This window comes from Coloeus monedula (assembly GCF_965178545.1).
Source record: "Coloeus monedula genome assembly, chromosome: 8".
Lineage (NCBI taxonomy): Eukaryota > Metazoa > Chordata > Aves > Passeriformes > Corvidae > Coloeus > Coloeus monedula.
In genome coordinates, this window is record NC_138788.1 from 30,371,366 (window position 1) to 30,499,278 (window position 127,913).

Here is a 127,913-nt window from a genome sequence, read left to right on the forward strand (position 1 = left end):
CAAGGGGGTTTTTTGCTTCAGTTTTTGGGGTCCCACTCAGGCACCATGGTAAAGGGAAAAGGTGAAATAAATACACATTTAAAAAACCATGTACTGTTACAGCAGACCACAGACTTTAAAATAATGTAATCCTATTGCTTCACTGTCTTCAACATGTCACTAAAGAGCTGAGATCAGGCTGTTTAGGAATCAGTTCCACTTTGGAGCACATTTGTATTAAGTTTAACAATAAATTATTCTGTTTTGCAATGCCTGGCTTAGGAGTGATTATAACATCACTGTAATTACCCATACCAGCACCTCCACATTCAAAATTTGCAGTGAAAGCTTAGGGGCCTCTCTAAACCTACTGTATGAAAAGTGCTGCTTTGCACACAAAATATCGACTTTTTCCCAAAAAGTTCTTTTTAACAACAGCCGAAAGGATTCACTGATATCCTTCTTGTGAAACGTTTCATAGGAACATCAAGGTTTGATTGCAATGAGAACAGAAATTACAGAGTGGAAAAGGGAAAAAAAGAGATTTGGTAGGCTCTTGGTCAAAAAAAGAACTGGTTGAAGAGGACTAGAGGGAAGCAGAAAAACAGTGCTGAATGAAGGTAAGGATGAGTTAAGTGGAAACAGGACACAAAATCCCTTAGGATCTGCTCACAGTTCCAGTGACTAACTTACAAGCTATTAGCACCACAGTTATTGATGTGGTACTCACATTTACCATTGCTGTTCCAGACAAAACTTTCTCATCCCAAAAAGTCTGATAAAAACCATAATCAGTTTTACTTGTGGTTGCCACTGCTACATGCAGAAAAGTACAAACCATGCTGTGTTGCTTCTGTTACAAGTTTCAGAATCTGATATTTTAAAAATATTTGGTTTACTCCAGCTATGTTAAAAATGAGCTTGAATAATGGAACAGTATCTACAAAAAATTTGCTTTTCAGAAAGAAAATCCAGGTCAAAGTATAGATCTGAGATGATGGAACATAAAGAGGAATTTTGACCTGGGGAAGCTGAGATTGAAATTAGTCAACATCTTAATGTTCAAGGTAAATATGACATAAGGCTACTCATGTCACCACTTCCACACAGGAGAACAAGAGGCTAAGGCAGGGTCTACCACCATGAACATCCTTTCAGCTGGCCATTCAGATGAACAATTCCGTCAATATGCCGTAATGACCATTAGACAATAAATGAAAATTTAAAATCTGTTTTATATAATTATTTAGTGTGTTGCTCAAGGAAATGTAAACATTTTAGGAGAATGGAATATTTGTATAGTTCTTACTGAAGTAAGATTCTTTGGCTCTGTCAGAACTGCATAGCTGTGCTCATAACACTTGTGCATCATTGCACCTGAATGTACTTGTCTCTGTTATTTCAGTCATTCAGACAAATAATTGAACAACATACTAAATCATTCTGCCAAAGAACTGCCAGATATTTGGTATGTGTATTACTGTATGATCACCTGTTGGATTCCTCTCCTGAAAACAAATGATGACTCAATGAAAAATGTGTGACTCCTCTTTAAAGTAATAACATAACAGCAAATGGGAAGAAAAAATAATTTTTAAAATTGCAGTAATTATTATTTAATTATGCATTTTGGAGGCATGTCTTGGGGTTTCTTTAAATCAGGTGTTTCCTAATTTGTGATTGCCTCTAAATGCATGCAAAATATCATGGGGGTCTTATTTTATTACATCTTTGTTTGTGCGAGTTCCCTCGGATTAATGCTCCTGCTCTCCACTTTGTCTGGAAAACGACCAACGGGGCCTGTGGAGGAGGTGTTTGGCAACTGGAGCAGAGAGACTATATTAACTCTACCTCTGCAGTCTAAAAATATCTCTGTTTTAGGATGGTAGGACAGAATTTGGCCCTTGGGATTTATAGCCTAGGCAGGTTAAGTGAGAGCTGTGCACATTAAATGCAGACTTTGAGGTAGGCCATCACAACTTTCCTCAAATGATGTTACCCTACGGTCAGATTTTGTTTGCTTTTAATACTCTGTAAATTTACTACAGGGGCTTTGATGCATGTTTTTCAGCTTGAAAGCAAAACTGTCTTCCTTCATCCACCACTTTACAATTTTAATGCTTTTAGCAGGCAGCTCCAAGACACAGAAATGGGCTCAGAAAGCAGCACAGCTAACAAGAATATCTGGAACTGTTGTAGGAAAGATATAAAAGAACACCCAAAAGGCCAGAAGAGGACCGAAAATCTTTTAGCCAGGTGTCTGTCAGTCTTTGACTGAGCACTTGGACAAAGCTCCACCGTGGCAGGTTGGTCTTCAAGGTGGTGTTTATGCACCTTTAGAGGAAGAGTTTGGTACCAAATCAGTGTCAGAGAGGGGCTGCTGGTCCTGGTGTGCATCCCTGAGGTGGCATTGCCTCTCTCTCCAATCAGCTCAGCTTCTTGCACCAGCTTTGAGCTTGCATAAAGCCTTTGATGAGTTACTTCTGGGTTGCAGAAGGGTGGATGAGGGAAGAGCACTCTTGCATGTCCAACAGAACTTTCTGCTGCCTGCACTTATTCTGTTTTTTGTTTGTTTGATTGTCTTGAAATTTTTTACTGTGCTTTTGATCTGAGCCCAAGAATTGAAACCATCACTGGGAATGTGCTGCTAGAGAGAATTATGAAACAAAATGCAACCACAACACTTTAAATGTTGATTTAAGGCATGTCTAGACCTCATGCTGGCTTTCTGCACCAAGATGAATTTCTCATAGAGACTACCCCTCCTCCACTTCCCAGATTTTATATTAAAGTCAATTCCCTATACTCTCTCACAACTCCAGCCCTTCTGTATAAAGAGGAATAATAGGGTTTCTGCTTTCTCATTTTCATTTGCCGTTTGAAGAGGGCTTGTATTAAATGGAAGTAGAGGGAACATTAAGAGGAAGCACGAACATGTGTAGGGTTTTTCAGTTGTTAGGTTGATTAAAGAAAGCCACAAAATGGTAGCCATGGAAAAGACCAAAGTCAAAGCATCCATGCATATTCCATGGCATTGCTATTGACTCTGAAGATGTTCTTACCCTTGAAGGGCCTGGCTTGTGCTCTTGTGGGCTGATGCCAGCAAGTATTTCTAGAACTTCTGCCTTTGTTAGAGTCACACAGTAGATGTTTTTATCTTGCTTTTACCTTTGGAATTGTCTCTCTTCCCCCACAGCTGTGGTGATTTGTTTATTCTGGTGTTAATAACTAGATCTGCAGTTAGTGTGTCCAACAGCATAATAATCCACACACACTAGACAGATAGGGGTAGATCCAGCACAGAATATTCATTTGTGTTGGAGGATGGAGAAGAGTTATCATCCAGGAAGGGCTCAAAATGCTTCCCAGAATCAGAATTCAAGTCATCTGTACAGTGGCAGAAAAATATCCAAGTGTAATATTTTTTCAGTGGAAATTGCCATTTCAGGGGAAAAAAAAGGACAAAGTAGTGTTTCTGCTGTTTATTTTGGCAACCAAAGCTGGTCAAGCATTATAGAGTATAATACTTAGTAGTAATTCCAAATAAATCATTTGAGAATACAGTCTTTTAGGTTATTCTTTTCCTTCCTTTATAATAGACATCACAGCTAGGACAGGGCATGTCTTTTGCCTGGAGCTGCTCATTAATATAGGAAAAAATAGTGAACCAGAAGAGTTTATTATCTAAACAGACAGGACACAGTGAAAGCAGAGCAGTTACTAGCCACACTGTTGTGATGGGAATGGAGGAATATTGAGAGTAAATGATTTGTTCAAGGCAGTATTGACAGTGATGCAGAAAACCCCCAGCCCACCACAGTTCTGATCCAGTACTTGAAATTTTTGTTTTCATCTATTTATTCTCAATTTAAAAGGATTTGATGGCATTTATCTACTCTTTTTTCCTCTGTGTTTATTGTTTGAAGACACTTGAATTGTCACAGAGAGATGTTTCATGTCTGATGTGCAAGCCATGATCACTAGGATGGGCTTGGATGTGTAGGGTATGGTCAATTCCCAAAAAAGAGAACACCTGTACCCAAGTCCTGCACCACCTTTGAAGCCTTTTCCCATGCACAGCAATATACTTTGTGCATTCCCATGCCCAGAGGGGGTTGGCCATATTCTCACGGACAAGGAAAGCAAGATGGTGCATGAGGGCTCACAACTTCAAAATTATCAAAATGGTTCCAAAACCTCTTTTCAGTTTCTTGAAGCTTCCTGCTGACAAAATATTTTCATATATAGGAAAGTGAAAGAAGGACTTCCACTTGTTTAAAATTCTGGTATAAACGTCAGTCCATCTCCTAAAACCAGAAGAAGTTGCAGAGAGGTTTGCCTTCCCATTGGGTCTGACATGAGGACCACTTTGCCATGGTCAGGGGGTGGAATGAAATGGATCCACTGGACATTCTCACTGGTCAAAATCCTCCTGGGAACAAAGAGAGACCAGCAACCTTGTCTCTTGCATCTTATTGTGTAGATTTATGTGGTATAAAAAGACCATGAGCATTGTGCTAGCTCTCTGCACATAGCAGGATTTCACTCAGCAGCTTGAGAAGGTCAATCAAGTATTAAATAGCACCCAGGATAACACGGTAAGATCAGTAGGTGCCATGTAACATTTTTTACATATCATGAGCTGTGCACAAGGGCATATCTAAGTAAAATGCATAGGAAATAGCATCACACAAATATGATCCACATTTTTTTCTTGATCAAAGAGGCTGAGGGAAAAAATAATTAAAAAGTAAAAGCCTTATGCAATGAGATTTAAAAGAAAACTTTGGAGGCTGACAAGACGCATCTGGCACAACTTCAAAGTCCATCAAAGTACATATAATCAATGTTTGTCAATAGCAGTTTTGCATCCTTTAATTTATCTTTCATGGATATAAAGCATGATGTTATTAGGATCCAGTCCATACCTTAATTCTGTTTGAGATTTGATGAATCAGGGCTCTATTAAAATTCAGTGCAAATCAGCTTACTCAAGGACACATTACATAAAGTCGCGTGTTATCTAACTCCTTTTATCTTGCTGTCTTTCTACTAGTTAAAGAATCTGGAATTTCATAAACTTGTATTTGTGGCTGGCCACCAACACACTAAGTCTCAAACATCTATCTATTGCTAATAGGCACCTGCTTAAGGTATGCACATGTGGCATAGTCAGGATGCCGAAATTCTTTGTGTATTTTCTGGTGTATGAAATCTCCTTTAGGATTGTTCATGCTCCACAGTAAGGAATCATCAGAAACAAGGTTCTCTGGCATCCAAATTTCAGCACCTGTCACTGTAATCAAGTGCTCACAACTGTTTCTTTCCCCACAAAATTCACATTCAGGATGGGAAATTATGAAGCCCTTGGGATTTCACTGTTTTCCTCCTCATATTTCAACATGTGGACACCATTTCTATCACGTCCTTCCTTTTCAGGTTCGAAACTGTCTCAGAGAAAGAATGGTCACTTCATTTGTTTCTGTAACATGTAGTACAAACAATTTCTGATCAGCAAGAGTTTGTCAGCATTTCTGCAATAGAGGGTTGTTTATCTTGCAATAATACTCTTTTCCTGCATTGTTACTGTTGTTACAAATGCTTCAGCCTCAGGAGAATAGAGGTTATCAAGAATTTAAATTTCTGTTAAAAAAAAATGAATCCCGATTCTCACATTAGTGGACAAAAGCTTGAGAACATGAACTTTGTTTCATGTCTGAAATTTAGAAAATAATAGAAACCCCACACTTTGATATTCTTAAAATCCTATATTATGTAACTAGATCTCAGTAATTTTACCTCAGGGAGAGAGGTAAGTATGCTTCATACTTTTTTTCCAATTGATAATAATAGTCGAAAGATATTTCTAATACAAGGTCAATGCTTGTTTTTATTGTTAATTTATACTGTTCCCATCTTTGATACTTACTGATTTGGAACACTTGCCAGTGGTCAATGCAGTGATTATCTGGACAGGATGCTTTTATTTGATCAGGGCAATCTGTTGAACATTAAACAATATTTGAAGCATGGTTAATTATTTGCACTGAATTAGCTCGACCTCGAAAGATTGTGGTTTGTCTGAAAAAACATAGGCAAGAGGAAAAAGCTAATTTCAAGAAAAAGATGAGGATGGTTAGCAGTGCTTTGACCCTTCAGGTTCTTCCACTGGTTATTCTCCTAGGGACCACATGTTTGTGTGTGAGTATGTTTTTATCCTCCTTTTCTTTCCATGTGCCAGCTCTGCTGTATCTGCATTTCAGGCCACTGAGGTGACCAAGTTAATGCAGCATAAGAGAGAAGCCCAGTGGTTTTTTTTTGGAGCAGACATCTACAGTGTCAAGGAATGGCTCTTCTGGGTACACTCAGTGGCCACCCCACTCCCAGTGGTCTGTGGTGGGGAGCATAGTCCCTCTTCTAGCACTTCTTAGTGCCCTCTGGGCACTAAGAAATGTCCCAGAACACCAGGTTGCAGCATGGGCAGCTCATCTTAAAACCATAGAATGTTTTGGGTTGGAAGGCACCTTAAAGATCATCAAGTTCCAACCCTCTTGCCGTGGGCAGGGACATCTTCCACTAGACCAGGTTGCTCAAAGCTCCATCCAGTCTGGCCTTGAATGTTTCTATGGACGGGGTGTCCACCATCTCCCTGAGTGCCAGTGACTCACCAACCTCACTGTAAATAGTTTCTTCCTTATTTCCAGTCTTCATTCTGAAGGGACTAAATACTGGATTAAACAGGTCAGGTAGGCACTGCCTTGGGACTTTTGCAAACTCTTCTGTAAAAGATAAAATTCCCCCAGCCACATGTTTTGAATGACTGAATTATCATTGTTGCTAACATGGGAAGAAGGTTAATGGCAAAATATTCAACACAGCTAAGGGTGACCAGAACTCTGCCATGGTAGAGCTTGATATTCTTTCCTACATCTATTCATCTCCTCTTTAAAGAAGACTGGAAGAATGACTTGTAATCAAAGGAAAGTTAAAAGTCAGTTTAAAAAAAAATTCTTTTGTTCTTCCAAGCAATCAAGTAGATTTTCTCATGAAGGAATCTGAGGTTCTTTAAAACATCTGCTTTCTTAGTGACATTTCCTATGTGTGCAGGTTCATATTTACTGAAATGCATTTCAAAAATTCAGATGCTGATATGTTTAAATTTAATTCTTCGAGAAAGATATATAGTGAGGGGGTTTAATGGGGCATAGATATTTTTAAGAAGTCTGGAATTTGAGATCAGTGATTTTTACAACTCAATAGAGTAATGATTAATTAGCGTATCACCAGGACCAATGTCACACTTGTTCCAGTAGTACATGTAGCCTCTTACTGAGGGGATCAGCTCTAGGATACTTCAATGCCAGTTTTACAGACTTTGTGGGAACGCCACCTCATACAAATAAGCTCATAACGCATTTGGCAGTGTTAATTCATGCTCAGTGAGGAAGATGTGGGACCAGTCTTAGACAACATGAAGTCTTGCCCAGATTTTTTCTAACTAGTCCTAAGTGTTAGATTGATTCAATACCTTTGGCAGTCCTAATCTGATGTTGCTTTAAAAATTGCAATGGAAAATGTAGGCTATATCTCTCCCCGCCCCTGAAAATTCATTAACATTGCTAAAATGCAAAAGCAATTCTGCTGTCATTGAAAAGCAGCACGACAGAATATTCAGCAGGCTAGTTTTTAATAAAACATGCTTTTTCTTCATAATTACTATAACAAGGTTTTCTGGCTTAGCACTTGGCATGGATCCCAGAAAAAAAAAAGAGGGGAATGAGTTGCCATGATGTGACCATTGCATGACAAACAAGTTATGAGAGGATATTTTTGTCTTAATGATTTGTCCTGAAGAAAAAGTTGCACTAAAATAGTTTGAATGAAAAAATAATAGATGATGCACTTTGCTGAAACCACAGAAAACACCCTTAAATTCCTATTTTCAACCTTTTCTAGAACTATCTTCATCATTTTTATTTGAATCTGGTTTTAGAAGTTTTTATAAGTAATAAGTTGATTAACAAATATTATTGGTGAAATATAGCAGAAGTCAAACATGGGTTTAAGCAGTAGTTCGTGCTCAGTCAGTCACAATGGAACAATAAAATACTTGGACATTCATGGATCTGGCAGGTTTGGAGCAGAACCCTAAGGCAAAAATTTTCATTCAGTTCTTTCATACTACCTGAAGAGAAACTGATGCCATCTGCATGAATCCAAACTATTTCCATAAAAAGCATAAAGCTGCATGGTGAGGTCAGAATTTGATCCTTTACTTTAGCATGTATGGTGCAACTGCACCAAAGATTGTCTTCAGACGTGGCGGGAGTTCTCAGGTTTGGGGTTTTTTTCCCCCTGCTTTTCATTTCACTTCTGCCAGCAAGATACTGTAGTAGCAATGTGCCTGCCATCAAGATATTTTATGATTAAGTATTCCTTAATTAGCCAAAGAGAAAGCCAAAGAACTCTGCTGCAACCGAGCTGTGTATCCTCACTTATCCAGACTTGTTCTGAAGCAAACTTCCTGGAATACACTCAGATTTAAATGGTATGCTTGAGTTGGGCTAGAGAAATCTGGAACAGGACAATACAAAGTTGGATCCCACAACACTCCAGTGCTGCCCCTGCCTGTACACCAGGCTGCAGCTCCCAATTAACAGTGCTCTAAAGTGATTCAGCACATGTTCGCAGGGAAAAAAAGTTATTTTTAAATCTACAGGTGTTCAGATCAGTCCTTTTCCTTGTATCAAATTTGCCTGCAAACTCAACTTCCCTGGCAGCAGGGAGGAAGATTTGCAAGGGTCAGACTAGAAGAGGTGGCTCTTCACTGAATATTTCGGCACTTCAAAAAATTGATATCCTCTTAGTTGTGGTGGAAAGTGTTTCAAAATCACTAGCCTTGCCCAATCCAATAATCAAGTGCACTTAGTAGTGGAAAGCGAAGGATAAAAGTATCACATTAAGATCAAACAATTGCAAAAATGAGCCCCTTATCATAAGGGCCTATCTCCCTCTTGGCGCACAGCAAGTAGGATGCTGTTGGCAGCGGTACGTGTCTTTCCTTGCCTCAGGTGCTTGGAGACCAACATTTTAGGATGTTCTAAAGTCAACTCTGTCTGACATCTTTTTCTAATGCCCAACAGATCCATTCCTGTAGCAAACTCCCATTTCTACTCCCCTCGCCCTCACTCCAGGGCTTCATCATGCACACAAGGGTTTCACGCTCCACTGTGTTGCAAACCAATCACCGCAGAGAGAAGTGAATGCTGCCAAGCCCGCCTGGATTTGTGGTCCATCGGGTGTAATACCCTTTTGCAATGCTCGCCTAAATTTGCCTGATGCAGCAGGAAAGCAACAAAGCCCTGGGAGCGCTCCCAGCTAATTTTGCACCGTGCTCTCAGAGAGGGAAGCGTTGCCTGCTGACCCCTGAAGGCAATCAGCTTATGCCCTGCAGCGTGCAGGTTGATATCCTGTGTAACTAAAGGGACTTAATGACTTTGCATAAGCTTTAAGTCTAGCAGTATAACCTGCATTCCCAGCACTGGCTGTAGGAGTGTTTCATAGCACAGGCACTTGTGGTAGTGTGACTAGCTGGCTCCTGCAGCCCCCTGAAACACATTTTGTAGCTTCCCCTTGCTGTGGCATCCAAGGCTGACCCTATTTTCCACCTGGGAGCACAAGCACACCTCATCCACCAGTGAGCAGCTTTAAAAACACCCAGCTGCTACCAGGCTGCATCTTACAGTGCAGAGATTAATTTGGAAATTTTGATTTCTTGGAAAACAGGAGCAGGTAACTCCTGAGCAGAGAACCAAGCCGATTTCAGCAGCACATCTGAAGGACCTTGCTTTTTCCCTGGATCCCTTTAGGTTTTGTATCAGGTGCTACCATGGGAAAGGTTCACTAAGAAATACTCAGCAAAATAATGATTTTAAGTGTGAACTTCTCTGGGTTCTCTGGGACTGGTCGACCAGGAGCACAACATTTACTCTGATGCTCAAATTGCAATTCAGTGTGGAGGCAGGAGATGTCTTGTTAGTAGAGAAGTGAAGAACTCAGAGGTTTTGGTGGAATCCTTTCAGAGAATGGTTTCCCAGGCTAAAAACACAACATGTGTTGCATGTGTGCTACAGATGATAATATGCCCTGCTTTCATTATACTGCAACCATGGCCTTGGCTGAGAAATACAATGTCATTGCTGGAAAAGCCACTTTCCCTTGAAGTTCAAAGACTGTCACGATCCAAGATGGTTGCAGGCAAAAATCTGGCCAATTGTAAGAGCATCAGAACTGTCAATTCCCTCCTCCTTTGGCAAGCAGCCCAGACAAAGGTTCCTACTGAGAGCTGTCAGCAGGATCAAGGGGTTCACTACGAGAAGGCAGTAGCTGTGTCTGCCCTCATGGCTCCTTCATGGCTCGTGTCACTTGTGGATGGAAGTTGATCAAATATCCATCTTCATTCTCCAGTTCAACCCCATCCCAGCTTCTTGGCTGCAAAGCTGTGACTGCACAGATGAACAAATGAAAGCATAATCTTTGTTTTTCTGCCATGGAGGCCACTTTGTGACAAGTTGCAGGAGAATTTGCAGGACTTAATGCAATTAAGTGACTAAGCCAATTCCTAGCAGTGCAGTTTAATACTGGAATTCCTGTAGTGCTTTGTTGCAGTGTGTGTGTATGTATAGAGCTAGTTTTCATCTCTCTTGCTACTCTGCCATGCAAGCTTGAGTAATTACAATGTTTTCTCTGGAAGTCTGTTTTGCACTCGTGAATTCACAGCATAACCCTGGGCTGTCACCTTTATGCTCTCTTTCTCCACCTGCTTTTGTGTTTTAGTGATTCATTTTTTGTTGTAATAAGGGGTAGCAATGTACCCAAGTCACAATAAACAGTTCAATTGCAGAATGCCCTTGGCAGCTGTAAATAATTTCCCTTGGATTTGGGGTCAAATCTTCCTGGGTTTATGCAGAAAGAATTGCTAGAGATTAACTGGACATTTTTGTCTGAGAAAGAGCCGCAGGATTCCATCCTGAGATGAGGAAAGTTCATGGTTCTGTCATTTCTGTTTGAAATCTATTACATTTCATTAGTCTCTCTTTCTTAAGGAGTTGAAACGGAAAAATTGAGTGTATCATGTATCTGCAATGTTTAATATTAGTACAAAATCTATTTAGCAAAATTTTGAAGGTTCTTTGGAGGAATGAAGCTAAAGTTTTAGTGAAGTGCTAATCATTACAGTAACAAAAGACAACAAAGGTCAGGTGAAATTAGGATATTTTGAATTTCACAATTTTTTTCTAGGAGCCCTATAAATGTAGTTGGCTCCATAGCCAGCAGTGCACCGGTACCCGTATAAAATGTCCCTCCTAGCTTTTTTTTTTTTTTTTTTTTTTTTTTTTTTAGGGTTCCTTTTTTATGAGCCTAAAGTAATAAAATTTAAAATTGCTTTCTGCAAATTCTTCCAGCTTTGTCCCTCATCACTGCAGATCTGCTATGAACAGAATCCAGCGATTTTATTCCCTCTTGACAGAGCACACAAAGTATCGGTGTGGAGCTGCAGCAAGGAGACTGTTTGGTGAAACCAGCCCCATAGTCTAATTTCTTCTCCCCCCGCCCCCGTTCCTTTTGTTCGAATCCTGCTCCTCGTTGGGCTCAGTGTTGCACCTCGTCGGAAGGACAAGATCCTCCTCTGCTGGCCACGAGCAATACGGCACCGCAGGCAGGAGGCCCTGCCTTCACTGCCCCTGCCTGCACTCCCTCCTGCAGCCGCCTCCCGGACCCCCACCCTATGCACCCCTCCTGACAGCCTCCTTCTGCATCCCATATCCAACATCCTGCATCCCATATCCAACATCCTGCATCCCACATCCTGCATCCCACATCCTCTCCTGGAGTGGAGGAAGGGGAGAGCTCCAGCAGACAGGAGGGAAGGAGTGAACTCTTCCTCCTCCTCTGCTGCACACCACCATGGCAAGCTTCACACCATGAATCCAGATGGTAAAATTTGGCCCTGTGCTGGCTAGCAGGGGAGAAAATGCTTCAAAACCAGTGTGGTCTGGTGAGTGGTCCAGTGGACCTCAGGAGGGAGGAGAAAACTCTCCGTGCTGAGAAGTCAGCTCTGCCAGAGGTTTTGTCTCCTGTGGCTCTGCTGCTGCAGCTTGTGACAGGCTCACAGGGAGGGAAAGCCTCAGTACAAAATGAGATACAGGAGCCTTACAGTAAAGACTGTGTTTAACTCCTGGACTCTCTGTGCTGGGTGCTCCAGAAGCTTTTGTTCCCAGTAACATTTATACTGTGGCAGCAGACAGAGGCTTTCATCCAAAAGCAGCAATCAAAATCTGGGACTCAGTCACCAGCCACCAAGCCTGTGCCGGCTCTGAAGGATGATAGTGTAAACCTGCACTGTCGAGGGCACCAGTTCATTGCCAGAGGGAGTTTAGGGTACCTGCCCCTTTGTGGTCAGTTCTGCCTGTGTTTGGACAGAGGGACAGGTGGATAAGCTGGAAAAGAATGTAGTGTAGTGCAATGTTACGTCTCTCATCTTTCCTATTTTCGTGGAGTGTGAACATTGTGAGAATGTCATCTCCACCCTACAGCTGGGGAAACTGAGGCACAGAACAGCTTGGTGCACCTCGCTCAGCCTGGGCTGAAGCCCTCCAGCATTCCCTGGGGTGCCAAGGGCTGCCCCAAGTGCAGGGGAAAACTCACTAAGACAAACATTTCCGACCCAAACCCTTTCCACCCCATAAGGCAAAGAGCACAACAGGGCAGCACAGAGAGCTGGAGAGGGACGTGAAATGTTTCTTGCATCATACTGCTCCCAATGCTGCTTCCTTGTTCTTTGTTTCATCTGTTCCTCCAAAAGAAATAAGTACACTTGCAGGGTTTGTTTTGGTCTGTGTTTATGGATGAACGCTATCACTAATTGTAAATGGAGCAATTAGACCTTTGCTTTATACAGTCTCCATTGGGGTCTGGCAAAGGATCTGAAGAACGTTGTACCTGCACTCAGGAAACGTGTACACCAAGGACAGAGCTTTTACAGCCTTCTCATTTACCATCATCTCCACACTGATTCAGGAGGGGCAATTGTGTGAGGATGTGTGTCCTTCCAGCTGCAAAGGATTTAGTTCTCTGTGTGTGTGGCTCACTCAAATGCACCTGGGAAGGAGCTCTGCTGAGTGGTTCAGGGGATATTGCTCTCATTAATGTCAGTGGGGAAGGGGAGAGCTGGAGTGTCTGTTCTCCCTGGCTCAAACACAAGAGGGACGCAAACGTGCCTGAAGCAAAAACTCATTTATATATTCCAGATAATATTCACAAACGTGAATCCTGAGCTTTTTTATTTTGTCCTGTTTTTTATTCATTGCTTCTGATTCACTTGTTCTTAGTCGCAACCAGTGTTATCTGAGAATGTCTTTCTTCTATAATGTGTGACTAAACAGGGCATATATTTACAGTTAATTGTATCTGTAGCAATGCATAGGTGCACATAATAATTGTGTGTGTATGTGTGCTGTCCTTACCATGTGTGTTAAATTGTTTGGAAATACATTTTATTCCCTAAAAACATGTGAGGGATGAAGAACAGCTGCTTCAAATCTCCTTTACACCCACCGTTATCATGTGTATCCTCACTGCAGGCAGGTAATCCTGTCTGCAGCTGGGATTTAGAGCAAGAGGGAAAGCCAAACGGAAATTGTCACACTGGGGATGTGTCCTGGTGTAGAGTCAGTGCCTTTCCTTTCAGACAAACCTCACTCACACTCTTCAAAGGCTGAGAGCTGTTTTCCATCTTCTTCTGTTCCCTTTTTTTGTTTGCCCTTGATCATGAGCCAAACAGGAAAGGTTGGAGCCCCACATTGCAGGTGGGACACACGGCATTTCCTCCCAGAAAGTGCCAGAAATATTCTCCTGTATCCAGACATTGTTGACAGCCTTCCAGGTCAGGGGTCCAGATCCCACTGGGTGCACTGGAGGTAAGGACCTGGGCCATGCTGCACTGCCCAACATACACTCTGCCGTGCCCAGGCAACTCCCAGCCTCCGGCTTTGGTAGCCAGCTGGAGTGTGGCCTCTGTCAGCATCTCAGAGAAGCTTGACAAGTAGCCAATGTGCCATCACCTCATAAGCAAAGAGACAATTTAACTCGTTCAGGTCAGGTTTGCTCCAAATCAGACCAGCCCAGCAGCTTAGGCTGTATGCTTGGAAAAGGCAGACCTCTCCCACAGACTGTTGACTTTTTGTTACTCTTTTCAAAGAGCTCTTGAAATCTAGGCCAGTTAGCTCCAAAGTGGGTAACAGCCTTATCTGGATGTCTGGCACTAGAGGCAAACAGAATCTTTGTACTGTAAGCAAAGCTCTGCGCTGGCTTTTGTTTTTTCAGAAACTGACTCTCTGACCTTTATTATCTCATGCAGGCTTCCCATTTTTCCTTCTGGGCCAACATGATGGAAGGTAAGTGGTTTCACTTTCTTCATCTTAACTTCTGCCTGCCACAAAACTGAAAGTCTGGCAACCTGGTTCATCAAGACCCTTCACTAGTCCCCAGTGCTGAATTATATTAACTTCATGCAGAGCCTTGCTTAAAATAAGGTCTATCATCAAGTAAAAAGTCTGTTTGACTTCAGACAAATAATATGGTGAGTGCATTCAGACCTCCACAGGTGCTGTACATCAGTGCAGGAGACAATGCTGCATCATATCCCAGCCAGGAGTGTGTCTGGCACACTGGAGCCAAAACCAGAAGTACAGCAGCAGTACCAATGTGCAGCTGATCACAGGGTTCTCCTCGACCACGCCTGGAACTCTCAGTTCCATCCTAAGCCAGGACTTTTCTGTCACTCTCTGCCTTCATGTACTTTGGGGACCCATGGGTGATGCAGTGGGCCATGGTCTGGAGGAGAGGTCATGGTCCTGGGCTGCAAACCTCACAGAAGGATAAGCAAAGAGCCTAGAAGGGGATGAAAACTTTAGGTCAAATAAATGAAAGCTGACTTTCCCTTGCAGCATGCAACTAACTGTGGAACTTATTTCTGCAAGGTTTTGTCCCAAGCGCAAGAAGGTTCAAAAACAAGCCCATGCAAGTAAAAAATCATTAAAGGCTGCATCGCATTAAGATGTTGATAAGGGAAAAGCTGTGATGAATATTGTGTGAGGATGTGTAGGATGTGTGAGGATTTGTATATCCTTTCACAGCCTACATGGTCCAAGTAGAAGATTATGGTTTTATTGAATAATTTAGTATTTTTGCAGGTAAACCCTGTTTTTTCTTTTCTTGATTTCAATGGCTCCTAGATTTGAGTTTCTAATGCATAGCTAATGAAATAATACAATAATTTTGCTCATTTTCCTGCAAAAAAATAGGGTGGGTTTTAGTATGCACTCATTATTCATCTGCATTTCTGTTCATTTCAGTGGAATTTCAGCTTTCAGGTCAAACCAGAAATCTTGGCACTCATACAGCACCAGCCAAATCAATGTTGCTGTTCTAACAACATGTGTGTAGAAAACAAATTTCCAAATAATTTTTGTGTCTGAGCTCAGTATTCGGGTTCTGCAAATATTTGGCCACAGCCATGCACTTGATTCAGGGTTTGCACACCTGTTTACACAGCCTTGTGCAGACTGGTTGATCTGCCTTTTGATGGTAGAGTATCCCTTTCACAATTTTTTAATTCATTCCCTGCCTTGTGGTGTATGGTCCTTCCGTCTGTCCTTCCACTCTCCTACTCCCCATCCCCCTGCAAGTCTCCACTCCTTCACCATCATGGTCCCCCTTCTCCCCACATCCATCCCTCTGAGGGAAAAAATGCTGCAAAACTGCTTTTAAGTAACAGCCACAAAACTATTTGAAAGGCTTTCTGGCTTTGTTGTTAGCTGGTCTCCCTTCTTTCTGAAGCTGCAGATACTCCCAGCCACAGCCCGCTTGGAAGGGAGGAAATACTGTGAGGTCTCATCTCTGCAGAAGTAAATGGGGAATATCTCATTATTTAAAATACAGTCAGGATTTCAGCCTCATAAAAATAACACTACAATAATCTCAGAGCTGGGGACAAAAAGTATTTAGGGGGGTGGTAGGAAAACTCATCCTGCTTAAATTGGGCCAGATTTCAGTCAGTCTCCAGAGGTTCAGAGAGCTTGAATAAATGCTGGGTACTTTCTGGCGCTCTTGATGTGTGTTGGCAATAGGCTTTAACTCTGCACATCACTCATCTTGACAACTGCAGTCCAACAAAGTTACCTCGCAATTCAGGTCACCCGATGGCATCCTAATGCATCACTTTCCCACTTGGAACATTAGTCATCACTTGATCCAGGGAAGGTTTTGAAAACAGTGTGACTGTCGGCATTGGGATATCTGTTCTCTCTGTAACAGAGAGCCCGTGTAAGCTAATGAACAAGGGGATATTGATCAGAAATCCATTGCTTGATTGACAGCTCTTGGCAATGTGAAAAACTGCAGATGAAAGCTTGCACAGTTTAAAAGATCACCCAGACCTCAAAGCTGATTTGAAGCTTTAAAAGTCAATCTCTGTCTATCAATTATGGGGGGATTTTTTGTACTACACAGAGGAAAGTTATTCTTTGAAAATTTGCATGCAGGATGTCTAATTTAATTTCATGTAATAGTCACATTTCAGTGACAAATGTCAGATCACTGCTTTTTTTTAAGCATGTTAAGGTTTTCCAGCACTTACAAAGAATGAACACTCTGATTTAGTAATATGTTTAAATCAACCAGTGTATCAGACTTTGTGCTTTAATTATGTGCTCAGATTTTAAAAAGTGTTGTTTTTGCTTTACTACACCTATGGCTTGTTATGAATAATTTAAAAAATTGGAATGGGAGCACTTCTTAAATAAGAGATGTGGAAGGCAAATAGTTATTTAGTGTCAAAGCAGTGATAAATAAGAAGACACCTTTTATTTTGGTATCATATGCCCCAGCCAGGGTTTTCTGGTCTTTGTTTTCCACTGTTTCATGCAGCTGGAGATGACATGGACTAGCTGGGAGATGGGAAACATCACTCATGTGACCTGTAGGAGCTATGTCTGTTTCTCAGTTTTACAAAGAGGGATGGCAATGGGGAAAGCAGGGACACTGGTCATTTCTCAGATCTGCTGCACTCTTACATCACCTTGCCTGGTCTCCTGGACAGTAACCTCAGCTTCCTGACTCCCATATCCACAATGGGGCCAGGGTAACCAAAAGGGCTTGCTGATGTTTTCTGAGCCTTTTCCATATGTGCCCTTAACTCCATGCTTTGGCCATTAAATTCCTTGAAATGGTAATTGCCAGCCTTTAAGGGGGTTGGTCAGTGTTGCCTGCTTTACCTCAGCCCTGGCTACCTGAAGTTGCTATCTTTGAGGGCTGCTGGGTGCCAAACTGGCTTCAGGTGTGCAACAGCCTGTCCCAAAATTGCCCCATCAGTGCACGTGGTGCTCCCCAGCCACTCAGAGCAGCCAGAAGCACATCTTGCAAAACGTGAATTACATCTTGGCCAACTTGTTTACAGAAGAGATGCACTTAGAAATAGTTCATAACATATCAAGTAATTACATAGGTGTTACTAATAAATGATTAATCTGTGGCTGAGAAATCATGCCAAACAAAAATCAAGTGACAGTAGCTTCATTTCTTAACAACTCACACTAAGCAGTTGGTTTAAAAACCAGGGTAGATGATTCTACAACAGCTTAGCTATTTGTGCTCATTCGGGGCACTTATTTTTCCTCTGTTGATTCAGCAGAGTCCTCACCAGCCTCTGTAAAGCACGCTGGCATGTTTGCAGTCTGCCTTTGCAGCCATCAGTCCCCTATTCATCCTTCATAACTTTTAGCAGGTATATTTTTTCCATAAAAAGGGATACCCCATCCTTCAGAAAGCATCTGCAGAATAAAAGCCAACGTGCCCCTCTAAGATTCTGAAAACAAACAGGGGATACAAAATCAGACTACTTCAGACAGTTCCTTCAACCTCAAGTCATTTGCAAAATCTCCTCTCCAACAAAGTGAACTTGGAGGCTGCATTTCAGGCAAAACTTCCTTTTTGTTTTTCTACCTTAACTACATCACATTAAATTTAATTTTGTACAGTGTAGACAATGTCCTTATCTTTCAGCAAGATCCTTCTGTTCCCCAGCAAGGCATACACTTCTGCAACACTTGCACATAGTCGAGATTCGGCTCCTGTGGAAATAATGAGCTGAGGAAAAGGAGTCTTGACTTGACATAGCAATAAATTAGGTGAAACTTTCCTCTATTTTTTTTTTTTTTTTGTGAGAAACGAGAGTTGGCATGTAGGAAAAAAAAAAAAGAAGAAAAAAGACGGTTCTATTTTAATATGAAATATAAAACACCCATTGTACAAACGTGGAATTTCTTTCTTTTTTTCAGAAGCAAAGAAAGAATAAAGATAAAGGCTGCAAGCGAATGAATGAGGAGAGAAAACTAAGATAATGCAGTCGATAATCAGTTCAAGGCAGAGCATTATCCATGGGGCCATTGGTCCAGCCCTAGGGGAGAGCTTTTTAAAATGTCTCTGTACGTAGCTTAGCTTTGCTCATTACCATAGCTTGTCTTTGAAACACTGCAGTGGCTTCCACTGGCAAGAGCTGTACCTGTGCAAGGAGCCGCCAGCCCACTTTAATCAAACAACCCCCCCAGCGTGGCTGGCGAAGCCGCGGGTCCCCGCGGGCCCCGTGAGGACACTGGCTCCTGGCAGGGGAGGACACTGGCTCCTGTAAGCCACGGGCTGGCAGAGGCAGGGGTGGGCTTCTCAGCACGTGTCTGCAGTGCCAGGCTCTCATTCCTCGAAGGCTCTTTGTGGGTGAGAAGTCATGCAGACCTGCAGGTGTGTCAGGGCCTCTGTCCCCTGATTGCCCCCGAGATGGGACTCTGTGCTCCCACACACAGCAGGGCCCCTGAGCTGGGGAGGGCCCTGCCTCATTCTGCAACAGCAGTGGTGATGGTCAGCAAAGCAGTTGGACAAAGAAAACCCCTTCTTCTTATAGGAAACTGAATCTCCTTTTGTCACTGTGCTGGTACCTGCCTCAGCGTCTGCCCCGGCTGTGGTGCCACATGGGGATTTGCCTGGATAGCCCTGGCCTGCATCCCCTCTGGGGCATCCTGACTGTTACCACAGGAGATGGCTGGGCAGCCAGAGCCCCAGTGCCCTTCAGGAGCATCCTCGAGGGCAGCACTGGGGCCAGCTGTGCTCAGGGTGGCCATGCTGGGCACTAGGTGAGCTCTGCCTATGCCAAGGAAGAGCTGAACAGCACCTTTGGTCCTCAAGATGGTCTCTAAACCCACTGACATCCCAAATGAGCGGAAAGGAAAAAGGACTGTCCATCTCAGGGATTAACTTCTTTTGTAAGTTTTCTCATTCCAGTTTTAATTCCTCTGTTCTTTCACTCTCTTCTCACCCCTCCCTGCAGATGAGGCTGATGACAATGAGAACTACTACGACTACACAGAACCGGATCAGGACACCAACCTCCAGCAGGAGCCCTGGGAAGAAATTAGCTGGTTTGAGACATCTTTAGGTGACAGCTTTGACATGAAAGGTACCTCTCAGGGGTGGGCAGGGAAGGAAGGGGTAAAATCCCAACCCTGTGCTTGAAGCGTGAGCATGGCAGGCCTGGCTGCCAGCCTGCTCTCGAAATGCCTGCATCAAAGGGATGAGTTAGGAGGATCGTTTGCAGTGTTCTTCTTTGTATTTCTCTTGTAAGGATCCTGTGTTTTATCTCCAGGTTTCACAGGATGGATTCTGATCATGCAGAACATTTCTGATTGCTACTACAAAAAAGCATAGGCTTATTTGTCTATAGACACTGTAAGATGTAATTGCTGTTTTCATGGAATATATGTTCTGTATTTATGATAGGAATCAAATGTAGAGCAGGTTTCTTTTTTTCTTCTTCTTCTTCTTTTATCAGTTGCAGGGGTTTTATTTCCTTTTCTTTTTTTGTTTTGCTGAACTTCAGGAAAACAGGAATGGATCCTTGAGATTGCTCAGGGGACTCAAAAAGAGAGGCAGGGAAGTTGCCTGTAACATTCCCCAAGTTATCCCCTGGTACAAAACAAGCAGAGCTGACTTTTGTCTGTCTCCAATACCAATTGCTCCTGGCAGCCTGGTCTGCAGTGGAGATGTTGAGCACAGTGTAAAGAGCAGCACACAAGTGACTTTCATCAAGTGCCAGCTCCCTTGAGGTAACAGCCACCCAGGGGTACGGTAATAGTCTAATGGATGGCTGATCCATGGGAGATTTAATGCTGTGTTCCAAACAGGACAATGCCAAATCCACATCACTCCAGACTAAGTGCATGAAGGCAGACAGCCAGAAGCAATGCCACAGAGGCAAATCTACCTCCAATCAAAGGAAGGGACTTGCCCCATTACAGCTCTGTAATAGACAGGGCAAAGGGAGTAGCGCAGCCCCAGACCCAAAGCCAAGACCCACTGCAGCTTGGAATAAACTCTGCAGCAACTTGAACCACTCCTGTGGCTGCTGAGCTGATGCATAAGCACAGCAATTGTTACACAGGTGCTGTGCCTGCTGACTCCTGCAGCCACAAAATGCAAGAAGAAAAAGCAGGTGATGAAGGTTGAGAGGCTGAAAGATCTCCATCCTTACCTCTGCAGATGGATGCTTCTCCAACCCCTGCAAGAATGGTGGTACATGTGAAGCCAAAGGAAGAGACTTCAGCTGTCACTGCCCTGAGCCATACGGTGGGACTACATGTGAAAAAGGTAATTGCTCTTTTGCTAATTTACACTCCTTATTTTGACAGTTAATGCTACTGTTGCAACTTATAAACCCACAGGTTGCTGAGCTGAGTGTTCTGACAGCCCACAGCAGTCATGTCCATAGTTCTTAGGATCTCATCCAGGCCAAAGCCTGTCTAAATAGCATCGAGTAAAATAGATCTCAGGAGTGCAGGGAGTGCTCCTCTATGCTCTGCAAGGGGCGCAGTGGGGAGATGTTCACTGGTACCACAGATTTTTGGCCACAGATACTGTAAATGAGGAGTGATATCCCAAGTCCACACCTGCCAAATGAAAGCTTCCTTGAAGTCAAGAGAAGACATCTTCCCATGATCCCTGCAAGAGCACAGCTCTTGTGCACACACAAATGCTGATGATGTGCTTTGTGTCCCTGTTTTCCACAGTGGAGGACATGTGTCTGGAGAAGAACTGCAACCATGGTGACTGCCTGATTATATTAACTCCACCTTATTTTAAGTGCAGCTGCAAGCCTCCCTACAAGAGACCCTCCTGCCAATATGGTGAGCACAAATTGTGGTGGGGACAGCACCATGGCTGATCTGCAGTGGGAACTCACCCACTGCAGAGGGTGATCCTGCCCTAGTCATGCTGCATCTCCCATCCATGGCCCCAGCCAGTGATGAATTATGCTTGATTTGAGGGGTAGTGGTTCAGTCACTGGTAAAACCCCCAGAGATACGCATTTCTCAAGATTTTGTGAGAACTCAAAGCCAACAGTCTGAGTGGGAGCTCTCTCCAGTTTCCACTGGGCATGCGAGTGGCTGTATAGTGTTCAGCACATTGACGAGATGGTTCTGTGTTTTCCACATTGGCAGCATCCAAACAGTGCAGTCCAAACCCTTGCAAAAATGGAGGTATCTGCATACGGAACAGATACAGGTCAAAATTCACCTGCAAGTGCCCTGAACCTTTCAGAGGGAGATTCTGCGAGATCGGTACGTCACAGTCCCAGGACAGAGGTAGGGGTGAACCTCCAGACAGCCAGGGGCTGGCTTCCCCCTGCAGCCACACTAACTGATGCTACTGCTGTAGCATCCTGTGGTGACTTCCTGTCACTGCTCCAAGAGCCTGACTACACTGGGGCACCAGCCCCTTTGGAGAGAGGGTCAGAGGAAGAGGCTGACTTCTGCAGGCACTGCTGGCAAAGGGGCTTGAAACAGTTGCCATCAGGGTGTTTTCTAAGTGTGCTTTGGCAAGGTCCCACTGGTGTATATAATGAGTGAGCACACATTTCCCAGAGGTCACATGTCACAAAGGGAAGAAGTGTTGAGTTTTCCTTAAACACTCAAAATCTGATGTAGTGAAGACGCCTGTTCAGTTGCCTGTGACTCCCCAGGCTGAGGGGAGTGGCCTTTGAGGTCAATCAAGCTAGAAGGTGGATATATGTTGGGACATTATTCTAATTTCTGGCCTGTGTACAATAAGGAACATAATTACTTGGCCCAGCAGGTTCTTCTGATCCTCCATAAAATGAATGTAGGACAAGGAACGGAAGGAAGAGGAACCACTTTGAGCAAGGAGCAACACCAAAATAATTTTTATATGAGCATTGTCTTTCTACAGGACCGGAGGATTGTTATGAAGAGGACTCCTCTACATACAGAGGAACAGTGAACCAAGCAGAAAATGGCAGGACCTGTCTGCACTGGAATTCCCACCATCTCTTGGACCACCCTTTTAATGCTTTTATGGAGGATGCTGACTCATATGGCATTGGTGAACACAACTTCTGCAGGTAATATTTTGAAGAAACATTTGTAGAGGTCTGGATAAAAGAGATCCCTGAGGACAAACTGCTCACAAATTTGAGAAACTGGTGGTGTTAAGCTCTCACATCTTTCTAGATACCGCCTGCCCATAAAACACCAGAATGTTAGAGATGCCTTCTCTAACCATGCTGATGTGAGGCTTCCAGAAGCTGCCCTCTATATTCGAATCAGTCCCACATTTCTCTTGTGGCTAAGATAGGTATGGGAATAGTAATAAGGCAGTATTGTATGCCTCACTCAGGCCTCTTCTTTGTCAAATCTTATGAAGTATTATCTCTGGAAGTTCATCTCCCATATGGGAGCATGAGGCTGCTACTTAAGAATCCTCAGCTCCTTCACTGGTTTCATGGAGATGTCCCCCTTCCCAATGACTGATTCTCTCAACTGTTCTCCTCAGGAATCCTGATGAGGATGAAAAACCTTGGTGCTACACCAGAAAAAATAAGAAAGTAGATTGGGAATACTGCAATGTTTCACCCTGCTCAGGTAAAGAATCAGAAGAGAGTGATTTGGCAGCAGGTGGTCTCGAGCAGCAGGTTGCTTAACTCTTCCAGTCTGATGATATCTCTGCATTATACATCTGCTGTCTTCCAATGCAGCTGAAGAGACCCCAACAGAACCCCCAACAGACCCCCCTGAAATATTCCAAACCTGTGGACAACCAGAAGTTCGTAGAACACGCAAGAGGATCTATGGTGGATCCAAGGCTACACCTGGACAACATCCCTGGATGGCATCTCTGCAGAGACAGACTCCAGATGGGAATGAACATTTCTGTGGTGGAGTGCTAATTAAATCATGCTGGGTTCTTACTGCTGCACACTGCCTTGAGTAGGTGCAAGTCTTATGATTAGGGTAGATAAATGTATAATAATCAGGATGGTTAGTAAAGGCAGCTTGGTATCCAAATTATCTGCAATCAAAATGATTGCTGGGAGTCAAACTGAAAGGAAAACATATATGTAAAAAAAAAATGGACACATACATAAAAATGTTTATATACTTGAAAATGTGCTTGCTGGAATAAAAAACTTAGGCCCCACTCAAATAAAATGAGCTAAAGAAGTTGTGTAGAGGGAAAAAGGAGGAAAGTAACAAGATTTTGTGAAATATGAAAGAAGAACTATGAAAAACTCAGGGGATATTGGGATGTCATAAGCAACATCACGTATTACATCAGAATTAAGTTCTTTGAAACAGTCAAAATATGCACTTAGCTTTAATTTTTTTCTGTGTCAACTAGCATAGAATATTACACTTCCTCCAACATTTGTATTGAATTAGTTGGAAGCCACCACCCTAGGAAACAGGTAAATTACACACTGGAAATCATTCCAACACAGATGATTTTAAATATGCTCTGACAACGGCAAGCAACTGTACTCCCATGGCTACATGAGCTGCCACTTGTCATCACTGCCACAGGAACAGATCATGTGCACACTGCTACTCTGCCCTAAAATGCAGAGAAAATCACATACATGCAGCTTTAAATCACTTTATATCATGATTGCAACAATTTAAGAGCACATGTATTTTCCACCACTGCTTTCCTATCTAAGCCTTCCTATAATGATTTTAGGAAATCTTCTGGACGGGCTTTACAACAGGAAGGAATATCTTGACTTCTTGATACTAAAAGTGCAGGTTTTCACTGCCACCGATAGAAAATGTCTGCATATAAATCTTTTTTTTTTTCCCAGAAACCCAGAAACAAAGATCCAAGTAGCCCTTGGAAAGCAAAACCTCAAGACGAAAGAGAATCATGAGCAAGTATTTGATGCAGTGCAAATAATTTTACATGGTGAATACAGAGAGAAGGGTGGTGTCCTGTACAATGATATTGGTAAATCCTTTATTTGATACTCACGTGGCTCACCTCCAACCTTTGCCTCTCTCCTAACTGACTAAAGTCAATGTAAAATTCTCATTGAGACTATGCTCTGGAAATAATCAGGCCAAATTGTGATCTGGACCCATTTGAATCTTTGGGATGTAACTTGTGATGGGCAGGCAGAAGTCACTGCACAGGAGGAGCCAAACAATGGGAACAGGTCCAGCACAGGGGGACAAATGGAATGTTGGGTTTATACAGCTTTGCATGGGTTTGTATCACACACTGGTAACAATGGTTAGGGATCAAAATTAGCTCCAAATACTTTTTGTTATTGTTTATCTCCTCTCCAGCACTACTTAAACTGCAGCCTGTTGACGGTTACTGTGCAGTGGAAACAAAGTATGTGAAAACAGCATGTGTCCCTGACTTCTTCCTTCCTGTTGGGGCCTCCTGCTTCATTTCTGGATGGGGCGAGACGGAGACAGGTACTCGTGGGCTAACTGGATTTTGGTGGGTACTTCAGTGGCCAGGTGGGCTGGTACTTTCAGTAACAGTTGCCAGACCCAAATGAGGACCTAGGCACTAGTGAAACCAAGACATGGAATTCAAAAGTAAGATCAGCTAAAACATGCCTTGCAAATTACTCTTTAGCAGAAATCTCCAACTGCTTAATCAACCAAACCTTTCAGAGTTCTGATAAAATGCCTGATGCATTCTTTTGCCTGCCATCTGACTCTCTATGTCATGGTTTCATCTGAAGCCAGCGGCAGAACCAAGGAAGTATCAAGAGAGGCTATTGTATATCTTGTGTGTTTCAAGACAGCTCCAAGAAAGACAGGAATTTTCACATGGTTTTCCAGCCCATTGGGTCAGATAAAGCTTTTCAGAAGCAGCATCTGGACCTTCAGATGTACTGAAAAATAAAAAAAATCCCAAGCTTTTCAAGTTCAACCAGCTCTATCCAAAAACCTTTCTTGCCCATGGTAAATCCTAAGGGGAGAAATTATTATGCTTAAAAAATGATAATGGCAATTTTCTGAAAAATGCATTTTCTTATGTTCTGATTGATGTGTTGCTGTAAAGCAGCAGAAGGAAAACGTGTCACTGAGGCTGCAGTAGGTGTCCTAGTGCTTTGTGGCTGATACAGCCTGATATGATACACAGGATGGAATTCTCCCTTCTGATTTAACTCCCATTGAAGTTCACAAGAGAGGAGTCTGCTCATTTGATCAGAATGCACCAACAGAATCTAATGGACATTTTTAAAAGTTCCAAATAAAAGTCTCCCTTAAAAAGGGTAAAAGGGATTTTATGGGTTTTTTTCCCCAACAAAGAATATCAAGTACCCTGTACGTGTTCAACCTAGATGGCTCCTTCTTTGAGCAGAGCCATTATTAGCATTTCAGGAAATCACTGAAGAAATGGAATATTTCCTGCAACTCAAGCAGAACCAAACTTATAAACCACCTTTAATTATCTACAGATGTAGTACTTTGAAACTCTGGCTATTGCCTTTAGATGTCAAGTTATGTCTTTAGATTTGCTGTAATTAATCATTGCCCTTAAATATTGTATGATTTTCAGTTTTCATCTGTTTCATTAGCTTGCATGTGAAAGCATCTAATAGTACCAGCCTGAGAAGTGCTGAGCAGCTCAAAGTCCCATGGGGACCTCTGGGAGCTGCACCTTGGAAAAGCAGGATTACATGGAGAGAGCTGATTGGAACCAAATTCTAAATAGCTGACTCCGCTTTTATTCAGGCAACAACTCAGTGTCCTGAGTGAAACTTCAGTCTCCAACTCACTGGAAACTTACCATTTCAGCCAGATAGTTCTTTTCTCCCCAGGCTAGCACATGCATCCCCCCTGCTCTTCCCCCATCCCGTTTATATGGTAAGCAAGATCATGTTTTGAATAAAAGACAACATGTAACAGGAATGGAGGAAGGTGACTCCACTTTTTTGGTGCACATCCCATAGATGAACAATCCCATCAGCTGTTAGATGCCAATGTCAAGCTGATTTCACAGAGGAAATGCAATGAACCCAAACTACATGATAACAGACTGGATGATAGCATGCTTTGTGCAGGAAAGCTTCGGAAACCTGGAATCGATTCTTGTGAGGTCTGTTGCTTTTTTTTTTATTTGAACACTAATTTTTTGTGTAAAGAGTCAGGCTGTGCAGAGCTCTGGCAGCATGCTGCATATGTATCTGTTCTCACATCAGTGTATTTCAACAGCCTTTCTGCAGTACACTTTGAGTTGTACATCCTTAGAGCTAATATTGCCACTGTCACCTACAGGCAGATCTATGGAATCAAGAGACCAGCCTGGAAAGCTTGGCTTCTGAGGCAGTTTGTCAAAATAACCTGAAAACTTGCTCTTTTTTTACCTCAGCTTTTTAATGGCCTCTACCTTGAGTGTCAATTCTAATCCGATTTTCACTATCAGAGCTAAGAGTCGCAGGGAGTCAGTATTGATGTTTCTTTTCATTCCAGATACCACAAATGTGAAATAGGTTCGTACTTATACCATTGAAAGGTAGGGAAGAGATTGAACAATACTTCCTAAGGTGAAAATTACCACTGTAGACTTTATTTTGCAATAGAAATCAGAAATAAAACAAAAAATGAGACCAACCAACTCAGAATAAGGCTATTTTGAGGAGTGTGAGACATCTTAAGTTTTCATTTGTGCCAGGGATCACATCTCTATCTTTCTGAGTTCAGACTCTGAGTTCCTGGTACTTTCACGCCTGGGAAATTTCATGTGATCTTGTCAGATATATGTCACAGACTGGAAAAAAATGAAAACATGCATCCAAAATGTCTGATATCATTTGATCTGGTCACAGAACTGCAAGCCTACTCAGGGGCTAAGCAGCATCTGATGGTAGATGCCATAGGAAAAAACCACCATTGCAGCTTCAAAGTCTTGTGATGAGAGAGAACCATTCTGATTTTGGTTAATATTTTGCTTCATGCTTTGAACATGTGTGCTTTCCTTCATCAGGGAGACTCTGGAGGCCCACTGACTTGTGTAGAAAACGGCTCCTACTACGTATACGGCCTTGTGAGCTGGGGTGATGGGTGTGGGTTAAAAAACAAGCCAGGAGTTTATACCCAGGTGACAAAATTCGCCAGTTGGATTACATCTGTAATTCAGTCTTCATCGAGATCACATTATTAGGAGAGAGATTTGGAATGACAAACGGTAAGATTGAGAGATTTACTATTTTCAGCAATTCTCCAAATGCCTCCTCTTTGATCAAAAATATTACTGATATTTTCTCACGGCCTACATGGGGCATCCTTCATCACCATCTTGAAAATAGCCTTTAGAATGTTAGTTAGAATGTCAGTGATAGTTTTTCTGTTGTGGGCTTTGAAATAAGCCCACATTTTGTAGCCTAACAGATCAGAAAGTAAAGCTACTCTATTTCTTCCCCAAAAAAATCAAAGGCACTGATATCAATGTTTCTAGACCTGCTTTTCAAGTCATGAACCTTCACCAAGCTCAGGTGCTGCCAGACATTTCGTCTTCCCCTCATGCTCCTGTCAAAGGTGTGTTTTTTCTGCACTCATTGCACCCTGATACCTCAAAGTTATTGTGTGTGCTCTTACAGCCAGTACCATTTTTCACATACTCAAGAATCACCATGTGGCTGAGTTTGCAAGATTGCAACCATTGGAATTTCTTGAGGAGAGAGGATCAGGCAGGACAATTATTTTTTAAAACCACTTCTGTGGGTAAATAGCTACAAATTCCATTGGCTGTGCATTCCAGATTGAAAAACAAAAAACACTTTAAGTATTAGAATTATCCACTTTATTCCTGATTAGAGGATAATTACTTGTTTACTCCAGATCTACAATGGTTTGTACATGCTTAACAATACCAGTGAGACCTAGTTAGTATTAAATGCCATTAAAAAATCTGTGTCTAAAGCCATTGCATAGTCTTGGGCTTCTCATAAGATGTACATGTCAAATTGTGTAACTTTTGCCAAGTGATTCTGCACAGAAATTTGAAAAACAAGGTATTAAATCAGGATATAAAGAATAGACTTGTTTGTGAAGAGTCAATTCCTTAAACTAGTAATGTCACTCTCAGTTGAATTCCAGGATTTACAACCTTCTCTAAGCAGCTACCTAATCTGTCAATAGCTACCCCCACTGCAAAGAGTAATCCTGATTTTTTACTTTGGAAGGTTTTAAAAAGACTGAAGAACTAATTGTGTCCTGAATACATTCTGATAGTCTAGAGCAGACTGCCTGACATCTGCTAGAAAACCTGTCTTTGGCTCATCAGTGATAATTTTGCTCCCACTGGCCTTTGACTCGTTCATCTCTTAAACCACTGAATCATACTTATGTATTCTCTTAGGTCAATGGTGCCAATAATCCAGGAACTCCAAAAATTACAAACATGGAATAAGAGTCACCTGATTTATTAATTACAAATTCTTTCATATTCTACCATCCGTGGTACAAAGCTGAGCCTGCCAGTCATCTAGTACTAATTTCATTTACAGCTTTAAATAAATAGCAGAATCTGTAATACATTCAGTGGTAAATCACAAAGTATCCACACAAAATTAAAATCATCAGTTATAAATTGCAATGTTTAGTGTTACTTTTTGAAACAAAAATTCTTAAATGCCATCTATTATGCTTCCCAGAAAACTGGAAAAGCTACAGGATTTGCAGGACAAGATGAAAATCTATTTGTGTTATGTCATGTTTCTGTTTACTTCTGATAGAGCTGCATTTGCCTTCTCTTGACTTGCAGAATTTCTGAAGCATCGGGGTTGACTCCGACTTGCTGAGATCCTTCTGTCACCAACTGGTCCTGTAAAATCACACCCAAATAAATTGTGAAACCAGCCAGTGGACAGGAGAGGGTTCTAACTATTATTCTGTAACAATATTTTCGTACTCAAAATTACACAACTGGCAAAAAAAATGAGGAAAATCTAAATCACTGCTCTGCACTGAGCGTATTTCTTCAGTGGAGAAGTACAAAAAACAGACCTGTTCATGTAAGTTAGATACCTCACATACCAAAGGACTAAATGTGCTCAAGTCCTAGTTTCTATTTTGAACCCTAAACAAAAAGCAAACCAACAAACACCTGAGTTCCACATGGATTGCACACCTGTGGGTTTCCCTGGGACCATCAGATCACTCTCATACCTTTTACTTAAGAAGATATTGCCTGTAGTTCCCACTACGTGCTTCACCCAACCATAGTTCTCACTTATTTCCTGAGTAACTTTTCATATGGGAATGTAAATCATGGATATGTACTGTTTCTTTTGGTCTGGATTATTGTTTGACTTCTTACCAAAGTTAACAATTAAATGATCAAAGTGTTTGAAGTGCAGTGCTTCTCTTTTATTGTAGCTGAATGCTTCCTAACTGTAAGGGCTGTGAGATTCCTGTTTGGACTTCTGCTCTCCTGTGCTAGGACACTGTAGGCTGGGAGTCATCCCTGTGGAGGCAGGCAGAAGGAAAGCCTGGAAGATCCCTGCTTGTAGTATATTTAACCTTGAGCTGGACAGAGGCAGAGGAGGCTGGAGCACTGCCCCTTTGCACAAAGCCTCTCCCAGCACACATTACACTGTTGGGAGCCTACACCAGCCTGTCGATACAGTTGCCAGTGGAGATTATATGGCAACACAGAATTACATGGCAACACGTGGTTCCTGCTGAAATTAGGAAAAGAGAACAGGAGTTGCACAGGGAGTCCCTTCCATCTCTGCTTCTGCTTTCCACAGGACATTTGGAGATCTGAAGTCATCCCCAAGCTGAGGAAAACACATCCTGACACTGACACTGCTGAATTCCCTTCAATGCTTCCTTCAAATTAAGATGTACACTAAGCATGCTGTTCAGATAACAGGGAGAACTGTAGACTCCAGGGAGCATTCAAAAGTATTAGACAGGATGTGTGCAGGTAAGGAGCAGAGCAGTTGGGATTTGTGAGAAGAATTGTTTACTTACAGCCCCAGGTCTGTGCAGAGCAGAAGCACCCAGCAATCCCATTTCCCGAAGGTATGCCAGCTCAGCAGCTCTTCTTGCCATTTCAACCTTGTGAGAACCTGGGGGGGTCCAGCCAATGCCTCGGAGCCAGTTCAAGTCAGACTTGTATTTTACCTGAGAGAAAGAAACATTCACCAGGATGTATTATTTTGTTGGGGCCTGGGTATTCAAGAGAGAGCATATAAAGAACAGCAAAGTCAAAAATAAAATTATTCATTTTTAGCAAGCAAACTGTGGTTCTTTCAAGAAGGTGATTTTGTTGGCAGGTAAGGTTTGCCAAAGAGATTGCACAGACAGCCCCGAAACCAGGGAAGGACCATATTGCCCAGCCGCACTTACATCACTCTGCAGCTTATAGGCCTGCTTTGCATGTTTCACATTTAGCTGCTCAGGGTCACAAGTGTATTGGTGCAAGGGCTGCCTGTAGTTAACATTGCTTGCAAGCTGCTGGCTTCTCTTGGCATGGAGGAATCCTGGCTGGTTGAGGTGACTCTGGAACTGTGCCCTGTTTAGGGCATAATCACTCCTGTATTGGATGTCGCTCTGGAGTTTCCCCACTCGGAGGACATGTCTGATTTTGGGATCATCATTTGCACTGAGGAATCCAATCTGCTGGCCTCTGTCTCTCAGGAAGGCTTCTCTGTATTTGTACTGCAGGAAGTGCAGAGGAAAAGCTCATTTTCACATTCAAATTACCTTCAAATTCTGTTATGAAATAACTTATTCTCCCCTAGCCATCAATCATGTTTCTTGTAGTGCACAAAGACCAAGGGTTTGTTTGATACCAATCTACATCTGCTAATCTAACAAGACACTTTAGAAGAATGACCTTTGTGCTCATTTTTAAAGGAGTGGAAAGACTTAGGCAGCCCAAAATGCTCATCTCTCAAAAGTAATCAGAGATCCTCCTACTGTTACACTCTTGGATACACAATACACAGCTCAAGCAATGAAGCTCCTCTACCTTTAGCTTTCTTGCCAACTGTGGTCTTCTGTGCTCAAAGATGACCCACTTTATCCTAGACCATGCTTTAACTATTCATAGCCTAATACCTATTTTATTTGATTAAATCATAATATGTCTTCTTCCCAAGAAAAACTCTTGGGACATAAAATGGAACAGCCTGGTATTGGACATTATTAATGGTAGCCTTCAGCTGGAAATCTTTGCATTTAACCAGTACTTGGTTTCATTGGATCACCAGTATTCCACACCAGAACAAAGTCCACTCATGTCAGAATTCACCCATTTTTACAGGATGGGGTGGCATGGGAAGAGGGTTGGGAAGTGTTTGAAACAGAACAATTCTTACATCACTAGCAATCTCTCTTGAAGCCTTTGCTGTCTGGAATGGGATGGCGTCAATCCTAAAATCATAGCCAGATGCCCTTGTCTGTTCCCAAGATGTTTTATACAATTTCTGTGTTGAGAAGAAAAGAACAAAACAGTCATTTCCCCCTGCAGTTTCTTAAACGCAGTCCCATAACTGCAATAATAAATGTTTTATCCTACTGGGCTTATTTGTATCAGGAGTCATCAGCACCATCTCCAAGGTTTTGATCCAGATCTATAGCGCTTCAACTTCTTTTCTATTCACCATAATGATAAAATGCCTCATCTGAAAAGTGCCACCAGGGTTTCCTTTTGTACTTGAATGTGGTTGTTTTTGATGTGATTTAATTTCTATTAGAAACTGTGATGCATCAGTCACATCAATATTGCATTGATATTGCCCTTATTCTCTCTTTTGATGCATCCACTCGCAGTGTCTTGGGTTTCCTGGCATCATAATTTCAATATCAGTTATTTCAAGCTTTTCAAATGATCCTCGTCTCTATCCCCAGCCACATGTGGCTTCATTAACTCATGTGGAATAACAGCCGGTTCTAACATATTTAATGTGACTTTGAGGATGTGAATCACATTTACATCCTGAAGAGAAATTGCTCTAGATTTGGGTCTTCTTCCATCAGTAGCTTTCTTAAAATAGCTTCCAGTCTGCAGGTTCTGCTACATGGCCATGACACTTTTGGCTGTCCCTTATTTATTTTATTTATTTGCTTTCTGTAAGTCTGTGATTCATCCCTTCTGGGGTTTGTGACCATATGAAAAGAAGCACAAAATTCACTCCACATTTTAAGATAATCTTCTGTTTCACTGGTGAATGTAGTGGTAGGTGCTGCTAAATTTGACAGTAAACCGAGATGCCAGAAATCCTGCAAGACAGCCAGGGCAGAAGCAATGCAAGCATCACTATACAGCCTGCTAACAGGTATAGGGCTGACCTTTCATTTGTCTGCAATCCTTGCACACAATATTTGCCTTTTTACAGTTTCCTCTATTGCTTCAAAAAATGTAATTTCTACTTGTTTCTTTCACCTATCTCAAAGCTCCTTACAAACTAAGGTCATTCTGATGCTACAGGTAAAGACAAGAGCTATTTAATCAGGGAACAGGACATTAGGAAAAGACCGAGTTCCTCTGTATGAGATAATGTGGAAACAAATTCTCTTTACACTAATTCCACACACTGATTCAGTTACATCCAGATTGATGACTACTATGCCTAAGGGATCATTTCAACACAGTGTTGCAGCTTCAGAAAGGTAGATTATATAGTCAAGGAAAGAGGATTCTCCCTCCTCCCTCAAACAAAATCGAAAGATTTTAATTTGTAACTAACCATGTCTATGTTGAAGGTTTGAAATCCTTAGTAATAGCTTACTATGAAAGTTGAATGAATGCTCAGAAGGAAAATTAGCAGACTTTTCCTGATTCATCGAGCCCAAACCTAGCAACATGTTGGCTGTTCACTGCCTCTGGCTTTTTTTTAGTTTTGATCAGGCTTGGAGAACCTGCCTTCTACATACATGGAAGTTTTTTTTCCCGAACAAGTTTACCAAGTCAGCTCCCCAAAGGAGAAGGTTTACTTACATCACTGATGTAAAGTGCATTCTGGCGGGCTCGGATAAAATCCGGATGATCAGGAGGTAGGGTGTACCTGTGCCTGCCTTCGAAACCTCCAGCCTTGTACAGTCTCTGTGGGGCCAAAAGTCATTGAATGCAACTGACACCGGAAGCAATGTCAAGATCAATTCTTTTATGCAGTATAGTACAGCAAAAGTTAAGATCACTCATACATTAGAATGAAACCTACCTCATTGCACTGGAGGTAGCTGTTTTTGGCATGAATCAAATTCGGAGAGTCGACCACGGCAGTGAACTTCAGACTTTCTGGCTTCTGACGGTACTTTACCTGAGAGGGGGAGCAGGCAACAAAAACAAACAAAGGGAAAAAAACCACGAGATGTTTCTGTTAATGATATACGAAAACTCCCAGAGTGTGATGACTGGGGTAAAACATAAAAGACATTTTCCTGAAGCCACTGTTCTGCTTTAGCCTCAGTAGCTCTTTCAGCTAGGGACTGGGGATGCCTTTGTATCAGGCACCAAACTTTTTGTTGTGTGTGTCTTTGTGTGTGTGTGCAAGAAGGATTTCACACTGAAAATTCACATGCAAAAAGCTTTTGAACATTACACTTTTGACAGCTCATAATTTTTCTCTATTAATGCATGATACTGAACAGGCAAATGCCCCTTCGGTGTGGTTGTCAGTGCTGTATCTTTCTATATAACTTCCATAACCACCTGCTGAGAATTTCATAATGGAGTTTCCTGCATTAATTTATTGCTACATGTTTTGCTTATGCTCTTGTGTTTCATTTGGAATGGAAAATATTCAGCAGGTGTCACACAGTGGACTTGTGTCTCCTGTACTGCTTCTTGGTAACTTACACCTTGTATAAACAGGCTCCCACATCAAAAGGAAATGATAAGCTACATTCGTAAGTGTCATGTAACGAGGAGCCTTGATGGTAAACAATTCCTACAGACTTGCTATCCCATGAAAGATTTATCAGTTACCTCACTGATGAGCTCTCCAGCCTTCTTTACACTCTCTATCTGCGGAGATCTCAGAGCCATCCAACCAACTCCTTTCATGAAGTTCAGGTCTGATTTATAGCGATGCTGTTAAAAATGAAAATCGTTAGCTATCAGTTTTGTATCCACAGCTATTAAGGTTTTTTAAAAAACTCCCTGGTTCATATTCACATTTTGAGGTTTTTCATTTGCCATGCACATATCAGATCGTAAAGCCAAACTGTTTGCATTTGTTCGTTCCACCAGGAATTAAATAATGTATCATATGCAAGTTACAAGAGAAGGCCCCACGAGTGAATTAGTATGGCTCAAAGCAGTAAGTAATAACCTGTTTGTACTGGGCGTAAAAGAACCTCTTTTGAAATAATTTTATGAGGTGAGTTCAAGTCAGGAATACTAATTATTTTATCTGGTTCATGGTTCCTCGTTAACCGCATTTCGAGGAGGACACATTACTCTTCCTTTACTCACATTAAAGGCTTGCTTTTACCTCCTAATCTATTAAAGAAAATCAGGCAGACCCAATAAAAAGTGAAAGTCAGCAAAGTACCCGCAATCCCCACAATCCTGACTTCACTTCAGAGTCATGGTGTCTCACTGTGGGACTTTAATCCAATCATCCATTTTTTTCATTTTTTTGTTCTGCCCTATATGTGACAGGACATGACAATCAATTAACTCAAGTGTACTGTACATTACTCTACTAGGCAGTGAGGGTATCAGGCAAAACCATCATCATCACCACTTGTCCTGGCTCCTGACTTGGGGTTCTAAAGGCAAGAGCCAAGCGCTGAGGTTCTCCCTCACATCCTATCCTGTTCCTCTGTAGGCAAGCTCAGGAGTACCTAGGGTAGGGTCTGAAATAAAGATTTTACCTCACTCTGTAGCATGTGGGCTCTTTTGGCCCACTTCATCTTCATGTCTTCTGGGAGTGCTGTAAATTCATGGAGTCTCTCTCTGTAATCTTGATCACTCGCTAAGGCCTGGGCTTTCCTGGCATGGACAAGGTTCACCATGTCCATGGGCAGATGAAACTGAGACCACACTTCTTGGGATCCTTTCTTGTACTCTTTTTCACTCTGTAATTTGGCAGCATGCAAGCAGTGTAGCAACCTGGTGTCATCCAGAACACTTCTGGCACCAATGTGTTTTCCTCTCTCCATCACAAAATTGTGTTTATATTGGTACTAAAAATTAAAACAAAAGGGTAAAAGTGAAAATGTGCCAAACTTAGACTGGCTATTCCAGGTAACTAACTTAAGATAAATTACTGAAGTATCTGTTTTCTGTAGAACCAGTCAAGGTACGTAGCATGAGAAAGCAATTGTTTGAATATCTCGTTGCTCTCAAATTTAAATACCACGGGAACTGCAACATTAAAGTTAAGCACATCTCAATGCATTTTCTGAATATGCCCAAAGCATTGATCATGTTTAACCTCAAATCATGTATTTTTATTATGTCTCTGAGAATTTTATTCCTATCACCAGGAATAAGAATGTAAGAGAAACAAACAAAAGACAGAAGAAAAAAAATCTATACAAAAGCGAAACACCGTGCACTCTGTAGCCTTCAGATTTGCAAATGCCACCCAGCTATTTTAAAGAGTAAATTCAGTTTTCCTGGAAAGAATAAGAACCAGCAACCCCTCATTCTCATCTTAGCTGTGACTATGACCCTCCCTGTGATCTTGCATTTATCCTCTCTGTGAAATAGTGATGATGATGATAATGCTTATTTATACAGCATCAACAGGGTGCTTAGAACTTTAAAGGGAAGGCCTGGGCCCTGAAGAGTTCATAATGTAGTGTAAATGGGATAATAACACTTATCTACCACACAAGAGAGTTGTGGGGATTAAATTACAGCATCTAATGTTTATAAAGTGCTTCCAAGATGAAGGGCCAAATTCAGATCTGTTGTAAGTGGATGTAATTCTATTATGGACTTGTACCCTCTAGAGCAGATCTGAAGCTGCAACAAAAAGCACTCTGCAAAATATGGTTAAGTATATATTATAAATTACAGCTAGGAATGGTTGCTTCATTAAACAAACACAGGTGAAATATATTCATATTTTATCACATTAGAGATAAAGTATGTAACTAAATACTACCACAAAATGAATACTTTTTCCATCTTCCTAGAATTTATTAAATATCTTGTGAAGGAGGGATGAACCTAGGCTTTCTGAGAAATGGATTCCACCATGTCTGAGGGTTTTGCATACAACAATCCAAACAATAGGATATTTATAAGGATAAGATTATTTATTTCCTCTATTTCAGAATTTAAGGGGACATGTATTTCCAGGAATTTGCACTGATTTTTACTTCCTAACCAGACACTTCCAAATGTCAGCTCAAAGCAGAGTGGACAGAGGTAGTGGGCACTTCATAATATGAGGAGCTGAAAGCCTGAAAAAGAGCAGAATCCCTGTTTTTGCTGTTTGCAAATTCTTTAATTCATTTGCTATTTCCCACTGGAAGATGTTTAACCTGGCTTGGTTCCTGATTAGCAGCGATTCTTCCTCTTCTTTTTTTTCCTAATTCACACAAAGAATCTCATTCATAAGTAATATATTCTGTCTCACACTTGTCTCACATGGTTATGGAGTTGCTTTAATTCAGCAAAATCTGCCTTATACATTGTTCTACATGAAGTTAACAGAAATTAGGCAAGAAGGGAGGTTGAATCATTCAACTCACATCACTGGCAATTTCTCTGGAGGCCCTGGCAGTCTGGAATGGGAGTGCTTCCATTGTCAGCTTGTAGCCTTGAGCACGTAGATTATGCCAAGATTCTCTGTATTTTGCCTAAAGTAGGAAAGGCACATGTAGACTTCTGTTTCACTTTTAAATGCACAAAGGAACAAACAAAGGAACCATCTTTCATTTGTTATTCTGTGTTACAGTCTCATTCTTTATAATCAAAGGATTTTTTTTAAATTATCTTTGGGAAATCCTACTAACTCAGACAAAACATGTCTCGTTCTTTATGTAGATTTAATTTACTCACAACCTTATATATGCTAATGGAGATAAATATCATTATTATCAAATCAGGGAAAGCATACATAGAATAGACCTCAAATTTCCTCTACTTATCCATCTTCCTTGCCACTGCACAATTCATCCTGCATCTGAAATAAGTGCAAGAAATACAGAACAAATTCTTACATCGCTGAGGTTGGCTGCATTTATTCTTGCCCGTGTAAACTCCGGCAGACCCAGTGTTGGTGTGTAGTGATGCCGACTGTCCTCTCCTGCTGCTTTATAGAGGCGCTAGGAAAGAGATCAAAGAGACAACTGAAATTAATTTTCTCTCCTGTTTCAGTGATACAATAGCAGTACTTAAGTTGTTAATGATTGTGACAGCTATAGTCAGCCATCACTGAAAATAGATAAGAGTGTATCACTTTTTCTGGGCATAAAGATGGGGGGCTTTTGCTGGGCATAAAGAACATTTACATTAAGCTTTATAAATATATGTTGATGCCAAACACCTACATTCTTAGCCTTGCATTGTTATATTCCTAGCAGGGCAAAAGTAGAACTAAGAATGTTAAGGGCATCATGAATATGTGTTAAATAAAAGGACAAGCATTTCTGGTAGACTGGGCATATTTTCTAGCTCGAATTTTTTCTTCAAATTATTATATATGATTTTGGTAATTTTTCTATAGGTTTTGTCTTGTTTTTTTCATAATTTAAAAAAGTGATTCTTTTTTTAGGAGCCCTCAAAGGTGGATCATACTATGCAAATGAGCTCACTCTAGAACGCCTTGCAGCCCTGATTTTTTAGTCTCTGCTTCATGCAAAAAAAACCTAACAATGGAACTCTGTTGTATGGATACAATGTGATCTTTTTGAAAGAGATTGAATTGAAAATTGTATTAAATGTTTGGAAACAAAAAAAAAAAGTGATCTAACTGTGAAAAAGCACAAATCTGTGATGCTTGCGCTTTTTTTGATGCATTTTGCTTTCAGAACAGGGTTGTCTCTTTCCCACTTCTCCATCCCCAGCTTGCTGCATTTTGAAAAGCATATTTTTTGATTCACATTAGGAGAGCCTACCTCATTAGCAATCATATTGCTGAATTTTGCATGAAGGAGGCCAGGAGAGTCTGTCACCGATGTGTACTTGAAGGAATGTGGCTGCTGACGATATTTACTCTGAGTTCACACACAAAGAAAAATGAACAGAATAGGTAAATTGTCTTGTCAGATAAGAGACTTTTTCCAATTCCAGCGGCCTAGTACTGCTTCTTATGCTTAAAACTCCAGTTTGTCTATTAATCCTTAGTCTAATTTACTTTTTGCTATTCTGAGTTAGGTGCATTCAAGTCTCACAGGGGAAATGAAAAGTAAATAAGGAATAAGGCGTGAAAGGGGAAAAAAAATGTGCTGCTGTGCTGAATATGCTGAAAACAGTAATGAGGTTATTTCACCCCTTGGTGTCATTAACGCTGGGTAGTGGAATTACAGCAAAGGCAATCCAGCCCAGAGAGAGAAGGAGCTGCACAAGCCCACTGAACTTTTTTGTGAGGAAAAACAAGGTTCCACCTGGCCTGTGACCCTACATCAGAATTGTGAAGAAAACAACTGCAAGATCACTGCAAGCGCTGATCTGTTCCCTAGAACACAACTCTATATTTTTCCTCATTTCACATCTACTTGAATATGGGCAAAAGACGCAAGATTTGAAACCAGGAGAGACTGTACTGAGAGAACACAACAGAGGAAATAAAAGTCTGGTTACAGGGGGAGAAAAACAATAGAACACAAAAGCAGCAGGTGAAAAACACACTGACTGTAAAGCAGGAGAAGAGCTGAGGACCATGTGATGTACTGGGTACTGCACAGCTCATTCTAATTTTGGAGAAACACTACAAGGTACTTATTACAGATAGGCACAGCCTTCTTTTTAGTTGAAAAAGCCCATTTAAATTCTAAAATAAATAACATAAAATAACCACCTCCTGGGTCTGAAACACAGGAGAAAACATTTGCAAAAGAAGTTAGCAAAGTTTGCAAAGGCTAGAATTCCATCAGGTTCACCCATCTGCACTCAGGACACGAGTGGAATGATCAAACGTGAGGGGAGGGAGTCTGGCATTATCCACTGAGTCACTTTGCCAACCCAGTCTAATAGAAAGACATCTGGCAAACTCTTGTTCGTAGTGGAGAAATCAAAACCCTCTTTTGTTACCTCACTGATGAGTTCAGAAGCTTTCTTCTTTCCTTCAATCTCCAGGGCCCCTGGAGTAATACATCCAACGCCTCGCATAAAGTTCATGTCAGACCGATATAAATTCTAAGGAAAACCAAGCAGAAGTAATTAGGAGTTTGCATTTGAGATGCCCTATATTTATTCACCCAAAAATACACAATAGATCCATTAAAATTAGTATCTACCGCAGATAGTTCATACACATTGCCCTAAGATCTTGTGTTTATGAATGTATCTGTGTGAATACAGCCCTGACAGATCTACAGCACAATGCAGGATTCTGAGGGCTACTGAGCCTCGTGAACATCAAATGATGCCTCAACTCCTAGCTTCTATTTGTGACCTTGAAAAAACCTTTTCTAGGTACATGAATTTTCTCCATATATAATATATACATCACAGGTAGACATTAATGATTTATAAATATACATAAAATAAGACCAGTTTATAAAACCCTAAGACAATATCCTTAAATAAAGGATAGTAGCTTTTAAGTAAGAGAAACTGTAGACAAAATAGCCTTGATTTTTAACAGTTCTGAATGGTCATAATATAAGCAAGGAACACAAAGAAAAATAGCACTGAGCCACTGCATACACTTCATTAACGTGTTTTCCAGACCACCAAACCTAGCAGTGACTCGCTGTAAATACTAATTTTAAAAAAGTTACCAATAGGCTACTGAAAAATACAATATTATTTCATTTGATAATGAGGAGGATGAGGAGTAGGATGGATGGAAACTTGCCTCAGAATCTCTGATTATGTGTGTTTCACCCAAATTAGGGCAGCACAACTGGAATCTGACGTTACACTTGTTTGGACATGGTCTGCCATCTCCAACTCTGTTGGCTGGAAGTGTCGAACTGATCTACAGCAGCATTTTGTGGCCAGACATGTTTGAAAGATACAGCCCCTCCTGAGGTCTGCAGGGGCAATGTAATCTATGAAAAGCCCTTTGATCAAGGCTGTGCCTACAGATTTGTAAGTCATTACCCAGTTAATTTTACTCAAAAATACGTAGGGAGTTAAGCTCGTCCTTCTTAAAATTTCAGTGGCTATGTCTTGGGCCAGAGCTTATAAGTGTCTTACAAATCAGATCTTTGTTGTGAAAGTACACGTGAATTCCACCCAGATGCAAACCAAGTTGTAAATACTAGTTGGTACAGGGTTTGCGTAGTTAGCAAGACCTTAAAAAGAGTATTTTTGCCAACAGTCCAATCATCCTCATTTGCAAACACTTTTCTACCCAATCATCAAAGACTACTCAAACTTTATCTCTCAGTGTAGTATGATCACACACATTGTTCCATAAGATAAAAGTCACACACATTGTTCCATAAGATAAAAGCCTCATTCCTACATGCAATCAAGGGGGAACAGCCATTTTTTATCCCTCAGCTGCTGCTCAAACACACGCTCTCAGCTGTCGGGAGTTGGAGCAGAATTATGTCACACCAGAACCAACAGGGAAATATCCCTGGGACACTTTGAAATCACCTCACTCTGCAGTTTGTAGGCGTTCTTGGCACACCGCAGCCTCACATCGTCAGTCAGAGCTGTGTACTGGTGGAGCAGCTGCCTGTATTCCTGATCACTGACCAAAGCCTGGGCTTTCCTGGCATGGACCAAGTGTATCATATCCAGTGGCAGGTGGAAGTGAGACTTTGTATCCTGAAAACCTTGCTTATATTTCACCTATCAAATGAGAAACAGATCACAAAGATATCACAGCAACGTAATTAAAATTCAGGTTTTGATCAGAGGAGACATTCCTCGTATTTCTTCCATTTTGCAGTATAAATTATTCTTTTTAAAACAAGTTCCATAACTTGTTTCACCATACTGTGAAAGACCAATAGTTATAATTAGAATATGTGACAGCCTATTCTTCATCAAAAAAGTAGCCATCTATATTATATTCAATTAAACTGAGATTATTTTGTTTGTTAGTTTTTTGTTATAACTTGATACATTGAATCTATAAAATTAACCAAACTGGCAAGACAAGTCCTAATTCACTGCATTTTTAGAAAGTGCCACAAAAAGGGGCAGCTACTGCCTGAATAAAACATGCAAACAGCCTTATTTATATTAGAAGAACAAATCCTCGGTCAAAATATTTGTTGATTTGGCCAGTTTTGTTTCATAGTTTTAAAGCGATATTTAGTGCTGGGTTGGTTTTTTTAACTTTTTATCTCTGTCCAGGAGAAGAAAGGTGTAGAAATCTTCAAAAAACTTTTTTCACATGACATTTCCCTATCAGATTATACAAATTCGAGATGTTCAGGCTGTTCATTGGGATAATGAACATCCAGAACTATTGATGGCCATCAAATGACTTAGAGTAACCTGACAGATGGATGAATTCTTCAGGCACTTGCTATTACCTGTATGTCTAAGCTTGCCATCAGTACAAGACCAGCACTTCTGAGAACCATGAACACCCTCCCATATATTTCACTGTTTTCTGGATCAAGCCACAAACTTCAAAATGCACTGAAATGTTACAATCCTTACAAGCAAACAAAAATGATGTGATTCTTGGCACATCTCAAGATGAGGTGGGAACCATTCCCCAACCAAAAAAGCCCAGCTTGAAATTCCATAAACTCGTTCATCCTTTTGTCTTTCAGAAAAACAATAAATTGAAAATAAACACTGAATAACTAATTTAATTTACTTCTGTACAAAGACCAGTGCTGATTCTCAATTAGACCTGCCTCTGAGTGATGCTTTCACAGAGTGAAATGTTCTGTGATAGGCAGCAGTGGTTTGAAGCAGGAGAGTGTGCTAGAACACAGGCTCCTTTTACTGTCAAATTAATGTTACTGTAAATAACATAGCAGAATGGCAAGAATATCACGATTATATTTACATATCTGGAAAGTGGGACAGAAAGCCCTAAGTTATAAATAAGTAGGCTATTCCACAGCTAGTCCACAGCTAAGTGCATCTTCCTTGAGGAACGACTCGCTGTTAGGAAACCAAGAATGCCCATCTTCTTTCTTGTACTTACATCACTCTGCAGCGATGTTGCATGGACTGAATGAGCAATACGAATGTCACCATCCAGGCCACATGAACCAGCCATCTGCCCCTTCATTTTCTGAAATGCTTCCTTATATTTGTGCTAAAAAGGAAGTAAGAATAGAAATGTGGATAGCAGTGAAGAGAAGTGTTAGTCCAGCTGTTAAAACCTGAATAAAAGGGGTTTCATAATACAGTAAATTCTGACCATACTCAGTACAATAATAAATCTGAATGAAGCCTTAGTGGGTTCTAGGAAGACCTCACCCAACTGCAGTCCCTGTGATTGTCCAGTCACTTCTCAGCTCTGCTTTCACAAACCTGCCTTTGCTTATTTACCAGTAACACCTCATTGTGGCTGCACCTCCAAAAGCACAACTAACTAGTCCGAGGCCAAATGTCTCCCAGGTGTAGAGCTGGCTGAACATGCTGCTTCCATCAAGAGTCCCTCAGCAGGGCAGATACAGCCTGTATGTCCTACTAGACAATATCAGCCATAAGTTCACATACATCACTTATGATTTCACCCGAAGCCTTTGCTGCCTGGAAGGGGATGGCATCCAGTTTCAGTTGATAGCCACCATCCTTCATCCTTCTCCAGGACTCTTTGTAATGAGTCTAGGAAATATGGAACAGAAATAAAGAAGAGTTGCTGTTCAGAGGGTTGACATTGCAGCATTTTTGAGATCCTACGTTACCACATGAGTTTCATTCTATTCTAATGCAGAGGTCAATCACAAATGAAACTATCAATGCACAACAGGAATTATCGCAAGACAAATGTACATCATAAAAGACTGTTTGTTTGTTCATTCTTAATGTTTCTAATGTAGGTGAATTTGGACAAGAAGTTTGATTTCCTATATCACTTCAGAAATATTTAGACCATAGAATGATCATATACTGGAGAAAGGAAAGAAATTTAGTATGATTTCCTGTTTAGGACAAACATCAAAGCACTATCAACATTTCCACTTTCCTTTAAAATATTAAAGGCCAGGTTTATACCTCACTGATATTCATAGCATTTAATTTGGCCTGAAGGATTTCAGGAAGATCTGTCGTTGGTGTATACTGATGCTTTATACTCTCTCCATGCTCCTTGTACAGCCTCTGCAAACAGAGATGAATTTCAGTAGCAAGTACTCACTACATGTTCAATCATTAGTTCAAACAGAAACATTAACAATTAGGTTTATGGAAAGCAAACACTACAGAAAAGCAACAGAGGCATTAATAAATACAGGTAATTGTATCAGTCAAAAAGGATTCGAAAGGCTTTGGGAGTCTGATACACTTATCAGCTAGAGTATGCTAGAGAGGAGCTCCTTGAAGTTTTGAGTGTGTAAATCAATGTATATGAAAATTCAGATATTTGAATATTAATTTGATAAAACTTCTAACATATGTGAGTGGAGGGAAGAAGAATAAACAGTAGTCATTAAGGATGTGCAGCAATGAGTGGCCCACCAACACTGAAATTACACAGAAATCCAGGGAGTTGAAGTTCCCCAAACACCTCTCTCCAAAGGTGTTCAATTTTAGCAGATAAATGGGATGGCAATTATCTGTGCACATCACTCCAAATTTATTTCCCGACTTAGTTGCAAGAGGGTTCTCAATAGTCAATGGGATAAGATTTAAAAACCTCAGAGGGTGACTTATTCCGTCATAAAAGGGGTGTCTGTGTGTGCCTCTAGAATCAGCCCTTGGAGGAAGAGCACAGGGCTGGCCCAGGACCAGATAACATTTAGATGTCTGCAGACAGGTAAGAGGAGTTCTGTGCAGTTAACTGCAACTGGAACTTCCCCTGCAATGGCTCTGCAGAGTTCTCCTTCTAAAATATTTTCTTTCCTAGCCTAGTTTTCTTCTTACATTGACACCATAATTTTCAGATGGGTGCAGACAGACACCTTTTTGCCTTAGATAAGACCCATGTCTGGAGCACCTGACTTGCCTTTCCCAGGCTATTATTTCTGCAGGAGCATTCAAGACCCTCTAGATTAGAATAGACCCCTCCATTCCACCTATTTGACACTTTTTTCAGCAGCTGGGCCCACTTGCATTGCAGCTCCATAAGAGGAAAATTAATGAGCACTCCATGTGTGAAGAAGTAGAGCACCAGACTGATTTTGACTGTGGCTCAGTGGAACAAAATGACTTATATTTATCCTGCCTGAGATGTAAGCCTTTTGGATCTTATTAATTAAACCAAAGGCACAGACACCAAAAGTATTACAATAGCATGTGTTTTACACAAAGTCTTTCATCTTCTCCTTCACTTTAAAAATTTCTATTTTCACCATAAAACATCCTCTCATGTTTGAAACTTGTCTTTTTTGAGTGACTTTTGCTTATTATTCACTTCTGTATTATCCCAGTTAAGTCTACAATATTTTTAAATCGCTCTTCTATTAAAAATAAACATGTTTAAACACCAAACAGCCTCAATTCTTCCCTTTAAGGTTCCCCCTCCTGGATTTCTCTCTCAGCAGGATGACAGCTTGAAATAATTTATTTTTTCTTCCTTGTCATTCTGCCTTACATTTTATTTCCAAAGAACATGCAGAAACTGAAATTTGAAAGATGTTTGAAAAGGGGAAAGAACTCCAAATGTGTTCTTCCTCAGTGAATATCAAAAGGCCAAAATTTTTTAAAGGTCAAAGTCAGTCTTAGTCCTAAATTTTACTTCTGAAAATAAATGGGACAGAAAGCACTTTCTGTATGAAAATCCCATTCACTTCAGTGGGATCTCTATGGCTTCCCAATCCAAGTTAGAAACATGCTCTTTGTGGGATGCACCACACAAGAATACAGAAGTTTCATGGTTCCCAAGGATAATCTCAGAGAAAGAAAGAGAGAGAAAGCCAGTGCTTCAATCAGGTCGTTCAAAGAGGATACCACTCTTATAATCATAATGTATATACATTATAACTTACATCCACAGCCTGGTTATAACTAATTCTAGCCTGGATCATCTCAGGAGTGTCTTTAATACTGGTAAACTTCAAAGCATATGGATGCTGACGGTACTTCTTCTGTTGAGCAGAAAAAGATCAAAGCTGTGAATTTTGTGCTGCTCTTTCATGCTATTTGAAAGAGAAAAATCATAGGTTGCTGGAGATTAGAGTGAATTTGTGAACATAATTATTATTCCTCTTTCCTCATCTTTATGTCCTAGGTACTTTCAGATTAATATTTGTTTCAATTTAACAATAACATTTTGCCAATTAATATTAATCTTTAAATTTAAGAAAAATATTTCAAAATCAAGTTCTGCTTACCTAAATACTCCAGAACTTCGGATTTTAAAATCTTTTTTATATTACTTCAAATAGAGCATGATTGACTGTATTTTTAACTTATAGTTCCTTCAAGCAAGAAATTATATACAATTGTGGTGTGTTAATACTGGCAATTAATTAACTTATTGTTAAGCGGTTTAGGTTACCTCCTGAGACCTGCAGCAAATCTATGCAACCATTGACACTGTACCTAATCGTTATGGCATATCTTCTAGATAATGACATTAATTTTACTTGTTGTTAAGGACCCATAGTAATTTCTGAGAGGTCTTATATATACATATATAAGGTGTGGGCAGTTCAATGGAAAAATGACACTTTTTCCATCTGGCCCTGTCACTAAAAGCTTCCCTTCCTGCAGAAGTTGTCTTAAATCCATCAGTACCCTTATCACTTCTCCAAATAGCACATACTAAATTTTCCAAATGCACAAGATGAACTTGTGGCTTGTCATCTTCTTTTAAACTGAGCTCTGACCAAAAGAAGTTTATTTGAAGCAACATTTTGACCCTTTGAAGACTAAAAATACCAAAGTAAAACACATAAGCACTTAAAAGTATTATAAGCTTATAAGTAATGTTTTGAGTTCTGAAAGTAATATCTTAAAAATGAGTAATTGTACTAATTTTAACTGGGGACAAAAGTGGTTTATACCTTGTCTTGATCAGATTTGGAGTAAAAGTGGAGTTGACCAGAGCATCTCTGCATTAAATTGCTAGAAATTATATTCTGGCAATTGTTTTTTAGCAGTGTTAGAAGGGCTAGTCACGTGTATGTGTAAGAAAGGACAAGGCTCATATCAACCTAACATTGCTTAGTACTCACAAAAAGGTTGAGATGGACAACCTAGGAGGTCAAATTTCTACTCATCAGTTTTCACAACTGTAACAACCCAATGGAATACCTATACACATCCACAGTTACTATTCCAGATGGCATTACTGTACCAGCTTTTATGAAACTACCTTGCTTGACGCTAGCTGAAGATCTCATTTATTGTGTCTAAAATATCATCCTTCTTCACAATAGATAATTACATGGGAAAAAAATAGTGTTAGCAATCAGTTGTGAAAGGATAACTGTATTTTTCTGAGACCCTGCAGCATGAATGGACACATGATTCCTGCACCATAGTTATTGAAAAATCACAGGATTCAAACTCTTACAGCAACAGATTTGGCCAGTAGGACTCTCTCTGAAACAAGAGAAGCAGAATACCATGAACCTTTTAACTATTTTCGCCAGAACTTCATTTGAAGGCCTCATGGGACAGGCACAAAGTATTCTAGAGTATGCTTTCCCCTGTAAGTGATATTGGTTATACGGAGAAATAAGGATGAAAACTACTTGGGCTGACAGATAGCTACAGACAGAGATATCTATATGAATTTCAATAGCTAGCATGAATGTATATGAAAAATGAGCAAGAAGGAAACGTGTATCTATTATAAAAGAAGGTTCTGGGTCAAATGACTCCACGTTTTCATCATCTCTCCTGTTTTTCTTCATTAAAAAGGTAGGCGAGTGGTTAGCAATTGAGCACTGTTTGATTGCCATTATTATTCATAATATCGTTTGTCACCTACTTTGTTTTTGCAAAGGCTATATGGACTCCTACTGGTATGTGTTTGGTATCTGGTTTCCCTCTAATTACCAGTCCTATCCCTGGTTTTGAGGGCTTTCATGTGGTATGCCTTTTTCTTTCCCCTTTGAGTGGAAATTATTTTAATTTTATACAGACATTTTGCACGCATTATGCAGCAAATTCTGTTACATGCTGTCATGAAATCTCACCTCACTAATGAGTTCTCCTGCCTTCTTAGCCTGTTCCACATTTAATGACCCAGTGGCTATCCATCCAGCTCCTTTCATCCAGTTCAAATCCGCTCTGTATCGGTTCTGACAAAGGAAAAAAAAAGTCCTATTGTTCGTGTTCATACACTTAAAATGCCATTAAAGGATTCAGACATCTCAGGAACAACAATGAAGTCAAATTAGTGCCTGCATTTGTTTTATTCACTATTGCATATTTGCAAGGAAAGCAAAAAAAAATACAGAATGAAATAGAAGAATGAGGACTCACCAGTACTTGTGCAATATACTTTGCAAGGTAATTTTTAAAAGTGGTCTACACCTCACTGATGTTTGCAGTTTTTCTCTAACTTCATTTTTATTTGTATAGAGCACTCTTTAAAAGATCATCCATGACTTGCAATTATAAGAAAATGATACTTAGCGTTTCCCAAACCATACCCTTTTGTTTTACTGGAGAGAAAGCATTGTGTTTTGTTTGTTTTCCCACGTGTCTTTTAAGGAGGAAAGTACAGGAGTATTTCTCACTTTCCTCACAAAATCTCTCCTACCTGAATTTCAAATGTTGACTGTAAGTCAGGTTTCTCAAAGATGCCAGAAATGTTTCAGCAGCCATATCTCAACAAGGCCTGTACACATTTCTACCTCAGTCTCCTTGAAAAGTTCTCAGTTAAAACCTCAGAATGGAAAGTCTAACTTAAAGTAACTGTTTACAGTATCAAACAGTTCATCTGATGGTTACAGCTGAACATGTGGTCTCCATATGGAATTTTATCACCAATTTTATCACCATACATTATTTAACCTCCCTGCACATTAGGAAACAAAAATAAATGTACATCATATAGGAATCCTAGAGTTTTATTAACATTTAAGTAGGCTTTGAAGAAGCCATGCTCATAAACGGAGTTATAACTCTCCTCAAAAACACTGCACAACTTAAATATATCTCTTGAGGAAGTAAGTGGTTAATATTTACTGTGTTAATATTCACTGTTTAATAGCTGAAAAATAGCTATTCACTGAAATAGCTGAAAAAACAGAAATAGCTGAAAACTTAGGTGCATAAAGGTGTCATGGCATTAAAAGCATAAATGTCTGAAGAAAGTCAGCCCTAAGTGGGGCTGAGAATGGGCTGGATGGAAGGGTATGGATGTACATGAAGGTCTGGACTTACATCACTTTGCAATCCGTAGGCCCACTTGGCCCATGCCACTTTCCTGTCGGTAGGCAGGGCTGTGTACTGATGGAGAGATGTCTTGTATCCTATATCTGTGGCCAAATTCTGAGCCTTTTTGGCATGGACAAGGTTAACCATATCCATGGGGATCTGGAACTGACTCTTTGTGCCCTCAAAGGCCTTCTTGTACTCCAGATCACTCTGCAGCTTTGACATTTGCAGGGAATGAGCCATCTGCGAATCTTCCTCCACAGCTTTTACTCCAATGAGCTTACCCTTCATCTTCTCATAACCTTCCTTATATTTAACCTGTGAAGAAAACAAATAGACCAAGAGTAAATAATCTAAGCTGCCAAACTGACAGCTCTACTAGTAGTAAAGCAATGGTCTGTCAGTGTTGTGGCATGCTGGGTCCTCGATACAAGCAAGAAAGAAGATCATTTGCAAAAGAGAAATGGAATGTCTTAGAAATTAGTGTTTATAAAGAAAAGCCCTTTCTTGACAATAATATGTTCACAAAAACCTACAAGAAATACTTTGTTTTTGTTTTTCTCTAGGAGAAACAACATTTTTCAAGCACTGAGGTCAGAAGGTTCTTTCAGGAATTTTCTGGCCAGACATAGATGTATTGAGTTATGATGTTTTGCAGGAGATTTCCACTTCATTTTGAGTTCTAGAATTCACCCTCGGGTCAAAATGAGAATAGGAAAACACAGCTAGCATGTGGAGAAAAGCTCTGAATTGCTCAGAGCAAACCTTCTGACTAATTACAGAATGCCAATCACCCAGACAACTCCTCCATCGCTCCCTAGCATGAATTGAGTGAGGGTGGCTCAGGGCACTGAGACGTATGTGACACATCCCCAACACTAGCAGCAGCCTGGACTGTCAGCTGTCCTAAGAATAAAGAAGGCTGATGGAGTCCATACTCACATCACTTGCCAGATCCCTCTTTGCCTTAGCTGTCAAGAATGACAAAGCATCCAGACGAAGCACAAATCCTTTTTCCTTCTGCTTCTCCCAGCTACTCCTGTAGAGTTTCTAAAGAGATGACAACAACACAATTTCTTTATTACTATCAATCCACTCTATTTGTTCTATAGTCACAGTGAAAACTCAAGTAATGAGTCCCTCCTACACTCTCTGCCCAGAAACCACATGGCTGTGGATCAGATCCTGGTGTCTTCCCTCACATCCTGTAACTGTGGATACTGCAGTTACTGCAACCCCAATATCTCACTGGTTCCAGTGAAACTGCCAGTGTGTCACTCACCTGGAAGCATGTGAAAAACACACAGCTTCAAACTCTAAAAGTGGCAAGTCTTCAGAACAGCAGATGTGACTACTGTTTATTAGGAGCATGTAATTAAATTTCAAGTTTTTACACCTAAAACATGAGGACCTTCTCAGAGAAAGAACATAAGTGTTACCTACAGAACAAGTATTTCACAGCAGCTGTAACTATCCACAGGAGTGAGGGAATCACACAGTACCTCACTGATATTGGCAGCATTTGCTTTGGCCAGCATGAAGACAGGGTCATCTTTGCTGATGGTGTACTGATGAAGAAATTGCTCTTTCCCTGACCTGTAGGCAACCTGTCCACAGGAAGCAAAGCATGGTCAATAAAAGCAGTAGTCCACATTTAATGTTGAAGGAGTACTGGTTAAAACACCCAAATATTCAAGGGTTTGTTAGGGTTAACTTTTTTGGAGAGGTTTTCTTTAGCATCTTGAATTTTTTTTGTTAAATATGGATTTAAAAACTGACCTACAGAGTCAGGTTGACCAAACTAGTTACAGTTAAATTTCAAGGAAGCTGTGAAGCAACACACATATTAGGATACTTTAATTCTCTTTCCCAAAGTTAGCTACTTAGCTAGCTATAAAGCTGACAGCAATTCATACTCTATACAGAATGCATGCAAGAACATATTTCACCCAATGTTAAACTGTTGCTACTTCTTGGATAGAATGGAAGTTTTTAATAGGACATAGAAACAGAGAATTCTAGGCATGAAATGAAGAACACCAAGCAATTGAATCTGCAGGCAATATTTGTGACCTAGATGTAACAGCTGACACAATACTCCAGTGAGGACTAACATTCCAACTTTGACTGAAAACATCAAGGACCTTTTATGATCCAAGTAGCAATCACCCCCATTTTATATCCCAGGGCTACAACAGCAGAGAAATTAACTGCTCTGCTTTAGCCCACGAAGTTCTTGGAGGAGCTGTTGAAAAACTATGAAAATATGCCCCATTTCACAGATTGTTACATTTCTTACATCCCATAGAAAAGCAAGTCCCTCCTATAAAGCTCTAAACCTATGGTTACTCTTCTGATTTCAGCACACACAGAAAGGCAGCTTGTCCAGCACACAACAGAGAAGTAACAGGAGTCAGGAGCTCATTCTCAGTGGTGCTTTTTTGTTGCTGTTGTTCTAGTTCAAAGAATTCAAGGACAGAACTAATCAAATAAACAAATAAACCCCCTTAGAATGAATCTGAAGAAACTTTATATATTGAAAGGTTTCATGACTGGGGGCTCTCTCACCGTCACACTGGTGTACATATGTCAGGAATGACCACACTATGCCTAAGCTACTTGCAAAGAGACAAATTCAGTCAAGGACTCACATCACTTTGAAGTTCCTGGCTTTTCTTGGCATGCTTGATCTGAGAACTGTCAGCCACACTGGTGAACTTCAGAGCATCAGCCTTCTGCCTGTACTTTGTCTACAGCAAATTAAACCAAGTTATACAAAATTTTCTACAGTACTTGCCCTCCCCCAAAAATGTATCAGTTTGTAAAAAAACAACTGATAGAGCCAAAAGTGCCCCGTAAATTCCCAAGACAGTTTTAGCACAGGTGTCAATAAAATAACCTTCCAAGTACTACCCACTGCTGGTATTTTGAGGAGAGGAGGGCAGTGCAAGTGTGTGCCAAGGGCACTGTTGCTGACACTGCAGGCATGGATATCTTTGGTGCCAGATGTACTGTCTACATGTCTTACAGGACCAAGGTTGCACACCAGCCAGTGAGTGGTGCTCACAACCTGGGTATGACTTAAGTCAGGACCCAAGAGAGCTGATAAGCCACACAGTGTTACTATCTCATTTCCTTATAAGAGACTATTCAAGCATATGCATGGGTGGTTCAAATAACTGAATGCATGTTACTGAGATATTTTTAAATTATTAAGATTATAATTAAATTAGAGTGAGCAATTTCAGAGTCCTGGAAGTAACTTGAATCCAAAATCTTCCCCTTCCTCTCAAAATCTTCCTCTTTTCAAAGCAGAGCTCAGCACAGACACTGCAGTCAAGCCTTTCTAGGATGAACAGCTGTGACAGGCCTCCAAAAGGCTAAAGTCTCAGATATAGAAAAAAATGAACAATATTTTTCATCCTCTGGTGCCAGTACTTATATAAAATCCATTTGAACAGACAAATGTGCATAGAGACTAATATTTTTAGTTTGATAAATAAGACTGTCCATAGTTTCATTCCATTTTACTTTTTGTTTTACATCTGGAACACACTGAAGTGAATGGAAAACTTTAACTGACTTCATCAGGCTTCAGAACAGGCCTGTTTCAAATTAATGTCTTTGCCTCAGCCTTTTGCACCACTCATTTGAGAGCGAGCTAAGCATACTTTCTTTCTTTGAGATAGTGCAAGGAAATGTGGGACTCTGTTTCAAGACCACAGTGTAACAGGGTAGACCAAGCAAACACTTCTAGTATACGTTAATTGAATTTTTATTCTACCAGTTCAGTCATGAAGTGGGGCATTCCACCTAGAAAGGGTGTAAATGCTTTTTTTTTCATAATCTGGCATTTCAGGAGAGAAATTCTTCTGTTTGAACTGATGGGTGAACAGATCAGTTTACACTGTGTCTCTGCTAGGGGAACACAAAACAGAAGTTAAAAAAGCATGCAGCACTTCAAAGAGGTGCTCATCGCTTTATTTTAGAAACCTGGAAGGGAGGGAGGCAGATTAAAAACAGCATGTTTTGTCACATTGCATGGAACACAATGTAGTGACATCCTGCAAAGAAATGACAAAACGCCAGGCTTTGTATGGCAACAGAGATCTCTAAAATAATATCCACCAGTCTCCAGTTTAAGTGACTGTCAGCCATCTCGTGGCCTTGCACAGCACTGGAATGCAAAGGCAGATCATTATGGATTAAATATTTGTGGAAGTGATTATTACTACAGCACACCCCAGAAGCAGATGTCAGTCTATCCCTAGCAAGACGCCAGATCTGAGGTAGCTGCTCTTCTTTTGTTTCTAAGATGTATTTTTTCCCCCTTGTAGGAGTAGTGAGAGGATGTCAGATACCCAAGGTGCCAGAGTGTGATCACCAGTAACTAGCTGGCTTCTGTTCCTCCTTCCAGAACTAAGTGGGATTTTATCCTTCCCGTCAAACTTCCCCTAATTTATTTTTCTCACTGTTCTCTAGTTTTCCTAGCACTAGTGAGCCTGCTCAGCCATAGCTGAGAAGCTGAGGAAGTTTACTTCCATCAGCTTATTGGCAGTGCAAAGCCACAAATTAATAAAGCAAAAGCAAAGCAAAGCAGGAAAAGCTGAAGCTGACAGTAAAGTCACAGCCCCTACTTGCCAAGGAGCAAGGAAATTTTCAAACATGGCTAACAAATATCTAATTTTTCAATACTGCTCCTTAAAGCCTCTCTGTGCTTCACGTAGCACAAGAAACTCAATGGAAATTCAATGCTGCTCTGCAAAATGGGCAGGTGAATGAAAAGAGGTGGAAGCACAACTATGAGGATTTCTACCGCACAGATTATTTTGATAATTATATAAAAGAATTTTAATCTCTAACACAGGACCTTCTAAACTATTGAATAACTAAATTATATCCATCAGTTTTTCCATTTCTCAGATATTCCTTGTTAGGAATTCCTTACCTATTCCACATAATGTAATGGAATAAGTGTGCATAAACCTTTGAACAAACAACATGCAGATACCTGAGCACTTTGCTTACCTCACTGACTAAATCTCCTGCCTTTTTGGCTTGTTGTATATTAAGACTTCCTTCTGTGATACATCCAGCTCCTTTCATCCATGTCAGATCTGCCCTATATTGGAGCTGCAGAGGAAAATTACATTTATTGGCACAGGGAACACAAGTATAATGTTTGCAAGTAACATGTGCACCCTCTCCAGTTTCAAAGCCACTGCAAAGACATTTTAAAAAGCCATAGTACAATCAGACAGTGCTGATATGAAATGAGAATTAAGATCAAATGGAAAAAGTCTATAATCACTTATACTGTTTTTAACAGTTAAGCTGGGTGTACATCATCTTACATCACTCTGGAGATCATAGGCCTTCTTTGCCCACTTGGTCCTCATATCTTCTGGAAGCACAGTGTACTCATGGAGTCTTGTTCTATAATCCAAGTCACTAGCAAGAGCCTGAGCCTTCTTAGCATGCCTCAGGTTTATCATATCCATGGGCAGATGGAAATGGGCCTTGCTCTCCTCAAACCCTTTTTTGTAGGCAATCTAGAAAGAGAAGCAATGAAAACAGACTGTCTGTATCAGATATTGCAAAGCTATTTTAAATCACTCCTCTTGTTTGGGTCCTTATGTAGATTAGGCAAAAAAACTCCAAACACATGTAGAAATCAGGCCCTATAAAGGACAAAACAGATGCCAGGCTAAATTTTCCAGATACTAGAGACATTTTCTCTATTACAGTGCACCTTACTTTTAAACATACCTTTACAGACTTGAAAGTTCTGTGTAGAAGTTTTTATATTGAGGTTTTAATCTGATGATATTTTATTCATATTGAGGTTTTAATAGGATGTTATTTCCCTGCCCCAAAATAAGGACACCATTGCCCAAAATCCCCTGCTGTGCAACCATTGCAGATTAACAGATGGAGGAAGGAAAACCAATTTTGTTAAATGCTTCCAAGAATCTCTTACAGTGAGAGCAGTAACAGTGGTAGATTGCATAGTGTTGCTGAAAGTTTTCTAATTATGAAAAACGTCTTTTGAGTAAGAGAAATAATCTACCTCACTACTCATCTTGGCCACCTTCAGAGAGTGCAAAAGTCTTGAATCCTTGGTTGCAGTTGCTTTTCCTTTTGTTTTTTCATATTCTTCTTTATATTTAATCTGTCAAAAAAAACCCAAAAGAGACGTAAATCTAAGAATATTTCCAATTACCCATGAGATAAGCAATATGTTTTACACTGGTGGTTTGGATAGTCAAAATTTAGAAGAGCTTAGTCTGATTCTATCATTGTCACTTCAAATTTCCCAGATTTTCTCAGAAATTCCAAAGATGCAAGGTCAGTCTCATTTATGAGGTCTCTAACCTCATTCTTTAAGGCTCAGCCCTCTGAGGTGAATATGCTTATAAAGTTTAATTCTTCTGATTAGCTAAATTATCTCGTTCTTAGAGGCAAAGATAAGAAATCAATCCAAGCAAGGAATTCAAGATTTGATTTTCTTAATGAGGTGGGATTTCAGAATCCCCACCACTGCTGAACACTTTCCAGCTGCAGAAAATGTGTCTCCCTTTTCTGCCTCTCCACAGGTTAAAAATCTTGATATAAGTTGTTTAGAAAGATTTTGTTTGCAATTTTTTTATATACATGTGTTTATGTTAAGGAAGCAGACTAAAGAAATATGAATTCCCTTTGTAGTAGATGATAACACTATTTTTGAGGCTATAAACAATTCAAAACACTGAATTTCACTATGGGTTTATTGTGAAAATTTTGCTTCACTCTGTACAAATGATTTAAAAAAAATTTTTTTTGAAGAGTGAAATTTCACAGCAGAATCTGAGAAATTTTCCAACTGTTCATTAGCCATCGAGAAAGGTGGACAGCCAAATGCATCTGGATTAAAAATCCAGATGAAGAGAACTAAGCTTTATTTCCCTGTGCTACAGCTACTTCTATAAAGAATAATTCCCAGGTAACTAAATGTCACATACATCACTGGCAAGATCTCTTGATGCTTTGGCAGCAAGTAAAGGCAGAGAATCAAGTTTCATTTCAAAGCCCTGGCCCTTACTCTTCTCCCAGCCTTCTTTGTACTTAATCTGAGAAAGGAAAAACAACAACATGTCACAGACACATAAACACAGGATTTTCAAACAAACATGGAAATGGCTCAGAGAAAAGCAGAAGTATAAATATGCTCAGTCCACAAACTGGGACCTTCTTAAGTCACAGTTCATTGTAATTTTGAGCTAATTAATTGTCTAGGATTGAGTCAAAATTTTATTCTTGGAGTTCACAGGCACTTAATGTCCCAGAACAACCACTAATAACTCTCATTTTCAGACAGATATGGAGGAGGGAGGGTTTTTCAAAAGTGCCTCTGGTTATGTCTACTTATGCAAATAGTAGAGATCTATAGGAGCTGATCTATAGGCAGAACAGCTAGCTAAGAACCAGACATCACACCACTCATCTCAGAATTTTTCTTTCCCACCCCCAAACTACAACCAGTCAAGTCCCATGCACTGAATTTGAAGCTGCAGTTCTTTACATGAGCTGTTGGAGGGCATTCAAAAGGAATCCAGCTCATGTGCTCTGAGACCACCCCACAACGTGAAGCACAGGTCAGTGAAGCAGCCCTTATGGTCAGATTGTCTTCAAAAGCACACTCGTGAGCCACACTATCTCACAAACACAGATGAAATGCAGGAGAATCACATCCTTAACTTTCGAAAGTTAGTGGAACTTAAAGTAATAGTTTTTTAAGTTCTTTTTCAAGATTCCACTTGAAATTCCATTAAAGCAAGGTCAAGTATGGCTTCATTCATGTTATGCGTGCACCTAATGAAGGCAGAAGGTTTTCAGGAAGCCCCAGTTTCTGGATTTGGCTTTTGCATGTCTGTATTTTACCAGTATCTAACAATGAGCATGCATCCCAACCCAGTACAGTCGCAAAGAATGTTCCTCCACAGCACTGCACCAAAACAACTCCAAAAAAACTTAGGGGAAGAACACAAGATGCAAAAAACTTGCAGTAATGCCAACTCACAACCATGAAAAATCATGAAACTGTTTAAAAAATAAAAGTCACACCAGTAATATCTGAAGGTTTTTTTCTCATTTTGCACTTATTTGCCTTGGGCTTTTTTCTCTCCAAAACTGTCTATGACAATGGAGGCCTGAAAAATACTTTAAAAATTAAATAGAAATTCAACTTTTCCTGCAACCATTTGGTTTTAACACACGAGACTCTAAGTGAATCACTATATATTGTCAGGAAGTATGAATGGAGCAACAGTGTGCTTGATCCAAGTTTGCTGAATTCACTGTTTCTTTCCATTGACTTCAGCGGACTTTGATTACTAGAACTGTGCAAATGTTGGTTCTTCATAAAAATACCACCTCAGAAGCAGCTAGTTTTGTGAAGTGAATACTGATTTACTTATTTAAAGAAATTCAGATAATCTGAAAATGTCTTGGAAAAAAGAAGTCTAGAGGTTTCGCTGTCCTTGAAATTGGATCTCTGTCTATTCTGGGCACCATATTTCATGTTGTTTAGTACAAAGCCAAATGATAAATGGTAAGTGCTTCCAGAAAGAGTGTTATCATCTTTATATTAATTTCTATCTATTAACAGCACCATGAATGCCAGCATTTCCACAAGGCTTGACTTACCTCGCTGTACAACTCAGCATTGGCTTTTGCTTTCACTAACTGAGGTACATCCTGAGGTAGAGTGTAATTTGTTTTTGTCTTCTCATACTGGGCTCGGTAGTTCAACTGCATATATTGAAAAAGTCAGCAAGACACTCAGTTATTTTTAACTTAATTAAAGTATAACCACTAGACTGATTGCTTGCTGTTAAATTTCAGGTTATTGGTGTCATACATTATAGATCCACTCATAGATATGGCTGATGTAAATATGAAGGCAATAAGGCAATTATAACTTTTACTTAGGTACTAGGAAAGAGAAATTTATTCTACTCATAGAAAAGCTACTGATTGAGTACAAAAGATATAATTAAAAAACTTTCCTTAAATACACAGAAGATAAATTCCTAACAAAGCACACTGATACAAATCTTAAAAGTGGAGTTAAATATTAGCTCTACTGGCATGCTTGCCACATTTTTGAAAGTGATTTCATTTAATATATATTCTTGTTTTGACCATAAATCTGCTAAAGAACCACCAAGAATAAAAACACTTAAGGCTACCAACGCTATGAAATGAAATAATCTCATAATTCCAATAAACAACAGTGCCTAATGTTGGCAGAACTTACATCGCTGAGCTGCTGCGCATTTATTTTGGCTTGAGCAATTTGTGGAGTGCTGGCAACAGAGCTGTACTTCAGCTTGTCTATGCTTTGCCTGTAGTTTACCTAATTTGAGATAAAATTAAAAAACAACAACCAAAAAAAATTTAGTAAAGGAAGAAATGGTCAGACCAGAAAAGGAGAGATTGAATAGACAAAGTTTGTTAGCTAATACTCTGGATAAAGCATTGCTTAAAACATAATAAATTGAGCTGAGGAAAAAATGCCAGGATCTCTTGGATGAAATCTGAGTTAATGCTCTCAAAACTTCCTTGTCTAAGGTCACAGTTTTCATCCCGCTCTGAAAATGGCTTAATTTATAACCCCTTCCTGTCAAACACACAAATTCTTAAAAAGATGCAGTATCAGCTGCAAAACATTGCTATAAAATCCCCCAAATAGTTGGTATAAAATTGATATTCTTAACCATCACCTCATCCTTTCTTATCTTTATCAGACAAGGAACTTGGTAACTGTCTATGAAGAGGTCTGTCCAGTGTAACACTGCATAAAGCAAATGAACTCTCTTATGCTTTGTCTTTACTGAGTTTTAATGTAATAATTAACCACAGAATTTCCCTGTGTGGTCACAGTTTTGTGTGGATGATGAAAAAAGAAAAATATGTGCTTACAGCACAAAAAAAAGTAATTTCAATGTCAGCCATCAAGAGGACTGGAGCCCACTAAATTACTAACACATTAATATGGTAGTAACAACAACAAGTTATAAAATAAATATGTTAAAGCACAGACTATGCATGATAAAAAAAATCATAGTGAAGCTTCCTTTCAAACCTGTTGCTGCAAAAGAACTCATTGCTATGCTACAGAAAAAAATTATGATTTTGTAGGCCCTCATTAATATTCACCATTAATAATCATCATTTTGCGAACATTGCAAATCACATTGCTTAAAACTATTTTCTTAAGAACCTCCTTGCCTGTAAAGTGGAGCATATTTCTAGAGACTTTGAGTTACTGAAACAATTTCAGTGCAAACCTTCTTATCTCAGGTATCCTCGCATAAACTTGCTCATTCTGCCAGAATGACAAAAGCTAGGAAAAAAGGCCCGAATTATCTCAAAGGTCCAAAGTGATCAAGGTATTTAAAACAGTGTATTTGCTTCCTCAGAGACAGAGAGAATTATAATTCCATGGAAAGAGATCCTTTCTTTTTAACTGAAATTGTGTATTTATTGCTACTTGTGATTGTTTAGTGTATGAGAGAGTTGTACTCCTAAAAGAGTTCAGAGTAAGCGTGTTGTTTGGGAGCAGACAAGTCCTGGGACTAATTCAAAATCCCAGATCAGGACTGGTGCATCTGAGTCTCTGTGGCCAGTGGAATTGTGTGTTTCAAACCCTATGAATTGTAGAGTCACTGGAATTGCTGAAATGTTTTTTTACATTACTCTTTAAAAACACAGCTCTCTCACACTGTAAGCAATCAAACACTGAATTTTACTGGTTTCAGCTTTTACAAAGGCAAAGCTGACATTACTGCTGTAGAGGCAATAGTTCATCTTAGAGTTGAAGTATATCCAATACTTCCTCAAAAACATCAGGGTTCTCAATTCTAGCTCTTCGTGCTACCATCTTTTTTTTGGAAAAGGTGTTTAGCCCCAGATAAATGTCACATAATGTTAATGACCTCTCTAAGGCATGTTGCTCCTGGTTTACTGCAACTCCAATGTAAAGGCAGGGTATATACACCTTAGGTAGCCAGAAATGCCCTGCAGAGCTGCTGCTCTCTCCCTGTCAATTTTATAAGCCACGCCTGGTGACTGTGCTCCTAACTAAGGCACAGGTTAAGCTGCCAGTGGTAGATGAGATCAGTTTTTAATGCTTGTGGGAGGTGAAAGTATAGTCAGCTGTACAGTCTGTCATCCTTCATTTATCTGAAGGACAGATAGCCACAGCAGTACACAAACCTCCTGACATTGCTCCACCAGTAACTCAAGCCCAGGCACAGAGGGCAGCTCTTTGGCATGGACCACAGGCTGGAGGAAGGTTATGTGACCAATCAGTTCCCCTTCAAAGGGCAGCACCAATCCTCAGGGATTTCACCAAGGATGAGAGGGCTGTTTCAGTCTCCCTGTCCTTTCAGTGCCTTCAGTGCTTGATGCTGCTGTTGAAGCTGCCCCAGGATGGTGAGACTTTCACAGCACAGAGCTGGGATAGGGCAGAAGTCACTGATTTCACATCACTCTACAATCTATGCTGAACTGAAGCCAACAACAGGACATGGCACCTCTTTCTACTGCTCTGACCTCTTGACGCTGCACTTTTTTGCTTTAACTCTTTTGGCACTGGCTGTTTGCTCCTATAATTAAATCATCATTTGACACATGCAATCTATCACAATCTCTCCTACAGTGAGATGATGGGCTATGCAAATCATAGGGGGAAAAAAAAACAACATAAAATTATTTACATCTTTCAAAGGGACCAGCTTTCTTGTTGTCTGGTATGAAGGAGTGAGAGTAGCTGGGTAATTGTAGTCAACACCATCGTGCTTGTAATCAGACTTATAGGCTATCTGAAACACAAGGAGAACAAAAAAAAAAAATCATTCCTTTTTTTTTCACCTGTCATTTGTTTGAATAATTATCAGTCAAGAGGAAAGGAGAAACAATAATATTAATATTAAATGCAAGAAACAAAGTAAGTTCAATGTCATGAGTGACAAAGAAAATGAAATTATTTGCATAGTTTAGCCACTAATTGATTCTTTTTCAGCTTCTCAATTAATCCAATGCCAACAGTGGGAGCATTAACTTAACTTCCACCTATGACACATCTCTTTTATCTTTCTGCTTAGTTCTCAAGCTTCTTACAGATTTGTAAATAATGTACTTGAAGGAATGGTATGTAATGAAATAGCTTCTTGACTAACCCAGTAAATTAAATTGGAATGCAGAAATCTTCATTAAAGACTGTTTTTTCCAGCAAAGGTCTGACCCTGGGGGTGGTGGCAAACAACCTTCAGCATCCTACTGATGTCAAAGAAAACTGAAGGATCTCAGTATGTTGCCAGATCACTGAAATTTCTTATTTTAACTTCTTCCACACAGTAAGCTATAAAAGAGTACAAAAGGGTTTCCAGAATTTCCCTTCTTCTCAACATACCTATCTGTCAGATCCCCAGTACAGTATGATCTAAAGTTTTCTATCAACTTAATTTTAGAAAAACTGAAAGACAAGTAGGCAACAACCATAGAAGAGTGATTAAAAGGGACTCACATTGCTTGCCAAACTGCCAACTTTCATGGCATGGAGCATCCTTTTGTCCATGCCCATACCCACATAGTGACCCTTCATTTCATTCTGGTAGGTTTCTTTGTATTTAAGCTGTACAAAAAAAAAAAGATATAAATACTCTGAGAAAATATAGTCAACTTTTCTACTGAAGAGTTTCAGCTTTTCAGAGTTTCCATATTTTACAGCAGGGAGATAAATTGTTACAGCTGTGGTCTACTAGTGTTACTCCAATACAGGAATTCATTAGTCCAAAACAACCTTGGTACTTTAAAAAATAACAGCTAAAACCCTCCATGAGTTTCTTGTTCTACAAGATATCATTTACTTGCTCTTTATATCATCTGAATGCCCTACAATGAAGATACATCTGTGTTTTATCAGAAACAAACCCTAGAACAAAGCTCCAGGGAGACAATATTTGTACACTAAGAAATGAACAAAATTGGATGGTTTTGGTGCATCTTTCACCAATCCCAGAGTGAGGGATTTGACAAGAAAAGTTGATCATTCTACCATCTCAACTGTATGGCAAAATATTTACTCCTCTGGGATTTCAGAGAATGGTAAGAGGCAGTATGAAACAAAATTATATTTCATGAGATGCAAGTGGTATAATTATTAACACTGATGATTTTCACACAAGAATTATGTTCCTCTCTGGCATGAATTCTGGTGAGGTATCTTCTGCCTAACTGTCCAGTCAGGAAATGAACATGCACAATGAAATAAGTAATAATTATGGCAGACAACAGTAACAACTAACTGCTACTTCTCTTGATAAGCAGTCCATGGTAAGTAACCTCTCTTCCAAATACCATAATAGTTCTTTTCATAATCCTATATAAAATGAGCCCCAGCTATACATCAGGACACACTAGGATAGGTGTTGTACAGACACAGGCTAAAATCAGTTATAATCACATTTCCAGCACACATTTATCTGACACACACATACACAGTTGACCTGTGATCCCAGCAGCTACCAGGGCAAGCAAGCCACACTCGAGGTACTGAAAACTTACATCACTGGTGAATTTTGAGATCTTGCTCACATTCTTGAATTGTGGAGTATCACAGTAGTTCATGCTGTAGCCTTTGTTGTTTCCAAGATCCTTCTTGTACTCCACCTGACAAAAAATGCACAATGGGAAGCTATGGTAAAACTTTAATCTGCTGTATCAAGTTCCTTCACACAGTTTTTATTAGGCAGACCCACTGTTCAGAGATTTTGATATGTGGTTTTCATCAGATGGCATATGATGAAAATTAATATGAAGAGAATTTTCAGATGCTCATTTCTCATTTTACAGGCAAAAGAAACACAATTTCATCCTCTGCAAAGTATATGAGACAGTGACAGGAGGAAAATTATTAACAAAAACAATGATATAAAAAGGAATTCTAAGGTCAGTGTGGAACAAATGAACATGCACAAATGTGCCATGTACCAGGTTCCAGCAAGGCCTCAGCAAGAGCTTTTGTACTCTTACAGTCATTCCTGTTTAAGGAACATGTACTCAGCCTGTAACAACTGCAGTAAAAGACTGAGAGAGGAGAAGAACTCAGCTTGCTTAGTCGAGGAAATCAAAGGCAGAGACAAGAAAATGATAGATTTGTAAACCTCTCAAAAAAGTAACCATGCAGGGAGAAGAACTTTTTAAACTAAAGGGCAACACTAGCACAAAACACTGTGGTAATAAAGTGGACAGGAATAAATATAGGCTAGGAACTGGAATAGGAGGATTATATGATGCTGTGTCGAACCAGCAGGAGCCAGGAATCGTTGGCCCAGGAGGCCCCTTCCAGCCCTACTTCCAGGGGTTTTTCATTATTGAAGGTTTTATACTTTGACATCTCAAGAGTATAAGTTTTTAAACTGCCATGGGGAAGTTCTAGAAACTCACATTTATTAATAGTTTTATAGCTGATATGACACTATAAATAAATTAATAATTCAGAATCTACTGAGAATTCTCTAAAAATCTTCCTTTGCCAAGCAGAAAAAGAATCAATTATTAGTGACTCATAGTCTTTCACATGATGGAAGAAAACAGAAATCTGCATAATCAGAATGGCATAAATTTTGGCTCTGTTGATGTTATTTTTTCATTATTAGAATAACCTTTGAGACATTCTAAGGTACAGACCCAATTCATTTTTTTGTGATTTGTGATTATTCCTTAATATCAAATTAAAAGCACAGTTCAGGTTTGGGGTGGATTTTTTCCAGATTTCTGTTCTTCATGTGGCCAGAACTAGAATAATTCTCCTGGGGTTAATTTCCCACACTTTCATACAGATGATTGGAAGGGCCAGAACACAGCACCTGAAGATGTGTTCTTGATCTTTTCTCTCCAGTTGCTGTGCTACACACAGATGATTTTTGTTATGTACAATGCAGTAAGAACAACATCTCTTTTTCACTTGCAGTCCTTACTCATCAAACAAAAATGTTTGTATGAGCTGCTCCCAAACTTGTTAAGAGATCGATTCAAGCCCTTACCTCGCTGACAAGCTTGTTAACACTTTGGGCTTGTTTAAGGACCAAGTTGTCTTCAGCTGTTAGGGAGTGAAAGTGAGCTGCACCTTTCATCTTGGAAAGATCTTTCTTGTATTTTATCTGAAAAAAAGTAGGGAGAATTATAAAATAGATGTGCACCTTTTCATCACTACTGTTTAGACTGGCTTCATGAGTCAGGATAATATCTTCCCTGGGCTTGTTTTGATAGGTAAATGGAACTTGACAGGTTGAAACACTGTATTTACTTCCTTGAATAACCCAAATATAGCCCCATAGCCCTTCACAGTCCCTCTCAAGACATTTCACCAGACAGCATTTTTTAATCCATTTTTGACATACATGGAACAGCACTGGTTGTTGTTCATAGCTTGAGCAGATTACTAGCAGATTCTTGGCTGGTGACTGCTTGGAGCTTGTGTGCTCTTCTGTTACTGAAGTTAATCCTCAGTACTTTAATTTTAGTCAGAGAATTACAGATAGTCATCTATATATCTAGTCATCACTGTAAACTTTTCCTTACAAAAGCTTTTTTTAAAAGTTGTATCTTTTTGTACTTTCAGGGTGTTTGAAGGAATTATATTTCTCTACCAAAGCAAGATTGAAATAAGGGGTTTCTAAATTTAATTTAGACATTAGGTTATTGACATAAATTGGGCTTGGATGGGCAAAGAGAGATAATACTCATACTGGCCTTTTGCCAAACTTTGTCCAGCAAAACCCCTGTTGGGAATATGTTTCAATATATCTTGCATCCAAGAACTGCTCGTTTTATACGTGTTCAAAAACCAGTAACATAATGTGCAAAATAAATTATTTTACATGAAGTGAAATGCAAAATGTTTGGGTTTTTTTATTTTCCAAATCTACACACAGTTCCTCAGAATTTAAAACTATAAGGCAGGTTGCACACTGAAGTGTGCAAATGATACTGCATGAACTAATCCTCTTCTTTATGTATTATAAATTAATAAGGAAACTACTGACCATTAGCTTTCAAAACCCATGAAACTGTGATCTTTGTCTGGAAAGGTTAAATATTTCATGTTTAAACAGGGGATCACTGAGTTTGTCATCAAAGTGGGATTGGTCAGAGAGGATTTGAGGTTTTTTATATTCTCTGTGATAAGCTCAGGTAACAGAACATGACTGATCCTTTCACTCCAGTTTACTGCTCATGTCTAGTTCAGGCTAATACAAGCTGAAAGACTCAACCATCTGTTAGCTCCCCAGAAGACAGACTGAGCTCATCAGCTCAGATAGCTCTGTCGGGGACAAGTGTCCACACTACAAAGGTTGTCACTCACAGGAACCCTTCAGAGCAGCCACAGGGTACTGACCCACAGACTGACCTATTTCTTGTCACTGCCAGAAGTGGCCTCCTCAGACAGGAGTGGGGCTCTTTAATGGATGGGCTGGATGAAGGAATCACACACCACCACCTCTTTGCCAATTCTTTAGTTTACCAAACCCAAAAATCCCAATCCAGAAATAAGCCCACTTTTGTAAAGTGACAGTGTCATACTCTATGTTTCTTTTCCTCCATATGACTGGCTTTGTGCTAGAGGCATGATACATCAAAATATCAAAACCAGTACAGTTCATTCATCCTCCATTTATGCACTACTGGGAATACCACAGTAGTCCACAGGATGATTAAGGCAGTTGAAGGTTTCATTAATAATACAGGTGCAGATTTGCCAGGAGGGTTAACCTAACAGTAGGGATCCCCATTAGTTGCTACATCCATCTCCTCCCTCATGTAAGTTGGAGCTGTGCCCCCTTCTATTAATGGATATTATTAATCCCCTGAGCCATCCAGTTCCCAGCAACGCAGAAAAATGTCACTTTTGTTTACTTCTCAAGTGCAATTTTAGCATTCTCCTCCCAGGCACTGCTCTGACAAACTGCTGTTTTCAATTGTTTATGAATTGTATTGATTCAGGTTTCATACTTACATCACTTGCCAATTCATTTGCTTTCTTGGCATTTTGATAAGCTGGAGTGATCATAGCAGGAAAGCTTCCTTTCCCTCTGCGTTCCTCAAACTCGTCCATATATCCCTGAAGAAAATTCAGAGTGTTTACTCATCACACATGAGCAGATGGGGCCATGGGATATTTTACAAAGTCCCACAGTCCTTGTTAGTAGGAAGGTTCATGACTTCTATGAATTTTTTTTTAAATTAAAAAAAAGACCAAAATATAAGAATAAATTGACCTGTTAAATTACCTATGCCTGTGAAACTGCCTGTGCTCCAAGAGAAATTTAGATAGCTATTAGCTGTGGTCAAGATAGCACTCAAGTGTACAATGATATACAGCCTTCAGATCACACCCCATTTCTTACAGAGATGATATCTGCTTGCCTCTCTCGTTATCAATACATGTTTCCCTGGAATATTATAAAAATAGCTTATGGTTTGGGTAGCCAGGAGACTTGCTTAAGGCTAACAAGTTTAACATAGGATCAGCCTTACACTGTGGTGTTACAGAAGCTGCTTGATCTTTCCATGGTCATTTTTCACACCACAATTGACCAGAAATAATACTTCTCTTGTGCAGTGATGTATTTTGAAGACGGATTAATAAATGAAGCAGAAATATCTAGATATCAAAATGGCAAACTCCCTAGTGAACAAAATCACAAAATTCCATTTTCCTGATTAAAAAAAGCCCAATTGTTGTGGAAGTAACACCCTTAAGTCTATCTGTAGATAAGTTTATGTGTAAATATTTGACAATTTGAAAGCCATTTTGATAGTTTAACAGCAAAACACTGGAGCTTTTTCTTTAAATGGTAATGCACAATAATCATCCAAAGACATCTATGGCGAGATCTGGAGAGAATATGGTGTACAAACAAGGATAAAAACAAGTGAGACATAGTGTAATGTGTCTTCTCTGCAGTACTTTGTAAATCCTCCGTAGTAAAGAGGCAGTTTGAGTGAAAATAGAAGGTGCCATGAATAGAATGCATGTCAAGAATGCCATGGATAGCACAGATAGGAAGGACTACAAATATCTGGGATATCTCTTTTGTGTGTTCTCAAGGCAAAACCATCCATTGCAGGTCTTCTTGTGTACCACCAGTGTCACATGGTAAATAGGTCACACTGTAAGTTTGTGAACAATATGATGCCATAGTTACAATGGCATTAAACAGGCATAGGAAAGAAAAAATATGTTTGATTAATCAGCTGAGTTAGTTTCTTAAAATACCATTAATGAGTCTGAATTCTCCAGACCAACCTGTTCTTTTGCTTCTAACTTTCTTAAATGCATTTTAATATAATTTCTAATGTTGTGCGTATATTCAAAGTTTCAGAAAACTATTTTAGCCACTCTTGAGGTTTTTAACCATGAACAAAACAGGTGTTCAGCACAGGAATCTTACAGTAAGATTTCTTAAATTGTCTCATGTTTTATATATAAATATGCACATATATATGTATATCTATATATGTATACCTATATATATATGATGCACGCTCAACTCACTGTTGATGATCTCAACAGTCAGAAATTTAATCCCTTTACCCATGTTAAGTCACAATTTACTCAGAAAGATCCATTAATTTCAGCAACTCTGTGTTATTTGACTAATAATATCAGTATCCAATCTATAAAGATTAAAACTCAAATTGAATTTGAAGTCTGTGATTGAAGTTTCAAACATATTTTCAAAGAAAAAAGACTTAAATTAATTCTAAAACAGAAGCATTCTAATGCTTGGAAATGTAATTAGTGCTTTTTCAAATTCATTTTATTTGTTTATTCCTATTAAAATTTGTAGCAGTTAAAAAGACAGAAACTAATTGAAGGCTTCATTGCTACAATTCTAAACTTATATTCTTCAAGGATGGTTTGCTTTTCCACAGAATACTAGATGTAGATTTGGACAGACAAAGTGAAGAAACGTAAAATACCAAAGGTTTTAGGAAACTGCAGTCCCTGTTCCTCCATTTCTCCAAAGTATATGGACCTACTGAGGAGCAGGACAAAAGCCCCCAAGATTAACCATATCGTTTTCTTTATACAAGAACACTATTCAATTCCTTTCAAATTCCCTTCAGCTGCATTCAGTTCTATTTATCTGTGCTATTTCCCTAACTTAATTGGAATAGAGCTTTGGGTGCATTTTGGGAGACCACAAAACCAATTGTATTCCCTTGAAAATGAAACATAAGCAAAACGAATGCCACCGACCAAAACAGAACTAAAGCCTATTTGGTTCCACAAATACAGAACTACAGCTTGTCAGGCTTATAATACCCCTTTTGTAGGAGAGCTGAAATCCAAGAGATTGTGTACCTAAGAGATTCAGTGCTGTTCTCACATATTTAGAACTGCAAAGCTCCTAAGATTTGTAAAAATACCAGCAGAGAAAGGACGCCTAACTATCTGCCAACTTTCTACCATTTCACAACCCTTTTGCTTTTTTCCTTATTCATGGAATGGGAGCATTTTCTCAAGAGAACACATTCCAGTGTGATACCTTACAACACCATAACAGAAATGTAGAATGCATACATGCACCCAGACAGAATTTGCCAAGGTCAGTGTTTACCTTTAGGAATGGCCCTACCATAAGGGTCATGCAGTGACAGCGCAGACACCTTGTTGTCACACCTTTAAGTGCCAATGCCAGACACATTACACATTAGGAGCACTGTGCTGTTTGCATGCCATCCTTTCCATTGACACCTTGTTTTCTCACACAGGAAAACAAAGTGAAAATAGGTGTCACCAGTTTCTAAAGCCTTGAGCAATCAGCTGTAGTAATGATCAACATCAGCAGGGCTATCACTTGGATGTTGCATACCTGTCCATATTGATCTACATTCTCTCTTGCAAAAGCAACATCTGTTCCAGCTGTATGGCTGGCTTTTCCCTTGATCTCTTTTTCGTATCTTTGATGATACTTTACCTAACAGGAAAAAAGGAAACAAATAATCCGGGTGAGTTTAGTCTGGTACACAGATGCTGCACAATAAATAACAACCAATGACATGCACATGTTGTCAATAAAGGATTGTCAAAATTCCCATTGCCACCAACCTGCACAAGTCAAATATGCCACTTGAAGATGTAAAAACAGAACCAGTGGTGTACTTTTTAATAATGCACCAGGAACACGGCACTTGCCATTTTAACCCAAACCATTACGTCAGTGTGTTCAGCACCACCTGCTTGACAGTGGCTAATCCCTGATGCTCCAGCAGTTTAAAAAATTAAAACTGACTGTAATTCAAATTCGTGGTTACCACAGAGCACTTTTTTACCACAGGGTCACCTGAACCCCATCAATAAATGGGTCTGTTTCTGAAAGATGCTGATCTCCCCAGTGATAAAGGGAATTTTAGGCAATCAGCCTTCAAGTTTAGACCAAGATTTGCACTACATTTGCTAAAGTCAAAACAATGCCTGTAACCTGATGCTGCCCTTTAATCACCATGTGTGTTTGCTGACAAAAGTGAAGGGTTTTCCACAGATCAAAGGCAAACAAAAACATGTAATTGTTTTAGAGTCAACTGCTTTTGCCTTCAAAATTACAGATCTCTTATTTTCCTCAGTGACTCTTAATAGTGTCTTAAATTGACTTCCATTGAGTTTATGTTCTTCCATATGTCCTCTTCTCCAACAAAAAGAGCTTTTCTTTCAGTTTCCAATAACAAAGGACAATTAATTGTATATTTTGAAGCAATACTAATGTCCTTTTATGGTGCTTATTAAAGAGTACAGGGGAGTTGTTATTTTGTTATGTTTGGAAAGGAAAAGAAAGGCAATAAAGGTCAGTATGTCATGCTCATGGAATTTCTGCCAGTAAATGTTTTCATTCAAAATTTGTGTGACAATTTAATATTTTCATTACCAAAATAGACCTTGCTTTGAACACTTACATCACTGGCTAATTCATTGGCTCTCTTGGCTATTTGATAAGCTGGAGTGACCATAGCAGGAAAGCTTCCTTTTCCCTTCCGTTCTTCAAAGTCTTCCGTGTATTTCAACTGTAAAATTTCAAGACAGTTTGGGAGCAATGAGATCAAATGTATCTTGATTGCACACATAATCAATCCCTAAAGTAGCAAAGTCAGGTGTTCAATGGCTGTCATGTGCCAAAAGGAAGATGAACCATGAAGTCTGAATCTTTGCAATTTGGTCTTTAACTACACGATCACACATCTTCTGCATGGCCCCTTTGTCTCCTTCAGGGTGTAGGATGAAAACAGCTGTTTAAAGAAAATACTGAAGGTGTCTGCAAGATGCCTGCTCTATTTATGAGGGTCAGGCAGCTTCTTTCCTGATTTTGCATGGCACCCACTTGCTGGGTATGGAACAGAATGGTTCTCTACCTTCAGTTCTGACAGCCTAAAATGGCCTCGAACTGAACATGGGCTTAGTAACTGAAGTATTAAATACTTAATGACTAAATGAATCTGCCTTTAAAACTTTAATTTTTCACTTTTCTTTGTGTTCATATTCTAAAGTGATTTATAAATACCCTAAGAACCACTTGCAGAGCCAAAAACAGGTCAATCTATTTTGTTTCACTTACATCACTGGCAAGCTGTGCTCCAGCCTTTGCATGAAGTATATCTGGAGTGTCTACAACAGAGGTGAACTTTGAAACTCTCTCTTCATGTCCACGCTTATATTCTACCTGAAGAGGAAAAATATACATATCCATATTACAAACAATAAGCAGCAGAAATATATTTCCTGTCAGAAGGCTTCAAGAGAAAATGAGCAACAGCATTTGTGACATTTTCCACTGTACAGTCAAGCTATCCATACATTTAAGGCCCAACTTCCTTAAACTGAATACCAGAAGCAGACAGAAATGGACCCAGATAATCAAATTTTCAAAGAATACTTGATTTATGTGAGCCATACATTTGATTAAAATACCATGAGAATAGTCATTACTGTCCCAATATCATACTGCAATGACAACGCATATAGTATTTGCAGAAAACAATGCAATACTTTAAAATAATTTTTATGGGATTTATTTTTACCTATCTTTTTCATGTGAGTTGTTCTTTTTATAAATAAGCAATTTTCTGTGCATAAATTTAAAGCAGCTTGTATATTAATTTATTTCAATTAATTTGATTTCAAATAAGAAAGTGAAAAATATCAAATGTAAATAATTAGATGAATAAAGCCATAATGTTAAAGCAAAGGTAATGAATTAAATTAACATTTCAGTGTGAGTCACAATCTTTTTCAGGTTGTGACAAATTACTGCAAAAGTTGCTACATTTCACAGGAAATATCCCATATGATTGTCTTCCCAGGCCAAAAGTTTACCAATCCTGTTTTCTGAATCCTGTTAAAATTTTCTCACTTTATAACAGTACAACAAATAGTCACCATAGCAAATATCAAGTGAGTGGCCTGAACCCAGGACTATCCAAATTCCAAAGTCTAAAATATAATTAAAAACCCCTGTGACTTACATTGCTGCTTAGTTGGGTGGCTCTCTTGGCAACCTGATAACCTGGAGTGATCATAGCAGGGAAGCTGCCTTTGCCTCTTCGTGGCTCATATTCTTCTGTATATTGAAACTAGAAAATGAATATGTGTGTTACAGAAGAACCCACTGTAGTTTAATGTGATTCCTCTTTTCATGCCTGCTTCCTAAAGGTATGTATTGCTTTATTTAAAAGATAACAGAATAAAGAACTTATAAGTTGATTAGGTAAAACAATTTCCTCCATATAACAGAAAACATTTCTCATTCGTATCAATTACCCACTGTTAATTGCCTGTGTTGATCGGGTCACTAACCCATTGTATGGACACAGACAGTTGATCATATTTCAGAAGTGATTTTGACCAGTCATGGAAATACAGTCAATGAAAAGTCTGGTCTGTGGAAAATATGACACATTTACCATCATGGGTTCTGCTCTCCTGAGAGAGACAGCACTGCCTGCTAGATCAGATCACCTCAGTTTGGTCAGCAGTTGAAGGGCTTCTCAGTTACATAAATATATAAATATATGATGGCAATAGAACCATTACATGACTTTAATCACTTACATGACTAAGTGTTGTTTTGACAGAAATAAACGCGTCAGTCTCACCTTTGGCAACATCTTAACAAAGATCAGAGTGCAGACAAACCCTTCAGATATTCTTCCTGCAAAGCCTGGAGGTGACATCTTACCAAAGGTCGACTTTGATGCATTTGTCCATCTTCAGAATATGATAGACCATGAGAATAAAGTCAAACATCAGTCCACTTACATCACTCAGAGCCTTCTGTGCCTGTGTTATCTTCACCATTTCAGGATCTGGGATTGTTCCTGGGTACCAAGATTTTCCTTCCTCATAGGCAGCATAGTAAGCATTCTACAAAACAAAAACTAAATAACTAGCTACCTTCACCCTTGTTTTAACACTCGAACAGCTGATCTGACAGAAAAAAAAGGAAACAGCACAGTGTTGTGGAAGTGAAATTCACTCTCTGCAGCACAAGGCCTACATTCCACATCCCTTCAGAATGCCAAGGCAGAACTTGTATAACAAGAACTGACATCAAGATGACAGGATCTAGGATCCTGGAGTGCGACTCAAATAACACCCCCTGGGAATCAGATCGCCTGCTGTGAAGCTCCAGTGCCAGTAGAGAGAAGACACAGAGTATGGCTGTACATGCAGCAGCCCCAACAGCTGACTGTAGACACACTCTTCCTCCCTCACATTCTGATTCTTCTAGCCTAAGCTATAATTGAGCTATTTTGCCTTGAAAAGTTTAGTCAAAGGAGGAGCAAAGGCTTTTTTTAGCATTGAAGTGCTGTGATTAAACCCCTAACATTCAGGACTGCCAGGGCCAATCCTTGGTCTCCTGCAGGCTGCTGGCTTGGAAACTCAAGGGATATTTCTTACCTGAGTAGCCAGCTGTTGGGCTTTATAGACACTTTCAATTTCTCTGGACCTTTCATCCCACTGAAAGACCGATTTGAATTGTTCACTTGCTTCTCGATATTTTATCTAAAAAGAAAAAAAGACAATAACTCATTCTAATAGTTTGTTAATACATACTAACACACCCCACATTTGGAGAAGAATAAGAAGAGAGACAAACAAGGTGATGATTGCATTTAGCCCTAAGCCCAAAACTCTGCTTTCTAGTCCACATCCAGCTTCTACCTAAGATTTCTGCCAGTATAGAGCTGCACATCTGTAAAGGAGCAGCATACAACACCTGAAACCTGGCATGACATTCTGAATGAATAATTTGATCTTTAGATAATACTTTTGGGGGAAATAATTGATGAAAATTGAAATCCCTGAGAAATTTCAAGCAGGACATGTCAATGCAGCATTTGACAAAAAAAACTATTACCAAGTGAACAATATTCTACTCTCCTATTTCCCTGCACACTGTCCACAATGTATCATATCCTCACTGTGAATATGTAAATGACTACTATATTTAGCCCTGGGTCATTATTTTCCTACTGCTACTTTTATCATGATAGCATGTAGAAATCCAACTGAAATCATAGCTCTGTTATACAACTCACTCTTCAGATGTAAAAACCCAGAGCAGAAAGTTTAAACTGACTGGACAGAAATGTTACTGAGCACTTGTACCATTATTCCCATTTATAAATTAAGCACAGAGGTGCTGAGAGCTGAATGATTTGCCTGATAACACAGAAATTCTGTAGAGAGAGACCTAAATTTTTTCTCTGCATTCCAGTTGACGTCTCAGCACAAGACTTATGTGAGAACATCATGTTGGAATTGAAGAAACATTCTATTTTCTGCATCAGAAATAACCTATGTGAAAATGCCAACAAACTTCCACAGTAGCAAGTGAAATCTTTTCCCAAGTTATCATCATTTCATACATTTACTAGCAAAAACCTTTCCTGCTCCCAAAATTTTTACAGAAGTTATCTCCCTTTAAGCAGGCACTGCAGAATCAGCTTCCTTACTACCCCTAGCAATTTTCTCTCTGTAACAGAACCTTATTATGTGATTGAAAAGGACAGAAGGTGTTTTAGGTGTATAAAACAAGGGAAAGTGATCTTTGAGCTATAATTTGTCTGGCTTGTGTACTCACATGTACTGGAAGTATCAGTCTCATATCACTGCCTAAAACCAGAAATAGAACCTGCAGTAATCCCAAACTCATTCCTGAGCAGATCCGTCACACACAGTTTTAAGTGTGATAGTCACTGCTTAAACAGTTACAGCCCATGATACTGCAAAAACTGAGGCATAAGTATGCTGTACAAAATTATAATTGATACAGTGTCTGATGAAGGCTATTCATGTGCATCAAGTTTGTACAGCTAATATAGGACATCAGAATGAATTTAGCAAGCTATATTCTAAGAAATACAACTTTCTTTGTTTATTTTAGTGATGGCTAATCACATCAAAACATTGCTTTTCCTATGAAATACATTCACATGGGTAAAGCTATCTTAGAATATAGAAAGACGTGACATTCAAGAAAACAGCATTAGGCAGGGAGATGCGATAGCCGTCGATCACTGGGTGTTCCTGTCTTTTTTATTCCGCCAGACTCTTAGAACTGCAGGTTTGAAAAGGAGGTGCCTGGAGGGAAACAATGCGGGATACCCAGGGATGGCGCTGGGAACGACGGCGGGCCCTGAGCGCCCCTGGCGGCCGGCCGGGGCACGGCAGCGCCTGCAGGGTGGATGTGCCTCCATCCCCAAAAAACACCCCCCGCAAAACCCTGCTAAGCTCCCCAGACCTGGTGTTTTCCCATCTCGGGGTTGGCGGAAATGCTCGACAAAGTATTTACGGGAACTTTTGCCTGTGTCCCACCTAATAAAATTTATCTGTTGTTTCATATCAGTTTCCGATGAGATCACAAAGCAAGTCAGTTCTTGCTTCCAAAGGTTGTGCAAACCCCCTTAGTCACTAAGTTTACACAGCTCTGGGCAGTTTAGGTGACCTGTGCTTCCGTTTAGCTTATCAGATATACAGGTGAGGAGCTCCAATCAACTTTTCCTTCTGAGAGCAGAGGCAAATTCAGATTTAAGCTTTCTTTCACGTGAGTAATTGCATTGAAAAAAATTATGATTCAAACCCAGCTGAGATCTTACTGATACAAAAGAACACAGGAGGGTAAGTAAAAAGCCCATATTTATACTTACAAAGCAAGAGACATAAATATGTTATCAAAATCCAGAACAAACACATTTGACCCTCAAGCTTCTTACCTCACTTACCACTTCAGACAGTTTTTTTGCATTCATATTTATTGGTGTGTCAAATACACTTGTGAATGCATTGTTTTTTGGATTGTGCCTAAAAAAGGGAAAGCATAAAGGATATTAGGAATATACCAGACCCCCCACCAGAAAGGTTCTCTTTGAGCACTCAAATACACAATACCATCCTCCACCCCTCTATGCACAACTTTCCCCCCACTCACACAAAGATCTTAGATTTCATTCAAGTTATTATTGTATGGAGTAGGTGCCTAGAGCAAAATTAATTTTAATGATCGTCATATCAATGCTGTGTTTCTAATAACAAAAGAGAATAATAGAATAAAAAACAACTGTCATCTCTCCTTTTTCTGCTGACAAATTTGACAGGAATTGATCATTAGAAAATAAAAACTTCCTAGAACAAACCAACTCCAAAATCTGCATTTTATACATTTTCCTTATGATTAGCTCAACCTTTTTAACTCTTAACCACTGATTTGGAAAGCACTGAATTTTGTGGTTGGTTTTAATTTCTTCCTACAATACTGAAATGGACCTTAATTTGTTATCTTTTAACACACTGGCCAAATGAGGAAGCTTTATGCATGCTAAAAAGAGATTCCCATCATTTGTGGTTCATGTAAATCCAAAGATATGCATGAAGGCACTGACAATACCTAATTTCACATCACACGTGGGACAGGCTGAGTCCAAATGGTGATCTTCTATTATATTAAAATGACTAGGTCAATTAAACCTTTGCTTTAGAAAATAAAGGAAGGAAGAAAAGGAAATACACTTACGCTTGACAGTAAGGCTTTTTCTCATGGCTAACAAAGTTGTTTACTGTTAACATCATCTTGCATACTTCACAGTGAAAACAGGCTTTATGCCATGTCTGGAAATGCCACAAAAGAGAAACCAAACAGATATGATTTGTATTTCATTATTAATCTGCTAAATTTAAAATCTCAGTATTGATCCTTACCATTCATTTAATGAATTTGGCGATTTTTTTCTTCTGATAGATACGTGTTATTAATTCTTTTCAGTTCTGAACCCAGTTATGAGTAAAAAACTTTTGGAACCGAGAGATTTGCACAGTGTTAGAAGTGCCAATCTGTACATTTATTATAGTCCAAAATGATAAAGAAAGAGAACTGACCTGATCTATACAGTTAATCTTCTCAGCAGGGTAAACCCCATAGCCACATCTAGCACACGGCTGCACATTCATCTTGAAATCCACAGAGTGAAAAATATATAGGTTTATACAAAAGGTTCAAAGAGTATGAAAGTGACTTTTTGGCCTGTGCAAAGCACACTCTAGACACTCCAGTCAAGGCCTTTTGCTGTGGTCAATGGCTCCCATTAAAGCTCTGAATTGAAGTCTGTTGCTCCCTTTGCTGACCTTCTGTTTCAAAGTCAGCTGCAGGCTGGCTTTTAAAGCTGCCAGTTAGTAAGAGCGGTTATTTTGGCAACTGTGTCAGTGCAGAAGGGAGGGTAGCAATATCTTTCTCTAAATAGAAGAATGAACTCACAGAAACTGATCACGTCCATGTGAATGTTAGAGCCCGATCATTTCGTATTTCAGTTTTGCTGTCATAAGCCCAGGATGAAGAGAAAAGTACATACAGCAGCAGCAATTTACCATAGTTTCTTCTCACCCTGATAAACAAGTGACCCCATGGAGGACTATTGCTCCTATTGTATTTAGGAGCAGCCTCATAGCAGAAGGAGGTACCACCAGAGATACAGGCCAGAGATGGGTTTGAAGCTTCCTGGCCCTTGGGTGGATGTAGAAGAAGTTCACTGCCATTGTCCCAGACAAGTCATTAATTTTTTCCCTCGGTGCCAGCTCAGTTTCGCCTTGTATATTATGGTCAGCAGAGCAGAGCACACTCATCTCTCATATCTTCCTGTTTCATCCACCTGTCACTCCATCTCCAGGTGTAGGAGGATGGACTGTGAAACAGGCAGAGCCTCTTATCTCAAAGAGTCCTAAACATGACGGGTACAAAACCAAACTTCTATCTGCTACAGGAAAAACTTCAGAAAGGAACCATTTACTTTTGAATACAATGAACAAAGCAGCTATTTAACAGTGTTAACCAAGAGTAGACTGGAATAGATCAGAATATAAAAATTCCCTCACCAAAAAATGATAAGGAATTATTATGTCTGATATTAGGATTCAAGCAAGATATTAGGGTTGTGAAGTCTGCTCTGAACAAAAGAAGTTATTAAATTCTACCAGCTACAAATGGTCAGGATTTAAAATTTACATCTCACCTAATCATAATACCTCCAGCTGCAGGGCTCCATAACCCTGGGACACAGCTAAGAGTTATCCCAATTTGAGTAAAAGTTTTTGTAGTCATCCATGCATCTGCCCCACTTCCTGTGCCTGCAGCAGTCCTGGGATATTGCTAAGCACTTTCCCTTTCTATAAATTGCAAACAATTCCATCAAAATAATTTCTGTCTAAGCCTTCTGGGTATGCTAGGAGACTCTCTTATTCGTCTCTTTATTGAGATATACAGTTCTGCTTAACTTATTATTGCTACTTTTACTGAATGCTGACAATGTACTGGCACAATGTACTGTCAGCAACTGGTGTGCTGAAAATAGAGTCTCTAATCTGAAGAGCAGTGGCACAAAGTCCTGAAAACACTCGAAGCCTTTCAAAGTAACTAATATCAGTATATAAACAGATGCATTTTCATTTTTTAAAAAATGTCCCCAGAACATAATTTCTTGTATTAAAATAACTGCTGAGGTACCTCATGTTATTATTTTTTGGGATCAAGAGCGATTTATGTTGACCAAGTTACATCACAATAATATTTATCCCGCTCACACCTGTGAACCAAATTAATTTGGAAAGCTTCCAGTTCCCCTCTCATACAGCCTTGCATCTTGTTCCAGACTGCCATTCTGTTTATGCAAGTGACCTCTGTTAGGGTCACAGTGGCCAGGCTGTCCCCTCCTTATTTAGCACTTGGCACACTACCAGTTGCCACCTCTTTGTGTTCGTCTCCTCCAAGGGTCACCATGTTGTATATTTTCTAGACAGTCCTGGTTGTCTTCATGCTGTCTGAATCCATGCTGAAGCCCTTGTCTCACACTTCAGCAAGAATAAAGGTGCGTGACCTGCTCCTCTCCCTGCTCCTGTCCTTGCTCCTGTCCCTGCATAGCTGAAGACCCTTCTGAAATGAGTTTGGAGAGGTGCTGAAACAGGACACCCCAAACCACACAAAAACATAAAGACTTGGCAGTTATAGAACGAGTAATTCATCCAGGAGTCACCTGAACACTGACCATCTGGACAGGACTCCAGCATGGATCTTCATGCAGCCCACATGCACTGTGCACCCAGAGAGCTTACAGAGGGCCCTGAAGGGAATGAGGCCATGAGCTCCTTCCAAAAGGCCTCTCTGACTGATAAAGCTCTTTATTTTACAGATAAATCCTACTTCATTTCAAGATATACAAAGCCTGTTTTTTCACAGTGGCAGATACTACCAGCTTGGCTGGAAGTCAGCAAATGCATTTTCCAAGTTCTCCTGCTTCTCCCAAGTTACGGCACGTACAAGAGGAGAAGTGTGGTAAGACAGAATGTCCTCTACAGCTACTGCCATTCCCATCCACACTACTTCCCTCACATCCACTGTGCACCAGTTCTGCTGGAGTCTCTTAAAAATTTCCCTGTTTCTGAGGACCCCAAAACTGTTCTGTTCTTCACCACCCTGGATTAAAGATGAGTTGCTAACAGAAAAGGGAGTTTATTGAAAAATAAAGATTGAATGGTCTCGTTACAAAGCATGCACTTCATTTTGATCATGCAAGGAATTAAATCACAAAACCAGTGCAAGTTTGTTATCTTGACAAATCTTAGCAAGACATTTTCTCTTCAGTTAAAAGCTCATTGTGGCTTTTTTCCTCCTTTAGTAAGGCCTCATAAAGCCCTTTTGATATCAATGAAAATCCTAAAAGGCTTTACTTAACAGTAGAACCTTAATCAATGTGGTTTAGAAGTACTGTGGTTACATGTAAAGTACAAGGAGACAGTGCCTTGAAAGTGCAAATTAGTAGGAAGAAACATTGTTACCTCTCCAGCCTCCTTAAATTCACCGCATTAACTGCTTAGAAAACGTGGAGCACCTCTGCACCCTCAATCTGATTGTAAAAAAAGCACATATTAGTTACACAAGGTAACCTCTAAAGAGACATTCAAGTCAGGGTCACCTCCTCTGTTACTCCTGAATTGCAGCTGTGCCCTTCCAAACACATGAAGAGCAGGAAGCCAGACACCACAAATTATGGCAACCCTATCTTCCCTCTGTTTGCAAAAAAACCCCAAAGGCGCTGGCTCACTACACAAAGTGGGAGTGTTATCCAGTGTTAAAAGCTGCCTGTAAAATTTCAAGCACTATACCACCCTTGTCTATGTTCACCTTCTGTGAACCCTGTGGCTAATTAGTTACCTGGGCTCAGGGCCTTTTTCCTCATGCAGTCTCTCCATGCTAATCAAACTTAGCATAGTAGCAAATTCAGCTTAGAAAAATACTGAAAGAAAGCTGGAAAAGATTTATCAAAATCTCCCAAGACGTGAATAAAAACCTGTAAAGAACAACCTTCTAAACTTGTATAGTTGCTTTTTACATTTTTGCTGCTTTGGAAACCAACCAACAACTGTTTATAGTTCCTGATTAAAGGGTTTATGCTTACACTTTCCCCTTGTTGGCAGTGTTAGCAAAACCTAAGAGTGTAGGGATTTTGCAAATGTTTCTAACAGAGCAAGATAAAGTAAGAGAGAAATCGAAAAGAGAACCAAGAGGCCAAGAAGATTATAGAGCAGAGAAAGGACTGGTGAGGATGTGCTACAACTTAAGCTAAAAGCTTGAAGAAAAACGTGAACAGCATGCACAGCATAGCCCACATGACCACCAGTGTCCAAATATGCCCATTTGTCATGTATCAAAACATAAAGAAGACCCAAATTTAAAATTCATAAAATAAGGCATCTGCAACAGATCATCTTTGCCTGACTATGGAGAAATCCCACCAAAACACATGCACCATGATGACTCAGATGCATTATTCTAGAGAATTCCCTAAAGCTGTGGTGTGCCAAATCACACTGCACTGCCCCCATATTCCCCCAGCGTATCAAAACTATCCATCCTTTCTTGCAAAATATATAAAAATCTCACAATGCAATTTAGGAGGGAACACCTTGTGAGTCACTCAAATCCTCCATCCTAAAAGTATTCCCACACTTGCCTCCCAGGTCTCAGCAAAACCCCATCCTTGTTTTCATAGATGTTGTGCAGAACACAGGACACAGTTATTATTCCAGGCAGGTACTATTCGCTTGCCTCTGAATAGTTTGTACCTGTCATCCACCTTTCAATTTCCCAAAGGCACGCTCCACCGTCATCCTGCAGCTGCTTACAGTGGTTAAACACTTATTTTCCCCAATGCAAATATCCAGTCAAAGGCTTCATTTTTAATGTTTTTAAGGAGGAGAGGAGTCTCTAGGGCAAAGGAGAGGAATGGTGATGCTATAGGTATCACATTGCTGGCTCTTCCCCCTGCCCAGTAACGCATACAACCGGTTGTGCCATATCCTACATGAGAAAGTTTTTCCTTCCCGACCCTTCCTAGGTGGCAATCACTCCATGCGCTGAAGCAAGATACTTCCTTCTACTTCAACTATCCTTCTAATTTTTCCCTTACTCCATACTGAAAAAAAAAGCAAGATTTTCTGGAAAAAAAGTCTAGCACCATATACTGCATTAAAATAAACATTTATTCTAAAAAGGCATTGCGGCACACTGAGGAATCAAATTTTCTCTTTGTGAATGCCAGCAACTAACGTGAAAAGAACATAGAAACAGAAGTTTCATCAACTGTTGGAGTCAGAAATTCCCCATAACCAATTCTAATAGTAAACTTTTGGAAATCGGCAAGCACTTCTTTGATAGCAATACAATGACCCTTAGAACAAAGGTGTTGCTAGGTCTGCAAATTTGGCTGTGCTGGCGAGATGGCAATGGATAAACACTTCCATCAAAATATAGAAGCAAGCAGAGTCTGGATTTCCTGGGTAACACCCATACACATCATCAGAAAAGCATATTTTGATGTTCTGAATTTCAGGTGCCACTGCCAGTCACTGCTGGTGATTACAGTCTCCTCTCCTCTCTCCTCCTCTCCTCTCTCCTCCTCTCCTCTCTCCTCCTCTCCTCTCCTCTCCTCTCCTCTCCTCTCCTCTCCTCTCCTCTCCTCTCCTCTCCTCTCCTCTCCTCTCCTCTCCTCTCCTCTCCTCTCCTCTCCTCTCCTCTCCTCTCCTCTCTCCTCCCCTCTCCTCTCCTCTCTCCCCTCCCCTCCTCTCCTCTCCTCTCTCCTCCCCTCTCCTCTCCTCTCTCCTCTCCTCCCCTCCCCTCCTCTCCTCTCTCCTCTCCTCCCCTCCCCTCTCCTCTCCTCCCCTCCCCTCCCCTCCCCTCCCCTCTCCTCTCCTCTCCTCTCCTCTCCTCTCCTCTCCTCTCCTCTCCTCTCCTCTCCTCTCCTCTCCTCTCCTCTCCTCTCCACCACAATCTATACATTTCCAGTGTCTCTGTTGTCCATGGTGATCCATTATGGATTTGGAAGTGATGCTGTCTTCTTGAAAAGAAACAGCTAACAGATGGCATGAGAGGAACTATAAGATTCTATTAGTTTGATTTTCAAGAGAAAACTTTGGCTATGCATCCAACCAGGAGCCACAGGCATAATCCCAGGAAGCGGGGAGTGGTCCCAGCAGCAGCGTGCAGATACACGGCAAGTGCTCCTCCATCACATCGAGGCACTGACCTGTCGGGGAGCAAAGCCTGTTTGTTACCATGCCTGTGTTTTGTGCCAATTAGGAGGCAGTTACACTGAAAAATGTCTCTTTGATGTAAATCTCTTCAGGTAGTGAATGTTAAACACCACGCACTGCTGGGTAGGTGTATGATTTTGCAGGATCGGAGCCTGCATCCAGGAGTAATTAGCAAGACTGTGCCAATCTTCAGTCCATGTACTGGACTGCTGGGCCTGATGCTACGGCTACGCAGCGGGATATCATAATTAGCAGAGATGCAACACGCAGAATAATTGGGAGGATAAGGAAATGCCACTGAAGTTTATATAAGGGGAAAATTTTCCTTAGATCTAGACAATCTCGTGTCACCATGAAACTTTAGGCTCTTCTTTCACGGGGGTGTGACAGAGCACAGCTATTAAAAAGTGGTAATTTCGGTTTCGCTGTGATGTGGCCGTCATTACCTGGGGAGCGAGGAGGGCCCGGGGGCTGCGCCCGAGACCCTGACGGGGGGACGGACGGGGCCAGGGACAGGGATGGGCTCAGGGATGGGGACGGGGACAAGGGTCAGGGATGGGGACGGGGACACGCCAGGGGAGCCCGCCCCGCCCCGGCGCCGCCCCGGGGGCACCGCCCGCTGCTTTCGCTTTAAGTTTCGATTTGAGTTTTAGTTTTCGCTCCCGCCCGGCCGGACCCAGGAGGAAGGCAAGCTCCGTCCCTTCCCAGCCCTTCCCTGCCCCCTGCCTCCCCCCTGCCCCCTGCCTCCCCCCTGCCCCTGTCCCCGGCGCCCTGCCCTGCCCTCCTCCCCTCGGGGTGCGCGCTCCTCGCTGCGGATCCGCTTCCCCGGGCGGCCCCCGCGCTGCTCCTCGGCACTGCCGCCCGCGGCCTGCGCGCTTCTCTTCCTGCTTTGTGCGTGTTTGTCAAAGCCCAGGCTAGACCCAGCTTTGGGAGCTGCTGCTACTCTCGGGGAGCTCCCAAACCTCAGCCAGAGCCCCGCTCCCCGGCCAGCTTGGGCAGCCGTGGAGCCGCTGGTGGCCTCTGAGCTGCTGCTGCTGTTGCCAGGGGTCCGGGGTTTCAAGCTCTATGCAAACGTGTGAATGGACGATAAAAGCAAATTTAGTCTGCCTAACTATGGGGAAGGGGCAGGAATCACTGCTAATTTCCTCATGAAAATCTGGAACCAGAGACGAGATGTTTCAGTGCATCCCACCCTGAGTGGAGCGTCTGCCCTGCGCTTCTCTCGCCGCGCTGAGCTGGTGCAGATCATTGTGCTGCCCTTTCTTCTTGTAGTTTCCCAACTGCTTAATGATCTGGATTAAGTTAAAACCACCCGTAGAAAATACACAGGGTTTTTTCTCTTACATGCATTTGACTGTGTATATGCAAATAAAGAAACAGGAGCTCTCTGGGTGTTTTAGGACTGGACAGAATTGCAGATACAAATATTTTGATGTTAGTTGCCCTTGGTTTCATCCCAATATACTTCTCTCCAGACCATGATAAACTTTCTGGGAATTATTTCTGTGATGTGGACAGCGCACTCAGGCACACTGTGTGATTCTTGGCACTACACTGTGTAGGCCGGGAGTTGGACTTTGATGATCCTGGTGGGTCCCTTACAACTCAGAATATTCTGATTCTGTTTTATGATTGTATTCTGTGATTCTGTGATCTCTCACCATAAAATTATTTTTAATTTTATTCTAATCTGCATTTTTGAGAGTGGTATTAGACAAGTTCCTTTTGGTAACTGTCACAAAATGATAGAGGTGGCTGAACATGTGCAACGCCACAGCAGTTCAGGACCAGAAATCTCTAGCCACTCTTTCTTGAGGAAATATTATACAATAAAACTGACTAAAACCCTCACATGTATCTTCTATAAATCAGACCATAAACAGTCTGGTTTACAGAAGTATTTCTAAAATGTCAGTGCTCACTGAAGGACACTTACATTCTTGTACTTTTACTTGTAGATGTCAGAGGATCAGCGTGATGACCTCCCTACTGGAGAGGGAGGTGATGACGATGGCCATGATGTAGTTGATGCAAGGCCAGACAGAAGCAGCAGGTTCTCACTTTTTGGAAAGTAAGTTACTACTTGTACCCCTGTTCTTATTGTATCAGCTGCTGTGGTACCCTTCTAATAATAGAAATGTAAAAAGGCTTGATTTGGTGTTCAGTTTGCCATGTCCACAATGTTATAGATGGTCTTAATAGAAAGGTGGTTTATATTGTATGAATTTAATGTATCTGGTCTGTACCTTAAAGCATTTCTTTATAGGATCTCCCTATAGGAAAACCTGTAATATCTCCCGTAGGTTTTACTGGGCAACTAAGAGACCACCAACTTCATTTAGCATCAATTATAGCCCCACATCTTAAACATCGACCTTTGGTGGAGCTGGGAATTGAATATGCCATTAATTACCTATTTTACTGCACTCAACTCAGCTAATCTCCAGCATCACTGGAATCCCCTGCTGAGTGTCTAAGTTACTTTAAAGCTTGGATGTGCCATCTCGGGTGCAGCACAAAGGAGCCTCACAAGTCTAGAGATGTAGCCCTTTACAGAACACATTAAAAGCCTTTCATTTTAAAGCATAGTAGTCTCACTGAAGCTTACTTTTGTTAAATCAGTAGGAAGCAAGCACTATTTGCTGTTTGTACTCCTGAAAACACTGGATAAATCTGATTGGAAGTGCAAAAGATGGAAAATGAACATGCAAAGTTTATAAATGGCTGTTGAATGTCAGCGGATGGCTACTTCACATTGGATTTAGTGAGATTTTTTTAAGACATGCTTAATACAAAAGCTAATGCATTTACAGAGAGGTTTTGATTTTTTTTGCTGTTGGACATTTACATTAAAGTGAGCAGTATAATTCAGAGAAAGTACATGGCTAATATACTTTTATTTTTGCTGTTTATTCTATGAGTTTAACAGGGGTAAAAAAATTGTGAGAGAAGTGAAGATGCTTTAGTTTTAGAAGACTTTTGATGTGCTGTTAAGAAAACCACTATACTTTCTCTGTCTCATTTTATCACTCCTCAAATATATTTAATGATGTGCATGTGTATTATTAATTTTAACGAATATACAAATGTATCATTTGTTTCTAAATCTTGTCAAATATTTTTCAAAGGTTTCTTTTCAACTTTATAAAATGTGTGTTTTGATATTTGATTTGGTCTTCTTTATAAGAGGTGATGTGCTAATACTATAATTAAATTATGCAACTCAAAGTTAATAATTTCCAAAGAAAAGGCAATAATCAGCATTTCTGTGACTTTTTTCTGTAAGAAATTTTTCAAATAATTTGGCTATTCATCAGTTTGAGGCATTTGTCTTTTGGGAACTCCTTGAAGATGCAATTTGCAACATTTTTCTTCAGAAGTAAAAAATTGCTCAGATTAAATATGAGGTAATTAAGAGAATTCAACTTAGATTTTGTAGAAAAAAATATGTTTGAGAAATCTAACAGAGCTTCCTGAAGAAAGTAGTGATTGCTTAAAGAGGAATAAGGTACTCAAAAATTAAGGTCTTAAAAATCGAAGCATGGAGACAAGATCTTTGTCCTACAGAAACTAAAACTCTTTGGCCTGAAGGAAGATAGGACAGGAGTGTGAGAGGATAAAGGAAGATGGGATATGAGCTAAAACTATGATTGTAATAAAGGAGAAAGTGAAGAGAGAAGGATCATTCTTTGTGCCTCACAGGGAATCTAGGGGACATCCAATGAAAGGTTCATGCAGTAGGTTTAAAACAAGTGTTAAGACGTAATTTTAACGTAGTGCAGATAATCACTGTAGAACTTAAAGCCAGGAGATATGCAGATATGAAGATTTTAGGTAAGTTCAGAAGAGATCAGACGTATGTGTGGAAGAAAGGTCCAGTGGGACATTGATATTAAGATCTTTGGTAAAGTTGATCCTAAGTCAGGTCTCCGTGAGAGTATGTTTGGCATCCAGTTTATTTTCTTCAGACTCATTATTAGTCAGTACCCAATACCAGGCTAGATCTACTTTTACCTGAACCAGTGTGGCTTTCTGTCTTGATTGCCAAAGCTTCATTTTGGCAACATGAGTACATCTTAGATAAGGTGTCTAGAAAGCTTTAGAGTGACTACAGTTTTATTGTCCCTTTTTTTGTTTCTTTCATCAACCCAGTCTTCACCAGCTGTGTATACTTTCAATGAAATTCTTCACTGCATTTCATGTCCCATTGCTTAACATATGTAAGTTCAATAGGAAAACAAGCAACTTGTGATGTTAAATAAGCACATTAATTTTAATTTGAGAGAACAGAGCACTGAGAAGCTAAATTCAAAGCTGTGTAGACAGACCAGCTGTTTCCTGTAGCTTCACAGCTGCAATTTGCCACTCTCTGGCTGTGACTGGAGATTACCTTGTAAGAGAAGTAACTAGAAGTAAGTTAAATCTTACTCACTTCTTTCTGAGAAGTCTGTGAGGCTGCTTTACCAAGGAGGCCACAAGGCTCAGAACAAGCCAGGCTGGGCAGATTCTTCTGACAGCTCAACAGTTTTGGGGTATTATCTTCTATGTATTTCCTTCTCTTTGGAAAAGTGCTAATGCTTAGTTCGTGTCGGTGAGGAAAAACTGTTGGGTGGGGGAAAAGAGTTGGAGGAAGTTTTGGATTAAATCCGCCAGCGGTGTTTGGCTCCGGGTTTTTTTAACCACTAGATGGCAGGAGGGCATTAATTTTGTGTGCTGCCGGAAGGACAAAAATTGGGCTGTGTTGCAGTTGAGCAAAAAGTTGTTTCAGAAAGCAAAAGTATCAGGACACATTCTGGCAAGGCTGCACACCGAAAAAATGTGTTTAAACAAAGATTGAGCTAAGGATTTCAAATGTGTATTTTATTTTTTTATCTAGCTAATAGAATTTTTTCCCATATAAGTCTTTTCTTTGTATGCTGTGTGTGCTCCTTTTACGCTTTTAAGGCTTTAAATATAGTCTTGCTTCTCCACAAGATGATTTAATATCTTCATTTAGTATCTTTTGTGTTTTATTGGGGACCTACATTTGGAGATTTATAGCAGCAAGCACATTTTTGCATCCAGCAAAGTTAATGTAATATGAAATGGAATAAAACTGCAGTTCCACTGTGTTAAGTAGAGCTAAGATTTCTCTTAATCCTAATAAAAGTTGGGTTTTTTGAAAAGCTGCATCCAAAAATTCCCAAGGATTGGTAGACTTGCACTTGCACTGTCAAAAATCCTGACTGCTTGTGGGCTTCAGTGAAGAAACAGTGCAGAAGGTGGTTGTTAGTAGTATCTAGGTACAGTTTTATCCTAATTTAATGGTACAGAACCGTATTTCTTCTGGTTACTTTTATCTGCTTCAGCCCTACTGTCTTGTTTTACAGTCAATATTCCCGTTCTCATCTGGAAACAAAACCACAGTTTAAATATCTATTTAAAAATTCTTACAAATACTTAGTTACAATTGAAAGTGTGTGATTCTGTAATGCCCTCAATGCAGACACATGAAGTGGATTGTAAGAAAATCCCACTGAGGAATTTGAGAGGTTTTGTGGGGCATATAGTCACCAAGACTATTTTAGTTGTTTAACACTGCAAACCCAAAATATCTGTAAGAAATTTATTTCCGTCAAGTCACACCACTATAAAATTTGAGACTTTTGATTAATTTGAAACTTTCCTGGAAATGTCAGTGCGCATCAAGCCTTCTGCAGTTCGATGGTTGTGATAGTTATATTGTTAAGATATCTACCCGGTTTGTAAATCAGTATTTAGATGAAAAAGATTCATGGATATATGAGCTTCTTTTCTTTTCATGTGTACAGTGTTTTTTTGGGGTTACAGGACATGAAAGTGGGGAAGCACAGATGTTACCAAAGGCTGTCTATTTTAACTTCATGACCCTTGTCTCAGTATAGCCATATTTCTCAAAATAAATAGCCTTGTCCTTCAAAGAATAAATATTCGTTTTTGAGATTCATCCTCAGCTGAACCTCAGGTTTGGAGTTGTAACAGGTGTGGAAAGTTGTCTTTGTTTCAGCTCTGCTTTTCTGTTGTTCCTCTGTCTTCTGGGGAGCTATTTTCCATCCACTTCTCACAGTATCACGTTCTGAGTTGGAAGGCATCCACAAGGATCAAGTCCAGCTTATAAGTGTCCTGTGTGGGGATTACCAACAGCTTTTTTTTTATATTGATTTGTAAAAGAAGCTGCTTTTCAGGTAGAACTTTTATGAAGAACAGCTTCACAGTGATACAGATGCATATGCTTTCCAGAGCTGTCCATTCTGTTACACATTTTTCAGTATCAGAATATTACAGACCTTTTAAAGTAAATACTGCTAAAAAAAGTATCTCTTTTATCCTTAGACTAAAAATAGCCAGCTACTTTAAAGCAAATAACAGCTGATGAATCATTATCTGAAGTTATGTTCTGGGCTGCAACTCAGATGTCTGAGTTGACCTCCTGTCTCAGCCTCATGTTTCCTTAATGTCTCTAAGGAAGTCCCTGTGTGCCTTAGTCTGTCCTGTAAAGGGGTGATGATCTTTCCTTTTACTGTCACAGCTCCAAAGCCTACCACAATATAATTTAAATTTTGTTTGGAGTTTGTTTGTTCTGCTTAGCACAAGGTAAATATCTATTGTTTATGTTCACCCCAAAGCGCCAAACATAAAATTTCAGAAATAATCTATAGTTTGGTAAAGTTCCTACAAAGACAATAAAGAGACTGTAACATGGAACAGCAGGGATATTTCATTTTTATTACTGTTTTTTAAGTCAGATGGGGTTTGGGTTTTTTGTTTGGTTTTTTGTTGTTTGTGGGGTTTTTTGGTGGGTTTTTCTTGTATGTGGTTTTTGGGGGAGTTTTGTTGTTGTTTTGTTAAAGCAGTTTTTGTTAGATCTGGAACTCAACTTCTGGAGAACACTGCAGGAGTATTTAACAATGAGTGGAAACTGTGGTCAGTGCTTGTGCTTTCCTCTTGGATGCTTGCTGAATGTACCACACAGGAAAAGCCCAAGTATCTTGAATTAGTACTATATTATAAGAACTCATTAATTCATGGTCAATATTTGTTTCCAGTCTCCTTAGAGACTTCATATTGTGAAGCACAGCAAACACTGGATTATCCAGGAACTGTATCTGCAGTAATCACAGTCAAGTATCCTAATTACTTTTTAGTGCAGTAATTTATTTCGTTCATTACAACAAACTCTGGGCTGTATCATACAGAATTTGGAGGACAGTTAATATGTAGTGTGGCGTTTAAGCTTTCAAAGCAATCCAAACAAATTTAAGACAAATTTATAATAAACAAAGACTGTTTGAGGGTAAATATGTAGGAAATAGGTGTACTGGTTAAAGTACAGAGAGGCTTTGTAAACTATGCATGTTGACTTGTATTATTTTGCTGGAAACATTCATTTTGTAAATATTGTAGTACTGGTGGATCAGGTTTTGACAGAAGGAAGAGGAACATATCACAAAGTGAAGTCTGCTGTCCCACCTCCATCTCAGAATCTGTTTTCCTGTACTCTTACATAGGAGCAGAGATGGAATGAGTGATGGGAGCGTGTTTTCCGCTTGTCAGCAGAGGTAGATCAGGCCTGCATGACCTCAGCTCGCAGGGTGATGGCTACGGGGGTTTGAATAGCCCCACAGAACAGTCCAGCGTGACCCACTGCTGACACAGGCAAATGTTGGGGCCTGAGCACACAGAGCATCCTGTTTCTCTCTGCAATGTAACCCTGAGCATGGTGGGCTCCTAGCATTAGCAGAGAAGATCAGACTTGCTCTGGAGGACAAGCTGAAGCTGTTTTCAGATGCAGTGTGGAGTACCATTTGATGATGAGCCAAGGTACTGTAGAATGTTATTTGCCTCCTTCCTTCTCTGCCACCTGCTTGGAAAAATCATGAGTTTATACCCTAAAACAGTTTAGTTTCAATGGTTATTGCAAGCTAATTGTGGCTCCACTGGCATTTTGCAATTGCTAATTCTTGCCAGAGTGTTCTCTGAGAATCAGTGTTTGGAGGGCTTGCTTTATTTTGAGTCATTTTCCAAGCAATCCATATGTACCTGTTAGTTGCTCTTAGTACCTATGAAAGGTAAAAGCAGCTTCATGGGGTATTTTTGCATATAATTGTCAGTTGTCTATGTACATTATACTACCTAGGGTATGATCATGCAAGATTCCAGTTTCCAGAACACCCATGGAAGGTATGGATGTGCTGGATTTCTAGAAATGAGCAGAAAGCCTTTCAGCAAGCAAAATTCTTTATTTGTAAAAATTTACCTTTTGGATGTTATTTGGCTATTATGTTGCATTCAATATTGTGAGGCCTGCATGGCAGATACCACGCAGCTAATTGGGAATCTGAATCTCAATTACAAAGTGATCATTGAGACTTTAGAACTCTGTTTTGCAGGCATCACGCCACAAAACTGTCGTGTCATGTGGGTGGTAAGTGATCCTTAAAATATTAAGTGCACGAAACTAGGACACTGCTACCTGTTTCTTTTCTTTTTACTTTTGTCTTTTTTTAACTGTTGTGAAACGTGGATAATATTAGGTATTAGTCTGTTGAAACTTTTTGTACAAAGTGCAGCTGGCTCAAGTCCCAATGCACTTGGTCTGCTTCATTTGCATATAATAAATGAAATTGCAGTCATAGTTTTGATTTGAATTAGTTAAGGCCATCACTAACACATAGTTTAAAAGACAGGAGGACATATTTAGATGCAACTATCAGAACTTCAAAAGACATTTACAAAGTATGCCAGAAGTTGCAGTCTGAGGCTTGTTCTTTCAAACAGCTCAACTCTTTCATTACACAGTGAGTTTTCAGTTGTCTTGGACTGAGTTTCTCAGTTTTCCAGGTTTTTAGAGAAGATTCTCTCTCCTAATTGGAGATGCATCTGAAACTAAAATGGAATAAAAAAGCTACAAGAGTAGCTTAGGGTCTGAAAAATGTCTTATAATGAGGTACTTAAAATGTATTTAGTTTCAGTTGATGTTAAATAGTCATACACAGGCATTAGCAGCTTCCTCTCTTCAGGGAAACTAATGTGCAGTAATCAAAGATAGGAATTTGTTTCTGGACTGAGATCCACTGCAAACCTCCAAAGCGGGCAGCAAGAATGCCTTTGTTTCATGCATTTTCTTTCCAGGAGGCACCTGTCAGTAAGCTAACCCACACACTCCGAGCATAAACATTGCACAGATGCACAAAATAGTGGATTTTAAAATTATTCTCTACTTTACTGTACAGAATCACAGGATCCCAGAGTGGCTCAGATTGGAAGGGACCACAATGGGTCATCTGGTCCAACGTCCCTGCTCGAGCAGGGTTATCCCAGAGCACATGGCACAGGATTGGCACTGAGATTGGATCCATTGGTTAGAGCATGGGGCATTCAGTTTCTGCACGACCATCCCCCTGGAAACAAGCCACATGATCTGCAATTGCTTTATGAAATAAGTTTATTTAGGCTTCATTTTGTAATGGAAAAACTAAGACCCAGAGATACGGAGTTGCTTTCCCGAAGTTATACGACAGCAGAAGCACAATTCCTTTAGGTTTGTTTAATACCTTTCATCAAATTAATTGGGCAAAGCATAGCTAGCATATGGTCTTAATGAATATATTTTATTCTGTGTTGTACTCTCAGATATGATATTAGGAAACTTAGGAAAATGCCAGGATTTCTTTAAATAAATTTGCAGATTTTCTGTGAAATCTGTATCAGTACTGCTACGTACATCACATCAAGAATATTTTTAGTATGACACTGGTTTTTTGGATGAATGAACTCAATCCAGTTTTGGAAAGAATTTTTTAATGATACCTTAGGTCCTTCCCAGCTCTAGTATTATCTTGATAAGTTCAAGGAAATAATCTCGTTGTTTACCTAACTTCTTTCTTTCGAGACTGCTACAGCAATATTTTCTGTTCAAAATTACTGTGTTTACAGTTATTTGAAGGGCCTGTGGCATGCATTTCCAAATGAACAAGAGGTACTGTCCTAGTAGGTTCCTAACTTCAGGTTCCTTCAAGCAAAAGGCTTTGTCTCTGTTGACTTTTGAACTGTCTCTGTTTAGTCAGCTGACAATCTGATTCCAAAGATGCCCTTAAGAAGTCCTGAAGTAATTGGCAGTTCAAAAAGAAACTGAAGGCTAATTGATTCCTATGGCCCTGTTCTTGAGAACATTTAGTCATTATTTTATTGCCTGAGCAGTCCTGTTGCTCTGGGGAGGAAAGTGGAGTGTGTTCATCGTGGGCTGTGGTGTTCCAGGAAGCACACTGGCCATTTCCCTTTATTCTGCCCTTTCCCAAAAATGACTTTCAAAGTTTAGGCATTTCAGCAAAGCAATGTATAAATATGCAAGGACAGCACGGACTTTATATATCATCAATAAATACGAGCTTCAGACTTCAGTATTACCAGTCTAGCATGTTTCACTGCAGTTTTGAATTTCTTTAGCAGATGAAACAAGATCCTGACAGGGAACAGAAATCCAGGAGCACTGGTTTTTGTGTATGTGTATGTGTGTGTGCTATTGTGTTGTTTATGTTTGCTATTCTGAATTGCAGCTGTCAGTTTTCATGCCTTTTGTGTAAGACATCTGCTTGCCATGGTAAGCAATATAGATGAGATAATGTTTAGATGCTTTTTGGGGAACTTTTATGTGCAGTTTTGTAAGGCCACTTTTCTTCTTTCTGCTGAATGAAGACTTTCTATTGTGGGACAATATCTTGATTTTAATATTAGAAATTTTTTCAGTTTTCTTTTGACATCTATCTGGATTATATTTTAAAATAGCCTTCTAAGGACTGGTTATTTTGTTAGTGCTCATCTATCAAAGTCAGCAGTCATTTGCTAACAACTGCTAATAGGGAAATTGAAAATATGCAATGCTTACTTGAACTTCCTCTTATACAATTAGTATTGCCCCTTTTTCCTCAGGAGAATTTTGTTTCAACTGCTAAGGCTTTTTTTCCGGTTTCTTTGCTGGCACATAATTTGCAAACCTTTGAATGCACTATAATACAGTTTTAATATTTGGTCTAAACGTTGTGGTTCAGTCTTTATCCCATAATAACTTATGCTTTATGATTTTTAACAGTAAAGGAATATTCATTTTTACAAAAAACAATTCAAGTAGTGACACATTCTTCTTGTCCATAAATGTTGCTGCTCTGCCAACCTGATGCAATATTAATGGAAAAAGGCAACAGGATAATCTATTATTTGCATGCAGCTCTAAATCTGTGTGACACTACCCAAACGGATCTGACAAAGAACAAAGAGTCTGACTTAAAGAACTTAAGATCTAAAAAGCTTTAGTCAGGTTTAACAAGTGTCTTTTGCTTGTTATTGACAACAGGTTTCAAGATTAAAAAAAATTCAGAGTGGGGGGAGTGTACAGTAATTAGAGGTATACTAAGTACAGTGAAATTAGACTGGATAAAAGTATTAAACCTGGATAAAAGTATTAAAGCTGGTGGCTTGAAGAGAAGGTTATGTAGAAGTAAGAGATATTAATGCTTGATTATCAGAAAGCATGAGACATACAAATTATGGAGACTGTATCAGATCATTAGTTGTTGAGGCCAAGGTAGAAAAATATAGCAAAATATTGAATGTTGTTTTGTCTAATTTATAAATTCTGTTTTCTGTTCAATTTTTTTGGAAGAGTAACTCTAAATTGGTCTCCAGCACACTCAGTTTTACTACACAAAGCTTAGTGATGCCTTGTGAATTCAAACACAATCTTCTTTGCATTTTCATGGTTTTCTGCCTATCCTTTTGCTATCTTTTTAAATAAATTAAGTCCAGTCCAGGATTTTTCCCTAGGTGAGCAAACAGCATTTGCAATGAGCAGTAGTCACAAACATAATTTATACTGTGCATGCAACAGTGGAAGGAGTGAAGTTCCTTAGACAGAAAAAGCAGCATAGGGCCGCACAAACTGTATAAAAATAAATCAGCAATATAGGCTACGTTAAGTTTTTTCACAGGCCTTAGAACTAATGTGCTGTCCCATGCACTCCACAGTATTGTAAATTAATGGGGAACTTATTCAAATGAAACCTGTAAAGAGGTCCCCAAATGTCAAAGTCCTAAGGGAAACGTCTCAGTTGTTTGTAAAAGACAAAAGAGCATTGCAGTTTAAGACACCTTGCATCCCACAACAATTAAGTGTATGAAGGTTCTGGTGGGTGTGGATGGATTACCTGAGAATATTTGTACTGTGGGCTTTGTCACTGTACCACTGCTGTAATCTTGCCTGGACTCAACAGAAAGGCTGAGAATGTGACGGAAACTAGACTAAAACTATTCTCCAATGCCAAAAAGCATTTGGACTCCAGAAGGACTCAAGTGATGTGTTTTGCAAAGACACCATGTTTTAAAAGGCAAATTTCCTTTTTAACAGAAACATGTTGTCAGTCATTCAAAAATGATACATAATTGCACATTGTATGAAAGAAGTATGCCAGAGTAAAACTGTCATCATATTCTGAGATATTCCTTATCCAGGAAAGCCCAAGTTTACTGAACTGCATAGAGCAGAGTACGAGTTCTCTCCTTTTGTGTGTGTACTTCAAATAAAAATGAATGGAATAAGTGTAGAATTCCACCCAAGCTGGAATGTCAGCTCCCTTGAATAATATCAGAATTGTAGAATTTTTGTCTCTCTGCTTACATTTTGCAGCACAGCAACAAAAGGCCCTAATTTTCCTGGGAGAGAAGGGGACTATAGTTTTTTTAAAACCTAGCTATCCCTCTGTAATACCATTTTTAGAGTTTATTTTCAACAACTCTGCCTGGGAAAGAACAGTCACTTAAATAGCCAGGTGGAGGATTAGATGAATATTAGACGAATAAAGACAATGCTTAAGGAAGACTTTGTCCTGCACATGGATTCTTAATACCTTGGTATGTCATACTAATGTGTGGTAGCAAAAGGAATTGAGGGAGGTGCCAGTAGAAAGGAAGCCAAAGGAGAGGAAATCTCAGCTGCTAAGAGACACTGCTTTATTTTTTTTAAATAATCTTTAGGTATAGTTAAATCTTGACAGTGATGTTTTTATCCTTAAATCTTGAACCATATTGAAATAGTAATTTCCTCCAAGTATAAGAGAAAAGAAGGTTTGTTCTGGTAAGTAGGAGTCCTTTAGATGAACAAGTCCACTACTCATGCAAGTGAGGTATCTCCATTGACTTTGACAGAATTTTAGCCACTCATGATGATAAAACACTTGACTACTACTATTTAAAAGTTCAGTAATAAAATGATAAATGGTACAGATAACTTTAGTTTTATATTTGAAAAGTGAGAAATTGATAATAATGATTTTCACAGGGTTGATACCAACTGACTCTAGACCTGATGAAATCACATTCCCAAAGATGCTGTTGTCAAGCCTAAGGCCTGGATTTAGGGACACAGTGAGGGTGAAAATGTGCAAGTGCCAGAGTAGAGCTTTAGTTTTGCTGAACTCTTGACCAAAGGGAAAGAACATGAAATATGTGACGGCACCAATGGGAAGAATATTTCTGTGTAAGGGAAGGATCAGTGACCACTAGTGGAGTGAGGAGTAATGGCACAGTTGTAATTAAGACCTGAAGAATGAGTAAACAGTCAGGAAATTCAACTTTCTATTTAGTCCAGGCAAGTTTGAATCCTCAAAGAGGGAAACTAGATGCCAGAGAAGCAGAAAGAAATAAAATAGAGGGCACATAGTTTAAAACATTTTATAACAGCATATAACTAACCTGTGGAAACCCTTTACAGAGTGATTAGGAAGCTTAGTAAGAACAGCAGTAAACATTTATATTAACAGGTGTCCAGTTCAAAGATCAGAAAATAAGGATTTAGGCTTTCAATCATAAGCCAGCCTGTCACTGAAAGGACATTTCCCTTAAGGACTGATTATTACAAATTTATAACTATTAGTTATCATTACAAGGTCTGATTTAGCTTGTTGAATCTGGAAAGTTGGACATTATGCTGTCAGTTTAGTCCAGGCAGGCAGTTCCCATATTGTGCTGTGTTGGCACAGGAACCAGAATCTTCAAAAAAAGAATTTCTGTCTGGAGTGCAGGCCCAGGCTAAGTATAATCCACAACCTTTGCTTCCTTATTCATTCAGTTTGGACTGGTACCAAAAGATTTCTGGAACTTTTTGTTGTCTGCCAGTAAAGAAGTGGTAGGCGTAACCATGCTGTGGTTTTTTTAGTATCTCATTAACCTGTTTGGCTTGAGAGGAATCATTAGAGCAAAACCATGTGAAATAAAACCAAAAACCTCTGTAAAGGAATGGGTAAATGTGCTGCCAAGGCTTGTGTGTGGCGTTTGCCATTGACTGGCATAGAGCTTCTGGCTGCTTTTGAGAATTCCGGCATCAGGAATTACATCCCTTAAACTCATGAGTATTTCTGCATGAATGAGTGCAAACTATTGAACTTGGGAATGAAGTGGTTTCAGAGAAGTTGCGTGGCCACATCGCTATGCCACTTAACCCCTGCTGCTATTTTCAGTGAGGCTTTTTGTGGGGTAACGTGGCTGCCTGATTTCTGGGCTAGAGATAGATCACTTCCAGCATTTTTGGAGAGCAGACAGTGCAAACTTGATACTGTTCAAATGGGTCTGTCCCAAGTGTTCACAGCTGTTCATGGGTTGGACATAAATGTGTGCACAGTCCCCTTGAAAATATCCTCTAGTCTGTAACAGCCGCTGTTGGTTGTACAACTTTTTCAGGAAATCACTGAAGCCAGATAAACCTGTAGAAACTTGAATCTGTGGGCTGAGGAAATGCCCCTTCATGGACCTGAATTTGTTGTTCTGAAATTTGTTTTTCTCTCTTTGACAAACAACTGTCCGGTGATGGAAGACCAGGGGGAATATTAGGTTAAAATAAGAATCCAAGATATTTTTGAAAGTCAAATGTAATATTAGCATCATACATCTCCGAATAATTCTTTAAAATGGTTAAGAACCATTTCTCAACTTTCTTGACTCAAACTATATTTAATTATTGCTTCCAGAGACCTTGAGAAGGATATGCAAGGAGAATACCCATACTTACAATTTGTCAGAAAAAAACCCTGTATTTCCAGAACATCAGACATAATCCTCAATATCTTGTTTTTTAGCCTCTAAGGGAAATCTAAAAGGGGACATGATATTAAGATGGTCACATGAAAAAAGGGCATAATGAAAGCCTGCCAGGTGCAGCTATTTAATTTGGCCCTTTGTAATAGAACATGACGACACTCCAAGATAAGAAGAAGCTGTTTTGAAATTGAATTGCAGTAGCATTTATACGTGATGAATCATTTAAAGGTTTATTATAGATTCCAATTAATCTTGTCCTTTAGTAATAAAAAAGAGGACACTTAAAGCTAAAAGACAACCATTGTTAAATCAGGCAGGTAAGAAAGTAGATTACCTAAACAATATTTAATCTATTCATAGCAATCTCATGTCTACAGGTTATTATTGAAGCAAATAGCTTAATAATTCTTTAGGAAGATGTCAGAATGAGAATAGTGAAAGTACTTAAATTAATTGACATTATAGGAAAAATCTAATTTTGCTATAACCAAAGTGTATTATACAGTTTTTTGTGCTGTGAAAGTAGGTTATGTTTTCCTCTCAGTCATCAGCAATAAACACTATTGGAAGCTGGATGCTGGAACAAATAAATAAGAGAGGTGCCAGTAGCTTATTCTGCCCTTTCCTGAGCATTGTTTCTAACTGGGCTGGCTCCAAAGCTTGCTTATAATTCTGAGGTTGAATCAGACTCTTTATAGGCTCTTACTGGCTTCATTTCTGCATGAGGAAATCTTAACTACACCTGAAGCCACCTGCTTGGACCAAAAAGCCCACCTCTAAAAGCAAGCACTGCTGAGTTCCTCATGTTTGTGTGTCAGGTGCATGCTGGCTGTAATGGATGTGGTGTTGATACTTCATTTAGATTAAATCTGTGAGCAATGTCTGTGCCATCCCTTGGCATCTCTTTCTAATCCAATCTAAGACTCCTGTACATAGCAAAAAATGAGTACACAGCCATATAACCAGAGAACATTTATTAATATAACCTATTAATTAATATAATAGTTTGATTTGTTTTTTCTTGGGTTTTATTTGATGTATAGTTCAGGTATCAATGATTACATTAAAATGTGCTTCAGGTTTTGCGTGGGTTCAGGCTGCTCTTTGGCAGACCAAATTAACACACGACCTGTTCACATCTATAACCTTCATCAGCAGAAACTGCCTACTACTTAGTCTTAATCTTCACAGAATTTAGGGATGATGGTGATTCAGTAAACAAATCTCATCACACAGTTGGGTAAACTGCATGTCTTCATGTTCCTGGAATAGCTATTAAGAGAAATCTGTCTGTTGTTTCAATAATTACTTACAGTAAAACTAAAATATGTCCAGAAGCAGTTTGCAGAAGGTTACTGCCAGCCTCACTTCATGTAGGCCATTAGTTTTATCTCTGGGTCAGGATCTGTGTGTCCTGCTGTTGGCTGCAGTTCACTCCAGAGTTATTTTGCCTCGTCAGAATCCAACCACACACAATAATCCTTTCATGGAAATCACAAGATCTTTATGCCTCGATCCGAAGTGTGGAGGAAGAAAACATTAGAGAAGGAAAAACATTGGGCAGGGCTGCACGAATGGTTTGAGTTACAATAAATAGGCCATGCATGTGACTGGTCACTAACAATAATTTCATGTGGTTCACCTAGAAAAAAGAAGAATGGAGAAGAAGAACAGCCAAAGCCCTCTCTCAGTAATCAATACCGAATTGTTACACCCACATTCCAGTATAATATGGATTACAAGAAAGTTGGCAAATGTATTATTATAAACAACAAAAATTTTGAAGACAAAACAGGTAACGTTCTTCCTTTGTTGATACTCATTACAGACCATAGAATTTTTATACTTTCTTTAATCAATAAGCATTTTATTTTTAGGACATGGAATTTTAATGAATGTGTTTATCCTTTTTTGATAAATAGTTGTTCCTTAAACTTTTGCTGTTCTCTAACACTTACATTAGAGTGGCTCTTTTCAACATCTTTTGAGTATATGTCTCAAAGACCATGTCTCCTTGTTGTACCAACATCAAACCAAACCTTTGTTCCAGAGTTTTAAACTATGTTGTTAAAATTTGAACTTTGGCATCTGCAACGCATGTTATAAATTCTCTGTCCCTGAGCTACAGCTATGAGCTACAAAAGCTAATAGCTGTAGCTGTGCTCTTTTCACACTCCTGCATTTAACTTTCCAGACCACATGGGGTTTCAAGGTAGGCAGATACTTGTGTTCTAATGAGGTTTGTAGGACTTTTCCTATACATTTGGCAAACACAGCAACTTGTTTTCCCCAAAGATTGTGTATCAGTTCCTTTTACTGGGTATAACAGGGGAATTTTCCAACAGGTTTTCCATGGGGTGCTTTGTGCCTGTGTTTCCCTGCATAACCAAAAGGAGATGAATCAGCCCTAGAGGTCCTGTGTTGCAAGGTGCTGGAGGCATGCCAGCATTTTTCAGGACAAGATGTGTGTTAAAACTGAACATTGCATTATTTTTAAAATCTCACAATTTGTTCTCAATGCTGTTGGAGGATTGTTTTAAAAACATGTCACCAAGACATTGTTTATCAATTAGAAACTTAAAAGTTTGCCTTTGAACACGTGAATCATTTTGAGTGGTGTAATGTGCAGTCAACCATGTTCTTTGTTTTCTGGCAGGAATGGGCACACGCAATGGCACCGATAAAGATGCTGGAGATCTTGCTAAGAGTTTTAAAAACTTAGGGTTTGAGGTTTATACATACAATGACCGAAGCCGTGATGATATGGAAAAATTATTGAAGCAAGGTAAAAATTCAGAATCGTAGAATAATTTAGAGTGGAACAGACCTCTGGGAGTCATTGAATCTACTCTTTGCAGGTTAAAGTAGAACAGATTGTTTAGGCCCCACACATGCAATTTTCTATATGGAAGGATTTGTTTTCTGAATGGACTGGGCTTAATTCCCCACCTCATCCCCCAGCATCAATTCAGAAATGTACAGTGTTCTTGTGAAGCACTTGTCCTGTGTATTGGGTGAAGAGCCTTGACATGTTAGATAAGGAGCTCAGCCTGTTGATTCCAGTGTGCTAAACTCAGTCAAGTGAAGGATGCATCCCTGTACTCAAGGTACTCATCACATTGTAAAAAGTGATCCACTCCTTCTTATTCCTGACAGTAGAACCCCAGTATATATTTAGCCTCAGAAAAATGTGTTTGCTAAATATAATTTCAATTCAAAAGGTTGCCTCCTTTTGACTAAGAACTATTTGCCTTGTAGCTGCTGAGGAGAACCACAGTGATGCTGCTTGTTTTGCCTGTATCCTCCTAAGCCATGGGGAAGAAGGGCTCATCTATGGCACAGATGGACCCATGGCTATCAAGAGTTTGACTGCACTGTTCAGAGGAGACAAGTGTAAAAGCCTTATAGGCAAACCCAAACTGTTTTTCATTCAGGTAATAGCCCTAAGGTAAATACAGTATCCTACTGCTGCAGTGGGGAAAACTTGCTCTGTTGGTTGCTCTAGAAAAACCCTGTAGCTTGACTTACAGAATGTTGCTGGAGGTTTTATGAAAAATGTGTTGAGAGAAGTTGTCTGGGGGAAAAATGTATTGTTTGTTTTTAAAAGAAAATTTATATATGAGAATATTATCATTGTAATTTTCTACATGGTTTCTCTTGGTAATATATGAACTTCAAAGCAGAAAGATAAACTCATTTTTCTGCAGACATGACATGATTTTCAATAGGAATAATACTGTCCAGGTCTCTTTTTATTAAGGCTGCCTCTACAAATTACTGTATTCTGCTAAAAGAAACATTTTTCTCTTCCTCAGTAGCCTAAAAATTTATATTGCATTTTTAAATTAGCATGTAATTAATTCTATGTTAGTTAAACTTTTAAAGAGAGCTGTTTCAAGCAGTATTACCTGACATACCATGGGTCTGAATTCTCCTTTTTACATAATACATAGTATTATTTACGTATAAGAGTTGCAGCAGATCTGGTTTTCCCTAGGCTGTTCCATCAATTAATTCTCATCCTCAAAGTGAAAACTGAGTCTGTTTTAGACTCTTCATACTACTAAAGTGATGTTTCTTCTAATTACACTTTTGAAATGGTTACTTTATAGACTTTAAAATTATCTTAATAAAGGCAACAAGCCCTGTTATATAAGCCAGTCGGACTTGTTCTTTTGCAAGAACTCAGTCAAAGCTACTGATCAAGAGCTGAAAATTACCCACCCAGACCATTGTCCCAGTGTGCCCTTTAGCTAAACCCATGATTAAGAGAAAATTAAGAATCAAAGAGATAAACAGAAAAATATTAAAATTGCAATAAACTTGTAATAGGTGGTCAAACACTAGAACAGGTTGCCCACACTGTAGAGTCTCCACCTGTGAAGTCAAGTGCAAAGAAATTGTCCAGAAGTCACACTGCACTTATGAAGGCATTATGTAATAATTGAGTGCTGAGGATGACTCTAAACTGGTAAAATTTATCATGGTTAAAATAAACTAACACTGACATGGCACTTGTTGACAAACAACTGAGATGCACAACCTCAACACCTTTACCTCCCTTTACTTACAGGATGTATATTTAAAATGGGTAAGCTAGTAACTTTATCACTGAACGATTAGATATCCCTCAGAATTGCATCTCTGCTTCTAATACATGTGAAGTACTGCTTAGAACTGAATCCATTAAAAATGTTGATGAATACCAATTGTTGTAGTACCTTGTTCCTCCTTATTGGACAAATTCTATTTATCTTCTCTGCTTTCAGGCCTGCAGAGGCTCTGAATTTGATGAAGGTATACAAACTGACTCTGGACCTGCCAATGACACCCTGGAAACAGATGCCAACCCGAGATACAAAATCCCAGTGGAAGCAGATTTTCTGTTTGCGTATTCCACGGTGCCAGGTAAGGAAAAGAGGGTCAGGGTGGGGGTAGAAGCCTGAAAACTCAACCATCCATATTGACTGGAATATAGATGGACCCTCACTGGTGATACATTGTACTTTGATGGACAAAACACAAAGGCCCAGTGTACACTGGGTACCCACCCTGTCTACACTGGCTGTAGAGGAAAAGGGGGGTTACAGATGGCAAAGGCAGTACTGTTTTCTGGGAATTCTGCCCTTCCACGTCCCAGTGTGTTGAATGTGTGATGAAGGCAGGAAGAGGAACAGTTACAGCACAAAACTTATTCTCAGAGGGGAAACCTGTGACATCTTACTTCTTGCAGTTTCCCAAATGCCAAAATGTGGAACGGTACCTTACTAATGTGAGGTTTGGAGAGCTAATACACATTATCCTCAACTTTAATGAAGTAGGATATGTGACACAATGTTAGGAGTTCAGCTTTCTGTGTGTGCACTGTTAATCTTTTCCCAGAATCTTTCACACAAAAGAGCAAAAATAATCCCACATATTTTCTTTGTTGTCTTTCCTGTCAGGTTATTACTCCTGGAGAAATCCTGGAAGAGGTTCCTGGTTTGTGCAGTCTTTGTGCTCTGTGCTAAATGAGCATGGAAAGCAGCTTGAGATCATGCAGATCCTCACACGGGTCAACTACGTGGTGGCTACGAATTTCGAATCCCAGTCAGACGATCCCCGCTTCAGTGAGAAGAAGCAGATTCCCTGCGTGGTCTCCATGCTCACTAAGGAACTTTACTTCTGAAAGTGCATTGTAACACAGCCAGTGGTGAAAGATCAGGGTATGGTTTTGGGTGGAGATGTGATTATAAACAGGAGTAACACATTTTTAATAAAAGAAGTGTAATAACACTAGATCTTTATGTTGTATAAGCTGGGGTATCTGATGGATGGACAATATGCAATATTTTAAAGAAGCTGTGGGCCAGCCTGGCAGCTATCACTAATTATTGTATCTCAGTTTCCCTTAGTGTGGCTGTGATGATTTATGGCTGCTGAAGATGAGTCAGCTACCTGGCCCATAAAGGTTTCTCCCAGAAATTAAGAATAAAACCAAAAAATCTTGAGACCCCTTCTCATTTACTGCTAGCTCATGGAACTGTAACTTCCTTGGAAATTTCCAAAGACCATCATATTATGGGTATGTCCAGTGATAAAAAGAGTTTGTAGCTATTTAAAAGGGTGTTTCTTAGTCTAATATATTCATTTCCTTCTAATGAACATTATTAATGAAGGCTAATGGTTGCTCTGTGCTTAATATGGAAGTCAGTTTACTTAATCATCATTCTAGCGTAAGATGAATGTATAAAAAAATCCATATTTTTTAATTATTTACCTGAACAGTATGGAAATGTAACAAATAGAACAATCAAAATTAAAATTGTAAAAGATTGGCAGGTTTTACTTGGATGATACCGTATTAGAGTACCATTGTAGAGATTTTGTGCCTTGCAACTGACAGTTGGCTGACAGAAAAACCTGAAATAGTGGTATTGCAGTTCTGCTTGCAGAAATAAAAATGTCTGCTTGTTGATTCAGAACTTTTGAACCATCAGAAAGTTAATGACAAGGCTTTATCATAAAACACGAAAACTTAAAGTTGAAAAGATAGAATTCTATGTTCCAGTAACAAATGTATGTTTAGATTTAACTTCTATTTGTGAGGAGTTTTGCCAAAATTGGAAATGCTTACTTGAATCAGAAACCAGAAGTGCCTTCTTAGATACTGTATGGTCTTGATTTTGTGTTTTAGAGTTATGTTGGTGATGTTTATGTTTCTACTTTTTATATTCACTTTAGTTGGTAGCTAGCTCAAGAAAGTAAGTTTAATGATTTGATTAAACTGATGATAAAGGATTAGTTGTTCACCCTTTTCCCAGTTAATGTACTCTATACTCTTTTGCAATCTTCTGAGGAAATAAGTGCATAGCATTAAAGCCAAGTTACCAAATTGTTGAGTTTATTTTCTTACAAATACTGTGACATAGTGAGACATATATTTTTTCATAAGTCAGATTTACAGTTGTTTGAATTAAATAAATGGTTGTTTTACAGATGTATTGAGCATGATATCAATAAATACCTTTTTTTAAAAAAATTCCCTTTGTGTATCTGCATGTTTGTCACTCCATCTCTTGAAGTAAAAACCAACCAAGATTTATCCCAGTCCCCTTTTCTTTAAAGCATGCAGGTGGTCTCTGGTATTTTTTCAGGAGGAGGTTTACATTGTCAGTGGAAAGGTAGATTAGAAAAGTAATTTGGCATTGGGTGACTTGGGTTGAACAGGCCATGTCCTCTCTTGGAGAAAACCAAAGTTAATGGAAATATTTTATTGGAAATATCCTGATCTACCAGTGCTTGATCTTGCCCTTTATTCAGTAAATTGTACAGTGCTCTAGCAGTGCATAGGAAAGTGTTCTCCTTGTTGTTTCTGCCAAATAGCTCCATTTTAAGCTGTATTCTGGCATTAAGGATATTCCTGGTTTACCATGTCCAGCCAACATTTCAGTATTTGTAACTTCTCTGGAAGCTCTTTCATGTTTTTATAGATGATTAGTCTTTATTTTCTTGAGGTTTGCCCTGTTTTTAAATTTCTGTGAACAATATTCCCCTGTCTCCAGAGCTATCCTTCATGCCAGTTCTAGTTATATGAGATATAGAAAGATCAGCATAAAATACCTGAATACTCTGCTAGAGAGGAAAGTAACATGGGAAGATAATAGAGTAGTAGTGAAAGACAGAAAGACATCCCCTTGTGTCAGGACCAGTGTCTCTGCTAGATGAGCATTACTTTAGATCATGTCCAAAGAACATTAATATTATTTCAGAAGAAAATTTTGTACCAACACACATCACCCCTGAGTGGTGATACTGACATGGCTGAGAGCTGTGCCAGCCCATGAGCCTGGAGGGACCCACTCGGAATGAGGAAGCTTGACCCTTTCACTCAAGCAGAGCCAGGTTGTTGAATAGTGATTTAAAACCTGCAGGGTGTTTTAGCTTTTTCCCTGATCAAATTTATGACTATTTTCTATTGGAAAGCAATTCCCTTGCCATCAGCAAGATTAGCCAGATGGTTTAGTGTGTAAAGCCACTTATCATTAATAATACACTGACTGTGTCTGGAGAGGATCCCAAAAATTCACTTACAGCCAAGACAGACACTGAAATTACCTTGTCATGGCATAGACAGCATAAGAAATCCTGCTTCACCATTGTATGTTTAACTAAATGCTGTTTAAATCTGAAACTGCCTTTACTTTATGATCTTTTAGGGTTCTTTATGTTGCTTTATCTTCCAGTCATGGGTGGATATTATGCTTTAGAAAAAGCTCAGGAAATGAAGGGACAGTACAGAGACCTGGACCAACAAAAACACGCTGTCTCCAGGCTTTTTTCCCTGTATAGGAGACATTTATCACTGCCTCAAATGTGCATATTTTTCATTGCTTCTGAGTGAATATTAATCTTCTGGATTTCCCCTTTCCAGAGCAGTCTTTAGTTTGCTTCCCATGCAGAAACAGGAATTTCCTTGTGGGTCATATTTCAGGGTGTTTGTATTTATCGATGGACTATAAGAAGGCAGTCACAATGCAGCTCAAGGCCACATCATGTTTGCTGAAGGAGGCAATACAGGGAATCTGGATTTACTTGAAGGTATATTTCTCTAAAACCTTCTTCACCATGAAGACATTCTGTTTGTAAGTATTAACATACTTTGTTTTCTTTATCTTGGAAATTTTTGAGGTTTCATTGTAGCTTACATCTTAAATATTTGAAACATTTTATTTGCGTTTTGACTGAAGTGTCTCATTGCATTTCAAAAGGTTTGAAGCAATCAAATCCCTTAATGCCTGGCATACAAAAATCTGAGGGAGTATAATCACGGAATTGGCATTTTCAATTTTGAATTAGACATAACCTATTTACAGTGTTGCTTTCTGTTGAAAAGACAATTAAATGTAACCAATAAAAACTTTTTCCCAAAAGGCAGAGTGAGAAAGCACAACTAATCTCACGGGTATTTGTCTTCCCACGTGCAAATCTTGACTTTTACTGACATCCAGAAGAGACTTTTCTCCTGTCATAGGCTCTTGGAACATTGTTTTGTAGTAATTGCATTGTTTGCAGGTTGAGGTGACTCTGTCAGTCACATTGAACAGAATAATACGTTGCCTTTCCTTGCAACCCCAGGTGTGTGCCCCTACTATTGGCTTTGTGTGCAGTCATTTTTAGTTTTGGAAATTGCTTTTTTGTCCTTTTATTTTTTTGGTAGGCAACAGATGAAAACTCTAGAAGCAAATTTTGTAACAGTTTATCACAGCATTTGTACAACAAATCTTTCTTCCCCAAAAGGCAAAAATTGCGATGGTTTCCATAAAAAACTCAAAAAATATACAGACAGAAATGTTGTTCAGAAATCTCTGATGAACCTAAGTTTGCAGTGGGTCATTCCCACTTACAGCCTGGAGCAGGAGGAATGAAAGCCTATAGCTTTAATTGTGTTTCGGGGTAAAATTCCGTGTGTAACCCGCCCCATTTCTGACCACCCCACTCCTCACTGTGCCATGTTTACTTTCATCACCGTGGAGTAAATCACTGAAGAAACACAAACAAAGGAAAGCCCTTGAAGCTCTCACTCCAGCCAGGGTTCTCAGCAAAGAACCAGAGAACAGCACTTGTAATCCTTCAGATTTTCCCGGGAGAGGCTGTGTGGCTTCAGGTGGTACAAGAGGGTCTGTGTAACCTCCTCGTAGGTAACAAACAACTTCCAGCCAAGATCTGATTTTGCAGGGAATGAGAGTTTTGAGGTAAGGCAAACTTCTGAAAAGGCATTGTATTAAGAATACTACAGACTTGCAAATTATTAAAATTGTCGTAGCATTTTAACTGTATTTTCCACACGTATTTTAAACTCTTTAGGCCAAGTTATGCTGATTTTATACAGGACTGATCATACTGGCAAAGCAGTGTCAGAAACATACATGGTTGCAGTATTCCTAGGTTACAGGTGTTGTGACTAGCGCAGAAGAAAGGGCAAAATGAAGTTCTTTTGGCAGCTCTCACTTCTAGGCAAATCATCTTTTTGGCCGATAAAAATGGGTAATATTTGTTATTTGTAATTTTATGATCGTATTATAAAATAACAAATATAGTGTGTATTTTAATATGCTATAAAATTATTTTAGAATATATTTAAATTAATAGTTATTATGGCTATTTTATGTATTTTGATCATCAGTATGAAAATTAACAGTTGTAAGATTTTTGTTATTTTCTCAACAGCAATTGTGTGTGCAGTGAAATGCTGCTCAGCAGCAAGCAAACTGAAAGGAATTAGCTTCAACATTTTTGTTATCTGGGTGGAAGAAACAATCAGGATGGCTTCTACAAGCAAAAGAAATTCTGCAGGTACAAAATTTCTTGTACTAAAATTTTTTACTAGTAAAGTTGTTATCCTTAGCTGAGTGAATGCCACCTATGAATTTCATTGGGGTGCATTTCAGATCACTAATTATGAAGATAAATAAGACCAGACCCTAAAAGTTAAGTAAGATCAGTCAAATAAGACAGCAGCTCATGATGCCTTCTGAGCCCCTACATTTTCACTACCATTAGTTTACAATTTGGGCCAGTTGTCAGCATTAACATCAGGGAAGCAGCGCCTGTCTCTATATTTTATAGCCTTGATTTGTGTTTGTCTTATGGCTATTTAAGCACAAAAAAACAGTGTTAAGCAACAATTTCCTGAACTGGAAATTGATCTTTTTTAAGAGATTAATTGGCAGCAAGTTAAGTAATGGTGCTGTTCATTTCTCTTTGATTAGTCACAATTCAAAATACATTTTGCCCTGAAGGTGATGTCTGCAAGCATGGATTCTTCATCAAATCACCACCTCTTCAGTTTTTCAGCTCACAGGTATACTAGCACAGATTAGTCATATTTCAGCAATCCCTCATTTCAGTTCTCCTGAATTCTAATGAGAGACAAATTGCTTTCTCTTTGGCAGAATTCCTGGAAAAGGCGTCTTTTTGTCCTGTCCAAATCCAGGAAGGGGAATTACATCCTGAAGTATCTAAAAGGCCAACATGTAAAAGGCTCCATAGCTGTTGATCAGTATGTAACTGCAATGCATCATCTTTTTTATTTTAAATCATGTATCAGCACTCTCCAATGGCCACTGATTGTACAGGCACTTGTTCCTGACTGAGGTTTGATTCAAACCCAGCGAAGTCCAGAGAAGTGTCCCTTGGGATTTGTAGGCTTTGGGTGCAACTATGATGTATGTTAAAGTGAAAATCCTGACTTGCTTTATTGTAATTTACTTTAGTGTGAGTGATTGTTGTGATGTATCTGCAAACGAGGTACCTTGCTTGGCTCCATGATCCCGCAGGCTGTGTTCCTGTAGTGGAACACATTTTACCCCCCTGTGAGGACAGTGCTGTGCATTCATTCACATGTGAATAAGGACGGTTAAACCACTCTCAGCTGTGGCACACACCCTTTCCCAGTTTACAGCTTCACAAAGTGCTTTGCAAGTTTGTGCAAAGGTCTCCTGACTTTCATATAACCCCTTGGGCTGATTCTGGTTGCTCTCTCCCTCTTACTCTGCCGTGAAATTGCTCTGCTTGGCTCATTGGGGTTGGTCATTTCATTCCTGTCAGCACAGTGCTACTGCAGCAAGACTGGGTATCTTTGGCTTTGTATTGGCACCCTTTACCATGTCACAGGTGGTATGAGATACTTGCAAGGGAAACAGAAAATGTAATGGGAAATGTAAAGATTTTACCTGTCAGATCTAGATGTTAATACTCCAGTCTCCTGGAATTGTTAGGCTTGGAGATCACTCACCACATTGCTGTTGTGCTTCTTCCATTAAAAGGATTTACATTGTGGAGCTTTCAAAAATACTGCAGCTTGCTCAGTGGTCTGTGGTTACATTATTACCATAATTATTGTTGTTATTATTTTTATTAATTTGGCTTCTTGGAAGTTAATGGAAGTAGTACTTCAAGTGCTTCAAGTACCCATTAAGAGCACTTCTGTTCTTCTTCCCCTCTATTAAAACACTATTAATATACAATTAGTTTCAAATCAAATCTATTGTTTTATAGTGGTTAAAAAACTTCCACAAGAAATTTTTCATACTGTCGCCTCTTTTCAAGATTCTGAATTAAACCAACGGACCCTTTTTCCATAAATGAGGATCCATTGTCTGGACACTTTGCAAAAGTTAATTTTATATTTTTGCCTGGAGGTTTTCTTCACTGAAAGACCACCTCTTTGAATGTGTGCAATTATTTTCTTGAGCACTTTTTTTTTCTGTGGAAAAATGTTTAACTTTTCCCTTGCAGATGTCATCATATTAGGCTGTGCTTAGAGTAAAATATGGACATACACACATATATATATGTGTGTCTATTTGTATGTAACTATGTGGAGTGATATAGGATGTCTCATATGGTTTTCTTCACAGAATCATGAGTGTTGAAGTTGGCATAAGTAATGCTGAAATTATGGAAACAGTGAGGAAGATGTTTAAATGCCTTCCCGAGCAGGTGATGTCCATCAGCACTGGAAACAGATGTTACTACCTCATCGGGAACAGCAGGTGGGCATAGCAAGATGTGCAAAAGCAGTGTGACAGTGCTGTTAAACTGATGTAGCACTAAGCTGCTGCTGCCCCAAGGCAGGGTCCTGCTCCTTCACAGCCGCTCCCTTCCCTTCCTGTGTCTCAGCTACTGATGGCACAGCTCTGGGCTGAGGTGATTCAGCTGGCTGGTCCAATGGAAAACAGCTCTTTTCTATGTCATTTCCTGCCCCCCGCCGCCCTCCTGCTCATGGCTGGGTTAATTTTTTGCTGGTTCAGGCAGGTGAGCTCATCTTCCCTGCAGCCACCCTGTTACAGCATCCAACATGTGAAAGCAGTGGGAGCACGGGCCTGGGAGTGGGGATGGCAGTGGCAGTACCTCAGCATGGCAGTGCCATTTCAAACTGTGCTGGTTAGGGGTCAAGGAAGAGCGAAGACCTTTGCCTTCTCACCCAGCAGCTCCTGGGGGTTAGAAAAGCTTCGGCTTCTTATGGGTAAACCCCAGGGAGTAATATTGCCTGCAAAGTAGGTTATTAATCAAGGGAAGCAGATTGAACACAAAAATTCTCCTGAGGGAAAACAGATCCCAAACGTACAGACTGGGGGCTTTGGTGCAGCAGGGTGGTGCTTTTTCAGGCTGGAATTGAGTCCAGAAACTGTTTCTGTGGACGTGATCAGCCAGAGCTCATTTAGGTGAGGGAGGATGTTTGTGCTGCTCTGCTGCTGGTTCCCAGTGTCTCCTCTTCAGTTTCCCAGTTACAAGCGTGTCAGGGGATTTTTTGCCTTTTTGCAGAAGAGCAGCTGATGTGTGAAATTCTGATAAGCACAGAAGAAAAACACATACCTGAGTGCTACTTGAGCGTGCCACCCAACGCCTTCCCCCGGGGCACGGCTCTCACAGCCCACACTCAGTGGAAAACATTCCAGAATTAATCCAACTAAACCCACTGCAAGCATGAAAAACAGCTTCAACCATTCTTTCATGGCTTGTTTCTCATCCTGATGGCCCAAGTGCACTCCCAAGTCTTGTTAGCTCTCTGAGTCAGACTTTGCCATCTGGCCATGACCTGCTGAGCACTCTTTCCTGAAAGGAAGGAGCAGAGTTTTCCCACTGATCTTGGGAATTTTGTTTTGGGCCCCATAGGAAGAAGTGGGTAGGCAAACGGATTGCCCTTGTGTTACTTGTCAGTAAGTTTTCATTCCCATTGTTCCAACCTACAGGCAGGAAACAGACGACTGGGTCACTCTGATATCTTCCATCTGCAGGGAGGACAAAAGAGGTGGATGCTGCCCTCAGGTGACATGTTACTATACTTGATTTTAGAAAAAAGATGTTTCTATTTTCATTAGAAAACTGTCCAAAGGAATTTTCCTGATTTTTGCCTTGCAAGTTGCCTCTGACCTTGGTTATTCAGAAATTAATTTTCTTATAAGTCCTGTACCCTGGCTTTATGCATCAAGCAGGCATTGCACAGTCTGTCTGCACTGGGATTGATTTTACAGTGAAGGAATATCTTTGAAGAGGAAGCCAAATGGAAACGAGGGGATGATTGATATTATGCTGCAATGAACTGCACCTTTGATGCATCAGAATGAAAACTTGTGTGTTATACTTAGCGGGTGCATTTTGGTTACATTTACACATTGTTTTACATCAGTCTGTCAAAGTTACGAAGCAGCTGGAAGCCCTGGAAGTAGTTCAAGCTCAGGCCCAAGTTTCTGCACCTTGTCAGCCAGCCAGGCCCACCAGTTTAGACTCAGCACTAAGTACTCACATCCCTGCAGCTTCCAGACAGCTCAAAGTGCAAGCAGGGCAAATTTATGTCTGCCTGAAAAATGCCATGTAGAGAATGCCTCTGAGCCATTAGAAGTAAAATTTGCTCTAGTGGGGTGCATTGGTACATTTTAGCCCACACCCAACAGGTGTCCTGTTTTCTTAGACTGCTGTTCCCTTACTTCTAGAACCAAGATATTCCAAATCCAGAAGTCAGAAGCCGGCCCTCCTCTTTGCCACTGTTCTCGAATTCTATAGAAACGACCAGCTTTCCGGACAGGCAAAGCTACCAGAAGGTAAACTGATTAACCATCCTTAATAACAAGTCTGTGCCTAGGCATGACTGTGAAATTTCATTTGTATAGTTGCTCTTTTCCATCAAATGTTGTTCAGAGTTTCTGCAGTGGATACCTGGGTGGTCTGTTCTGGTGGGGCTCCTGAGTAGCACCTGGATGGTAACACCACAGACCCCACAAGGGAAATACTTTTGAGGCAAGTCTGCATATAAGTAAAGGCACATGAGAGAAAATACTCACTGGTTGTCTCAACTGGCTGGCAAATATTAGTGGGCATTAGGTAAACTCCTGAAGATTTGCTTTGACATGCCCTGGCAGAGGCATGTGATGATTGTTTTGGCAGCTGCTAGCCACATTCCTCCTGATGTGTGGTTGTGCTTTATCTCTCTCTTTTTAGGCTGTAAAGCTTAGAGGAGAGCTCAGATCCAATTCCTCTGTGCCTTACAAACTTGCCCCTCAATATTTAAATAGAAAGGAGGGAAAGCATTGCTGCCATCCCACAGCAATTGCAGTGCAGGTAGCAGGGTGAAATAGCAGCCAAGGAATTGCTGGGTTTCTGTAGTCACAAAGCTCTGTGCAAATGGCCCAGCGAGAGGAAAATGAATGTGGGTGAAGCACCTCCAGTGTATCTTTATGAGGAGTCAATCTTTTTTCTTTGTATAACAGGAGAATGGTTCCTCAGAAGACAAGAACAGGCCTTATTCGGATCCTGGCCCTCATGAGGCTCAGTGTGACTCACCAAGAGGAGTTTTGCCAAGCCTGGTGAGCAGAACAAATCAAACAGCTCCTTCCTTGTTCCATCTGCAGAAGTGAATATTGGCTTTTATCTCACCTGGGTGTCTGTGACTATAGATTATCCACCTACTTTCCCAGCACACTGAGTTGATTTGTGGAAAGTTTCCTAAATATTTAGTCTGTTTTCTTGTTTACCATTGAAAATAATCTTCTAAAAACTTGCTTGAAATACCTGTGTTTGTTTGGGGCTTTTGGAGTCAGGTCCTCAGCTTCTACGCAGCAACTGCTACTTGTAGCAGCTCTCAGAAACTTGATGAGAAAGCCCCGCAGTTGCACTGATTGAGGATTTGTCCCTCCCTGCACATTTCTCAGCTGTGCCACAGTTGTTCCTAAATGGTTTATTTCTTCAGCCTTTGCCAGTAGCAATCGAGTCAATGTAACTAAATTACAGAACAAGAGCTTGTTAAATTGAGGCACATCTCAGAACTGACCTTCTGTCAGCATTAATATGTCTTCAAGTAATTTCACTTCCACATCTAGCAGGAGTGATTTGGAAAGATAAAAAGATGAATGTTATCATGTATTACTGGCTAAGTGTTCTGACCTGTGTTCCCTGAACTAGTGCCTGCAGCAGTTTTCCTCTGCCGTGGATTGCTGCCTTTGCAGCAGAGTCAAAAGGACAAGAAGGCACAGCCAAGGCTCTACCACACCACTCTGAAGCTTAAACCTATCTTTATTGACAGTTTATGCACTGACCTATGACCTGGAGTGGCTGAGATACAGGGCAAAGAATCTGCTAGCAGGGTGGTAAATCACATGCTGCAATCACCATCCTTGTATATAGGCTGAGAGCAGCTATGAGATAATACAGCTAAATTTAGTGGAAAGAAGTGAATAGTTGAAACTACATTGCAATGCGACAGGCAGTCAGCATAGCTCAGCTGATGCACAGTACTTTATAAAGCTGCAGTAATTCAATTGTGAGTCTGAGCTCTGAAATGCACTGAGTTAACTCTTGGCCTGAATTTAACCAGTCCTGCTCTGGATGTATGTCAAGAATTTCTTTGTGTCTCTTCCTTGTGCATACCTTTTCTGTCTTATTCATTAATTCTTCTCATACTTACAATGCCTCAGAGAGCAGGTATTACATGCAGCTGTTCAGGCTGGGACAGACTGACCACGAGGGTTAAAAGATAAGGAATTTGGATTTTAGCTTTTTAGCCTGAAGCAGAGGGAATAGCACAAAGCTCATGTTTCTGCTTCGGCATGTGTGAAAATAAATAACCTTGCTGTACAGAGAACAAGAAACAACAACGTTTGTTCACTCGATAAAAATATTTCTCTTGACTCATAAGCTTAACATCTGCTAACATCTCTGGACCTATTCTCTGCTCAGTGACATCTAGACAACTGGCTTTCTACCTAATCCCTGGTATTTACTTCCTTTTAGCAGTGTGACTCCCCATTTCAAGCTTCTGATGTGTTCTGCTTTTTATCCGTGGTTCCCTCACCCAGGCCCAGACCTTGAAAACACTTTGTTAAGTAGTTGTCACTCATGCAAACAGGATTCTCCATGTCAGTGAGTCTAGTCATGCTGGCAGAGACCCTGGAGGGATCTGGGGACCTGGCTCCTTTTCAACCCATCTTCTGGAGCTACCAAACCTCATCTGACTCAGCAATTCAGTATCAGCTATTTTGATACACAGCTTTCAAGATCTGAAATACATCAAAATGAGGAGCCCTGACTTGCATCACCCTGTGCTGGGCATTACTGTATTGCAGGCACCAAAGCACTCTTGTTGGGATCTGCCACACACCCGATTTTTTTAAAGAGGTTCCTTTGTCTAAGGGCAACACCTACATTTCCTTAAGGAGCTTATGGGTATCAGTGACTCAATTGTTCTCCAGGTGTCATTTCTATCTTGTGCTACATAGCCAATTTTCTCCATAGTCTACTTTCTTTCCAATGTAAATGGACATAAAATTGGATGTAAATCCAATATTATGGTTCAACAGACACTTGAAGTTTGTTCTGACTCCCATGGCATGAGTTGATTTTAATGCCATTTATACCAACAAGGAAAAAAAATACAGTAATCATCCTTAATTAATATTCATTGCCAGTTTCTTCTTGTTATGTGTAAGAAAGTAATTAGTTTAATTTACTTTACCTTGAAAACAGTAATATATTCGTGGCATATTTAGCAATTATTAAAACAATCACCATGGAAACCAAGGATGTAAGTGTAGAGATAAAAAACACATCACAAACATGGCACAGAGAATTGAACTGGGAGGCAGCTAAATACTAATTACCATACTCTTCACTGTAGTGAAGTCAACAAGGAGACATAAAAATAAATAATTTCTCTTTGCAACTTGAAAAGGTAAACTTGGTGGAGGGATTAATTTCTCCTTGACTTACCAAATTGCCTCAAACTTAATGTTTCAGGTATTTATGAAGGCAGAATATCACTCGGGACACAGAGGATTCTATGTCAGATCTCCAGTCTTCTGGAGTATCTTTTTGCTCACAGAGAAGTAAGAGAAAATAAATTTCTCATTAGTCAGGGGAATCCCAAATTCATTCTCTACTTGATAGCAGTTAAAAGCTGCTTAAAAAGGACAAATATATCCAAATTAACCCCTATATTTCCTACAGATTTTCTTCCTAATGTAAGGGCTTCAGAACTGAATGCAAAGAGAAAAACTTCTCCATACAAGTGACCCTAAATTCATGCAGATTCATACAAAAAAGTGTTTAAAACACTTGATTTTTAAACAAAATAACAGGTTGTGATCATGCAATCAATGGCAACAGCCTGGTTACCAGCAATCCATCTATGAGAAATACTAATACAGTGTCTGGTTTTGTCTGTGTGCACTGAATTTCAAAAATACAGTCAGGAGTACAGATATAGAAACCTTGTTTCTAAAATAAGCTGACTCTGAGCATATCTCACTTCAAGGAGAACTGTATCTTCCCATGTTTTTTTGTGAATATTTGCTGATTCTATTACTTCTCCACATAAATGGAAAAGTGCATGTTAATCTGTATAACTGAGCCTGTTAAATACAAACCCGTTCTTTCAGAAGGAAAAAATTCTGGGAAGAAGTGAGGAAAATCTGCTGTTGTCAGATCCAGAGGAAAACATCAAAAAGGATGAAGAAGATTATTACCAAACTCCCAGCAGCATTTTAGCAAAGGTAGTTTATCAGCTGTGAGTTCTAATGGTTTGTTAACAGCTCCAAGGACACAAGAGACATTTAATGAGCCAAAGAGGAACTGGTAGGAGGAACCACTTGTACCTTGCAAAAGGAATACAAAGATAAAGCAGTAGGTAATAGAGCTTTCATTTATACAAGAAAAAACACACTAGATTCATTCAAAGGATCTTTCTGGTGCAAAGTGGCATTTTGACAAAAACATTGCCAATTTCGGTGAAACTCCCCAAACTGACTTTCATTGTAAATGGCTTTTGCCTGTTGTATAATAGGATAGGGTTGGTTTTTTTTCTTCTGAACGTGAAAACTTCATTTAGAGAATGTAACAGTACATTAGTTTTATATATTTTGAAATGTAATTCTGTTGAAGCACCAGTAAGCTGCATTAAAGCAGTTCTGTTAAAACACTGTGGTACATTTTGGTGTCCACATTTCACGGCGAAACAAGGCAGCAGGAGAAATCATGCTCGTAATTTTATACAAATGTTGACACCCAATTTGGGAGGCTAATTTCTCTAGGCTTCCCATGAAATCAGTGGTCAGGAGAAGATAAGTGGTCAGTTTTCTGCAGAAGTCACAGGCTGTACATCTGACTGAAGGACATTAACAATGTGATTTGGTCATATAATCTAAGTACTCCAAGTTAAGCATACCCAAAGAACAAGTCTCCTTTTACAGCCTGCTTAAATTAAAAGGCAACAATTTTTTTCTGGTAGCACTCTAGAATATGGCTTCTCACACCCCAGTCTGGCAGTGCCAATAATTCCAGCATTAACTTTTAAGTTTCAAGCACCTTTCTAGCTCCCAGTTCCTGGGAACTGACTGATTTGAGGAAAGCCAGGCTGTATTAACCAATGTGTTTAAACAGCGTAAGCACTGAACAAAATAAGGAAATTAATGGGGGGGTTCTTCTGTAGGCAGGGCAATGACATTAATGTCTTACACTGTTATGTATTTCTGACAGTGCACTACTGAAGTGTCAAAACCTGACCCTACAGCTGAGTCTGATGTCCCTGTGCAAGAGAAGCCAGTGCAGAACACTCCAGTAAAGGAGAACATTTATATGTCAATGAAATCACTGTAAGTAACAACTTCATTAAGGTTTTGCAAATTAAAAGTGACAGAGCAATAGAGATAAAGCTGACATCTCTGGTATTTGCATAACAAGGTCTAGAGGCTGCATCTTGTTTGAATGAGTCCTTGTTGGGTCTTGGTTCACAAAGTTCAGCACTCATGGGAACACTGGAGTCAAATTCAAACTCATTAACATGAAATTTAAGCTCACATTGCAGACTCCTGCTCTTACACAGGCTCTGACTATATACAGGCTCTGACTGTATATAGGCTCTGACTATAGGATGCAGCACTTTTTGTTGACTCATACATTTTCTGGGTTTTTATGACACAACAGCTCACCACTTTACTGAGTCACTGCAGCCAAACTCCAACAACCTTTCAGACAGATGTTCCCAGATCAGGCAGCATTATCTAGAGGTTGAAAGAGAAAGGCAGTGATGGGGCATTAGCTCCCAACTTTTCCATTAGGAAGTTGTGTGAGTTAGGTCACATTCTCACTTCATTTTCCCATCCAAAGAACAGCTCTGTTGCTGTGTGTTTTGAAGGTACAGTGTTTGCCACGTCCCAAAGAAAGGCCTAAGATCTGACTGTCTGTAGGTGTCAGATCTTAGGCCACATGGAGGGAGGCTACTGGAAATGCAGACCCACTAACCAGTTTGTCCCAATAGATTAATTCAAGCTCATCTGTGCCTTCGGGACTCCCCCAGAGGGAGTTACTATAAAAACCTCACAAGGTTATGCCATCTGAGTTAAAATAAACCAAGAGCAGCTTTTGCTACTAACCCCAGTCTTGTTTGGGGCATGATGGGGACTCAGCTCCAGGCAATAAAAGGCTTATCAAATAAAACTAAAAGGAGTTCAAGTACTTCTGAGTTATCACATCTCCCAAGGGACAGCTTTACATCCCTGCAGAATCCAGTACAGACAAGGCCAACAATCTGTACTCAGTTTCTTTGTCAAGGCGTGCTGTTAGCTGGAATGTTTTCAGGCTTAGTAAGTAGTTTTTACATACTGAAAATGTTTATTTTGAGATTTATGATCCATTTTTAGAAGGGCTGTTTATTTTACTTCAATTTTATTTTGTCCACTGGATATCCTACAAGAACTTGTTATTCTTTGCTTTACTGATGGCTGCTTGATCCAGCTTCAAACACAGCTAGAGTGCCTGGAATTGTCAACCCCCTAAATTTTTTATCATCTTTTCTCTTCAGTAAGCTGCTGGATGAGAGATGCCAGCTCACGTGCAGACGTGATGGGCTCCCATCCCCTCCCAAATGCCAGAACAACGGTGCATGTCCAAGAGACTTGGAAGCAAACAGAGACACAAAATTCCCAGAAGGCAGCACCAGCCTGCAGCCAACCCTTCAGAGAAGGCAAAACTCATTACCTCTCTCAGTGGTTCACTTATCTATACTGCTCAGGTAAGTGTCTTCTCCAGCTAGTTGCACAGAAGACAGACATGTTCATGGGTTTCAGCTTGCCAAGCCTGTCAGCATTCCAGAGGTATCTGGATGATGCTCTTACTCATAGCATTTAGTTTTAGGGAGTCTGCAAGGAGCAGGGAGTTAGACTCAATAATCCTTATGGGTCCCTTCCAGTTTGAGCTGTTCTATGATTCTGTGGTCTCTGATGTTTTTCTCTCACAGTCAAGTTACAGATGAGATGCAGCTGCAGAAATTGGATATTTTCGTACCCCTGGCTGATATTAACAATTACCTAAAACTTACTGAAGCAGCAGGACGAATATGGTAAGTCTGGATGTCTTGTGACAGTGCCTGAGAGATGGGTATAAGTGACAGGCACAGAAATGTACAACTCTGGACACTCACGTGCAGTTCTGGCAGGACAGAACAGGGCAGGGGCAGTGCTTGTCGGTGCTTCAGTGATTCCTTCTGCTCTCTCAGATTCTTTGTGTACTTGAGTTCGTATTTCAACTGCTGTTGTAAAGGTCTCTATAGAATCCAGCATGCTCTGTAATAATTAGTGATTCTTTCAGCCAGAACCAGATTTAAAAAGTTAGGAAGTCATTGAACGCTTGTGTCGTTTCCAGAGGGCAGCCCCATAACTGCAGTCCTGTCCAGCCACTGCAGTGACTGGATATCCTGTATGTTTCATTTACTGTCTGCCCTCCACAGCGTTTCACAGTGGACTGGTCCTCACAGACTGGGGTGTTTGTTTAACCACGGAGACCACGTGGTGGCTGTGAATGATCTGCAGCCCCAGGGTGTGGAGGAGGCTTACTTCTTCATCAGCAGGTCTGCAAGAAAGGAGGTAAGCTTGACTAACCTTGGCTCAACTGTCTCGAGCCAAATGAGAAAGCAATTTCCTTTTTGCATTTCAAGAGGCTCAGTTCAAACCATTTTACTCTGGTCTAAGTTTGGCATGAATAACTCCAGAACCAAACAGCTCCTCAGCATCATTCTGATGGGGCATCTCATAATCCTGAGCTATGTGGGGAATGCAAGGTCAGCACTGCAGTGTTTGAGGACTTGATCTGAAAGAGGTTGAGCAACCCCAAGAGATTTGACTGGGCAACCATAAACTGCAGTTACTTGTGATTTTTATTTTTTGGCTAATGCATATAAATTGCAAATTTATAAGTAAACCATTGCCTTCAGTGGATGCCTAGTTGTTTATAGTGGTTTTGGGTATTGAGGGCAGAGCCCTGGATGCCTACCTCCTATTGCTTATCAAACACTACACATCTCTTTGTGTGAGACTGTGTTTTTTGAAGAGAGTGGGAGATTTCTAAGATGTTCTTTAACCCCACTGTGACCTATTACATGTGTTTCTGAACTCATATTTCAGTATCCAGGTTCATGACCCATATCCAAACACATTCATATTTGAATTCTGCTGAGAAGGTTGAGGTCATGAGATGCTGTTGCCATCTAAAGAAAGGAAACCAGTCTCAGCAAGGAAAAAAAACTACTCATCTCTCTTAATGGGGAATTTTTATTTAGCTAGTTCAAATACAAGTCAGATAGTTGCACAAATGTTGATCAGATATAACAAGCTATAAAAATGTCCCTTTTTTTTTTTCTTTTTTAAGGTTAAACTTACTGTATGTAGGATTCCACATTCAGATATCTTCCATGCTAAAGGCTGCTCATGTTCCTGAAAAAAAAAGACCTCAGTGATTAAGTAAGTGCCAAAACTCAATGGAAAAGACTGGGGAGGAGAAGCTGATATATGGTGTAGAGAGATCATCTTCTTGAGCTGCCAGACATCTTTTGTTGCTGAAGTACAAAGAATGGAGAATGTAGATTTCATTTTATGTCTTAATAACTTATTTTGTGGCGTGAATGGCATGTATTTGGCTTATATTTCATGTTGGCATATATTTCTGTTACATGGAAGAAAATGAGGGTCAGATAATTTACGTGACCTTTGCGCTGTGTATACTTTGCATTTCAGCAGAAAGCACTGGTTCATGCCTCTGCTCACTGCTTTACACCGAGTTACACTGATTTATACTGAACTTGTAATCAGTTAAGGGTGGGCAAACAACCAGCATTTGGACTAAAGCCATATTTTCCCTGCATTCCCCTTAGCTACAGAAAGTTACAAGCAAGCTGAGAGCTGCAGTGTTGGAGGGAAGAGTGGTAAATAAAATGTTGTGTAGTGGTTCAGTGAGACCTCCTTTTGTGTTGTGCCCCTCTTAAGTTACAGCCACAAAAATACATCCAAGGGAGGACAGGAAGAAGAGCTGGTTGGAGAAAAGGAGTGTGTCTGGGGCACCTTTGGGTTCACAGACGTCCAAAATAAGCCCTAAGTGAAAAGGAATGAATGGATTTGGGAGAGAGAAGGGCTGGCCTTCTCTGTGACAGTGTTCCTGGTAAAAACAGCTGGGAAAACCACAGAGAGAAATGATGTATCTGAAAGCATGTGCTCTCATCCCAATGCAGAGTTCACTGAGAGTGTTTTGATCTACCAAGTACTACCACAGGGATGTCACTGGTGCAGCAGCATTTCCAGAGCAAGTGCTTATTTTTTTCCCAAACAAGGATATTTCCTGTAAATATTTATTTGTGGATATGGCTTCCTTGCATTGCTGCCATAGAAACATGACCAATTTTCAGCTGACACCACACCAAAAGCAGATTGATATGAAACTGCCTTCAGGGATGCTTCAGTGGATGAGGAAAGGGAGCTTTGTCCTGTCCCAGAGTGGCCTCTGTTGCTCACAGCACCATGGTGTGATGTGGCAGAGCACATACCTGTGCCCTGTATGAGCATGGACACTTTGTGTGGGGATTTTTTACACACACATATTGCCATAAAATAGATAGTGTCAATATACAGGGATGTGGCAACAAACAGAATCATGGGGTTTGAGTACTGATAGTTTTGTCTTGCCAGATAGAACCAAAATAACTACTGGGTTTAGCAGGCACAGGATTACTCATATTAAGAGATTTATATAAGCTTTGATTAAGGTGGATTTGGCTCAAAGGAGGTATTTGTCCAGCTTCCAATTGAATAAGGCTAAGTTGGCTACTACAGTAAGGAACTAAACTCACTAAAAATCAGCATTGGTGCCTTTTACTGCAGTAGTAAATTTGACAAATGTGCTGGACTTTTAAAAAAATCGTTATAAAATTTTATTCAGCTGAAGATGAAAACAACATCAAGTAACTCAAAACAGGCAAACACAAATATTTATATAGTCTGTTCAGACTCAGCTCCTGTTCAAGAGATTAATTTCCAGACTCAATGTTTCCACATTCAGAGCCTGTCTCTTCTGCTTTTGAGGTAAGAGTGTTTGGGACGTGCTTGTTTCTCAAGGTGGGAAAGGAGCACATTTTGATTTTTCTGTTTCAGTGGTGTTCAAAGGCCTGTTTGTGCTGAATTCTGCATAAATACAGAGGAAACTCCCAGTTCTGGAACTACAGAGGCTGAAAATGGAAGAAACATTTCTTGGGAGCTCTTTTCCAAAGCTGCTATGGGACTCCTTTGCTCTGCACAGCTGCTTTGAGCACAGCAAATCCATTTCTGCCTAAGGAGCCCCTGAGGGATGGGGGGGATGGCTGTCACTATACAGGGCTTCTTCCAGCCCTGTAACTCTGTCAGTCTGCAAGGACAGTCCTCATGGCCTGAATCCTAAAATCACAGATCACCTACTTCAAGAGCATCTACTTAGGACGTTGTCCTCAGCCTTTCCTGGCCAAGGTTTGCCTCAACTCTTCTTCTGAACTTTGGAAAAGGAAAGTCCAAATTTTCCTATGTTGTTCCAAGACTCATCTCTCTGTAAAATTAGGAATTTTTTTTCTAGTGTTTATCCTAGAAATTTTTTTCAGAAAATTAACACAATTTTTTCTTGCCCTGCTTTCAGTGGGCATAGGGAATATTTGGATTGCCACTGTCTCCAGACAAATCTTCATTATGGAAGGTATTTTTTCTACCTGTTCTCTCTTCTCTTTTTCTTAGACCAAACACCCTGCATTCTTCCATCATTTTTTCAAACAGTTCCTGAAAATGATCATATGGCACTTAACTGTGAGACAAATACCTTGTGTTTCCAGTTATGAACAAAGGAGGTGAGAAATTGAAATTCAAATAATTTCATCAAAAAGAAATTCAAAGCCATGAAGCAATTTCCTAGCATTTCATAGAGAAACATTTCTCAAAAGAGGTGAATTAGTGAAGAAGATCTCGCATGGTGGTGGGAGAAGAGCCACCTCCATGGAACCTGCTGCTGAAGCAGATATTGAGCACTGCATGCTGCACCTCTCAGCCACGGAAGAATGTTACTTTTGGACAAAAACAGGATTTGGTTAGATATAGTGTGTACAGAATAATTCCAGAATATTTTAGAAAACTGGGGAATTACTTCTGTACTTCAGTAAACAGTTACAGATCTGTTACTCCATAATTGATCATTATGCCAGTTTGCACAATGCTAAATGCAGATAATTAATGTCACATATTGGCTGATTCATAACACTTACAGACACACAATATAAAAATCACATGGGTACTGTAAATTCTGGTAGAGTGTGTGAAGTTGTCTGCCCACATATGATTAATAAATGTGTTAACACTTTACAACACATTGTATGCTGAAAAACACCTCATTTTATCCTAACATGGCCCCTCCTTGTCCTGCAGAGATTACCTGTAACTTCCCAGTAATCTGCAGATGAGTCACCAAACAGCCCTTTTCAAAAAAGCTACACTTAAATAAAGATTTAGGTTGTTTCCCTGGCTGTTAATTTGTGGCACATTCCTGTGCTGCACTCACTCATTAGCAGCAGCAAATATTTCCCCTTGAATTCCCAAACATGAATCATGCTCTTTCTAGCCCTTCAGCGGGAAGATGGCAATTGTCCAGGAGAAAAGCAAGTCCTGGAAGAGAGAGAAAGTGATGGTAAGGGAAGTCTCCGTGTTGGTGTGAGGTCACTGAAGTTAAGAAAAATAAAAAGCCCATTGAACAGAAAGCACAAACCAGACCACACAACCCCCAAACTTCCTCTCAAGGGCAACACTCCTGAGAACTGGGGTTGGAGTCATAAACTGATCAAGAGAGCCCAAGTCCTGCAGGAGAACAAGTCCAGCCAGGAAAGTATAAGTGCAGTCTCATAAGTGCAGTCTCCACCCTGAACTGAGCCAGAGAGGAGCTCTGTGTAATGTAGTGTCTTGCTTATCAGAGTCCCTCCAACCCGGGAGATTAGAGGGATATCTAAATAAATACCTATGTATTTAATAGGGATATCTAAATAACAGCCAGACATACTTCAGCATGGCTGGAATTTCTGCAAAGGGATTCAAAGAGGAGCAACTGCAATGAAGGAGAGTGATGTCACCCTGCACACTGCAGAGACTGCATGTGTGGTGAGCTGGGGACACCAGGTGCTTAATCTGTGTTTTGCCCCATGTTTTCTGGGGACCTCAGAAGAGCCATTTCCTCATACACACAGAGTAAAATTCAAGAAGTTACTTCAGACACATTTGCATCATGTTGTCTCACCATGAATGTGATCTCCAGCATCACATTCAATACTAGGAATTGCTTTAGCTCCCAGAACATTGCTGGAAAAGCCTCCATCAGACCTGTATGTTACAGGCATGAGGGCTGCTTCATCGAGGCCCCGTGCTGTGGGGAGATGCTGATGTGCCCGTTCCATGCTAAGGGAGAAGCCATCCCTAATGTCCTGCAGAAACTGGCTTACCTGGGCCCCTTCAGCCGTGCTGTCATGAGGGAATGTCAGGTGATGTTCCCACTTCCCTGCAAGGAACTGGCTCACAACATCTGTGCTGCTTCTGGAAAGCTGAACCAGCAGGGACTGTGGAAATCTCAGTCACATGGATTCACCCAGTACTCCAGGCCCATTGGGGGACACATTAATATTTACAAAGGTGCTTCCTTGCTTGCTTTGTCAGAGCATGTACTGACTGTCTACCTGTGGGTCTGCAGAGCTGACAAGGTAATCTGAGATGCTCTAAGGGCTTTTTAGGTTTGTTTCCTAGGGACGAATACTTGGTCCACGTACGAGCCTTGTCGTGGCCAGCCACTTCCCTCCTGCAGGCTGGCCAGCAAGTCACTGCGAGGAACTTGCACCATGCCAGGCAATTCCTAGAAATGCCACTGGAATTTTGAATCACCTTACCACCTTCTAATTTATTGCACCCCTTAAAGAAGCAGAGAAGCCAGACAAGGTAGATACAAGTCTTTCATTCAGGAAAATCACCATAAATGAGACCACACCTCCACTACGAGGACCCTCAGCAACCAGGAGCCCTTTGCTTGCTGCTGACACCTCTTTGGTAACTCCATCTTACAGCAGGACCAGCACTTTGGAGGGCACCAAGCTGCTGTGCTAGCAGCAGGACTGGACTTGCCACAGAAAGTGTCTGGCCATGTTCAGTTTTTCATCCTGGCGTGCCTGGGTTGATCTGTGCCTGAGAATTTGTTTTGTTTATAACCCAGCAGTGGCGGGTAAAGTGTTGGTGGGAGCACTAAGACCAAGGCTATCAGTGGTGCTAATCTTCTTTTAAAATGTTGGATGTTTGTGATGTTCATCAGTAGGGACATTACTGAGCTACATCCTTTTTTAATTTCCTGCCTCTGTAAGTTTTCCCAAGAAATCTGTTTCTGTTTCTGTCTGTGCCTATAAAACACAGCATAAAGCCATGGTTTATGCCTCAAGGCTGTTGGAAGGATACTACCTCCATCAGTGACAAGGGTTGCACGATTTTTTTAACCAGGAGAAGCCAATGTTTTCGAGTACTTGCTCCTCAGCAGCCCCTGCTGATCAGTCACATATTCTACACCAGGACACATTTTGCCAAAATAACCTCATTTATATGCTAAATGTCCTTAAATTAACTAAGTGCCCTACAGGAATTCTGGCCTTCTGTCCTCCAATTTGCGTCTCTTCTATTTTATTCAATGTCCAAAGTCATTCTTCACAGATGTCATTTTGCTTCCAAGCAATTGCCCTTGTGCTCCAATTTCTAAGAACAAAAGTGAATTCTGGCAGCATAACATTTCTGAGAAATCCCCAGTAGTGGAAAAGTAGCTGGGGGGGAGAACAGACAGGAAGGAAAAGTCAGTCATGAGGAACAACTATAAACAGCAAGAGGGGCTGTGGGTAGGAAATAAAGTATGTCAAAGATGGTAAAACAGTTCTCTGCTGTAAGTACATTTTTGTAATACTTGGTGTTTTAAAAAAAATCTTAAAGCTCGCTTCAGGTTATTTCCTAGCATCAGACAAGTGGCAATAAGCAGCACCTGCCCTCAAGATCAGCTAAAACATTGAAGTAACTCAGAGTATATATGTGTCCAGTCTCTCCGGCACCTGGATGAAACATCCCCTGCACTGTGGTCTGATCACCCTGCGACCTTTCCATCCATTTGTCTTTTTAAATTCTGCCAATGGCACAATTGCTGATGATCACAAGGCTTGGAATAGTGCAGGGGTGTTTTGGCATTGCAGCCAGAAGACAGGAGGATGTCTGTGCCTGCAGGAGGGGGTGGTCACTGCTGTCATCCCCACAGGGGACCCACACCTGTCGGTGGGCTGTGGCACCATGTGGTGATGTCAGCTGTCCCTCTGGTTGTGTTTGGTGTGAAAACCGGGTGAATGAAAGCCAACAGATTTCCTGCACTGCCCTACTCAGAGCCCTCAAAGAGCTCACGGACTCAAGAGCTGCTGCCGCGTCTTGAACCGAACCTCTCTGGTGCAGGGGAAGTTCATGGCAGGTTCCTGCCCTGATCCTCCAGGTGGGACAAAGCCAGGACACTGTCAGGGAATGGTGCTCAGCAAGGAGGTTTAGAAATGTTTAGGAAGAGAACATTCCCCTGAGTAACTCCGGCTGAAGTGGTGGCGGGGGTCTGCAGGTGGTGCTGGTGTGGGCAGGAAGGATGCAGAGCCCCAGCTCCCGCTGACAGCAGTTCCAGAGTCGTGCCATCCTTACCTCCCACCCTGCTGTCCACAGCCTGACTTCTCCTGTGTTGAGAGCCATCCTTTGCCTAATGAGCCCACAGGGCATCCCTGCTGCCCCCACCCCACTAACCTGTTAGAGCAGTCGGGTAGTAAATAATTTCCTAATGAGCTGTCACTAACTGTACCACTGTCCTGCTGCGTTCATCCCTCTCCCTGCCACTTTGTCAAATACAGAATACTTTGGGTTTATATGGCAGAAGATGAGGAACCTTCACACACTACTGGAAATGTTTGTCATGCCCTGAGGGCACCAATACTCCATGACAGCTCTGCCATGGCCCATTGCCCCCAAGGCTGTCAGTCCCTGCCCCAGCGATTCTGTGGGATGCCAATCACCCCTGCCTGGCTGTTGGCCCCACAGATGAGCTGCAAGAGCTGTGACCATGAAGGTGTTAGAGAAAAACCAGGCTCCTGCTGTGCTGCAGAGCTCAGTTCGTCAGATGGTCGCTGGGTAGCAGCACAAAGAACAGAATTCAGCTTTACCTCCCCTGTTCAGGCAATAGATGTGACCAAGAGCAGGGCAGAGAGCCAAGCAAATAACAAGACCTCAGTAACAAGAGAAATCCAGCCTGCCTTTCTCTGATTGAAGCCCTGCTGAGATAAATGCTCCAATCCATCACTTCTCTGAAACAGGAGCTGAAAGTGGGTCAGATCCTGCTGCTGGCAGTGTCGCATCTGCTAGGAGCTGACAAATGACTGGAGTGGTCAGAAAAAATTAACTTTGCTTCTCACAACAGAGTTCACTGAAATCATGGCCTCTGCAGGGAGGAGGATAGTGGTGGACAGGCAGGAGGGGTGGGCAGCAGCAGGAGGCAGCACATGTAGAACTCCCCAGCCAGCTCTGGTCATGCTGAACTCTGCTCCAAAGTCACCCTTGTTGGCATCTGTGTCCTCATGTCACCTTTTCCTCGGGTGCATTGCTGGTGTCTTTTTCCCTGAGGTGGTGAACTTTTTCCTCTTCCATCCTTAACAAGCAAGGCAACGTACAGAAGGAAAGGTGAACCAAGTTTAACTCAAAAGCCAAATGGGAAAGCTTAGAGGTTTTTAAAACTGTTTGGTTTATATAAGAACCTATTGGAAACTGGCACAAACGAGTGCCTATCTGCTCTGAGATAGCACAGCAGATGTGACAGAGTGGAAAAGCCTCATCCCTGCCAAAGTATTTGCTGGAGATTTGATAACAAGGTGCCATTGTACAACACTGGGTAAAGGTCCAGAGCAGAAAGGAGAAAGAGAAGAGGCCTCCAGGCGGTACAGGGCTCTGCCTTTGTGGGCTGCATCTCCTCCACCAAACCTCCTGCCTGCAGACAGCAGGTAGAGCTGGTTAGATTCAGTGGGAAGGCAGCAGTCAGCTCTCCTGTGCTGTTTTCCTTCTCTGCAAAGAGTGACAGACTGTCTTGTCCCTTCATTCCTGTTAGAAGGCTGGAATCTCATTCTACCTTCTCTGCACTGCTGGGGAGAACATTAAATTCAGCATTCCAAATGCACATTTATAATTTGTACCAAGATGTGAAACTAAAGACAAGAGCTTCAATTTTTAATATTGGTACTGACAAGCTTTCAATATTTCCTGTGAATTTCATTCATCCCTGTCATGTTTCCCACTAGATACTGTGTGTTCTAAAATATTAATACTGAATGTTT

The 127,913-nt window shown here is 40.1% G+C and overlaps 4 protein-coding genes across 4 annotated transcripts; 3 read left to right on the plus strand and 1 right to left on the minus strand.

The window, feature by feature from the left end:
- Nucleotides 1-6,111: 6,111 nt before the first annotated feature.
- Nucleotides 6,112-28,030, plus strand: HABP2 (hyaluronan binding protein 2; the record flags this gene model as incomplete). The annotated part of the gene is made up of 12 exons (XM_082286361.1): nucleotides 6,112-6,184; nucleotides 19,418-19,546; nucleotides 20,626-20,733; nucleotides 21,153-21,269; nucleotides 21,585-21,704; nucleotides 22,333-22,504; nucleotides 22,936-23,024; nucleotides 23,138-23,369; nucleotides 24,242-24,384; nucleotides 24,726-24,860; nucleotides 26,354-26,499; nucleotides 27,388-28,030. 12 exons carry the CDS (start codon nucleotides 6,112-6,114, stop codon nucleotides 27,562-27,564), a joined length of 1,641 nt encoding a protein of 546 aa, XP_082142487.1. The 3' UTR covers nucleotides 27,565-28,030.
- Nucleotides 28,031-28,809: 779 nt separating this feature from the next.
- NRAP (nebulin related anchoring protein) lies at nucleotides 28,810-76,660 on the minus strand. The gene is made up of 42 exons (XM_082286192.1): nucleotides 76,397-76,660; nucleotides 76,035-76,129; nucleotides 75,238-75,325; nucleotides 72,920-73,024; nucleotides 72,278-72,382; nucleotides 71,485-71,592; nucleotides 70,578-70,682; nucleotides 69,922-70,029; nucleotides 68,844-68,948; nucleotides 65,978-66,082; nucleotides 64,005-64,121; nucleotides 62,524-62,628; nucleotides 61,484-61,591; nucleotides 60,675-60,779; nucleotides 58,211-58,309; nucleotides 57,598-57,702; nucleotides 55,914-56,021; nucleotides 54,983-55,084; nucleotides 54,267-54,464; nucleotides 53,941-54,045; nucleotides 51,564-51,662; nucleotides 50,415-50,519; nucleotides 49,855-49,962; nucleotides 48,919-49,230; nucleotides 47,724-47,828; nucleotides 45,564-45,662; nucleotides 43,633-43,737; nucleotides 43,135-43,242; nucleotides 42,614-42,727; nucleotides 41,095-41,292; nucleotides 39,574-39,678; nucleotides 38,439-38,537; nucleotides 37,542-37,646; nucleotides 37,071-37,178; nucleotides 35,238-35,549; nucleotides 34,345-34,449; nucleotides 33,578-33,676; nucleotides 33,355-33,459; nucleotides 31,733-31,840; nucleotides 30,759-31,070; nucleotides 30,381-30,533; nucleotides 28,810-29,226 (listed from the first exon to the last, which is right to left on the minus strand). Exons 1-42 carry the CDS (start codon nucleotides 76,466-76,468, stop codon nucleotides 29,125-29,127), a joined length of 5,214 nt encoding a protein of 1,737 aa, XP_082142318.1. The 5' UTR covers nucleotides 76,469-76,660; the 3' UTR covers nucleotides 28,810-29,124.
- Nucleotides 76,661-82,737: 6,077 nt separating this feature from the next.
- CASP7 (caspase 7) lies at nucleotides 82,738-104,181 on the plus strand. The gene is made up of 7 exons (XM_082285967.1): nucleotides 82,738-82,783; nucleotides 84,055-84,167; nucleotides 98,845-98,993; nucleotides 99,855-99,983; nucleotides 100,457-100,632; nucleotides 101,968-102,106; nucleotides 102,643-104,181. The coding sequence occupies exons 2-7, from the start codon at nucleotides 84,055-84,057 to the stop codon at nucleotides 102,864-102,866; spliced, it is 930 nt and encodes a 309-aa protein (XP_082142093.1). The 5' UTR covers nucleotides 82,738-82,783; the 3' UTR covers nucleotides 102,867-104,181.
- A 3,321-nt stretch (nucleotides 104,182-107,502) lies between these two features.
- Nucleotides 107,503-119,941, plus strand: PLEKHS1 (pleckstrin homology domain containing S1; the record flags this gene model as incomplete). The annotated part of the gene is made up of 13 exons (XM_082285802.1): nucleotides 107,503-107,533; nucleotides 107,950-108,041; nucleotides 108,133-108,239; nucleotides 109,600-109,734; nucleotides 110,935-111,010; nucleotides 111,676-111,783; nucleotides 112,450-112,545; nucleotides 115,612-115,725; nucleotides 116,708-116,823; nucleotides 118,032-118,241; nucleotides 118,467-118,568; nucleotides 118,956-119,091; nucleotides 119,873-119,941. 13 exons carry the CDS (start codon nucleotides 107,503-107,505, stop codon nucleotides 119,939-119,941), a joined length of 1,392 nt encoding a protein of 463 aa, XP_082141928.1.
- Nucleotides 119,942-127,913: the final 7,972 nt, after the last annotated feature.

What these genes read in the sequence shown, in the direction of transcription:
- NRAP (XM_082286192.1), bottom strand. Translation starts at nt 76,468, where the DNA reads ATGAATGTGCAGCCGTGTGCTAGATGTGGCTATGGGGTTTACCCTGCT. An exon ending in CAGGAGATTTAGTCAGTGAG is followed by an intron (nt 51,663 to 53,940) that starts GTAAGCAAAGTG and finishes AATTTGCTGTAG; the next exon opens with ACAAAGTACAGGCAGAAGGC. An exon ending in CCTATAAGCTGCAGAGTGAT is followed by an intron (nt 30,534 to 30,758) that starts GTAAGTGCGGCT and finishes TCTTTCTCTCAG; the next exon opens with GTAAAATACAAGTCTGACTT.
- CASP7 (XM_082285967.1), top strand. Translation starts at nt 84,055, where the DNA reads ATGTCAGAGGATCAGCGTGATGACCTCCCTACTGGAGAGGGAGGTGAT. An exon ending in AGGTTCTCACTTTTTGGAAA is followed by an intron (nt 84,168 to 98,844) that starts GTAAGTTACTAC and finishes TGGTTCACCTAG; the next exon opens with AAAAAAGAAGAATGGAGAAG. An exon ending in GGAAAAATTATTGAAGCAAG is followed by an intron (nt 99,984 to 100,456) that starts GTAAAAATTCAG and finishes TTTGCCTTGTAG; the next exon opens with CTGCTGAGGAGAACCACAGT.